Source organism: Aethina tumida, chromosome 1, assembly GCF_024364675.1.
Source record: "Aethina tumida isolate Nest 87 chromosome 1, icAetTumi1.1, whole genome shotgun sequence".
In the NCBI taxonomy this organism is placed as follows: domain Eukaryota; kingdom Metazoa; phylum Arthropoda; class Insecta; order Coleoptera; family Nitidulidae; genus Aethina; species Aethina tumida.
In genome coordinates, this window is record NC_065435.1 from 49,918,604 (window position 1) to 50,024,906 (window position 106,303).

General features: G+C 29.8%; 9 protein-coding genes and 1 long non-coding RNA gene across 10 annotated transcripts; 3 read left to right on the forward strand and 7 right to left on the reverse strand.

Moving 5' to 3' along the window:
- Positions 1–1,756: 1,756 nt before the first annotated feature.
- LOC126264278 (uncharacterized) lies at positions 1,757–2,332 on the reverse strand. The gene is made up of 2 exons (XR_007547034.1): positions 2,139–2,332; positions 1,757–2,085 (listed from the first exon to the last, which is right to left on the reverse strand). It is a non-coding gene; the product is annotated as an uncharacterized LOC126264278 (long non-coding RNA).
- Positions 2,333–2,780: 448 nt separating this feature from the next.
- On the reverse strand, positions 2,781–6,801 carry LOC109595147 (guanine nucleotide-binding protein G(s) subunit alpha-like). The gene is made up of 6 exons (XM_020010446.2): positions 6,306–6,801; positions 5,702–5,869; positions 5,468–5,646; positions 5,131–5,381; positions 4,857–4,981; positions 2,781–4,747 (listed from the first exon to the last, which is right to left on the reverse strand). Exons 1-6 carry the CDS (start codon positions 6,585–6,587, stop codon positions 4,562–4,564), a joined length of 1,191 nt encoding a protein of 396 aa, XP_019866005.1. The 5' UTR covers positions 6,588–6,801; the 3' UTR covers positions 2,781–4,561.
- An 8,943-nt stretch (positions 6,802–15,744) lies between these two features.
- On the reverse strand, positions 15,745–23,376 carry LOC109596040 (uncharacterized). The gene is made up of 5 exons (XM_020011497.2): positions 23,072–23,376; positions 21,772–23,008; positions 20,080–20,438; positions 19,808–20,019; positions 15,745–19,729 (listed from the first exon to the last, which is right to left on the reverse strand). The coding sequence occupies exons 2-5, from the start codon at positions 22,016–22,018 to the stop codon at positions 19,447–19,449; spliced, it is 1,101 nt and encodes a 366-aa protein (XP_019867056.1). The 5' UTR covers positions 22,019–23,008; positions 23,072–23,376; the 3' UTR covers positions 15,745–19,446.
- Positions 23,377–23,520: 144 nt separating this feature from the next.
- Positions 23,521–29,530, reverse strand: LOC109596032 (E3 ubiquitin-protein ligase synoviolin A). Its single transcript, XM_020011486.2, has 9 exons — positions 29,296–29,530; positions 29,147–29,239; positions 28,730–28,882; positions 27,806–28,096; positions 27,419–27,699; positions 26,154–26,415; positions 25,836–26,102; positions 25,504–25,769; positions 23,521–25,422 (listed from the first exon to the last, which is right to left on the reverse strand). Exons 1-9 carry the CDS (start codon positions 29,422–29,424, stop codon positions 25,308–25,310), a joined length of 1,857 nt encoding a protein of 618 aa, XP_019867045.2. The 5' UTR covers positions 29,425–29,530; the 3' UTR covers positions 23,521–25,307.
- A 550-nt stretch (positions 29,531–30,080) lies between these two features.
- On the reverse strand, positions 30,081–31,431 carry LOC109595729 (U6 snRNA-associated Sm-like protein LSm6). Its single transcript, XM_020011150.2, has 2 exons — positions 31,240–31,431; positions 30,081–30,315 (listed from the first exon to the last, which is right to left on the reverse strand). Exons 1-2 carry the CDS (start codon positions 31,328–31,330, stop codon positions 30,167–30,169), a joined length of 240 nt encoding a protein of 79 aa, XP_019866709.1. The 5' UTR covers positions 31,331–31,431; the 3' UTR covers positions 30,081–30,166.
- A 714-nt stretch (positions 31,432–32,145) lies between these two features.
- Positions 32,146–33,796, forward strand: LOC109595561 (RING finger and CHY zinc finger domain-containing protein 1). Its single transcript, XM_020010949.2, has 6 exons — positions 32,146–32,364; positions 32,419–32,580; positions 32,634–32,789; positions 32,846–33,124; positions 33,185–33,260; positions 33,431–33,796. Exons 1-6 carry the CDS (start codon positions 32,266–32,268, stop codon positions 33,520–33,522), a joined length of 864 nt encoding a protein of 287 aa, XP_019866508.1. The 5' UTR covers positions 32,146–32,265; the 3' UTR covers positions 33,523–33,796.
- Positions 33,797–33,885: 89 nt separating this feature from the next.
- Positions 33,886–35,467, reverse strand: LOC109595649 (protein phosphatase 1 regulatory subunit 21). The gene is made up of 4 exons (XM_020011064.2): positions 35,160–35,467; positions 34,790–35,101; positions 34,493–34,732; positions 33,886–34,402 (listed from the first exon to the last, which is right to left on the reverse strand). Exons 1-4 carry the CDS (start codon positions 35,217–35,219, stop codon positions 34,016–34,018), a joined length of 999 nt encoding a protein of 332 aa, XP_019866623.2. The 5' UTR covers positions 35,220–35,467; the 3' UTR covers positions 33,886–34,015.
- A 23,378-nt stretch (positions 35,468–58,845) lies between these two features.
- On the reverse strand, positions 58,846–61,368 carry LOC109595198 (RNA-binding protein squid). Its single transcript, XM_020010506.2, has 3 exons — positions 61,220–61,368; positions 60,371–61,155; positions 58,846–59,267 (listed from the first exon to the last, which is right to left on the reverse strand). The coding sequence occupies exons 2-3, from the start codon at positions 61,047–61,049 to the stop codon at positions 59,107–59,109; spliced, it is 840 nt and encodes a 279-aa protein (XP_019866065.1). The 5' UTR covers positions 61,050–61,155; positions 61,220–61,368; the 3' UTR covers positions 58,846–59,106.
- Positions 61,369–62,484: 1,116 nt separating this feature from the next.
- Positions 62,485–63,481, forward strand: LOC109595043 (RNA-binding protein squid-like). Its single transcript, XM_020010322.2, has 2 exons — positions 62,485–62,619; positions 62,675–63,481. Exon 2 carries the CDS (start codon positions 62,723–62,725, stop codon positions 63,386–63,388), a length of 666 nt encoding a protein of 221 aa, XP_019865881.2. The 5' UTR covers positions 62,485–62,619; positions 62,675–62,722; the 3' UTR covers positions 63,389–63,481.
- Positions 63,482–83,769: 20,288 nt separating this feature from the next.
- On the forward strand, positions 83,770–85,937 carry LOC126266485 (esterase 6-like). The gene is made up of 10 exons (XM_049970559.1): positions 83,770–83,895; positions 83,945–84,088; positions 84,139–84,292; positions 84,346–84,531; positions 84,587–84,789; positions 84,837–84,987; positions 85,044–85,216; positions 85,262–85,394; positions 85,457–85,601; positions 85,657–85,937. Exons 3-10 carry the CDS (start codon positions 84,280–84,282, stop codon positions 85,832–85,834), a joined length of 1,182 nt encoding a protein of 393 aa, XP_049826516.1. The 5' UTR covers positions 83,770–83,895; positions 83,945–84,088; positions 84,139–84,279; the 3' UTR covers positions 85,835–85,937.
- The last annotated feature ends 20,366 nt before the right edge of the window (positions 85,938–106,303 follow it).

Below are 106,303 nucleotides of genomic sequence, written 5' to 3' on the forward strand. Positions count from 1 at the left end.
TATGCTTAAATTTTTCTGGCGTACGTCCCCTATAGAAAGCATGATAGATCACGTTTTTAACTAAACTTGACATAAAAATTTTACAAATTCAAATGAACTCATCTCAGCAACTCGAGAAGCAAGAAGTATAGACTTATCGTTTATTTGGAAAATGGTCGAGTCTATGCCATGAAGATAGACCAAAATCATAAAACAAAAAGGATATGATACAAAGTGTTAATTATAAATTAATCGTTAAAATTCTTTTCAAAATTAAAATTACCACTACTGTATATAACTTAATATATTTTAATAACAAACGGCTTGTACGATTTTTGAACCAACATATCTGAAGCCAAATTTTGGGAGAAAAAAAATTACTGATTAATCCAACAAGGAATAAATATCACATTAATAAGCGACAAATGATCTTCCCTCCAAATATTTTGTATTTCAACTTAATTTTTACAAAAATTGCCATGAACAAGGTCATACAAAAATATATAGAAGGAGGTGTTTAGCTCTTTAAACGAGCCTTCTTCATTAAGTACGTGAAAATAATAACAGTTTTTATTCGCGCATGCCTTTAAAGGGCAAACAATCCGTCAATCGGTCCCTGTAAATTGCCCGGAATATACATACGTAACGACCCTGATCCTAATAAAAATAAAATACGCGAGGGTTACACAATTAAAGGAACCCTGAAATCCAATTAAAATGGGGGTTCTCTGAGTAATATGTTACTTATTAAATTAAAAGGTAATAAATTAATTAAATATTTTTATTTATAGTATTTTTTATTACAATGAGCCGTTGAATCCCTTGGAAATAATAAAAATTAACAAAACAGTTTCGTAGGTTTACAACAGCAGATTTTCGTGTGACTTTTGTAAAATTACTCTGTGACAACGCGTTTTGCCACAGTGTTTATTAATTCGTTATCATCCAATGTCTGGAGCTTGATGAACCGCCAATATTTAGTAATTACAGTAATTTTGAATCGATCGTTCTACATCATAACGAGCCTATTATTAATTATTATATATTAGGTACATTTGTCTTTTAATGTATATACCTAATTAAAGAACGTAAGTTAGTAAGTAGAATATTACTGCAATAAAATGTACAGGTTATTTGTATTTTAAATGATAAGTGTATGTTCCACATACATCTATAGTATATAAAACTACAAATTAAAGACGTGCTCTTTAATCAATTGGGCCTCGTTCAGTAGTAGCAAATTGTTAGTAATAATCATCGATTTAAAATACGATTCTAGTTATTTTCATATAATTTCTATAAAATCTAGTTAAAAATCGATTTTTAAGGGATTAAGAAATATATTTATTATAAATATATAGACATATGTAATTGTAAATGATTTCCGAAAGAGAATCCAACTTAATAGTAGTTTCCTCAAATGACTTCTAGGTGTTTTTAAAAGTATTATTACCGATTTCGAAATATTTTTCAACTTTATATTTAAATTTGGCCATTTTAATATTATAAAGAACAATGTGTCGATTATAATTCCTGGAATGTTGTCAAGTCATAAATGGCGCCGAGTCACATACATATACTTTATTTTCGTCTCATTCATGTGTTATTATATTCGTGAAATATATTAAATTATTATAGTAGGTGTATATTTTTGGCAAGCAAAACGTTTTTAATTAATTAATCATAACATCTTACAAAATCTTTATTTTAAATTTTCACTATAGGTATGTGTTGAGGTGTTTTCATTACTATTATTATTATTATTAAAAATAAACTATTTTATTAACCGTCGTTTATTCAGGTAAGAAAATCTTACAATTAGAAAAGCAGTAAAATATGGAAATATCTAAAAGTACAAATCTAAATAAATACATTGGTATATGAAAGTCTACAAATTCAAATTGTGTTTTTTAATATAACGATTTCTGGCATCTTGAATGAATTTTGCCTTTCTCTCCTGGAACGGGACCTTTGGCAAGGCAGACAATGAACTGCAAAATGAGATTATTTCTATTTGATCTTCCTTAGATAATGAAGGTGGCGAGTATGTACCAGTGCCTGTCTTTCCAATATCTATGAATGATGTATCCATATCTTCAATTGAATCTGAAAATCTCGACACGTCAAATGGCGAGCGAACAAAAGTAACTTACACTAACCATTAAATTGTGCACTATTGGGTTTGTACAGCATACCATTATTCATTAGCAAGGACGTATTCTTTTTAATAGCATCTGATGTTTGATTCTTTGACGAAAATAATCCCATTGCTATTCTGGACAATCAAGCTTCTTTATGAAATGATTATACAGTAAAAATGACAAACTGACAGCTTAACACCAAGGTGATTTAGTGCAATTGTTTTAATAAACGATATTGATAAGCCACCAGAAGTTTGTGATATTATGATGAAAGGGTGCCCCAGAATATTTAGGCAATTTTTCAAAAAACTGTTCATTTTAGCCAAACTGACCAAGAATAACTAATATTAAAAAAATATAATATAAATTAAGTATATAATAATATAAATTATACCAAGCGCTTTAAAAGTTACTTAAAAAAATCACACATTTAACAATGTGCCTTAAAATCTATATTTGCTTGGAAGACACAATAAATAATAGGAAATCATCAGTTTTTTGTCCACACATTCTGCGACAGTGTGTTTCATAATGATTGTATTAAATCGTAAATTTAGTTTTTTCTACTTACCTAAACAAGGTAAATGGTTTCAACCATTCTTTAGCTGTTTACATACATATTTTACCTCACGAAGGTTGTGTGAAAAAAAATAACAAAAATAAAAACAAAAATGTTTATTTCGCAGTTAAAATAACATATATGTGTTAAAAATATAAATTATCATAAACTTTGTTCGTGAAAACTTTATAAAATACTCGGCAGTACTCAAAACAAAATCGTATAAATATTTCAATAATCCAAAAACTTAAATTAGAATTGTATGTTCATTTTGTTAATACCGATTAATAATACTTTTTTAAATCTTACTTCAGTGTACTTATGTTTAAAGAATACTATAAATAATAAATAACGATGTGCAAATTTTGGAAAGAGGAAACAATAAGGCACAAATAATTTTAGATTCTAGTACATATTAAAGGCACGTATCTTAAAACGCAACTACAGCTACATTAAGGAAATTTAACACAAGTTTATCACAAGAGTTTACAAGTTCGAGAAATGCATTTTGAGATTCAGGTTAAACACACAATTATTATTGAGTGCTGTGTTATAAATTTACATTTATTAAATTGTGGAGCATAATGTATGTAATTCTTTATATAAATCTATGCTTTTAATATACTTCAACACGCCACAAATTTAACTTATGTAGATTTACACCATTTGATGTTGCAGGAAATAATTATTAATAAATTTCTATAGTTGTATGCAAATTAAAAATTTTAAGATAATTATTTCCCGTTGTCTTATAAAATATTAGATAAATAAGTAAATATATAAACATGGGAGAAAAGGGTTTCAGTTTCAATACAATTTCTATAAATTTTATTTACAAAGAATACACATATGCTCAATATACTATTCTATCAGTTAATTTGTTAATAGATATTATTGGAGTTTGGACCTTTTGGTAAGACATTTCAGTAGGTTCTGTTATTCTAGAATCTACACCTTTTAAGGGTTGTAAGATATATTTAGGGCTAGAGAGTATTTATTTATGCTATAATACAGCCATAACGACATTGCTACATATATAACATCAAATCATCAGTGAGCAGGTAAACAAAACTCTCATTAACAATATTTTATAGATTTAAAAAAGTAAAAAATTAAATGTTTACATGCAATATTCCACTTTTTGGTACAGTGGGTCTTCAGCACTATCCACTAGCTATACTACTTGAATAAACTAGTCTAGGTTGTTGTTTGTTATTTAAAATTAGTGAGAGACACGATATTGCTTTTTGGTCGTTGAAAATTATTTTCATCTGATGTTTAAAACTGATGGCACAATTTAAAATGGAAAATTTTCAAGGATTAAGTGAAGTTTAATAATCCACCCTGTAATTCAATTTCCTTATATGGCTATGTATATGGTTATCAGTAGGATATTGAGCATTATATTATACCTAAATTGATTTTTAATTCTAATTCATCTAATTCAAATTAAGTTAATATTTACTTTAGTAAATTGAAACCCGTTTACAGTTCGCAATTTTATATATACCAATTTAAACGAACTGTATTATTTTAAAAATACTACTTTCAAACAGCAATTATAACATTTCGATGTCATCGAAAATCAACATCAGCATTTTAATATTTTAGTATTAGAATATATTAGTTAATAAGATTTTAAATTTTAAAAATATTTTAAAATAATACGCTTTATTGCAGTAGGAGGTTGCTGATTTTAATCACTCTGTATGGAAGCTATTTATTAAATATATCATATATATTTTAATCTTTATAATACCAATGTCTTTATACAATAAACATTATAAGCAAAAATTGTTTGGCTACGTTCTATGGCCAACACTTTGTTACAGGTTTATAATGTAAATTAGTACTAATTAAATTGTTTGTAAAGAAATGGTTCTTAGAGTAAATCTGATTCTTTCAGGTACTTGCGTTGTATTGCGTCTCGGCAGTCCTCGAAAATGCGCAATACGCACTCAGTGTCGAATACTTCTTTAATGTTCTCAGTGTCTATTGCACAAGTAAAATGAGGATAACAGAAATCAGCTTTACTTCTTTCAGTTCTATCCGATCCTGTATAAATTTTCTGCAAGCGATAAAAATAATTGAATAAAAATTATGTAATTTCCAAAAGATGAGAAACCGAAAAAGATGATCTGAATTAATTTGCCAAGGAAAAATGTAATAATAATTACCTCAAACAAATGTTTTATAAAAGATTTGGCTCTTTCAACTTCCGGATTCTCATTAAAATATTCGTTTTTTTCTGACGACTTGTAATACCGATACTCAGGAAAGTAGTCCTCTATTTTACTCCTACCTTAAAAATTAAAACCCTTAAACTAGTAAACTAATAATAATAATAATAACAATAATATAAACTGACAAAATACACTTTACAAATCAAAAAATTATATTCCATTAAAAGTGTCAGTTTACATTCATAAAATCAAGTAAGTTATAAAATACCTAGTAAAACTTTCCTCTTGAGAATGTCTTGTTTATTTAAGAATAAAATTACGGGTATGTTTTTCAGAAATTTGTTGTTCCAAACGGTCTTAAATATCTCAAGGCTTTCGACTAGACGATTTTTTGTAGGGTCCTCTCTTAAAACTGAGTCGTACGAACTCATTGCAGTGACGAATATGATAGCAGTTACACCGTTAAAGCATAAAAACCACTTTCTTCTTTCTCCTCTTTGGCCACCCACATCAATCATTCTTAAAAACAAATAAGTAAATGGGAAGCGTTCGATTTAAAATCGAATTGGATCAAATTACTACAGTATTAGGCTACTCTTACTTACTTAAATTTAACGTTTTTAACTCTAAATACTAATTCATAGATGCCTCGCGTTAATACTCTACATCTTAAAATGTCTTGTTCACTAGGAAGATAATCTTCCTTTCTAATTTCATCAACCCTTTCTAAAAAATACTGAGCACTATCAATAAGTTGATATTCATTACTTCTTTGAAATATGGCCTAAAATGAGTTTTCCCTGTGTTATGATGTCACAATTTTCGCATGTAATTATCACCTGAATGCCCTTGTCTTTCCATAATTCCTCTACATGAGCATAAAACTCATCTGGGAAATCGAAATCCGGCTTTGTCGCATTGTGCAGTATCCAATTGACTCGTTTCATGTTTTCAGCATGTTCTAAAGGCACTGGAGGTGATAATATGGGAATTGCAGTAATAATACTCTAAAATAGGCAATACAAATATTCGTAGGAAAAGATTTCATAATTTCTACAGATCATATATACATTATTAAGCAATTAACTTAAATATTATACAACATTGTAATTAATATCTGTACTTATTAAATATAACACATTAAGGAAGGCTGCATGTGACATAACTTCATAAATATTTATATGGCTAATTGAATAATTAATTATACAATTCAAATTCAAATTCGTGGGCGGAATTTGACATTAATTGCATGCATTTAATTTAAAAGCACTACTAACTGCAACATATTTAAAAATGACATTGCATAACTTTGTGATTACAAGGAGTCTAAATAAATTGGACTTGATGATCTTAACAGTTGTGGATTATTTCTTTTTTACTTCAAATATAAATTAATAAGTTTACATTTGTAATCAACATTATTGTCATTAGTTACACACTTACCACAATAGCATCCAATAAATTGTTTCGAATGTCCACTCTCCTTTCTAATCTAATTTGATCACTGAACTTTTCAACATGAATTAGTTGCATTTGCTTAATAATGGTTGACTTGCCAGATTCCCCAGCACCCAGCAGAAGTAACCGATGTGTTTTTTGGAAGTCCCTCTTTTCACTAGCTATTCGTTTGTCAATTTCAGCACTGTGTTGTTGTTCTGGTGAGGGATTCCAAAAGCATGGTAATAATCCATCTATACATCCTAACTGTTCCATATTTTCAGTCATAATAATTCTTAGCACTCAAGACTGAAATTCATGTCTTATAAACATTTAAACTCATATTTAAATCTGAAAATACAGATAAATCCATATTGGATTGCATCTATGTGGGAATATTAATTTATACCACAAGTATTAAACTTAATATCGGCTGAAACTTAGACAATACACATAATATTTATTATCTGAGGTAATTCCGAATGAAAACAAATGTCACTCAGTAAACACATGATTCTGACAACAGGGTGGGTGGTCTGAATCTGACAGTTTATAGACAAAATAGTTTCCGGACTGCAACAGTGTTGTCACACTTCCGGAAAGTCTCCCAAACATTTATGGTTATTGACCGGAATTTCCAATTTAGATTTTTTATGAGACGGTGCGTTACCGATGCGTATTTTGAATTCTCAATATCTGAAGTCGTGTATTATGTATTGCTTTAATAATACAGTTTAAATGGATAAAAGAATCAATCTTGCGCATGCGCACGATTTAAAAATTATTTGATTTTTTAATATAATAATGTTTAAGTAATTATTTATTCCAAAGCGATAGGGAAGATTTGTTAATATAAAATCATAACGATGTTGACGTTTAGGATGATATGAGAATCACTTGTGCATATGTTATGTTCGTCATTCTCTGGAATTCAAATATGCTGATAGTCTATATGCAATGTTGACATTTTTATATTTTTAACTTTTAGTTTTTGGAGTACTGTATTAAATATAACATTTGATTTTTTTAGGTACATGCAAAACAAAATAGATTTCAATTAATTATGTTTATATTCAACAATATTCAGGAATAAAGTAAATCTAATATAAAAACAACAAATAATAAAGATAATAATCTGAGATTTCAGATTGGGAAAAAGACTTAAGAAAGAAAAAGAGCTTTTTTGTTTCTTAAATTTATTACTTTACCTCTTGTTTCTGCATTTCGTGCGTCATCAGATAGGACAAAATCCAAAATTGATTTTCCACAAAACATCAACTTTGAAAATCCTATGACAAGTTACAACTAAAATACAATTTCATTTAGTTACTATTAACTAAATAAAATTGTGCTTGCCGCCGCATTTACGACGAAAATTAGTGAAGATGTTTAACTGAATTTTATTCAAATATTACACTCGCTAATATTTTTAAATTTTTGTCCTCTATTTGGAAATATAAAAGTACTAATCTTCGTCGAGCAAATGCAGCCTTATACTAAGTTTCAATTTACTAAGATTAATATTAAAAACATAAAACATGTAATAGAGTTTCTACGAGAAATTAGCGCAGGGGTGGCCAAGCTACTTGATAGTCGGATCCATTTTTCAAAATTTGAAATGTTTCGCGAGCGGCAATTAAACAGGTATTTAAAAGGTATGCAAAAAAGTTATTAAATTTTTTTACAGAAGTTATATGTATTGAAAACATATAAATAAAAATTCAAAATATGTGTATTCAATTTAAATATTAAAAATTAAACATATTTATTGCACTTCTCTTGATAATTCTTGATTGAAAAGGGAACTCGAGTACATTTATCGAGAGCCACACATAATATATCGAAAAGCCGCAGGTTGCCCCCCCTTGTATTAGAGTATACAATTGATCGTCACAGTTTAGATATGTCACATTTTAATTACTATTTAATTCGAACTGAAAAAGATTTTCATTAAAATATAATCTAATAAAAACGCGTACAACTGTATACTAATACATTAAAAACAAAGAAACTATCTATCTATTAGAGCTATATTAAATTACAATTTACTAATGTTTAAATACATGTTGGGAAACTATACTAAATATTAGTTTACAAATATAAAGATCTATGAACAAATAAATATAATAATTTAATTGATTAATTTATTAAACTGTTTTCGTGACCATTATTTTTGGTCACTACTATCATGAAGGAAAAGGAAATTTGTTAGTCAATAATATGACGAACAAGAAGGGAATTCGTTGGTCAATAATATGACGAACAAAAAGGGTATTCGTTGGTCATTAATATGACGAACAAAGAAGGAGTTTGTTGGTCAATAATATGACGAACAAAGGAGTTTGTTGGTCAATAATATGACGAACAAAGAGGGAATTTGTTGGCCAATAATATGACGAACAAAGAAGGAGTTTGTTGGTCAATAATATGACGAACAAACAGGAAATTTATTGCTCAATAATATGACGAACCAACAGTGAATTTGTTAGCCAATAATAGAACAAACAAATTAGGAATTTGGAATGTTTATTTTAAGAAAGAGAAAATAATTATTATTTATTATAATACCTGTAAATTCTAAAAACATAGACAATATGTCATAAATTGAGCATTTTGAGATTAGTATTATCATGTATCACAGTGGAGAAGTAATAAATTGGTTGATTATAATTAATACGAACGAACGAAGTTCTCATTCAATCATTTAAGTTGAGAGAGAATGTCTTAAAAATATACGAAATAATAAACCATATTTACGTTGTTTAAGTATTAAAGATTTCAAGGCGCAAATGATCCGAGAAGCTTCCCGATATATTTCCATTTGGGATCATTCAATGATACCAAAATTTAAATTATTTGAAACGAACAATTTGTAGTACGTATATCAAAATACCTAAAATAATTAATTGGCGCAATCAAAAACCGATGGAGGTGTCAAATTATTCTTGCTATCAATGAAGAAAATCCGAAATAATAAATTGAAAAACTCACTTTGCGTTGCCAGTTGCCCAGTTAACTAGTCTCGTTCTGGACCTACCTGAAACCATTAAAATACATTCAATTAATATCACTTTAATTAAATAATATAATTATTATGTATTACCTTTAATGCCCTTTCCCTGTCGCCTTATCGTCTTTCCAATGGTTGGTCGTCATAATCTGGATGTGTCCACAAAAACTTTTTGATGATGGGCACAAGATATGTCTTTCACCACTTATCACACTATCGACGAGTAAATAAAAAATATTTTCTAAATGTATTAACTAAAGAAAGAACATTTTAAAGAACTATTAAAAATCAATCAATCAATTTATATTTAAACACTTGTTTATTTTTATTACTGTAAAAAAATTGTAACGGTTTTGTTTGTATTTAATAATGTTAAAAAATATCGCAATGTTACTTATCCAAGTAACATACTGAATTAGCATTTGTGAATTTACTTTGAAATAGTTTTTTGTATTTTATATTGTTAAAAAAATTACGCAACACTACTTATCCAAATGGATTGGATTAATACTTTCAAAAATTCATTTTGTAATGTTTTTATTTGTATTAGTTACTGTAAAAATTCCCCCGATTTTACTTATCCAAGTAAAATATCAAGAATTTCCAAAAAATTTGTAGTAACATATTGAATTCACACTTACTTATCCAAGTAATGTGTTCAATTAATAATACTTTCGAATATTTGCTTTGTAATATTTTTATTTGTATTAGTTACTGTAAAAATTCCCTCGACTTTACTTATCCAAGTAAAGTATTAAATGTTACTTATCCAAATAAAATATTGATTTCATACTTCATGAATTTACTTTCAAATAGTTTTATTTGTATTTTATATTGTTAAAAAATCATGCAACATTACTTATCCAAGTAATGTAGTGAATTAATACTTTCGAAAATTTACTTTGCAATGTTTTTATTTGTATTAGTTACTATAAAAATTCCTCCGACTTTACTTATCCAAGTAAAGAATTAAGTATTTCAAAAAATAATGTAATGGTTTTATTTGTATTTAATATTATTAAAAAATCACGCAACATTACTTATCCAAGTAATGTGTTAGAATTAATATTTTCCAAAATTTACATTGTGATGTTTTTATTTGTATTAGTTACTTCGGATTTTACTTATTCAAGTAAGGTATTAAATATTTCAAAAAAAAATGTAACAGTTTTGTTTATATTCAATATTGTTATAAAATTTCGCAACGTTACTTATCCAAGTAACATATTGAATTCACACTGAATTTATTTTGAAATAGTTTTTTGTATTTCATATAGTTAAAAAAATTACGCAACATTACTTGTCCGTATTCAATTAATACTTTCGAAAATTTACCTTGTAATGTTTTTATTTATATTAGTTACTGTAAAAATTCCCCGACTTACCCACGTAAAGTTATACATACTTCAAAAAATTTTCTTTGTAACTGTATTATTCGTACTTATTATTGTTAAAAAAAATTCGTGACGTTACTTATCCAAGTAACATGTTGAATTCACACATGAATTTATTTTAAAATACTTCGATTTATATTTGTTACTAATTCGCGTGATTACTTATCCAAGTAATGTAAAAAACTAAGTTAAAAGTTTTATTTGTATTTAATATTGTTAAAAAAGTTCTCACGATTTTATTTATCGAAGTAAAGTACTAAACATTTTAAATAATTTATATTGAAGTACTTTTATTTAATTAATGTAATGTAAAAAATGTTCTTTCACTAGTTAAAACATCAGAGTCAATTATTTATTTACAGAACTAATCACTCCGATAAGCCCTGTAATAATAAAAAATATCATAAATCAACTATCTAGTATTATGAATTTGTAATTTGTAAGGTAATTTAAAATATCGATATTAAAAAAATTATTTTATTATTAAATTATTTAATTTAATAATAAAATAATGAAACAAAACATTATTAAATATAATATATAAATATATATGCATTATTTAAATTATTCTTATAATTGTAAACTTTTAAAAATTTAAATGAAATTCAGAAAAGGAACAAACTGATGATACGCAATAAAGCGTTCGCTTTACCTGCGTTTTTTTGATAAAAAAAGAACACACGATAAAAAGTGTCGATCGGTACTCGGTGTTTTTATGGTGAATCACTACGCGGTCTTCAGTATTGGTTACACAATCAATATTCAATATTCTTAATTATTTTGCATTTATTTGTTAGTTATTTTATTTAAAATTAATATAGATTATTATTTATAACAACTTCGTTTTTATTAATTAAAAGAACTGGGAAATAATTATAATTAAGAAAATAATTCAATAAAGACTGTAGATTTAAATAAAAAAATCAACAATTTAAAATTAAATATATATAAAAATTTACAATAAAGATAATTCAGTTTACAAAAGTTTATAAACGACATTTGTTTCGTGTTACAAAGCCCTTTTCTATTTAATATTTAAATATTCAACAAAAATTTTAAACTCATTTGTACTATTTTTTGTAAAGTGTCATTATGTAACAGCTTTAAAATGTCGTTTTAATAAATAAAATCCAAAAAAATTGAAAAATAATATAATAAATATAATAAAATAAACCTACCGTCAAAATTCGCAGTAGATCAGTAAGGCACTAAACACACGACGTTAATTAATCATACGAACCGCACCACCGAATTAATTTAGGGGGGCAGGCGCGCACCACCGTCCAACCGATCGACACGCGGATCGATAACGAAATAATTGATTAGTTTTACGGCGCAACGCTTCGCGGGGTGTGTTCGGTCAATGTCGGGTTTAAAATAATTACGCATCGACTGAAACAATTTTTCCATTAAATTGTCCGAATATATTTACAAATCTTACCTTAATTAATAATAATCAATAATTATAATTAATTTTAGGTAGTATTGAACTGTAGTAAAAATCACACAGTCCTCAATTCTAAATTTTAAATAAATATAAATCCTATTTAAATTATTACAAAATATGAAAAAGCAATTTCAATGTAAAATAAAAACAGTTATGTTTAAAAGAACTTACATGATACAATTTTACAAATTTTCTTCGTTTTCATATTTTTTATTAAATATTTATTACAATAATTAAACAAATTTTCAACTGAAATGCTATTTTTCCATTAAAATATTTTTATTACCAAATACTTTATAATAAATAATTATTTCAACATTATTATAATAATTATTATTAAATAATTACAAAAAGTAAACAAATTTTCTTCATTTTCTTATTTTTATTACATATTTATTATAATAAATAAATTATTCAGTGCTATATTATATATTAACACACTATAGGCGGGTAGCAAAATAGTCCAAACTAAGTTGTTGAATAATAACAAAAAATAAGAGATAATTCTTTCAGTTCCGTATGTAAACCAATAAAGTAAAATTATCTCACATCGCTTTTAAAGTAAGTACATTCAAAAAGGTAAAAATTACCCGGCCCGCTAACAATCAACAATTCTCGAGACGGGTATTTTTACCCGACCCGCTTATAGTGTGTTAATATATTATGATATTAAAATATCATGTTTCTCTTTTATCTCTTTTAATAAATAATTATTTAAATATTATTATCACTATTAAACTATTATATAAAGTAAAAATTTTACAAATTTTCTGTTTTCCTATTTTTTATTACATATTTATTATAATTTAAATAACATTAATAATTTAAATAATTATTTAAACATTGACATATAAAATAAAATACTACAATGTTTAAAAATAAATGTATTAATTGTAATAATGCCTATGAGAATATTTAAATATTCATTGTTTTTTATTTATCCCGTCAAATTAAAGAAATATATAAATATTTATTAAATAATAAACTACGTAAAGGTAAAAAAAAGTATAAACATTATCAAAATAATTAATTTTACATATTGTTGAAGTATAAAAAATTAATGAGATTCTTCATTTCCAATATATATTTATCACAATAAATGAATTCAATGCATATTTTATTGACGTGCACGTTTAATTAATATTTAAATATTGATTTATTTATTCATAATAATAAATTATTAGGCGATACTATTAATAGAGATAATAATTATATTTTGCTAACTAGCTAGTTTTGCTACAAACTTTAACATTTTTTATCTCGTTTTCTGTTGGATTTTTATTAGAATTTTTTTAAGCAATTTTCTTATTATTTAGAAGTAATAATAATCATAATCTGGTTAAAAAATTTCCGATAAGTTATGAAACACTCTGTATGTGTGTGTATTTAGAGCAAATATTATTTGTGTGTTAATTAGAAGGTGGACATTATTAATAAGAGATTATAAATACAATATAATAGGTTGAAACACTTTATTATTTTTTTTTTAAATTATTATATTATTTTAAAAACTCATATGGTAATATTTATTTTTTAAAAAATAATTTAAATATAAAATTATTGAGTTAAATATGTATAATAAAATATAAATTTTAGTTTTTAATCGAATTATTTTATTAATAACGATATTTAAAATTATAAATTTCGCGTTTATTAGTTTGGACAGAATTATCTTTTTTAAATATTAAATATTGATATTGAAAGAAAAACAAATCAGAAATAAATGTGAAACTATTACGAATGTAACTGAAGATTTTTTATCGTGCACTCTCTTTTTTTCAAATACAACGGTAACGTGATCATTTGCTTCAATTATTACTTACATTAAAATTGTTACTTTTCAGAATATCATTAATTTTATAAAGGTATGCTAAAATTAAATATAAGTTTAAATGTAATTTGAAAAATCCATTTTTATCCAGTAGCAGGTTAAAAAGTTTATATTTGATAATATATGTATTAATTAGATCAAATCAATACAAAGTTTCTATCTCATATTTTAATAATTTATTATTAAATTGTTTATATTCAAGAAATTTTTTAAATCAGTTTTTACCATAACAAATTCATATTTTTCCTGAGTTACCTAGTTAAAGTAATATTTTTTTATTGTTACAGAACGTATCGAACTCGATTGAAATATAAATAAATAATTAGCTCCGTGTTTTAATTGTGGACACATCTGAAGTGTGATGAGCAACCATCGTAATAAATGGAAAGACGATACGGCAGCAGAGAAAGGGCATTAAAGGTAATAAATAATAATTTTATTTATTAATTAAAAAGTGATATTAACACACTATAAGCGGGTCGGGTAAAAATACCCGTCTCGAGAACTGTTGATTGTTAGCGGGCCGGATAATTTTTACCTTTTTGAATGTACTTACTTTAAAAGCGATGTGATATAATTTTACTCTATTGGTTTACATACGGAACTGAAAGAATTATCTCTTATTTTTTGTTATTATTCAACAACTTAGTTTGGACTATTTTGCTACCCGCCTATAGTGTGTTAATAAAATGTTTTTTAATGATTTCAAGTAGGTTCAGAACGAGACTAGTTAACTGGGCAACTGGCAACGCAAAGTAAGTCTTTCAACATATTATTTCAGATTTTCTTCAAGAATGATTCGACACTACCACCGGTTTTTGATCGCGTCAGTTATTATTATTTTAGGTATTTTGACATACGTACTACAAATTGTACGTTTCACTTAATTGAAATTTTGGTATCATAGAATTAAAGTTACTTCCCCAATGGTAATATATCGGGATGCTTCTCGGATCATTTGCGCCTTGAAATCTTTAATACTTAACCAACCTATTTATTACTTCTCCACTATGATACAGAATAATTATATATGATGTAAATTGAAGTAAATACTATTTGTTTAGCTTTCGGGACACTTCAAATTCCTAATTTGTTCGGTATATTATTGACTAACAAATTCCCTGTTTGTTCGTCATATTATTGACCAACAAATTCCTTTGTTCATTTTATTGACAAGCACAATTTTATTTAGTTAGTAGTAACTGAATTAAATTGTATTTTGATTGTAACTTGTCGTAGGATTTTCAAAATTGTTTTGCGGAGAAACAATTTTGGATTTTGTCCTGATGACGCACGAAATGAAGAAACAAGCGTAAATTTCAGAGATGAAGTTATTGTTTTTAATCATTTGTGGCTATTTAGTTTGTTTAATGTCTAAATAATATACTAGACTGTAAGAAATACCAAAGAATAAAGTGGTTCAGCCAGTTTTGTCCAAGGTAATGGATTATTTCTAAAAACATATTTTAATATTGTTTATAGCTCCAGCTAGGTACTAAGAATTCTAACGCATCTGGGAAATAGAGAATAAGTCAACAAATGGTCAATTTTAATTTTCATTTCCACATCCTGGTAAAAAGATGACTTGTGCAATATAATGTGCTTTTATACATTTGTTAAGAAAGTGAAAACTTTTAAAACAAATTATTTTTAAAAATAATAATAAAAAAGACTTGATTTCTCAAAAAATATTTGACTTATATTCTTTTTCCCAAGCTGGTTAAAATTAATGATATTGTGTAGGGTTTATTTAATAAAACATATTTGAATATAGAATAATGTATTATAATAATTAACCATAGCTATTTTCTATAGAAACAATGAGAATTTAAGTATAGACTAGATAAGTTGATGCTGAGCATCATGTTCTTTACCTTTAACTAACAGCAGTCCATTATATGGGATACTACAAGCTAGATAAATTATGTACAACATACAAAATGGCATACAAAAATTATAATAAATATATACGTTGAATGACTTTTGTAAAAGGAGTTTTGGTCAACATCTTTTACTGAAAACAGTTCTGTAGGTTCACAATATGTGTATGAAAAATTAAAATTGTCTCATTTTTCTGATTATCAAATTAATTTAATACTGATAAGAGTACCATATTTGTAAACCATTCTGCACTTGTCTTGTAATTTTCCGAAAGAAAGTTTTATACAATGTAGAAAATAAGTCTACAAATAAAATAAATAGTCTATAGATGGATTTAGTGTCATACATCTTACATACACATACTGTCATTATAATAATTATTGCATTTAATGTGTGCTAGTACAGACATAACGTAGAAAAAATGAATAAAGCCATAAAAATTAATCAAAGCCTTTAGATATGTTGGCTGAAGAGAGATCATATTAATTGCAATCGTTTTATTAATGGATATATTTTTTTTAAATAGTAGTTAGGATCCAATATAAAGTAAAATGTAATAAAAAGAAATAAACAAATGACAAAAATAAAATTTACAAAACAAATATAACCATCAAAAAGGATCCTAATGACATGTAACATCAATCTGCAAGATTATATGTTAAAGTTTAAAAACTGATTTAAATACATAAAATCATTTTCTAAAATATATTAGTAAGTCAATTCTGTGGCATTATTTTTTGTTTTGAAATAAAAGCAATAGCATTTCGTTTACTTTTCAATCAGTCCTACACACAAAATTGGCTCCACATTTTATTACGATATAAATGCTTTCCTGCAGACATGCTAAACTCTCAATTCACTTTTTTTGACAAACACAAAAAAATCTTAACGATAACAATTTAATTCATGTTATACAATGTTAAATACACAGGTACTTTTATTAATAACGATTACTCCATAACATATGCCGATAACACGTTTAACGATACATTATAATTTATTATCAAATCACAATATAATTATTATAATTTAGAATTAGCTATTACTTCACGTAGACATCAATTGTGTTACATATTCGTAAATTATTATTAAATGAATTTAGTAATATGCTTCCACTTTCAATCACAAATTTAAAAGAGTATTATATGGTTACAGGAAGATTTCATGCATATTTCTTGATGTTATTTACAAAGTTGTTCTTAACTATTGAATATCAAGATGATATTCTCATTCTATATTAAATAGTTCCGAATATAAAGTAGCCTAAGGAATAGCCAATTAATGATTTGAATGTTATGAAATATGCACAATATCCCAGCATTAAGTATTCTCATTCAGTACCTAGTATTTATACGTCGAGATTTGATTCACATTCACCTGTATATACCATTATAAAAATTCTCAAACATCATTTCTACAAACTTAACTAGTAAAAAACAAATAATTCACAGCGATAACGGAATATATTTTCTTGTACAACACGGCTATTATATTATAATATTTAGAACGATTTTTCTTGATTACAAATATCGCTTGGTTCCCTTGATTAAATCAATTAATATTTGTTTCTTATACAAATTTATTTCACACCTCATTTATAATTGAGTTTCATATATGCATAAGATATAATAGTCTAACAATAACTTTTTGAATAAGATCACTGACATCAACACTTCTATTCGCCTATATTGGCAAGATTTATACTCACGATAAGTTTAATAAATAAGTTCAATTTCAATAAGTTTCAATTAAAAAAACGTTTTGTAATGGAATATTTTTTATAGAAATTTTATGTTATAAAATTCCATAAAGTTGATCATGAAAGTATGACCACCTAGTGGTTGTATCAAGTCAGATCTAAATAACAATTTTTGTAAACGTGAAACTTGCATCATTAAATTTTAATAAAACATTTTGAGACTTGCATTCACATGTTAATTACATAATTTATAGTTCATGTTATGTTTACAGAAAAAGTTCAGTTGAAAAGAACTTAACTTAAAAATGTTAATCTGAACTAGTTATTGACGGTTATAAGTTGAATTCATAAAAACATGACATAATTTGTTTCACATGAAGATACTAATTATAATTGAAATTTAATGATATACATATTGTTTTTTTTTGACAAAAATTATTCGTTATATTATTTAACTGATGCCAAAATTTCATTGTCCTCATTTTAGAAAATAATTATGGCAAGAATTCGTACAAATGTTTTGGCAACAAGAATCATTCATTAAATTTTATATTTTAATAAGTAAAAAATAAGTAGGGACAAGTTATTGCCAATTATAAAAATTATTGCACAGTAAAAACATCTTGTTATATCTTGAAGAAATTGTATTTGTTGCATCACTTCTGTTCCCTTGAACAATATTTTAAACATGTCATAATTATGACATTTTGAATCAATTTACACACTAATTGCAAGTTTCATGACACGTTTACAAATATGTTCAATTGAACAGAACTGATGCAACAACTTCAATGTCCTCAATTTAAAATAACTGAAAAAACATATACTGTAGATGCCATGCACCAGAAATAATAAAAAAATATTGAAAACAATTCTAAAATGCACCACTGATGGATAAAAAAAAATAATCAATTTACAGCACTGTTGTTGCTTAAGAGGACATTTATTTTATGGTTTGCTGCATATGCAGCAGATGAGCTTGTCATTGAAATTTGGTCACTAATAGTTTGTCCCATAAAAATTAATAATACATAATATACTAATAACAATAATACATAATAAATAAATAAATGACTAGACCGGAATTTTTAAATTGCTGCAACTTGTTGCCTAGACATTTGTTGTACTATAATGTAGTTTTTGATTATGTTTTAAGATTATCAATAGACAACTTTGAAAAAGATTAGTTTACTGACGAGGATTGTGTGAAAGTATGTTTTTAATTTACTTGAATTAATTTTCAACATCCAAGTTGTTATATACTCTATTAGATAAATTAACAGACAGGATGCTTATCTGTAGAATTTATTTGCTTAAGATGTAAGTAAACCAATTTTTTTTACTTTTGTTTGTGTTGCCTGAACCTTGAGCGAAGTTGTAAAAACATTGAAACTTGTTGAAATAACAAGTGATAAGATTAATAATTATAAAAAGTTCAACAAAAAACTTCCCATTATAAATTTATGGCCATATAATATGAAGGTGTATAACAATATATTAAGTAAAATATTAAGTTAAGGCGTAATATATTACTACTTTTTTAAACATTAAGTACTTTAAATTAAATACTATTTGTTGATGTAAACGATCTTTTACAGTGGAGTGACCTATATTCATAATGAATTGGAGCTGGCATGGCCATTATCGTTTAGTAATAGTTGAGTTAGTGATTGTATTGCATTGGATTTAAAAATAACATTTTACCAACCAACTCCCTTTAACGAATATTAATTTCCTGTAATCTCAATATATCAGCCTTTTGGAAGAAATTGAATCCAAAGAAATTCGAGTAAACGTACGTCTAGTTCCACAATTACCCACCGTTGCTGTCCTACTCCGATCAGCTATCGGCGCACGGCAGCGCAACCAATTTCATTTCGTCAGCTCACGTTAGCTGCGACTTACGACAGTTGCAGAGCCATTTGATGATGCGCGCGTTCCTTTCAACGATGGAAGGCGGCTCGGTGGGCCTATACGTTTGAGCAGGACAGTGATCCACGTTGTCCACCGGTCGGCCACTGTCTACCGTAGACACGTCCGAGAAGAACACCGGACTGTCAGAGGAACGACTTCCGCTCAACATTTCCTCGTAGCTGTCGCTCGTTAGTCCCAGTTGTTCGAAGAATTGCTCGAGATGGCTTGTGGCTGGCTCTGACGGTCTCCAATACCTATAAGAATACAATATAATTGTCCAATAAGAATGTCAACTTGTCAATTATTACTGTAAAAGAGGATAGTTGTCTTACCTATCGCTGATGTCAGATTTTGATCTGAGAATGGGCCGATCGCGTTTATATCTCAGACATTTTTGTCGTTTGAAGGTAGATGGGGGCGGCGGATAGACGGGCTGACCTCCGCCACGGGTGCGGCATTCCGCCTCCTGGCAACAATAATACGAACTGCCGCCGCTGTGCTGAGTGCTCGATCCGCTGTCGCGTCTGCTCTCCTGTTGCGAAAACTGAAAAACCAATAATGTAATTGGCGTTGGGCAAAGAATGCATAATATTAGATGTCTAACCTGTCTGGGTGGTGGTGCCGGCTCGCTCCTTTGTGTGTAGTGACCGCTGGATCCGCCGCTGTCTCTATTCGACAAAGATTTGTTGCTGCTTTTGTTGGAGCTGGGCTCGGCACCGCGACAATGCAGGTCGGGCAGACTCTTGTGACAACGCTGTGCCGCATACTCCGCGGGAGGACTCAACGGTGCCATCTGCTCCACGCTTAGTTCTTCGGCGCTGTCGCAGACCAACAGCTGACGCAGGCGGTTCTGCAGCAGGTCGCCGCCTCCGGTTGCACAACCCACGGCACCCGGAGCGGTCGAATGTACGGAACGACGGTGGCTTAAGGGGGGAAGAGAGCGCGAGGGTGACACAGCCATATCTGAAATAAATTATGTAGTCATTAACCATAACTATTATCGAATTGCTTAATTTTTGTATGTTAGACTACTTGAAGGATTTTTGAGAACTAGAAATCATTCAACATAATGATTATCAGTCAATTATCAGGCACATTATTATTCATGGTTTCATTCTCAAATGGCTGTATATTTTATGACTCAATTTGTACTACAAACAATTCCTAGATATGATAATTTTGCAATGTACAAATAAAAAAATATAAGGAATTCCGTGACGCGGAATATTTCGCGGAAGTAAAAAATGAAAGTAATTAATTAAACATAAAAACCATTATAATCCATGTGAAGCAAGAAAGTTAAACAATTTGAATGGGAACTAGGAAACAATTTAGCCCAAATAGAATGCTAGTTAACTAATTAATTAGAAAGAATAGTAACAGTGGTCTACTAAAAATTGCTAGTTCAAGATTTTAATATGTAAGCTTTATTTTTTACAGCTACCATAAATTGTGTTGAATGCAATATTTAAAACTATTATAAATAATAAAGTGAAATAAGTCAATATTTAAGCAATTAAAAGGTGACCAAATATAGTTATGTGCGCTGTTGTAAATATGTGCAATTTTTAATTCTTTACATTGGTAGAGAGACATTCATACTCTTGATCATTTGGGAACAAAATTTGGTAATTTAGGAGCCACAAAAAATAATATTGAATCTGTATAAAGAAATTACTAGAACGTTATATAATTTTAAAGATTTCCAATAGGCATGAGAAATTTAAACTAAATAATAAAATCACATTTTGATTTAAAATTATAAATACTTAAGGAACAGACATGTTAGTAAATAATATATATATTATACATGATCAGTAGAATTTTTAATTAATAATTTGGGAACAATAATTGGCATTTTAAGACACACAAACAAGTAATATTGAATCTGTGTAAAGATATTACTAAAACGTTATATCATTTTAAGAACTTCCATGAAATCACATTTTGGTTTAAAATTATAAATACACAAAAAAGTGACATTGAAACTGTGTAAAGATATTACTAGAACGATATATCATTTTAAGGATTTCCAATAGGCATGCGACATTTAAACTAAATAATAAAATCACACTTGTAAATATTTAAGGGATAGATGTTTGATAGCAAATAACACGTATATAAAATTAAATATATGACACATTATTTACTATTCTACTCTGAAATTCATCAAATTTTATCTTTTTAGTATAAATTTACAAAAATATAGTATAGTCCGAAGAGTGATAAATTATACCAAGTAAATGTATGTCAGACAGTATATGAAATTTAAAATGACTTAAATAATAATTCTTACATTGTGGAAGAGTAGTGGGTCTGTAGTTAGTCCCATGTCCAGCTACGTTGACGGATTTGCTTCTGTTGTACGTGCCATAGCCTCCAAAGTTGGACAGGGGACGAGCAGGAAGCACTTGTGTTGAGTCCCTGACAACTTCCGACTTGACGTAAAACGGCTTGCTTTCAGCCAAAAGTTCGACAGCCGACTTGCGTTTGGAACGCATACTCTGCGACTTTGTCAACGTGGGGTACATCATTGTAGCCATCTCTTCAGGGGGGCAGTGTACAGGTTTGCGACGACGATATGAACGTTTACTACATACCCAGTGCGATCGCGGGCTAATATTTGAAGTTTGGCAGCACAAAATCTTTTTATCTTATCACATCACAACAAACAAACGCGGACTTCAAAACAAACCCGTTTTAAAAACAAATGAATACATTGACATCTCGCATGAGCTTTTAACGGGCCCCGCACGCGGATGGTTCACATTTTTCGCTGGCGATTTGTGCGACATTAATATTATCAGTTCATTATTGGTTTTATCACATTATGTGGAGTTAAAGTTTGTTACGAATTATTTGAAATTGCATTTGCAACCGATCGCCGTGAGCCATTACTACACAGCTGATTGCGTGTCACGCATGCGCATTTACCTGTGCTTTGCAGGGAGCTTTTCCGGAACGAACAATGCTGGAAATTGAATTTCTCTATGTCCAATCTAAATTCATGCTGCGAGAATCACGATTCTGCTAACGCGATAGACATAAATGCTTCTAGTTTTCATGGACAAATTATTATTAATTATTCGTTGGTTTTTAAAATATGAATGACGCTTTTAGATCTAATGGCCCAGTTTTTCTTATCCGAGCAATGAGAATTCAATACAATGAAATTTACCAGTAGATACAAATATGTAAAAAATAAACTTTATCTCTTTGATTTGAAACATTTAACAACGATCTTTCAAGCAAAATTATTTATTTCCCACCAGCAAAGATAACAGATGAAAATTAAAATTTCAGGGCGTAATATCGTCCAATATTTCTTAATTTTTATGTGCTCTAGACCAATTAGAGCGGAACAAGTCATTAAAATTAGTTCTCGATTATTTATCGTTAAACGAAAAGTATAGAGACTGACGACTCAGTGTGGACCTCTGAAGAACTACTGTTTTCACTCGTTTGCTTGCTATTGGTTAAATTTGTACTCTGTTAAGAAATATTGTTTCGAACTGTTGCTGATGATCCGTTAACTATAAAAAATAATAATAATAGTACATGACAATTATGACGTACAGACAAAGATAAATCCTTACATTTTGATGTGAGAAAGAAGAAAACTTCAACAGCAAGCCTCTGTCGTCAGTCCCACTATTACTATTGTTTCATCTTATTATTTCAAATTACTTAGTTTCTTGATACCTTCTAAATGGACACGATTCCCGTACCATTTGAGGAGACTGATGGCTAAGCTGACGGCAAGCCCATCATCGAAGTCCATCATTTCTGTTATCCCTTGATGTACCATAGCTGAAAATTTGTTAATTTCTTTTTGCCGAACATAAAAGTAAAATGTGGATTCGTGCTGACTGAAATTTGAATACTGATTTACAAAAATCAAAATTTGTTTGTGTGTTGTTAGGAATCTAGATTATGAAATAAAATTTTAAACGGGAGAAGGGATAAATAAAAATATCTCTCCACAATATATTAATATTTTTGAACACTATTACAATTCCAAGTTTCTTATAAATAATAACTCAAATATAATACAACATTCTTTATTTTATAGAATACTACCAATAACATAAAAATTACATATTTACGTGTCCATCGGTTGACAAGGGTCCTTGTCCAAATGTAACAATCCAGTCTTTTTATACTTTTTGACCAAATTGTCGTTATATACAAGTTCATCAATTAATACAAGTACACCCAAACAATAAAGATGTAACTGCATTGCATTGTTAATAAAACATTTAGAATGTGCATATGGCCAAAATGGCAATTCCTCATATCTCTTAATAAGATTAACAAGAATTAACAACCAAGATTTCATTTTTCAGTTCTGAATGATAATCACAAAGAGATAAAAGCAAATATTAGGCCATTCCAGGCATACTTTAATGTGAAAGAAATATTTTATGAAATTAAAAGAACTAATCATTCTATAGGTTGATACAAAAATAAATTTTGTGTTCAATAAAAATGGCCATTTCAGAATAATTGGTTCCAGGACTAGCAATATAATTACTATCTTTGAGAGGAATTACTAATTCCAGAAGATGGTCTTCATTGGCATGAATAATAAAAATCTGCAATCTAAATTATCGAAAATAATGTGAATTATGCAATTTTTGAAAACATTTAGTTGTCCATCTTCATTCATCTCAGAATAGCACCATTCTAGTGACATTCATGGACTTCTTAAGAGGTAGTTTTCAAGAAGTACTTAACTGATATTGCAGGCAGTTATGCATTAACAATTACTGTTATGAAAATATATAATCAACGTAGTTCTATATAAGTTATCTAAGAAATAATATAACAAAAGCATATTTAAAATGTGCACATTTAAATAAAAAAACCTATATATTTATACAATAAAATCACAATTTCATGACTATACTGAGCAGTCCAAAGTTTTCAGTATAATTTGTAAGTAATCCTCTCCAAACTTCAAACCACATTGAGTATATAATGTCAAATGCGACTCAGAATATGGTTAGTGTTAACCAAAGGAATCAGACTTTTCCAAATGATCGTCTTAGAAAAAGCTTAATTAATAAAAAATCTTAGGAGGTTTACGTGGAAACACCCTGTATTAAAATCAATCAAGAACATACGGAATTAATACGAATTAAATGAGACGTATCCAAAAAATAACTTACATTGATCAGTAACAGTACTTTGATGTGCATTTGGGTAATACAAAAGATGTACCAAGACAAAAGTTTTATTAAATAAACTTTAAAACGATTTTAAATATATAACTTCGAATTAACGAATCAGTTTAACAAGAATAGCTATATACTCAAAAAGCAAAATATATTAGTTAAAAAATACTAAAAATTTAAACATGTCTTAATAAACTACGTTATTGACAGAAAATTTTTAATGCAAGTATAATAATTGGAAGAGAGGTAATTGGACATAAATATTTTACACCATTTTATGCAGTTTTATCATTACACAGAAGCTAGTATACATCGATTGTTTATTATTTAGCTGCCAATAATTCTTGGGTATCTACAGGGGAACAATAATTAAAAAGTACACATAAGTTTTGTCTATTTAAAATCTGTTGACATATCCCTTATAATAAAACAATTACCTCTTTGCACACCTTTGGCAAATGGATTGGAATGTTTTATTTAACAGACACCATCAAAATGGGTCCGTTTCGTAAAAAACGTCTCGTGAAAACCTACCGCGCCACCGAATCACGAATAATTTTACACAAAAAAACAGTCACTGATCATAATTTTTAAACTGTATGTCCTTTTTTTTCATGAATATAAGCGGAAAAATACATATTCGTGTCAAACTCTCTTATTGTGGTTGAGCCTCCTGTTGTTCATGCAGCAAAAACTTCTGAAGTCTCCGTCTTCGTACTTCCTCTTCTGGAGTGGATGTTGTCTGCTCTCCCATGGTCGAGTTTGACAAGCTGCAATTAAGTACAAGCATTAGTTTAATTGTTCATGAGCGACGTATCAAAGTGAATAATAATAATTGTAAATTTGTGTACCTGGTACTCTCTCCATTAGCTTGCGGTATACTGTTTGTCCCGGCTGATTCCGTAGATGTTACGCCGTTACAGGCCGTCGAGGTTGATGAAGATGTTTGAACGCCGTCTCCGCATGAGTTGGATGATGTTGGTGCAGTGTCGTTAGTATTTGCTGGTTGGGGTGGTTGTTGTTGATTTGAAGATGACGTGCCTTGGGGCATTTGCGAGGATACCGAAGCCGCAACAGTATATTGTTGCATCATCACTATAGCGGCATCTAACATGATCTACAATATTTTAAAACAATGGTATTTAGAGTTTGATGACCCCACAATTAATAAAGACATTCTCACCTGAATATTTCTCAAGCATTGTATTCTCGCTTCGACGTTTTCCATTTCGTTTCCTTCCATACGACGCAGCTCCTCGGGACTAAGAGTTCTTAAATTAGCAGGTGGTACGGGAGGTGGTGCCATGAAAGGTAGGAACGGAAACGGTGGGAACGCAAAAGCTGGATACACGGGATTGGTAGGCGGACGCATATTCGACGAACCCGGTGCAGAGGCTCCTGGAGGAGCAGGACCGGCTTGTTCGTTGTTTGGCTGAGCAGGCGCAGCTTGCTGAAAATGACATTCGTTAACTGTTATGAAATCAATATATTTGTTATATACTTGTTGTTGTGGATGTTGGGGTGGTAGTCCACCGTTGGGTGCTCCCGGATTAAACATTTGGAATGGATTGGCGCCAGCTAAGAACGGATTGAAAAACGGATTCGGTTGATTGGGGCCGCCGGGAACTCCTGGAGCAGCTACTGGTCCGGCTGGCGGTGCGTTTCGGTGTCGTTGATTCTGTCTAGGGTCGTTATTGTTGGTCGGAGTGTGAAGAATGTTGAGGCGACAAGTGGGACACGTTTGTTGCCTTTGGAACCAGGATCTGCAACGGCAAATGTTGAATCAGTGTTATGTGTCGGATGTAAAATATCCTTATTTTTAAACTTACCACCAAGCGTAACGAAAAATACAATTTTATTATTTATGAATTTCAATATTATAACAACACAGGTTGTCGTGAAGTACAAAATTTGTTGACCCTAACAAGCACCCAAAAGCGGAAAGGATCAACCAAAAATGGGAGTACGTATGTCAAAAACTAATGTAAGAGTCTGTATATTTCTCGTAAACGTATTCGTAGTTTATTGAACATTTAAATAAAAAGTCTACTTGCTTTTATTGAAATTACGTAATTGAAAATTATGCTACATTCTATTTTCAACAATTATTATATATCATGTAACATTGAATATTAAAAAAAATGTGTGTAGTTTACGAATGTTAATAAAAACCTTCTCCCTAAATTCGTACCTTTATATGCCCTGCAGTAGAAATCAAAAACTCAAATATAACAGGTGAATGTCATGCACTGGCGTAAGTAGCACAATTAAACTTAATTATTCAACAGTTACGTGAATAAACAAACCATGTGCAAATGGGTCATTATTGTTTCACAACTACCAATTATTTCTCAGTTCAGTGGCATTTATTTTAATGTACTAAAAGTACATTAATAGTTTAATAATTAATAGATCATCAATGATATTAATGTAAAATTTTATAAAGTAATTTAACAAAGCAAATTGGCAGAAGTAAAATCACTGCATAGAAACAAACACTGGACAATAAGGAATTACCTCAGCAATACGAGCCACAATATTATGTTTTAAAAATACACTAGTAAAACAATAGTAAGTAGAACTTTGAATTAGATAAGATAAGGAAGTGAAGATATGTATATTACTTATAACGAAAATATCTACGATAATTTAAATATTTAAAATGTAATAGTTTGAAATTTTGAGAAACAAAATATTCTTTGAGATGTCATGAAAATCAAAATTTGTAAAGATATGCCAAAAGTAAAATGTCTTGTGTAGTCTTACCTGAGACATGAGGTGTGGAATATGTGGTTGCATGGTAATTTCTTAGAAGCTGTGGTCATCTCTTCTCTGCAAATAATACAAACGTTGTCGGCAGCCCTCAATTCCTCAGCTGTAGCGTCGGGATAAAGGGTATTCATGTTGTGGATTGCACGACGCGACAATATAACATCGCTAAACGCCTTCTTGAAATTTCGTATAGTGTAATACATGGGTCTGAACGCGAACAAGGGCAGAGTGTATATGCGAACCATAATCGCCACAAATGCAACATACAGGATTACCTGTAAAGTAAATTGAAACATGAATATAAAAGCCGTCAGTTACTTTTAATCACAAAACCCTTTAACTTTAGTTTGGCTTAGGGAATGTTCCCTGTTTCCTTCTTACCTTGATTAATCCCATAACTAGTTCTGTGTACAACAGGAACACAGCTTTGTTGTCCCATGGTGTATCACTGTTCAGATCAACACTGTGCAGACCGTATTTAATTGCAATATTCGCTACCACTGTGATAAGTATAGCGTATTCAAAGCCGAATACAAGCTGGACTGAAGCACCTTTAGTGACGGTCGATTGGTAAGCATGTTGAATGAAATACATATCCAAAGAGCCAAGTAGCAACAACAAGCTTAGTACTCGTATGTGAAAGAGCCAGCTAATTACTGGACTACGTTCCATCTGTAACATAAAGATCAATTTGTTTGAGCATCAAACATTTTGTAGTGATAATTTTTAGTTGCATAAGTTTCCCATGACAATTATACTTTAGATTTAATAACTTTAATTTAATAACTAATAATTTACAATGATATAAATACATTATACACTATGGTAATTACTTAAAAATATTATGAAACTTCATGAAATTTCTAACACCCTTGAAATTTTGAATAACCATTAAGGTAAGCTGTTATATACATTGTATGCAAATTTCAGTAGAATCATATTATTTCAATAATTGTGACAATTATTATATTCCAGATAAAATATTAAAGCTTCATAAGGAATAGAAAAATAACAATTAAACATGTATATTTATGAGAAAATAATTTTTTATACATGATGGGCAACACCCTATGGTCATCCTTTTATGATAGTATCCTAATTATTATAAAATACTTCTTAAACAATAATGAAAATACAGTATAATATACTAATAAAAAATGTATAATTTGAACCATAAAGAGTTATTTAATAACTAGATCATAAAATTCACAATAAATGCAATTTAATAAGAATTTGTTCGTTTTATAAAACAGTGTTCTCACATAAAATATAATAAAATAATTAAATAATCAAATGTGTACTCACATAATCAACTCTGTCCTCTGCCAGCCAATGAAAGGACTTGAGAAATAGTAACAGTGTAAATAATGCAACAAATTTTGGATTGAAATCATCCCGAAACACAGTAAATGCCAAACATGTTTCTGTTATGGCATACCATGAACGTTCCATTAGGTGCTGAAATCAACAGTTAATATTAAATAAAGAAAGAACAGAATAGTATGAAAAACTATGATATACTTTTAATAACAAAACTGAGTATCTCACTTATTGTAAAAATGACAGATCAAAAACATCAAAAAGTAATAGCCTTCTTGATTATGAAAGTTAAATTTTTCTAGAAAGATTGGCTTGAATTTCTAATAAATATCAACCTCACCAACCAATATGTGATCAAGAACTAGAGTTAATTTAAGTATTTAAAAATATTAATATGCATACCTCAAATTCAGTTGTTCGTAACTGACCAAAAAATATTTTCCTCATTATTTTACCAGTTATCCATACACATATAAAAGCTTGAATATAAATTACCTGAAAATAAATTTTGAAGGAACTCTTTTCTTTTTATCACCCAATCTAATACTTACAGCCATACTAGGATTAGATTTTGTTATATATACAACAGAAGGATAAAACTGTTTCTTTTGATAATATGCATTTGCTATCACAATTGTTGTTAACGTTAAACTAAGAACAGATATACCTAACGACCTCATTTTTCAATTTTTGGAGGTTCCTCAAGTGGCTACCGACAAAAATATTGAGGGTGGCATTAATTTCACCGTTTATTTATTTATTTCTGCTACGTGTTTTACGATGGTTGAATGTTGATTGTACGAAATGTCAAAATTTGACAGTGCGCTATAGCCAACATTCAACCGCTAATAAAGTGTAGGAACAGGTGAAATTATTTTGCAATAGTTATTGATATTCAAAATATATAAATAATATGTAATAGTAACGTTTATTGATTGTTTTAATTATTAAAACAATTAATTTATGTTTATGTTTAAATTTTTTTAAGCTCAGCACGGGTTATAAAGGAGATAAAATACAAGATGTTTTATATATTTCGAATAAACTGAACTAAACAATATTGATTTATGCTTTGTTTTTTATTTTATTTAGGGATTTGTAAAAGGAAAGTACCAATTCCAGTTCAAAATTGTCAATTTCACAACGCTGCAATTAACTAAACTCTAGTGGGTGTACTTCGAACTAATCTGCGTGGAAGCATTTAAGTGGCTAAAACAGCTGATTATAAATGTGCGCCCAATTTAAATCAATAAAGCACCGGTAAACACCGGCCTAAAATTTTAATTGCATGACTTTGTTTTTGAGCAATTTTTTTCTGAAATCTGAATATAACACATTTTGTTTTAAAAATATTTTATTTAGGAAATATGTGTGTGTTTAATTAAATTAATTTTACATAAAAAAGAAATGTTTGTGATACAACTAATATCTTCTTTTTTGTGTACTAATATATAGTACATTATTACCCCTGATAAACGCATCACCAAATTTATTTTTAAGTTGACCATTCACATATTCTTCAGTCTGTTCAAGTGCAATGTTCATATAACCATCTAGACAGGCTAAAACACCTGAAAATAAAAACATCAGTAAAATATAAAATATCATAAGTAATTAGCTCATAATCAATTGAAAATTATTAGTGTAATCTACATCGATATCTCATTTTTTTCGTTACTCAAAATAGACAAAAACAATACAACAAATAAAGTCACAATTATTTATACATAAAATTTAAAAATAGTAAAAAGGATTCCTTATAGGCTGGTTAACGTGAATGCGAAAAATGAACTTTTCCAGTATTAAAATTGTTGGTTTTACAGATATTTTAGTTACACTATTAATCTGTCTGTAATTTTTGGAAATAAATGAATGAAAATAATTTCCACTTATAGTAATAAAAAAGTAAAATAAACCATCAAACAATATAAATATTTAACATTTAAATTATCAATCACACTTGGTGAATTAATGTTGTAGTAATTGGCTGATATATTTAAGGGCAGTTTTTATTTCACTTGAAACAATATTATGTATGATAATATGTCAAGAATGAACATTTGTCTCTCTATAAACATTGATGATGTTGATGGACTGATCATTATTTCATTGTCTCTTGCAGACTTATGTTCATTAAAGCATTTCTACATATTTCAGACATCACTATATTGTCTTAATACATATTAAGACAGTATAGTTTCAGAGTTTTTTTCATAACATCATATGTACAAAGTTAAATATCACAATGTAATATGGGTCAGTAATACAATTTTTTTAAATTTTCATGATAAATATACAGTTGATTCATACAATCTAGATATGATTCAAATGATTTTGAATGATGAATTTCATCAAATAATCGATTACAGCCGTTTCAAACCGAATGATCTCGCGCAACATCTGACTGTTTGATGATTATTTCATTCAAATTTGGCCAATACTAAAGTTAATCGTTAGAATTTCTTAAAAAAAAGTATAGTTAATAAATTGCTTACCTCGATAATCGACGCCACTGTTCAACTTAACAACAACTGGTCTAGTGTGTATTTGTTGAATAAACGATGATAGGGCTTCCTTTCTGTTCATTTTAATGTTTTTATTGTACTTGAAAGTTTTTGTGTACTAGTTATTATGGCAGAAATTACCAAATGACAGATACAAACAAGTTAGCTCTGAAGTTAAAAATGTATAGGTTATTCTTCTTCTTACTTAATTATTCATCAATGTACTGTGTTGTTATATTTAGCATCTTTAACTTAAATTGGGATTAAATATATATTTTTATTTAAAACAATAAAAAAAATATTTTTTTCTGATGAATATGATTACAATTTTCATATTTAATAGATTTCAATTTAATATGTATAATATATACAAATTTTGACTGTCTACAAATTAACTGAAATATAAGTGATACTACTAGTGTTGATATTAAATATAACTGATATAGTATTAGATATATCTCAAGATCAAAATTTATCGGTTTTAAAAGAATGCTTCTTTCTCTGAAGAATTTCAAAATCAAATGAAACGTTCAATATGTTTGGATTAAAAAAGTTAGAATTTTAAAGGTGTAATAATAAATTTTAAAGAAACAAACGTTTTTTTTTAAATAAAAGATAAGATAAAGTTAAAGATTAAGTAAAATTAAAGAAATTACAGACTTTAAAAGGTATAATAATAAAGAAGCAAAGTTTTTTTTAAATAAAAGATAAGATAAAGTTGATAACTACGAGATGATATAATAAATAAATAATTATTTACAATTTTCATTAAATTAATTAAAATCCTTGTTGATTTACTAGATTCGAATAAAAATTTTCAATTGCAGTTTTATTTGCAACTTAGAAAATTGGCAATGTTGCTCTATGACGTGTGAATAAAATCACATTGTAATGTTGAAAACGTCATGCATGTCTATAAACATCTATAAATTTTAGCTCTCGCCAAAAACAATGAGTTTCTAAACTCATTCAGAACATTTGATCTTCGATTTCATCAAGGACAGAAAAATATTCGTAATGGGTGATTTTGCGTCAATCCCAAAAACTGACGGTCCACCAGATGAATCAATAAAAGAATTGGGATGTACACATTACAAAAGAAAATGCAAATTTGTCGTAAGTATTATTAAAATAAATTGGCTATTTAATTTGAGCGTTATTCTTTTGCAGTCGCCTTGTTGTGGCAAAATATATGTGTGTCGTTTCTGCCACGATGAAAATGAAAACCATGTGATAAATAGGAAAGAAATTAAGGAAGTTGTTTGTGCAGTTTGTGAACTGCAACAACCTATTCAAGCCAATTGTGAAAAATGCGGTGCTCTATTTGGAAATGTTGGCTTAAATGTCCAAAATTTGACTTCCTTACTAATTTCTCTTATTTCCAGTATACATGTTTGACATGTAATCTCTTCGATGATGAGGATAAAAAGCAATTTCATTGTGAAGGATGTGGAATATGCAGAATTGGAGGTGCTGATAGATTTTTCCACTGTGGAAAGTGCAATATGTGTCTGCCTGTGCAGTTGCAAGACAATCATAAAGTAATGACAAAGTACCTTTATTCATTTGAAAGCCTTATAAACTATTTTATTTTTAGTGTGTTGAAAATGTGTCAAGATCTAATTGTCCAGTGTGTTTGGAAGACATACATACTTCCAGAATACCTTGTCATATTCCCAATTGTGGCCACTTGTTGCACCGTACCTGTTTTGAGCAGCTTCTTCACTCTGGAATGTATGCCTGTCCTTTATGCCAAACATCTGTGATGGATATGACAGAATTATGGAAGTATCTAGATAATGAAATTGCCAATACCCCCATGCCTAGTGATTATTTTAATCTAATGGTTGAAATATTATGCAAAGATTGCCACCAGGTAATTTTTAAATGTTATTAGTTGTTTTTTAATTTTTAATCATTTGTTGTTTTTTTTTAGAAATGTGTGGTAAAATTTCATGTGCTTGGACATAAATGTGTTCACTGTGGATCCTACAATACATGCCGTATAAAAGGTAAATATTTATTACAAACATTTGCCAATAATATGGATAAATAGTAAAATGATAAAATAAAATAAGTCAGATCATGGAGAAATTTGGACACAATATCATTGTGCGAATGAATTTTATACTGCAAAATAGAACTTTTATTCAGAAATATAATTTTGGATTTTTTATTATAGCTGAGAGGGTGCCACTTGAAGATCCACCAACTAATAATGAAAATCCAGAAACGTCTGAAGATGATGAAGAGGTGCCTGCCAATGGTTGTTAAAATGCTCTTTTGTACCAATTTATAAAAAGATTTCTATGCTAGTCTTAGAAACTATAGGTAAATGCATAAAATTTGTATAATATATTATAAACACGGGTCATTTAGGTCTGATTTTACGAACATGTCAAGCAGCTTATAATAATTTACTCATGATTCAACAACTGTTGTAAAATTGGACTTTATAATTTGATGTTCACCTGACAATTTACTTTCTTGTATTGCTTAATACAGGTTGTTTATAGATTTTGAAAATTTAAATAAATAATGATAAGAATACATGTTTTTTATTCCTTGATATTTATTTATTCATTATTCCTGAATTGTTGAATTTAAAGTGGTTTGTAAGGACTTCAATAAAGATCATTTTAATCTTACAATATCTTTATTAAAACAGTCATATATATTATAGAAATAAAAAGTTATTTTGTATATAGAAAGAAAAGAATATAGTAATTCTTTAAATTTTTTATGTAGATTAGAAAACAATGGAATGTTACTTTTTCTGTGTTAATTTATGTTTTAATATTTCTATTTCATCACACTGTTTTGTAATCTTCTCATTTTGGGCAGCCAAGTGTTCTGTTAAAGCATCAAGTTGCGCCTTGTAATTATCATTTGATGTGGTCAGTTCTTCAATGGTTTTGTTTGTAACACTTTCTAAAGTGCTGAGGCTTAATATGTGAGATTCCAATCTTGCATTCAATGAATTATTTTCAGCTAAAAATGACTGAGTTTCTGACAAAGCTGCACTTTTTGCCTCTACTAATTCAGTTATTTGTTTTTCATAGTATTCTATTAATTGATCATTAGTATTAGGCCTAGACCTTAAAACTTCACATTCAGTTTTCCATCTGTCTATCTCTTCATTTAACACACGAATCTGAAAGCATTTTATTATTAAATATATATTTCTTAATAATGAAATGATTTTTTAATTATTATAAAAATATATTACAATCAAAGGACTTACATGTTCTTCATGAAGATTGGCTTTATCACAGTTACTAATTTCACCATTTGATATGGATTTTTCAGAGGACATTTCATTCATTTTTCTTTGCAAAAGAATTTTATCATTTTTTAGTTTGTCCACTTCCTCTCTATTCTTGGTCTCAGATTTTTCATAATTGGCTTGAAGTTCTTCCATTTTCTTCTCAAGCCATTCAATCTTCTCTTTACATTCTGACAATTCAAAGTTTTTATCATGCATCTATAAAAATTCAAAATTAATAATAAAATAGTGTGCAGGTAGCCAATAACTAGTTACAGTGCTGCATAGTTGTGCATTTTCAATTATTTTCTTTTGCAACTCCTCATTCAACAAACTAATATCTGTATTCAAAGGTATAGTATCAGCAGCTTTTGCCTTACTTTTCTTCCCATGACTGCTTTGTTGTAATTCTTGTTGTAACACAGAAATTCGTTTTGTTAACTGTTCATTACGAAAGGTAAGACTCTCCATTTCTTGATCATGTTTCCTGATCTTCTGTTCATGTTTCTTAATAGTTTCATTCAGTTGAATATTCTTAGCTTGCTCATCAAGAAGTGCCTTCTTGAGAACAGTTGCTTGAGATCTCACCTGAAATTAATACTTCATAAAAAACGCCCCTATGCACGAAGAATATTTGAAAGCTTACTTTCGAGTATTCTGTAGCTAGTTTTTGATATTTTATTTCAATATCTGTTTTCTCCATCATTCTATTGTTTGATTACTTTTTAATTATTGAAACATTTTAGGTTAGAAATAATATATACCCAGCAAATCGCAACAATGGAAACTTTAAATTCACATCTTTCTGTAAAACACCATTTTATATTATTATATCCGAACCAATTTGTAATTAACACCAGTTAAATGTATTGTTTGCAATATTTTTCGGTAATGACATTTCTGTCAAAAATTTAATCAGTCCAGGGAGGTGGTAATCGAAAAGTTCATTCAAACATTATGCGTATATAACATTCAAACTAAATTGTTTAATAAATCACTATAGTGTTGCCTCGGTTATATTAACTTAATAATAAATAATGAATCGAAAATTGGCCGTAGTTATAGATTTCTGTAAATTATGACGTGACCTCTATGATTCAGAATCTTAATGAAAAGAATATTTTGTGATGTAATAGGTAGATGTTGTAACATTCTCAATACGGAATAAAGAAAGTGTTCAAATCATTTTTGAACTGTTAGTATTGTGGAAAGTAATTTTAAAATAAATTGGCTCTTTAATTTAGTGCTATTTCCTTGCAATGTCGTTGAAACCATATTTTTAAATGAACAGTCTCAGTACTCAATTAACAAATGAAATATAACATTTATCAAATAATTATTAAAATAAATAAATTGATACTATGAAAATTATGAAATTGTAATATTTGATGTTAAACACATTATTTATTATATAGAATGTAAATAGTGGAAACCAAAAAGAAATTCCATTTAAATGCTGATACAAATCTCTAAGGTATCCCCCTTTCTTTTACTTATTTTTAAAATAAATTATTTTTTGTGTTTTAAATAATTTCTTGAGGTAAAAATTATTCTTGTTACCGTATTTTGTACAATATTTAATTCCACTGACTTTTTTTTATATTTTCGTGGATTTCATTGTATTTTCCTTGTATCTTCTTTTTACGTCTTTGTATATTTTCGTGTTGTTTCCTTTTACAAACTGATGTATTTTTTTACATAATTTGCAATTTAGGATATAATATATAAAACCATTTTTGTCGTATTCGATCTTGATTAAATATTTTGCTCAGTCAGGCTATCAAATATAATATACTGTAGTCTCGAATTTCGATAGTAAATTGTTTATCCATTAACAAAATTGCTTTATAAACTCTCTGTTTTAAATTTGTTAGATCTCTTATTATTATACAATTATATAACTCTGAAAGCAGTAATTTTAAATCGTCTTTTAATTTAATTTGTATGTCTATGTATGTAAATCTTGCATACAATAAATTGTAATAATTTAAATCTTTTCTTTCCCTATTCAACTAATTTTTATACTTACATATTCTTTCAAATATCATTTGAAGAACCAGTAATATATAACTACTATTTTCGTTCTGTAGCAAGCCTAAAAAATATTTTTGTATAACATTTTATTGCCATGTTATTTTATACTTACTCCATAATAGTTAATTTAATAATTTTTAGTTTATCTTTATCTCTCGATTAAAAAAAAAATAACTCTTGTTTTAAATTAAGTAATATATTAACATCTAAGATAAACATTTTTATGCTAATTTTCTTTAAATAATTGTTGTGGAGAAAATAGTATACAATAGTTCCAGGATTGCTGAGACACAGATCTAGTGCGTACTATATTAAGTCGATTGGACATACTTCTTTATCACAAGTTTAAATTTAAGGATGTTTGAGAAAACAAAAAATTTCCTTCGGAACAGTGTGAAATAAGACATTTTTTCATGGATAAAAAATCTTAAAACCATATCCGAAAGAAAATTTTAAAAAATTTACCGGATTACAATTTCTACAATTTCTTTTGAGATTTTTTCATTACTGAATATAGGATAATCCTCTAAAAGGCACTTTTGAAAAATTTCATTAAATTTATTTCCCACGTTTTTGAACACTGTATAAGATTGTAATTTTTTTATGTCAATTTTGAATTTTTCTCATCTCTACATTTTGGTATATGTATAAATTGGGTCCAATCCACTTTGACTCTACAAACGGCGGTACATATCTATGCGTCTCAGAAATTTTGGGGCTCTGTATATTTGCAATGTGACATATTACATTCATTTTCATATTCTTATTACAAGACTGACATGTTCTACATTTTACTTCAGTGGCAATATTTAATAATGTCTATGAATTAATTGCTGTTATTGTGGCCAGTTGATCAATTAAGCTGAATATAGTAGTGTTTTCTTCTGAATTAATTATGCTCAATAATTTTTTAATTAATAATTTTAAAAATTGCGTCTTAAAAGTGTTTTGGTTTCTAGAAATTTTGAAAATCATAAAAATAATAATTAACTTACCTTTGAATTTAGAAAAGATATTTTTATTTTTTATTCGAAACCTTGAATTAATTTGTACTATAATATATAATCAATAAAAATTTTAAATTAATTACTGCTCTTTTAAATATTTTTTCAAATAAGAGTAATTAAGTTATAAGAAAATCTTAAACAAAATTTCATAAAAAGGTGTTGAAAATATAACATTATTTTCCACTAAAAGATAGATTTAAAGTAATATGAGAATTATAGTTGGCATGAAGTCTATTTATGGTGCTTGGCTGTTGAACATAATAAAATATTTGAGCAAGTTCAATAAGAACGGCGCGTGCGACTGAAAAGGGCCAACGTCGGCAAATAGGGACCATAATGCAATCGTCGGAAAGATAATGAGTGCAACTCATCTCGACGGTGGTGGTGAGAGCATGAGAGTCAGCACACGCTCGACGGGACTCGATGGAATGACATGAACATGTCCGGGGTCGGGATCCCATTGGCAAACACCGCGTAGACTGCTAATTCCAGCCCGATAATCCTTTTAGGGCTAATGGACTACGACGTGGCGGTTGCTTACCGGATTATATGGAAATTTCGATCAGCGCTCCTGACAAACGGGATGTGTCAAGACCGAAGTGCGATACCACTTGATTTAATAAGGACAATTTGTCACACCCGCCCGCCTTTTTATTGGATTTATGTTCGGTTATAAATATTATTTTTGTGGGAATGAGATCCTGCAATGGAAACAGGATTAGCTGAACATGACACCTATGGGAAAATATACCGGGATGAATAATATACTTTCTTAATTATTGTTTGACTGTAACTGTATATACAGTACTGGCACTACTTGAATTGGATATCTATAATTATATGTTTTGTCCTGTTATGTAATTGGTTAGTCTTATTTTATTGTTTAAAAAATTGTTTACCTTTTCTTCTAAAGAAATTAAAGTCAACTTGGAGGAAATAATATTTATTGAAATTAGTTCAAGGACTGTGGGAGGATGATTAATGGATGGGGGTTCGTTCGACTCCAGATCTGCAAGAAAATTCCTGGTTTCTACTAAAAATGTTCAATTGTGACTTGCTTAGGATTACATTCACTAAACTGCAGAACAGTGGGTACGAGGAGCTTTATTGACGAGCCTAAATTTAATTTATAAGAAAAGAATTATTTTGTTTATGTCTTGCAGGGACAAAACTACACAAAAAGTGTGTTATATATGTTCAATTATGTTATGGAGATGCTTTAATTCTTCTGGCGTAGCTCTTCTTAGACTGATTTACGTATAAGGATATTTAAACAATAATTTGCTTCCGTAAGTTGACAGATTGGTTAAAAGACCAAAGCATCGATGTTTTACCTTGACCATCACAATCTCCCGACATTAGTCTTATAGAAGACTTGGAGTATCACCTTTTTAAGCAAATTCGACATAAAAATCTTACAAATTTAAGTAAACTCGTCACAGCAATACAGGAAGTTTGAAAGAATACAGTTTTGTCATATATTCGGAAATTGGTTTATATTACTGAGTTGGTCCAAAATTATAAAACAAAAAGTATATTATACAAAATGTTAATGTTAAATTAAGTAACATAGTATTAAACATAGTATTAATCATTAATTTTTCAGAAGTTGCTAAATTTATGTCCAACTCAATTCAGAAAAAAATATATATGTAACAACAAGAGTAAATTATTATTTTGATTTTAATAATAAAAGATTTGTGACTTCTATATTTATTCTAAAGTAAAACTAATTTAACTACTTTTTCACTCAAAATATAACATAAAAAATTAAAATATATTGTACATGAATTATTTGCTATTAAGTATTAGTTTAATTAATTTTTAATAATAATAAAATTACTAAGTAGTTTTGTCTAATAATGTTCATTAGAGCCACCTAATGCATTAAGTCACTATGTTATCATTTGGTATTCTCAAAAGAAACTAATTTACTAAAAGTGTGATATTATAGCACTCTTTGTTTAATGATAAAATACAATATCTCTCTATATTCAGTTTACCAATTTTAATGAAAAATGTTACAAAGTCTTTAAAAGTAGTTAAACACTATTGGTCTGAAATTAAATTGACATTCTTTCTTGATTTGAAAAATAAAGTATATATTTGGTTTAAATTAAACACTAAAAGATAATAGATGCGCATTCGTTAACAAATTTTAGTCACTGATTCATAATGATAGAGCGCACTCTGGGAATGTGACTCGTTATCCGTTCCCTAAATACCGTCATTTCGTAAATATTATGTTACAACGTCGAGTTTTGATTAAAAATAAACAAGCAGTGACCAGCGACGAAAAGACATTCTGGCCACTGGTTCGCCATGCATCACATTGATCAAACCAAAACCAATCATTATACATTGATTATTCGGAAGCTGGTTGTATCGAAAGGTAGTAATAATGTTGTAAGGAATTAAAATGTAAAATGATTCATATCCTACTTCTAGTAATTGCTAGACCATGTTATAAATGTTTGTTATCGGATTACATGTTGTGGCATATTCTTAATAATTCATTGATGATTGTTTCTATTACAGAGTGTTCTGTTTTGATCCAGACATAATAATCTTTTATGGAATTATCCGCAGACGAATTGTTGAATAGGCCCTCAGTGATGAATTAGAAGCGAGATACGTCAAGTATACTTCCATGACAATCAATCACCCAAACGTGCACCTATACCACGAAATGAAGGGGTTCAGAAAACCAAAGGGACGACGTTGTGCTTATTCCAATCATCAATACACAAATTAAATTTATTAGCTGCACGTCAGTTTCTGACTTTTTCCTCTTCGCTTACTGGATGTAAAACAATACAGTGATAAGAAAAGAAACGCTTTATGACAATGTATTAAAATAGGAACAAAAGCATTAAGGACATCGTGGCGTGTAAAAATGCATAGCCGGTGGAATTGCGGGCGTAGCTCCGGGCGCTAACCGGACCGAAGAAGAGCTATTGTGAAGATACGCGAGATGTGCGTGTGTCTCGTTGCCGTTGTGTGGGAGATGGTCACGCAATCCCAGCCAATGGTCCGATTTCTCACAAAAAATCATTTCTAGTGGGAGCAGCCAACAGGCATTCCCCCAAGGGGTTGGCGAAACCGAATGCCTCATTACAAAATAAGAGTCGTGCATTCCTGTGCCACTTATTGCTGGACTACGCATGTTTTACCCACTGTTCATGATGGAGAAATAATTGACGGACTGGCCGCTTCTTTATGAGAATCAAAAATAAAAGACTCACCACTCCCACAAAATTCCGAATTTGGACTCACGATAACCCATAGGGCAACTTTAAATGTTGAAATTGGCTTATGAATTTGTATTTTTTTAATGTGTACCTTCGTGCTAAACTACATGTTACCGTTTTGTATTTATACCACATGACATACACTTATGAGAAACGTACGAAGTGATCAATTTTCTTCGAAATACATTAGTAGCAACTGAAGCTCTTTAGTTAGCACCTCGAGGGTGTTTTGCATATCACGTTCTCGTTGTTTGCAGGGAAAATTAATGTTTTTTTTGCTTAAAAAATACATATCTATAAATCGTTTCCATAATGTTTGTTCAGTGTGCAATTTTGCTGGCTTATTAATGCTTATAATTAATTGTAAGTTATAATTATATTAAAATAACTAAGTGTATGCTATGGAGCGTTTCGTGTTGAAACGGTAAATTTTCATTCAATAGTTCCTTAAAGAAAAAATAATCGAGTACAAATCACCATGTGGTGTTCTAAATTATGTCTAGAATTAGTAAAATTAGTGGTCTTGTAATTTTATCTAATAACATAGTAGATGACATTCTTGATTACCTAACAACAATAATAATGGTGGATCACACGCAACAAATTCTAGAATAACACCTTTGTCTATATTAGATTATCTCTATATCCATCAAGTCTCTGAATTTGATATATGATTTTTTTATGGAGAGAACGTGCTAAAATCAGCTTCCCATTACAAATTAATTATTCATAGTTCAACATTTTGATATTTTTATATTCTTTAATGCAAATTAATTTTATTGGCACAATATTTTGGATATTATCGGACTGACTTTTGTTCTATTAAATAATAAAACATACATACATACATAAATTATGGTATTTATTGACGAAACGTTAAAAAATAAAGTCAGAAAATTAACAATTTTTATCTCGACAAAATTAGAGCGAGTTGTCATAAAAATTTTGAAACAAGAAGTAATTTCAATGTAAATGACCTTATATTTAATATTTCGTCCAGTATTATTGGCCATAACATTCTCACATCTTTTTGGCTTAGATTCCAAATATTTTTGATCTGCTTTATTTGTGATGTAATTTGCTCTAATCTTCTTATACACAATGTCCCACAAGTTTCCTATTAAATTAAGATCGGGAGATTGAGCTGGCCACTTTAAGAGACCGATTTTTTGTTGATTCGATTCATTTTGCTTTCTATTTTGTAAATAGGCCCCATAAAGTAAACGAAAAAACCACCCCAAATCATAACTCTGCCACCTCCATGTTTAATAATTGGATTTTGAATGAATTATACTGTTTTTTGGGGACGATGAACAAACTGTCCACCATAACATCCCAATAAATTAATCTTTGATTTGTCCGAAAATAGTACTTTTTTCCAATCCCTTTCTGTCCAGTTCCAATGCCTATGAGAGAGAAGAAGTTTTGCTTCTCGATTCCTTTTGTTTTTTTTTTTTTTTGCTGGACTTCTTCCTGACAGCCCTGCCTCCACCAACGGACGGTGAATTGTCCTTGAACTAATTGATTCATCTCATAAATCTCTTAAAATGTGAGTTGCGGACATCCTTGTATTATTTCTAATAACCATTTTTATGCGACGATCTAATGCTCTAAAGTTTTTTCTGTTTCACCCACCTCGTTTTCGATTCTCCACACTTCCATGAACTCGAAACCTTGTTTGTTTGAGTCATGTACATTTTTTTGGTTTTTAGAAATAATTGAATTAATACAGTTTATCTTCTACTGAACGTAAAAAATATATGAGACATATATAAACTAAGAGAAATAAAGTGGCGGGTATAAATAAATGTTTTATAATTACGTTTTAAACATTTTATTTAATATTTAATATAATGGCTTCAATTTTGTTCGATACTGAATACCTTGACAAATATCAAGATACTCCTCCAAAAGTTGGTAAATAACTGAACCCTGATTGAGACACAAATAAAAGAAATAATTCATGCGTTAACCGAGTAACAGAATAATAAAAACCTGATTACAATGACAAGAGTGGGTAACCATTATATTGTCAAACTGCGGTATAGGACCACCCATTGTTATTATACAAAATTTTAATTGGAATAACTAAAATTTTACCATTGTTCAGTCATGTGCCATTCTGTGCTGCCCCTGTTGTTTTGAACAAGTCCGCTTTTCAACCAAAGAGTGTGTAACTTTGCGCTTAATGAACCTCTTGGGTCCTAATGACTGCGTTAAACAAACGACCGGCTTTAAACGAGCCGATGTTATCTAGTTGGAATTGTTTGTTTCAAACTTTGAATCAAATAATTATTGCAAATTGTTATGTTACTCATTTATTACTAGGAATTTTTAATTAATTAATGTTTCTTAAGCTTAAAATTAGATTAATTAGGAAAAAACTACACAATGTTTAATAGACAGACGCATTCTAAACGGGCGATAATTGATGGATCCCCGTTAAGCCAAAGAAGGATGCATTTACTGTTCAAGTAACGCCCCTTAAAATCCGTCAATGTTGATGAATAGTACAAACAGTGTCAAGATGGAAATTGCTTCATTGTAAAAAAAAAAATAAATTTGTTAAAAGGTTAACGATGATTGCCTGTCACAGGACGACCAAACGCATGAATGAATGTTGCTTGCATTTTAAAATGGTGTAATTTGTAAAGGTCCATCCATAAATGAATAACGTAATACCATAATTAGTTTTTTGTGTCCCGTGCGATTGTAACGATTCGGTTGTGGCACGCCACTGGGTGACCAAAAGGTTGTGAATTTTACGATGCAATGGTCAGCCATATTGCCCATGTTGAGACTGGTAAGCAAAAAATTTGATGGTACCCCTCTTGGGTCCGTTTCATCTGCAACATTACAATCGCCTTAGGCGACAAGTGCTCTTGTTTACTTTATTTCTTATCCCCGTCCCTTCGCCGATTCCATTTATAACTCAACTATCCCCCTTCGGAGGTCTAGGTAGCCCCCATTCATTACGATACGATAAATGCGTGTTTTGCCCGAGTTTGTAAGTTTAAGTTTAATTTAATAAAACACCGATCTGTGATTGGAAAATCCTTAAATTATGTGCATCATTCGGTATTCGAATGCCATTAAAAATGCACACCGCAAGTGTGAATCAGCCCCAATGTGGTCCTGATCCTTTGAATTGTAAATTGCGACCAGATTCGATCTCGAGTTGGTGGTATTTTAAAGCACAGACGAGTTTATATCGTTACAGTGCGTCTTTTCGGTCTAAAGGACCGTGAAAAGTGCCGAAGAAGCGTGTGCTATGCACAAGCACGCCGAGATTCGATCCCCATGATAACGACTGAACACGTCGGCCTTTTAATTTTTAAATTACAGGTTGTTTACGATATTTATGGGCTGTGTGTGCCTGTATTATTAGAAAATTATTGATATTTCTGAACGATTGTCCAGCTATAGGAATTTAAAGGGATCGACGATTCGTGCGATTAGAATATCGGGGTTAAAATCTGTCGAAAATTTAATATTTATGTATGGTAATTATAATTATGTAGTTGGCGGTTTAGACGTCCATAAAGAATTTCTTTTGTTCTTCTTATAAATACGCTTCATTTTGTTTTCCATCCGAATTATGCAAATTTATATCATTTTATTTATTAGTACATTACCAAAAAAAAAAAAAAATGTAAGAAAAAACGTTGGTAATAACACTCGGGTCTTAAGCTTGAAACAACATTAAAATTCGTTTCGTTCCAGAACATATGAGCACTCGGAGGATATGAATAAGTGTTTAGCACCAGCCGCAGAATGGGGATTTGGTTGGCTCCAGGTATCGATCTGGTGGTTGCCACATCGAAGAATACGGAACAAGAGGATTGCCCCAGGACATTTCAATTAGTCCTGGCAGTCACACGCGTTCGTTCTGCACTCACTTCCTTATACCATGCACATACGAGGGATCTTCCGAACCTCTTTATTACATTTGTCTCTGTCTTGGATTTATTTCTGGTAGGCATGTATGCCGCGGCGGTTAGAACAGTGGGTTTATTCATTTTGTTTTTTTCTGGCGTTCAGAATTCTAAATTTGTAACAATTCCACGATGCATTCCTTGAAGTTACAGAAAATCACAGGCTATTGGTATTTCGAAAACCGATTTGTCCTTGCGTGCGAAGGTGGAGGCAGGACAAAAATGAGACGGTTATTATGACGACCCTAATTATGAAACAGTCTGAAAAATAACATTCGGTTCCCTTAGTTTAAACATAATAAAGGAAAGCGGGCATCGTTTAAATCTAGCTATTTTTTATGAGACAGATGGTTCACGCCCCCAATGAATATTGATAAGGAATCGACCACGGCAGTAATTTACAACCCAAAAAACAGATCATGCATTATTTATATATTTTCATCTGCATATTGTACCGTGTTGTCGGTCATTCTGCATATTTATAGATTATGACATTATTGGATATATAATATGTATGAACAGGGAAATTATTTTTATTGTGATGAAGTAGTTCTATTTTATGCAGTGTAACCAATTTGAGATGTAAACATTTCCGCAACTTTTTTATTCGTAACTTGACTTTAATGAACCAAATAGTTCTTAAGTGAGATAATAAAAAACTATTCCATACAAATTCTATCATTATTCAAACAACAAATTTTTATTGTTCAAGAATAACGAAAATTAGAACATTTGAAATGAAGAGATAAATTCTCCATTAAATTGAGCATCTTTCAAAATGGATACATATTAAATTTAATAAAACTGGTAAAAGTTAATATTTATGTGAGTCACATTCTACTGACCAATTTGTTTTTTCTGATTGACTAATTGTCCGATTCTTAGTATCAACAAGACTACAAGTTTAATTTTTACTCAATTATACATTTTTAGATGTTTTTAACATGCATTTAATGATAAATTAAATCCCTAATTAATAGATTCAAAGTTTGTTGACACTTTATGGTTTGTCTGATGATAAGAAAAAATGTTAAGAATATTTTTTAACTCTGGGAAAGACTGTCAAACAATATTTTATACGATTTCTTGTACTTACAGTACTGGACAAAATTAAACGACTATCTTAAATATTAAATAAAATGTTTAAAAACTAAATTATAAAACATTTATTGATGTCCGCTACTTTATTTTTCTTGGAGAAATTGTTTTTATTCAAATATTTCTAAAAATCAAATCAATGTACAAAATTACAATAATTAAGAACAATGCCAACATAAATTTATTGTGGTCTATAATTCACGAAGATCGCAAAAAGTTATAAGCAAACAGTTTCTTGGTATCAAAAATAATTAAGTTTTCGAGTTCATGGAAGTGTGGAGAATCAAAAACGATGTGGATGAAACAGAAAAACATCCAGTGCATTATATCGTTGCATAAAACTGGTTATTAGAAATAATCCAATGATGTTACCAAATCAAATTTTAAGATATTTATGGGGTAAATCAATTAATCCGAAGACAATCCAGCCTCGGTTAGTGGAGACAGGGTTGCCAGGAAGACGTCCAGCAAAAAAATCAAGAAGAATGTCGCTCTAATTTTGTACGATACTATATTTTGAAAAACTTATTTTTTCATAAAAAATGCTTTGTTCAATTTTTTTTATTTTTGATTAGAAAAATAATATATACTGTGAATTGTTTGTATTAATTAAAAGATCACACAACGGTATTATATATTAACAAAATGAATTAAAATGAAGAAAAAAACTGAATATTAACTATTACATTTTTCTAATTAATGGTCTGTCTCCTCTTGTTCTACGAAGAGCTTTCATCCTCCTCAAAGTTGACCACAACCATGTTGTATATTAACATTACCAGTTTGCCGATAACAGTTTGCGATACATTATACATTTAATTCTTATGATATAAACTAAACTAAACTGAATGATAAATATCGCAATTAAAACTTAATTTAGTAAAAAACGGTGATCAAACTCCAAGAATAATTTTGTATTCACCCCTTCGAAAAATGATACAGAATTCCTGCACAATTTTAATTTTTTTTAAGTTGATGAGCCTCAGGCGTCCCACTAAATATTCACATCCCCGTTTCCAATCAAAAACTAGTAAATTGAATGTCCCCTTTATCCCGTTTTCGGTTTGTTATCGCAATATTTGCATTTGTTTTCGATACCGTGACAAGTTCGAAAAGTTATTTGCCAAATGTTTTAACGCAAGAAGTGTCGGTGACATGTGTCGATCAGGGCACACAAAAAAATACGGTGCCATATGTCGGTGAATGCGGTTTCCCGTGTCCCTGGTGCGGTGTCACTGCATCGGTATATATAACAATAATTACCGTATGAATTCATTCGTGAAAACGAGTTCATCAGGGACCGCATCGGGCGTGGGAGGGTGCGAGTGACATTGTGCCTCTTTTTGGGACGTGCCACGGACAATAGGTTCGAATGCACTTGGGGTGGCTTGTTCCAACGCTAATCACACCAATATAGCTCTTTTATGGGGTGTTTAACGGGAACGTCGAGGCCGAATAATGAGACCACACACTGATTAAGTCGTGGCGTTCATATGGTCGCCGCAAATATACAAACCGGTGTATCAACAACCGGATTAATTGTATTCTTGTAAATTTAGTTGTTTATTACTTAATTTTATCATGGTGTGATAATAATAATAATAAATTTTATTTATGTCCAACAGAACTAACTTTATATAAACACACACATTTTTCTTATTTATATCGATAATCTTGTTGGAAATGGTAAAAAAAAAATACTGTGAAAGTTACAGCTCTTAATATTAATTTAAATTTTAATTTCCTGTTTAAATAACACGGGAACGGTGTTCTCCTGGATTTTGAAATTTTTTAACTCCCGTTAGAGATAATATTTCAAAATGGTCAAAACAGATTTTTATAGAAAATTTAACGCTCTACAAAAAATGTCTCTTACAGTTTTTTGATATATTCATTTTTTCAAAAGTTATTTAACATTGGATTGATTTAAAATATTGACATTTTTCTCATTTTCTGACGCAATCATCAACTTTATGGGAAAATTTTATATGACATTTTTTGTAGAGAAATCAATTTCCTATAATTTACCTCCTAAAATGTTTTTGATATTTTTTACAGTTTTACAGATCATAAGTTATCTGCAGAAAACTAAAAAATTTATTAAATAAATGTTATTTTACTGCTTAAAATTAAGCATTTTATTTAAATAAATAGATTTTTACTAAAAAAATTGATTGTTTATTATAATCAAAGTATAATATCGTTACACTAACAGATTTTTACTACAATTTGGCAATTTTTTTTCTGTATTCACTTATAACTAGCAATAAGTGTTTTACGAAAAATGAAGAGCAATTACAATACTTATAAAATAATACATCTTAATTAAAAATATTATTGCAATATTTGTCAGCATTCCTGTACATTTGGCACGTCCAATGTTGGCTAGTAACAATCAATTCTTCCATGTAATATATTGACAAGAAACTTTGCTGACGTTTTTTCTCTTATTACTAGCAGTGAGTCCATAGAATGTTCTTGCAGCAATAGATTGTGATTGATGTTACGAGCAGGATATACATTGTTTTTACGAAAGCTTAAGTACTTAAGATGTTGTCGTTGTATAGATTTCAGGCTAATTTGATGACAAGTGCAAATATGATTCCAGACAATACTGTAATACTCCAATTTGCTTGGTACTAAAAAATAAATTGAAAAATTGATAAGGTAAATCCAATCAATTCCAAGAAAATCATTATATAGGGATAAATAGTTGGCCTTTCTAAAATTATAGTCTTCCCCTAATAATGGCAATTCGTCACGTTAAATCTTCACATTAGACAATATATTTGTGTAAGCTAAATCAAGTTCATCAATCTACATTAAAATTATTTAAATTGTTACTTTTTGTATCAGACAATCCTCTGTTAAAATTTCTTGTACCAAAGTCGGCCATCAAAAATACACAACAGTCCAACAAGGAAGTCGATAACGGGTCAAGGAGTGCCTCAAGATATTCATTGCTACAGTGCACCAAACTCTCTGTCACTTAGGTAAACCACATAATCAGATGAAAACAATTCACCATTCGAAATTGATGAATTAACACTCGTTCAGTTCTTCGTAGTTACAGCCTTCGTCATTAATCAGTTCTTGCCGTATTCGAATTAAGTTTTTTTTTAACTATAATATCTTATTTCGACAGAGAAATCGGACCACAAAAATTAATTAAAATTATTGTTATTTTTAGGATTTTAATTACAACCATAAATAATAATTAAACCATTAACATTCGTTTATGTTTTACATTGTAATTTAACAAAAACAAATGCTTTTTTAATTCAAGCGGTAAATTATTCCCGATCAAAAAACATTGAAGTTAATTTATTCACAAAATCGGTTTCCATAGTCGACTGAAGTTGGCCGTAGATAATTAAAAAAACAAGTGCTCATTATAAAAGTTTGTCCGGGAAACATTATCGTTGATGGGCGCTTCTTAATTACATGATTTATGCTATGACCAAACCGCAATGGCCATTATAACAAACTGTATCGTATTTTACCTGTCCGCTGAGCACTTAAAGCAAAACAAAAGGAATTTATTGCTCGCCCATAAATCTCCCGACACACTTCGACTTTTAGATATTTTCCTGCAACTAATCTATGCACGTAAACGCCGCTAAATGGGAAGACTCGTCGGGATGAATTACACAAGGAAAAATTCGGAAGTTCGTGTAAACGTTTACGTGCACATTTTTCCGTGTTGTTAGTAAAATGTAACAATCGTGATGCTTATTGCATAATAAACCGTCTTTCTTCGGAACGTCACCCCGGGGGGGGCAAATAATTTAATCTCGAGCCGTAATGAAAACAATTTGCATAATAATTATAACGAGAAAATAATCTGCGGATTGAACATAAAAATTATTTACAGATTAACTCGAATAAAATAATTAGGATCGGCGGTTTCTTAAGGAAAGTAATCCGGATGAGCCGTCGAAAAGTGCTTCTAACACTCACGATCCCCGAACGTTCTCCTCGATCCGTCTACTTGAGTTAGCGCCGCGCACACGAAGGTAATTAAATTGAAATTTGATAAAATTCATGTCTTCCTGCGCTGCAGAATGGACGAATAAAATAAAATTTCCGCAATAACAAACACATTAAATATAATTAACATAAATGACCATAATTAAAAATGCATAGCCGTAACTGGCAATTAAAAAGAATTCGAATTTAATCATAAATATTTATTTAGGGTATATATATATATATATATATATATATATATATATATATATATATATATATATATATATATATATATATATATATATATATATTAGACTATTTCAAAAAAATCGACAAATTTTTTTGTTTTTATTTATATCGAAAATCTTGTTGGAAATAGTAAAAAAAATATATTTCATTGATAAAGATGTAAATTCTTTGGCTATTGATGAAAGTTTTGAAGAATGAGTGCAATTTTTTACGAAATTAACAGTCGTAAATGATGTGGCGGAGCGTGGTGTTGCATTGATTGGACAATACAATAAGTGTTTTACGAAAAATGAAGAGCAATTACAATACTTATTGCTAGTTATAAGTGAATACAGAAAAAAATTGCCAAATTATAGTAAAAGTCTGTTAGTGTAACGATCTATACTACTTTGATTATAATAAACAATAAATTTTTTTAGTAAAAATCTATTTATTTAAATAAAATGTTTAATTTTAAGCAGTAAAATAACATTTATTTAATAAAATTTTTAATTTGCTGCAGATAACTTCTAATCTGTAAAAAATATCAAAAACTTTTTCGGAGATAAATTATTGAATTGAATATCATATAAAATTTTCCCATAAAGTTGATGATTGCGTCAGAAAATGAGAAAAATGTCAATATTTTAAATCAATCCAACTTTAATGCTAAATAACTTTTGAAAAAATGAATATATCAAAAAACTGTAAGAGACATTTTTTGTAGAGCGTTAAATTTTCTATAAAAATCTGTTTTGATCATTTTGAAATATTGTCTCTAACGAGAGGAATTTCAAAATCCAAGAGAACACCGTTCCAGTGTTATTTAAACGGAAATTAAAATTTACGATGCGGCACCTCTTAATATTAATATTAAGAGCTGTAACTTTCACAGTATTTTTTTTACCATCTACCCTATATATAATATATAGGGTAGATCAAAAACACTTCCAACACTGGAAGATTGGTTTCTAGACACCTTTAAAAAATGTTCTCTAAGATGAGCTCTTAATTTTCCATTTTTTTAGAAGATATCTAAGCTCAAAATTTGAAGAACAAAAATTTTATACTTCGTAGATAAGTAAATATTATAAACTGCCCAACATAAAAAAGATCTTCTGTGATTAATCAATTACTCCAACCATTTACTCTTAGGCCATGATCTTCGGATCGGTGCCCGGAGAGGGGTTTTTAGTCGGTTAGTCCGTCAATAGAAAAGAAATAAAGTATATATATTGGGAATTTTATATTTACTTTATAAAATTTAGAAGTAAAAAAGAAATTTTAGTAAATTCTTTATACTTTGACCTCCTAAACGGTTGTGAAAACATACATTTTTAGAGAAAAAAAATTTTTGTACGACCAAGTAATGGCGAGCTATGAATTTTACCATAAAGGACTGAAGAACGCATTTTTAAAGGTGTCTAGGAACCAATTTTTCAGGGTCGTCAGTTGATTTTTTGGTCCACCCTAAAATATATATACATATATATATATTTATATATATATATATATATATATATATATATATAAACATACATAAATAAACTTTTAAAAAATGGTAAATCAAAGCAAAGTATCCCAAATTTTATTCGATTATCAGTGTTTTACAATTCAAATAATTGGAATAGTAACATATCATGTTAAACAAATTTTGGAATAGTTTTATTTTAAATTGCCACTGTTAAATCACTTTTACCAGCAAATGTGTATTATTAAATATGTAGAGTTTGGTCCATTTAAGGTAGAAACAACGTTTTATGGCAACCGGTTTGTTATATCATCATCAGATAAACGGAGATATTTTGAATATTTTATTACATATTCAGAAGAAATTCATTACAAGATTATTTAAAAAATACCCTAAGTTTTTTCGAATTTTGGATTTGATATTTAAAAATAGTTGGGGGTTAATGAATATTCAAAACATTTAGTAAAGTCTGATGAGCTTGTTATTGGTCTGTAGTTAATTAGGAAGGGTTACCTTCGATTAATACTACTATGGGGCGTGCCGGATTCCATATTTCAGGAAAGCAACTAGTTTTGACTGATAAGTTAAGAATAATATGTTTTAGTTTAAATAGAATAAAGGATAAGTAACTGACAATAAAACCAGAAATTAAATCATAATAGTATATACAGTATCGGACAAAATTAGTTCTTTTAGTTAAATACTAAACAATATAGAGAGGGACTGATTTTTGTTGAATTAAATAATAGAACACACATATATAAATTATATTATCTATTGACCACATTAATGATGACAAAAAAAAATAAAACCAGGAAATTAACAAGTTTTATCTCGACAAAATAAGAGCGACTCTTAAAAATTAAAAAAAAAGTAAATCCAACGTAAATTACCTAATATTTAATATTTTGTCCAGTATCCTTTATTGGCTATAACATCCTCGCATCTTTTTTGACACAGGCGAGATTAGATAGGAAATTACTTCCTCGTTTATATTATTCCAAACATTTTTGATTTGTTGAAACAAATTTGCTTTATTTGTGATGCAATTTGCTCTAATCTTCTTATCCACAATCTCCGACAAGTTTTCTATTGGATTAAGATCGGGAGATTGAGCTGGCCACTTTAAGACATTCATTTTTTGTTGAACAAATCAGTCCTTAACAAAGTTGGCAGTGTGTTTGTGGTCATTGTCATGCTGAAATATAAATTTTAATGGTATTTTGCATTCACAATAGGGTAGCATGACGTCTTCTAATATGTTACGATACACAAAACGATACATTTAGCCTTCTATTTTGTGAATCGGGCCCATACTGTAAGCGGAAAAACAACCTCATGCCGTGCCACCCCCATGTTTAATAGTTATAGTAACATATTATGGATGAAGTCTACTGTTTTATTACGATGAACAAACTGTCAACCATCACTTTCGAAAATATTAAACTTTAAGTTGTCCGGAAATAAGATATAAAAACGACTGAAAAATATTCAAGTCGCTTTAATTTTGTCTCGTACAATTTTTTTTTTGATTTATAGAAATAATTTAATAAAAACATTTTCTCTCCTAAGGAACGTGAAAAATATTTGGAATATAAATGAATTAAGAGAAATAAGATACTCGGTCTAATTTTGTCTGGTAATGTATGTTTAATTAACCATAGGAAACGTTTCTATAAACATTTTATTGTTGATAATATTTACTGAATAAAAAAGTTTATGGACAATATAAAGTAAAATTCTTTATATTATTATTATTCCATTACCTCTATCTATATATAAATTAAATGTTACATTATTTACTGAAATTAAATAGCATATACAGAGTTAATTGCATTAATAGAACCAGTCTAGTTGTAATGTTTTCCATTTGATTTTGATTCGTTTTGGGCACCGCAATGCGTGAGTGCAGTGAGCCGTATAACAGAACTTCACGGCCGCACGTTGGAATAAACTAATGCGGATCTTGATCTTTATAACTAAACTAATTAAAATTTTATTAAACTTGGTGTAATTACAGAAGTAAGGCAACCAATAAATTATTCCAAATCAATTTTACAAAAAATATTTGTTGTTTTTCGCAATGTTATTATAATATGAATGTTTTTGTTTTAGTTTTTAATTATCCACGGTGCTCCAGATAAAAGTTGTTGTCTTTTCATTCAAGTTGGTTATTATGCTTACTTAGATATAAATTACTTTTGGCTAACGTAACGTAAAAACTTTTGTTTAGATTGCATTTTGTGTTGTTTTATATTATTTTAAAAGCTACAGTTTTTCATTCTAAACAAAGTAATTAAGAAAATGTATGATAAATAATGTCACAATTTACGTCATACTTCAAGAATTTCATCGACCTTTCCGCCACCAATTTGCAACGACTACATCACCGTATCTCCAGCTTTGCACCTGTTTATTCGAATTTTATAGTAGTATATTTAGACATTACGTTTTTTATCTATTTTAACCCGGAGCCTCCCACCGTGCGGCGGCGGGTAAAAAGCGCGCTCCGCCGTTTCCAATGTTCGGAGAGCGGCTGCAACAGACGTAAGTTGGTCGTGTGTAGCGATGGCCGGGGGCGGAGGGCCGCCGATGCCTGTCCGTGGGGGGAGTTGGCAGGGCGACGCCGACGCCTCGGGGGGCAGAGCGCTCGATACGCCGCGAGTCTGCGCCCTCGGTTATTGTTCGCTTCGATTCCAGCCAACCGACTGCTGCCCCCGGGCCACGCACTTCCCTCCGCCACGGAGACGTATGTGAGAAGGACCCTGTATCGCCCCGTCTCCTACCCGCCGCCCCGGGTATCGCCACAACCATCACGCACGCTGATCCGCACCCGCAACTGAAAAACGAAATTACATTTTTATTAATTGATCCATGAATAAATTCGCCAGTGTTTCTTGTCGATCCGGAAAGAAATGGGATTTTTTTCCACCTCTAAATATGCCTAAATCAAAATAATTTCTGCTTCAATGAAGTTTTAAACAAAATAAATGCCAAATGTGGCTGGTCACAGAAATAACACACATTTGAAAAATATATACTTGTTTGTTTAAACAAAATTGTTAATATTTTGTTGGGTACCCTTTGTTTGTTGTAACCACCTGTAAACAGTGAGGTAAAGATTCAATGGAATATCGGTAATGGTTGTTTGAAATTAAATTTCACGACTCTTCAATTAATAACCACTATGCATCTAAATTTAATGCTTTTTGGTGTTTTAATCGACACTACATGTCGTTCTAAAAGTTTTCGATTGTATTCAGATGGCCAGTCGAGAATCTCAACATTTTTATCTTTTAACCAATTTTGAACAACTTTGAACGCATAAAAATCTATGTAACTGGTAAATTATCGTTGACAAATGGTTCATTTTTCTAATAATTTTTTGTAATGGTCCTATACTATGACAAGGAAAGAAACCCCAAACCAAAATTTTCCTCCACCGTGTTTCAAAGTTGTTTCTTTTACCACTTGATCTTGGTCGATTGATAATCATCACGCTAAAGTACCTTTTCTAGAGGATAATTAATATTTTTTTGTGACTTTTAGTCTTGTTTGAACATTTTTTTTTTATACCAATGGTGCTTTTCATGAAATACATCCTTGAAAAGTTTTGTTCATTTAGACGACGTCTGATTGTTCTACTAGGCACACACCAATTAATTAATTTTATAATTACTTAGAGGATGTCGTTTACTGATTTTTCCAATTTGTCAATAAAAGGAGTTGTTCTTTTGTTAGAATACTTTCTTATTGTATTTTAAATTGGGAGTGCTTTTTCATATTTGTTAATAATCATTGTAAAGCATCATTTGGAAGCATTAGTGAGATCAGCAATATTTAGACCTTGATGTTTCTTGTCATCACCACTATATATTCGAATACTTTTTTGGTGCTTGCCTTAATTTGATTAATATACTAATTACCAAAGAATCAATTAATATAAAATTAAGAATGTGGCAAAGTTAAACACAGATTAGTATGAGTCAGAAGAAAATTCCAGGAAAAACGCATGAAATTTTGTGGTATTTGCCTATTTTTGGGTGTAAAAGACGTTTGAATAAATACAGGTTTCATACCAATTTTATCTACCTACCCAACAGGTGATTAACTCACTGTTGAGACTGTAAATCTAAATATAAACAATTACAAACTTTAAAATCGATTTTTTAAACGTCGTTATACAAATGTAATAATAATAAACTTAAAATAGTTAAATTGATTTGATAATGACAAATTTTTATTGTTTTTCGAACACAACAAAAAATAAATAATTTTCAGTTTAGACAACTGTGCATCATCCCCATTTCGTTTCACCTCCACTGCTCCCGATTCAGCTGCTAACACGTTGAATTTGCAATATGTGGCGCTGTATGTTTACAAAGTACCATGTCGATTGCTGTGCGAAAAGATTTATACCTTTCCTAACTGATAAACCCACTCAAAGTGTTCAGTACATTTAAATCTTTATTATATCTTGTAGTTTTATACGACACAATTTGGAAAAAAATGAAATATGAGAATTGTGATGAAATATAATAATTGATCTCAACAATAAATTGTTAAGCTAAAGAATAAAACCAAATAATAATTAAATAATAATTTAAATGTACATGAGAAATATATTTATTGCTGATGGTTAAGTTATATTTATTACAATCTACTAAATATATATGAAAAAATCATGTCATAATAATTAAATGTTAACAAAAGAAAATTAACAACAGTATCGGAATATAAATACGGGCTTTAAAACAACAATTACCACGCAAAATATGGTTATTAAAGCGCATTCAAAATCCCAACGATGAATTATTCATACCACAGCGGTGCGTTTTAAACCAATATTCGCCGGTGCAGTGAATGAACGAACGGATCTGGTGTTTTCCGTTCGGTACCTCTTATAAACACAAAAGGGGAGCATTTCCACGCCGAAATCACAGACGCAGATGAAAGGGAGATTGGGCATGGAAGTAGAAAAAAAACAAGGGAAAAGTTCACTGGAAGGCGAGGGCGAGAACTGATACCCCGCGCACTTATTGATTTATGTTATCCGCTTTTTTCCACCTGAAACTTTTTAAATCGGATGTCTCCGGTCTTAATTTAATTTTGTTTTCAACAAAACGCTATCTTGTTTGGTAATTTAATGGGATTTTATTTTGTATTATGAAGATGTTTTCTAATTTTCGTTTGTGTACATTCAATTAACGTTAAATTATAATTGGTGGTTTAATTTTATGAAAGCTCTGCACAAATATAATTCTGAAAGAACTTTGTGGAACGTAAAAGACAACTTACAGTAATAGCCATATTATATAAACATTTCTCTCTGTGACTTTCGATTATTTGCTAGTAGTCCTTTGCTTATTATAATTATTTAATTATTGGTCGAAGTGAAATTATAAGAAAAATTATAATTATCATAATTGAAAGAAGTAGGAAGAGATGGCTAAGGTTAAATAAGTCAATCGTTTCCTGTATTATTAAAAAATTTAAATAAACTGGTCAAGTGGTAGCCACGAAAATATTTGTTTCATAATTCGAATGTCAAGACACATTCCAGTGTTATCGTAATTTGAAATTAAAGCCAACCTGGAGGAAATGGGACTTGCTGAAATTAGTTCAAGTTCGGTGAGAACATTGTTAGTGGATGGGGGTTTGTTTGACCTTAGACCTAGAAGAAAAACACTGGTTTCTACAAAAAGTCCAATTTTGTCTTGATTCTGATAACATTCACTAGACCACAGTGAACACACAAGTTGATTTTAGTGACGAGTCTAAATTTAATTTATAAAAAAATGATGTCTTAGCTTATGTTAAACATCATCCAGGGACAAAACTACACAAAAAGTTTGTTATACCTATAATATAACATGGTAGTGGTTAAATTATGCTATTGGGATGCTTCAATTCTTCTGACGTGGGCTCTCTTCGACTTCATTTATGTACAGGGATATATTAAACCACAACTTGCTTCCATATATTGAAGAAATGATGCTTTTAATAAGTGTGTTAACATGAAAATGATCCCAAACACAAATTTAAGATTGGTTAAAAGTCCAAAGCATTGATGTTTTGTCTTGTCTGTCCCAATTTCTAGACATACCATAGACCCTAGAAAACATGAACATGAACACATGAATTTTACAAATTTAAATGAACTCACCACAGCAATTCAAGAAGCTTGAAGGATTATAAATTTGTATATAAAATGGTTCACACTGAGGTGGACCAAAATTACAAACCAAAAAATATATTGTACAAATGTTAATGTTAAATTAAATAACACAGATTTAATCTCTTAAAATCAAAATTGAAGTTGTTATATTTATGTTCAGCTCAATTCCGAAAAATATATGTAATATTTTAGAGAATAATATATATAGTAATATAGTAGTTTTTATAATAGTGTATAAAACAATAATAGAATTAAATTATTTTGATAGTTTACATTAAATAGAAGGTATGACTAAAATATTTAAATATTTAAAATAACATTTTAAAAAGTTGCTATAATAATGACCACTACTGTATATCCAGTTTAATTTAATATACTTTAAATATATGTTATTAATAAGAAAATATTTGTTAGAATATTGTATAAAACAGCATTAGCAAATTAATATTATTTTAACAGTAGACGTTAAATAAAATACTTATGGCTGCAATATTTGATATTTTAAAAAGTTGATAATGATAATGACCACTACTATACTTCCAAGTTAAGTTTCTTTTCAATAAAATTATTTTGATAGGTAATTTATAGTCACCTCATTTAATATTGTGAGATGCATTCGAAAGAAATTTTTATTTATAGACATCATTGAAGTTCATAAAACATTTTTATTAGGGCACAATATTTATTGAAAACAATAATAAAAACGTTTGTTGACATTGAATTTGATTATGTAGTTTTTTTGTTTGGACTTTGAATTCCTAAGACAAATTTATAAATAGAATCGTTTAATTTTATAAAAATTATTTGGCATATTTATACAAAATATTCATTATTCTACGGGACATTGCCTAAACAGAACGTCGTAAGCCGTCCGTAATTATGTACATAAACATATAGAGATAAAATCAAATCACTAGAAACTTGTTCTACATGTTTTCAAATATTGACCTAAATATACATCTTATAAAATCTGTTGAAATTGTAAATATTTGGCACATATCGAGATATTTATCTGTAACATCACCGTATTAAATAAAAATAACGTAAGTGAGGTAATCACACAAAAATTGTTGATTTCAAAAGGGACTACAGTTTTATTTTTATAAAACCACTTACTTACCCAACTGATACATGGATGTGTTAAATAAAACAATGAAAAATAATTCATGTAAGTACATTTATTTCAGTGTAGAAAATGTTACTTTGTTGATTGTACAATTGAACTATTGTTATATAATAAAATTATAACTATTCAATATAATTAAGCAGTCTTCTATGGAAATGATTCAATCATCCTACTAGTGATTAAAATAAACATATAAATACATGAGTAATCCATTCTGTGAAAATAGATTTTTGAGATTTACAAATTAAATACGAAATTATAAGATACAAAAAATACATTTAAGTTAATTTAATTTAATAGGGAGCTAGTCTTTTGTTGCGGCCTCTACCACGGCCTCGTTGGTTGCCACCACCCTGTTGGTATCCACCTCCGTAATTATCATAGCCGGCACCATAGCCGCCTCCGTAACCATACGCATCATAGCCACCCCAGGCTTGATCATAGCCACCATAGCCTGGAAACAAATTAACTATTATTATTTTATCTGCCATGGAAACCAACGTTTTTCAAGTTTACATGATATCTAGATTATGCACACACACACGGAAAGAGAAAGAGAATAGTGGTGGCCAAATCGTATATTTTTATCAGTTTACTTTTAGTACGAAAAGTTGTTGTTGTGCCAAACTTGTACTGAGTTTTAATCAAGGACATATTATTAATATTCAAAGGTCAACGAACCCATTTCACACTTAAATTCGCCTAATGTTATATGTAAATTATTTTTATATAAATACTGATCTAGGTTTTACATATTTGCTCAAAAATTCGAATTATTTAGAAGTTTTTTACATAATTAAATTAAATGTGCGTTATTCAAATTTGATAAAAAACATATTGAATATTTTATTGGTGTTATTCAACTTGTGTAATTTGATTATATATGATGACTGACCAGTAAAAGAATATTTTTAAATTGTTTGTTGTACAATTGCCTTATAAAATCATAGTAATTCGAAAGTGGGGATACAAATTTTAAATGTAACACGCTCGAAATGTACTGAAATACTATTTTAAAATCTTAAATCATTTCTTCACACACAATAATTTTATACTTCTGCCAATTTTACCATTTAGGTATATTTTGTAAACAAACTAAATATGACAATATAAGTTAAAGAAAGTTACTTACAATTGTTTTTATTCAGTTATTGAAATGAAATGTTTTGAAAGGTCAAGTAGACTTTTGATTACTTTATTTTAGGTGCCAGTTATCAAAAACAATATAGTAATAAAAAGTTAATGTACTTTTAATGGTTTTAGTCAATTGTATTGTGTAAATTCCATAATATTTATACTTAACACAACACAAACGTATCATAAATTTATGTTGTCATAATAAAAGTTACAAACTGAAACGTAATTAGTGAGTAATGAAATAAACTCATTGGGGCAGTAAATACGGTTTGTTTTGAACAGACGCGAGATCCTGGAAGTCGGTATTACAGGTCTCGCCGTGTACACAAGCGTCCACCATAAACAATGGCGGGAAAGCGTCAGTTTTAGGAAAACTCCAATTTCTTGATTTTAGTAAAACAAAGGGAAATTTCTACTGACCTCCATTGTTGTATCCCTGATTCCAGTTTTGGTTGTAGCCACCGCGGCCGCCGCCTCGGCCTCCGCGACCACCGTAACTACCGCCAAAGCCGCCTCCTCTTCCTTGATCTGGCTTGGGCGTAGCTTTTTTAACGTCGACCTGCTTGTCCTTAATGGTCTGGGTTTGAGAATTCTTCAGAATACTGTTGACTATGCTCTCACTCTCGTACGTGATGAAACAGAAGGCTTTCCTCTGGTTCTTCACTTTGTCGAAGGGCAATTCGACTTGCACAATCGTGCCGAATTGTGCAAAGTGGTTTTTGATATCGTCGTCGGTCAGGTCTGCGGTCAGACCGCCGACGAACAATTTACCTTGTTTTGCCTTCGCTTTTTTGGTGTCGATCTTTCTGTTGTTCAGATTGTGCTCGCCGGCGGCCAGCACGGCGTCCACACCTTCGGTGCTCTTGAATAATATGAAGGCGAAGCCGCGCGATTTGCCGGTGTTTGGGTCGGTTTTGAGGTTAACACTTTCAATTTCGCCATACTTGCCGAAATATTCCTTCAACTGTTCGGCATTCGTTTCCCAGCTCAAGCCACCGGCGAAGAGCTTCCTGTGGTCGTCACTAACACTGGGTCCGTTGGTTTCCGACCCATTTTCTACGCTGCCACCGTTTTGTTGTTCGACATCTGCGGAAGCCATTTTCGAATTGTTACAGGAAACTACCGGCACGTCTACACTCCTCTGAGTACACAAACCGAATGGCAGAATTAACGGTCGCAATTAAATTTGACAAATTGTGTTTTACCTGCGATCAAATGTGGTTTGATTACCTCGAATATTACAATATTAGTTATTTAATGCATGCTTACCATTCGGATTTTGACAAAACAATACATAAACGTTTGAATTTAAGTTGTGGTTAAGCGTCTGAGGCGGAAGAGGGTATCCGCGCCAAATTCAAACTGTGTTTACAAGTTACGAGGCCGCCTATAAGGTCTGTGTATACGTTGAATGCGGCTCAGCAAAATAAATATGCATATAAGTATTGATTTTCGTGTTGATGATAAGGTGAATGAACTTATTTAGTTTAGATTAGATAACCATTACCTTTTATTTACTATTTATATAATAATTATTAAAAATAGCAATTTAGGACAGGGCCGGTCTAATATTTTTTGGAACTCTGGCAAAATAACGCAACCGTATTTATTCACTGTTATTTTGTTTTTTATAATATAAGCGTAGCAGCAAAAAATTAGTTGTTTTTGTTTATGTTGAGTTTTTCCAGATAAATAAAAAGAGAACTTTTTTGAAGTTATTTTAGTAATAGGTCGATAAAGTGAAACACATTAATTTTCAAATTAATGTAAACAAATGATTTCAAATAACTTTTTATTTGACTTTTTACGTTAATTATGTTATTAAAATCAATTTGTCCTTAATTTTTTGAAGAAATAATGCTCTTTGTATATATATACAGAATGAATATGAAGAAAGATCGTAATTTTAAGACATTAATTATTTGAAATAACTTCTCTAACTTTTTTTCTAAATACTCTAAAATTCTATCAAAATATTATTAACACGAGAGTATACTGCAATTAGGCAACACAGCATGATAAAATGTATGAGGTGGCGTTGTGACAAAGTGGGGGGTTATACTAATCTAAACATGCTATATGCCTGATCCTAGAAACTATAAAATATTTTTCATAACACTTTGTACTATATTAAAATATAGTTTTTTTCACTTTTTGATAATTTAAATGACCCATTTTCAAACAGATGGACAGCAAGGTTTCCAAGATCACCTGATTCAAACACGTTGTATTTAAAAACATTGGTCTGCGGTACTCCTGTAAATAATCTTGAGAAGCTGTATGTACGAATTAATAAAAAATGTCAAGAAATTCGAGCAAATATGGGAGTTTTAGATAGAATCCAAAAATCGGAATGTCGGATCTGTTTAAAATAGAAGAATGTAATATTTTGCTTTTGTTTGTTTGTACATAATAAATAAATAATTTTAAATAAATTATTCAGAAAAGAATAATCATCTATATTAATTTCTTTATTTATCACCCCTTTCTCAAATTATAGGAAATTAAACCATTTATTTTTTGTGATTTCAATTTTTTGTTTTTCACCAAATTTTGGGTTGTCCCCACTGTATTTTATGAGTACTACTACTGTTTTCATTAAAATCAACCAAGTAACTATAACAACTAATAAAACAATTTACAATCACTTTACATCGTCAATCAACTCGGTAAGTCAATCAAATCGTATTTCATAATTTTAAGTTTTAAGCAACCACTTTGCAGAAATAATTGGCCTATTGTTCCTGCGAAGAAGTAAATTGTAACATTGACATGACAGACAAGATGCATCCCGGAAAGAAGCACGAATTTCGACAGATCCTAGATGACAAAAAGATTTTCGTCGGCGGACTACATTTGAAAACCGCAGAGAACGATTTGAGGAATTATTTTGAAAGATTTGGCGAGGTGAGACAGATAAAACTAAAAACTGATTTAAATACAGGAAGATCAAGGGGATTCGCATTCGTATTGTTCAAACAGTCAGAATCTGTCAAGCATATCATGCAAATTGTCAACCACGTAATCAATGGCAAGAGAGTGGAAGTAAAAATTGCTAATGTTAGACCAGGCAAAGTTTTTATCGGTGGCATACATATTGGTTTGAGCGATGAGGACATTAAAAAATATTTCGAAAGATACGGCGAAATTCAGCAGATCGAATTTCCATTCGACAAACAGAAGAACCAAAGGAAGGCCTTCTGTTTTATAACATACGCAAATGAACGCAGTGTGCTTGATGTTTTAAAATTGCCGAGACACAGCATCAAAGACAAGCATGTGATCGCCAAGAGAGTTATTAACAAGACGCATTCAAGATTCCGTCCGATTCCCCCGATTTATCCGATAGGTTTCAATCCGTTTAAACCTCATGGATATTTTTCTTCTTTTAGGAAGTTTGACGGAGGATATTACAACGGTTACCGTCCATTTATGTAAACCTGAAAGATCGATTATTGCCCTATTTTTATTCATTTATAATTAACTGTTCACCAATTATTAGACTTATTGTAATCAATAAATTTCTACACTTGAAAATACTGGTTTCATTTCGATTATCAACCCTTTTTTAACAATAAATTATGTTCAACATTTACTTTAGAGAATCAGAGTGTTGAAAAAAAAATTATTATTACTATACTCACATTTACCTTTATGTATTTGGTTGCTTACTAAATGATGTTTTGTAGGTGGAAGGTAGTCTAAAAAAAATAAAAACATTTGACATAGACCTTTATATTTGCATAGCTACTATTAAAGTTCTTTTATAAAATGGTTGTACATCCCCATTATTTTAATACAATATACGTACACCAGTGTCATTCAGAAATAGTAAACATATCAACAAAAGGACAAATATCAGTATAACATTGAGTACTTGGTTCATCATCAGCAAGAGAGCAAACCTAGTTCTTGTTTTGGCTGTGTATTGTAACACACAGCAGCGTGTAGTCGATTTGTTTGGTTAGGCTGATCCTCGCCTTAGGCCTTTTCGCTATTATGGGTCAGATGTAAGCGCGCATTATTCATAAAAGTGCAGATGAGGCTTTTGCAAGCGGAGATGGTTCAGTTCGAACAATGGCAGATTCTGTTCTTTCAAGGGGAAAGGAAACAACCCTTTGCTGCGTTTCATATGCTGACAGTAAGATTAGAGTAAACGCAGTGACGATTTGTCTATGGTAAACGGCAAATTGATGTTTTCAGGTCCTGTCTGCTTGAATGACGATTTGTTTTAGGGAAGTAGTTAGTCAGGGTTTCTTAATTAAGAACAGAGAAATGTTTATGCATATGTTTAGTAAAATGGAGAACCTACAAAAATTAATTTAAATATGTGTAAGAAACTTAAGTTTCCCATTAAGAGCTTCAGTATAAATATAATTAATAAATTAAACAGTGCCCAAATTATCATTAAGCTTAACGCCATGCACCTGTTTTTGTTAACAGGCTTCAATACCATCAATGTTACAAATAAAAAATAAAATTTATTTAAAGTAAATGATCTACTTTGTTAGATAAATTGATTCGGTCGGCTCCTGGTTCAAAAGTCAATCATATCATAAACATACATACAATTGTGGATGTCGATGATTCCTTTGTGGCATTGTTTAGCGTATATCAAATTATGTGTACTCTTTTATATCGGTAATTACTGCAAACTGGCACTCGAGGGTATCTGCGTATAAAATTATTAATACCATTGTCCCAGTTGGTAGTTACCATGTATCTAAACAATTTTTATTTAACTCTTTGTAATTCATAAATGTGTCACTTCGTAAAATTGCAGGCAGAAACGTGCAGTGTGTCTGATAGACCGATGATTATGTATAGAGCAGAGTCACCTTTGATCAACCACTACCTTTAATCATCTGAGTGTTCTTAGCATTCAATTAATGTAATGCATCTGTTTAATTTCCAACGAGCTTTGAGAGCATTTTTATATTATCAATTGTGTGTCAATTTCTTGTACCTGTTCAAGTTTCGTCCACATCTGAAGTTTTTAATTGTAAATTAGCACTGGTCTTTAAAAGGTTGTTTGAGCTATCGACGACTTGTAGATACATTTAACAACAAAAGGCTAAACGATCTAATAGAGACAAATATTTAGGTACCTAAATTACTTTCACAACATTATAAATATAAAACTTGTTGAAATAATTCAAAATATATCTAAAATATTTTCATTAATTTTAAAATTTTGTTCTAAAACATGGGCTTCTTCATGTTTTATTTTTCCTTATTTTCTATTGAACATAAAAAGTTTATTTTAAAATTTCAAATAATTTCGACGTTTTTCAATTGTTCGAGAACTTCCTTTTCAATTTGTTGTTATTTCCAATGTTGCCACAGGTATTCATATAATTATAAATAACCCTATTATTGACGTTAGTGACAGGTACACAGATTATCAAGACAAAGTCATCCAATTGTAAGATATAAGATGTTCAGAGATCTCAATGTTACAAAACGTTTGGTACAGAAGAAGAAGTTCAAAAAGAACAAACTTTTCAAGAGATGCCGATGGACGCCGCCAGACTTCCCAGGTAAATGGGTCGCATTATTGAGAAAGAATCTTCTCTTCGAAAAATTAAGATTGCTGAAGGAGAGACACATTAAAGTACGGCGTGGAAGTAAGAAAGTAAATCCCACTTCACTCTTACGTGGTGTGAAATCACGAGGCGGATTTAGAAAAATGTTAAGAATGTTTTGGCCAAACTACATCCCCAGAACTTGTATCTTCATGATAAGATCTTTCAAGACATTGTTTGCTTATCGTAAAACAAAAAGTTACTTGGAATATTTATGTAACAACCACTAGTGGAGGTGGTGGAACAATTTAATATTTATTAATTATATGTCTAAATACATTATGTTGGAAGTTGGATAATTAAATTGGATGTAAATTCGAATTAGTTTAATATATTTCTTGTTATCTTTCTTTATGTCATTTCAAGAAATGTAAATAAATAAATTAAATGTAAGTAAAATTTTTTGCTTTTTATTAGTATTTTGTTAAAAATTTTTAAGGTTGTTTTAGATTACATGGATTACACATTATCCAAAATTGTAATATATGCTTTTATTCTGAAAAAGTGTCGATATACACATTTATAAAATATAATAACCTAAACTATGTATAATTTTAACAATTCACTAATTGTCGTAAATAATAGTATACCCAATGACAGAAAATACACATGAATCCAGTGATCAGATTTTTGGCGACTTTGAGGTTATATTGTTCAGTATTATCTTTTTTTAAACTAAGAAATAACTGGATCACTACGGTGCTTTAGGTACTCATTGATTCGCCTTCGTATAGATCTAATGGTACACCTGTGGTACTTCATTCCGTACCACATGTACTTGACGCTGGAGGTGGAGGGTCTTCCGTATATGATGTCCTACACGGGTTCAATTGGTGATAAGTCTGGGAAACATTCCAATATGAGATGGGGAATTTTGAAGGGTTTTGTGCCTTTCTACACATACCCGACTATCATGGTAAAGCAAAGAGTTACCACTGTAGATGATTTTCATTCACATTCTATTACACATTCCAAATTTGGTCATTCTTTACACCAATATTTGACGTCGATGTCGGTGAGAGGAAGAACAAACTGGAGACGGTAAGAAAAAATCTAAAAGATTCTAAACACATTGTATGGTAAGTCTTCTTCTTAAACTACTGATTAGCAATTACATGATTGATTACTAAACTATTTTGTAGAGCTAAGGGGATGTCATCCTGACCATTTTGCATCTTGCTCACTATATTCTTCAGACCAGGGTCTTCAACAATTCTAGTGCTTCGACTAAGGTTAATCTGATTGGCAATTTATCCAAAAACAAGAACTCAACCTCTATCAGACTAAAATTTGTTTTCCTACTGCCTACGACATTTGAAATGAATGAAAAAAATCTTTAAATACAACAAAAGTGAAATAAATATTGAACTAGCCTTGTTAAATTTTGGGTAAAATTGAATCTATTTTCTGTGTCACTGAGTATATCTAATGAAAAATATAATATTCTTTGAATAAAAATATTGTTAATCATCGTCATAATTGTTTTAACTCAAGCATTATTAATAACCATAGGAAGATTTGTAACATTATCACTTTCTAATAAATGAAAAAAGCATGAATTCTACTCCATTATTAGTACCGTACAACCACTGACCTTTAAAATCAATAAAATTCGAACCATCACCACCAGCACAGTGTACCAAGCAACCGCAGCAACACATTGCGACGGCCGCGGCCGATTGCAGTACTCGCAGTCCGGCACTGAGCGGCGGGCACCGAGTACCGGGTACTGGACGCCCCCGCGGCTCACAGTCGCGTGTAGAGCGCCGATCTCGGGAGAGTCACGATCGCCCGCGGTACTCATGGCCCGCACGGACCGCGCTACAGCACAAACCCTCCCCCCGCGTCGTCCCGCACCACCCCACAATTGTCCCCCGGAGCCCCTACAGTCTGCCGCGTGGAAAAATCGTCCGGCGGTAAGTGCACGGTACGGTTACGGAATCGTCGTTTCTGCGGTCTTGATTAAATGGAAACGGAGCGGGGCGGTGTGCCCGATCGGAAAATGGGAACGAATTTTAATTAATTTTATCAATTGTGTTTGCGGCGGAACGTTTCGTCTTTCTTGGTGTTTTTAACGGTGCCGCGGCGGAAAGGAATTATAAAATTTAATTTCACAATTTTTCCCGTTTCGTTTTTAATTGTTAATTAATGCCGGAATTGATTGGTATCGAAAACCTTATTTAATAAACATATAATATGTACGGGAATATTTGAAATTGGTATGATCATTTTAAAAAAACTTATATCAAATATAGAAATCGGGCCACTTTTTTCATATATAAAAAAGAAGTTTAATAAGTATACTTCGTTAGTAAGTATAAGAAGAAATAAGTAAATTAAATTAGGTTAAAGGTAAATTAAAAATTTCAGAAGAAAATAACACATAAATATAATATTCTTTTCTAATCTTTAACAATTAATAAGGAAGAAATGATAATAATGAAAAATTATAAATTTAAAATAAGTTTTCTAATGTTTTTTACACAATTTTAAATGCACTCTTTAAATCTGATTCCCTGGAAATTATACTAATTAATTACTAGGTTTTTAATCTATTGAATGAACTAAGAGAATAAGCTGATCATACAGTGACACTATACTTGGAATCAGTGGAATTCCAAAGTTTCTCAGTTTTGACACAGTAATCGGTGAATATTTATTGAAAATCAATAGATTTATATTTAGACATAGACAGTAGTGTGGCTGATAAGTCTGAGTCGAATATTTAAAATCAATATAATCTCTATACAAAGTTGTAGTGTTTAATTTAAAGTATACAAAATTTCATTTTTGAAAGTAGGATACCCCCATAAAATTTGTATTTTTTATCTCATTTTAAAACATTGTGAAGCCTGAAAATATCTATTTACGGACAAAATATTACCTAAAATCAAAATCTACTAAGTAATTTTTTGGGAAAAATGAAAGAATCACTCAAATAAAAAGTTGCTTAATTTTCAACAATATTCAGATATTAAACTAATATTCGAATTACTCAAGTTTTATTTGCTTCACCAATCCATCGTTCAATTCAATGCATTTATTATATATATTTTTTTTAATTCATGAATTGAAAATTGAAAAAATCAAAAAATGGGATGAAATATTCTAATTTTATGGGGATGTACCACTTCAAATGGGCCACAGTCTATATAATATACTACTCTATCCAACACCATATTTTTAAAATATTGAGGAACAAAGTGAATTATCAAAACTTAAATTCCAGTTAAAATAAGTTTAGGCTTGGTATAATACTACCAAATTAAACCAAAATTCTAACATTAATTTTATAATAATTAATCGTCAGTAATTAACATAACGTGACAAAATTTTACTAAAATTAATTTATTTATTCTTAAAAATACTTTTTATTTGTGGTAAACTATTTAATAAACTGGTATATCTAAAAACATCGTTTCTTCATTTTTAATTGCTAGAATTCTTCCACGCCTTCGTTTATCGTTTTTGTTTTCTAAAATTTATATTTTCATACCTTTGGTTTTATTAATTTTGAATTTAAATATATGATATTTTCTTTAATAAACTTTTTAAATAGTTTTTTGTTTATACATAAGATTATATATTTTATATTCATATTTACTTTGAAATTTATATTACTAAAGGTAATAAAACAATTGAGTTTCACAGATTTTCAATCACAAAATTTATACTGAAGAAATCGATTAATATTTATTAAAAATCAGCAGTTAGTCGAATAATTAAAAAGCCTCTGAATCTTGTAATAAAATATTAAGTTGTTTTGGAGATAATTTTTTTGTTAAAGAAATAAAATAACAGAGATAATTTGTCATTTAGAAAATGTTTGATCAAATTTAAATAAATAGTGAAAGCAATTAAATACCAGTATAACAAATAATAATAATAAAAATCTTATGGTTTATTACACTTTTAAAGAAGAAGCAAATATCTTTGTATTAAAGATAATGTAATTGTAAAAATATGGGATTATAGATTTACTTGAATTTTCATATTATCAAATGTAGTAAAAGTGTTGTATAAATAAAACAGTTGAGTTTTACAGATTCTTAACGACAGATTTTTGCCTGAAGAAATCGATGAATATTTATTAAGCAGTCAAATAAAAGCCTCTGTATCTCTGTGTAAAAAAAAAATTGTTTTAGAGATAATTTTTTTGTCAAAGAGACAAAATAACAGAGATAATTTAACAATTAAATACCAGTATTGTTTAGAGGAATATGTATTAAAAAATATTAATTAAAAATCTAATGGTTTATTACACTTTAAATTAAACAGTTAAGTTTCACAGATTCTCAATCACAGAGTTTTAACTGAAGAAATCGATGAATATTTATTAAAATTCATCAGTTGGTCGAATAATTTTGAAAACCACTGTATCGTGTAATAATATATTAAATTTGTTTTAGATATAATTTTTTTTTCAAGGAAACAAAATAACAGAGTTAATTTGTCATTTAGTCACAGACAATTTTGATCAAATTTAAATAAATAATGAAAACAATTAAATCCAAGTATTGTTTAGGGGGGTTTGTATTAAAAAAAAATAGTAAATAAAAATCTGATGGTTTATTACATTTTTATTAAAGAAGATGAAAATATTTTTGTATTAAAGATTATGTGATTGTAACAATATGAGATTATATATTTTATATTGACATTCACTTTGAGTTTTATATTATCAAAGTTAAGTTTCACAGATTCTCAGTGATAGAATTTTGAGTGAAAAAATCAAAGAATATTTATTAAAAATCAGCAGTTGGTCGAATACTTTAAAAGCTTCTAATAAAATAAAAATAATCTTTTTACAAAACTTAAATGATTTAATATAAACTACGTAAGAAGTGGAAGTAGAACTACGAAAAAAGTAGAACTAGTCGATAATTAAATTAAATTTATTCTTAAACATTTTAATTTTTGATAAACGAATGATATTAATATGATACTGATTCCAACTATGCTCAAAAATCCATAATCTAATATTAATTTTGTAGCAATTAATTGTCAGTACTTAGCATAAGATTTACAATTTGACAAAAATGAATTTATTAATTGTTAAAAATCCTTTTCTTTGTAGTAAAGTATTTAATAAATAAAAATATGTTTTCATAGTTTGGAATTCCATCCACTGTTTTCTAAAATCTCCACAGTGTTTTTATGATTGTGGGTTTACAAACTGAGTTTTTATTAGTGACAGGGCTCTATTTTGATATATTTATATTGTTCTTTAAGCAGTTTCATGTTCATATTTATTTTTGAAACAAGAAATATTCATTTAAACATATTATAATATGTACTATATAAAGTTCACCGTTTTTTTTGTTTAAAAAACAGTACTTGAAATAAAATAAAAATGGACTAAATTTTTTATTAAATTGTAGTAATATATAAAAATTATTTTAATTCAACTATTTTACACAGAGAATTGTCAAGAAAAAAAATATATCAGGGAAAATTTGTCATTAGCCATAAAACATTTTTGTCTAAAATTTAATAAAAAGTGAGAATTTAATACAAAAATTGTTTAGCAGAGATGAGTTTTGTATATAAAAAAATAATGATGAGAGAAAAAGAAAATATTTTTTTGTTAAAGATTATGGGAAGCGATATTTTTAGAAATGTTTATTGATATTTACTTTGTTTTGATATAATGCCAAAGGTAGGCCTAATACAAAGGTAGCCCAAACCAAATAATATTTTCTTAACGTTAACGTTAACAAGGCAGTTTAAATAAAACGTGGGGCCGTCAAAGCGAGCTGATTTCAGTTAGCTGGATATAAATATTGGCAGAAATCGTGGATCCCCGAACACAGAACGGGCTCGTGCATACGGTCGGCGGCCGGCGATCGTTCTCTCCCTACGGCCTAGCCGCCGAGGGGTGGCACAGAGCGACTCACCCCACGGTTTTGCGCCCGGAGCGGGGAGTTCCTTCAGCGGCAAGTTGCATCGCCCCGGGCGGGGCGTGTCGCTAACCGGGTCCCGCAGCGATTGGCTGCCGGTACGGGGCCGGGGGCGTGGACTGCGGGCGGGTTACCGGGGGCTAGGGGGCGCCCCTCTCGCCGCCCAGATTCCGGCTCCCTCGGGGGGTTCCTACGGTGCCGGGTGGGTTTCGATGCGCCGCACGGCTACGTGCCCTCACAATAATAATAAGTTTTAATTTGTCCGGATCGGGGATTCGTTCGCCAGGAAAATTGTGTTTCTTTACAACCTGATACGTATTCGGGTTTATTAAAATGCGGTTTGGCATCTGATGCCGGGTAAACATCGTATTTACAAGCTTTTCCCTTGTAGAGATCATTAAATATACGTATTTTGGTAATGTTCACATTAATTAAATAATTTCCGAATAATTCATAACCTAACATTCAAACTTCAAATAGGTCTGGTAAATAAATAAATATGTAACATGTGTTAAGGTATTTATTTATTAACTTTTAAATTTCTGTTTGGAAATGTTTTAATCTAATTATCACTTGATTTAAACTATTTAATTTAAAAAAAATAATAAAAAATAATATTCATTTTGATTATAATTTGATAGATAAAATAAATAACATTGTTTTAAATGGTTTATTTAGAATTTGTAATTTGATAAGCTATAATGAATGATAAAATCTAAAACTAATATAAAAATACCAGTTCTAAAATTTTAAAATATACTTTTTTGTGGAAAGTTTATCATATTTATCAAACAACAAAAAGGTATATTTTCAAATTTTAGAATTAATATTTAATAATTTTATTTTTCAGCTTTAGGACCAAATTTTATGAGAATATTCCTTATACATATTTATTTAAATTAAGAATAATGTAGAATATAGCCAATTTAATTTTTAAGCAGTATAATTTTAGACTTTAGTAGAAAAGGAACAATATTTTTTATCAAAAAATTTGAGCAGTTAAAGAACAAAATTGTTCGAAAACTATGTACAGTAGCGGTCATAATAAAGCAACTTATTAAAATATATTAAAATCATTAGTAGTACTGCATAATGTTTATTATTTTGTGAATTATAATTCAGTTTTATCAAGACTGACAGAAACAAGAAGAGATAACTAAGAGTTTATGGTTAAATAAGCTAATCGTATTACTAAAACAAACACAGAGTTATAGCTTCAAAAAAGTTTGTCTGACTTCGAAAAATTAGAAAGAAAATCGTTAACTAGATAATTCGAATGTCAAAAAAACAATCCAATCTTATTGTCAACTAAAATTAAAGCCAACCTGGACAAAATAGGATTTGTTGAAATTAGTTCAAGGGCTGTGACAGGAAGGTTAGTGGATGGAGTCTCGTTTGACTCTAGATCTATAAGGAAAACTTTTCTGGTTTCTACTAAAAATGTGAAAATCCAATTTAGGATTACATTCAATAAACCATAGAACAGTGGGAATGAGTAGTTTCTAGTGACGAGTCTAAATTTATTAAAAAAATTATGGTTCTGCTTATGTTAAATATTTTATAGGGACAAAACAACACAAAAAGTTTGTTACATATTCAGTACCAGTTAAAAGTAAAGTAACATATTTTTCATAAAAACATACAAACAGGATGTTATCAAGGAACCATATTTTTGTCAGATAGTTTACCTTATGACTTGACTGATATCATACTTGAATTTAAATATAATCCATTTATAAAATTTTTATGATTTTTTTCATTTATTGAAGAGTAAAGTCTTTAATAGTTTATGCTTACAGTGGTTAGTTAACAATAAGTTAGATAAAAATACCTGCAGGGTGAGCTTAGTCAAAAAAACTTATTATTTCTAAGTACAGATCAGGACAAACAAATTTTAATTCCGTCGCAATTAAATTTAAATCGAAAATCGCCAAGATAAATTTGAGCCTCTAACACCAGAGGAATTAACTGAACCAGTACTTTCCAAACCTGAACAATCGAGAAAAACCAACAATATTGACGACCGGAGGATTGCAAGAGCACCCAAAAGTGTCCCGAATAAAACTGCCGAAGATAAAATATTCACATTTGGGGATGTCTGCCAGTACCATAAGTCATAGGCTAAGACAAAATAACCGCCAATAATTTCAAGGAAAAAAAATAGAGCTCCCAAACTCCCGTTTGTACAAGAGCTCTTAGGTTGATCTGAAAAAAAGTGGAAAACCGTATGGTTTTCTAATGTCATCAGATGGAATTCGATGGATTAGACGTCCAGTCAATAAAATGTTTGACCTTAAGTACTCCAAGGAAACAATTAAGCATGAGGGTAGAGGAATAGGTTTCAATATTTACACATCCTTACCAATTTTATGCTGCCATAAGCTGAGGAAAATATGCCTTTGTCGTGGTTTTTCCAGGACCGAAACATACAGCCAAAGTTATAAAAGACTCTTTTGCTTCCAATAATGTAAATTTTATGAAATGGCCAGCCCAAAGTCCCGATCTAAACCCCATAAAAAATTGATGGGACATGATATTAAAATGAGAAAAGCTCACTCAGGCAAATTTCAAAACTTAGATGAATTATTTGAAGCTTATTATATTATATATATTATTTGGAATTCTGTTTTTAAGTAAGAGATTTATAATCTTGTGTCTTCTATGAAAAGAAGATATCAAGAGATAATAAAAAATAATGGGCATGCTACTAAATTAATTAATAAATAATATTAAAAAACTAGGTATTTTATTTTATTGCTTTACTCTTGACTCCTTGTTTTATTTTATAATACTACAGTTTTTATCCTTTTTATTTTAAATCAATTATATATAGCTGACATAAGGTAAGTATAAATACTGTTTTTAATCTCATGTACTAATTTACAAATATATCTTATATTTAGAATTTTTTTCTAAAAAATAAATTTGTGACTTGTACTGTATGTAGTGAAACATGGTGTAAGTTTAAATATGCTATGGGGATGCTCTCATTCTTTTGGTGCAGACCCCCTTACATTGATTTATGTACAGGGGTATATAAAACAATAGTTTATTTTCAAATATTGAGGACGCGATGCTCTCAATAAATATATTTCAACATGAAAACGATCAACAACAAGCAACATGGGGTATTACGTTTATAACCGAATTCGACATAAACATTTTACAGTAATTTATGAAGCTTGAGGGATATAAATTTGTCGTATATTCGGAAAATGTGCCAAAATTATAAAACCAAAAGGGTATTGTACAAAGTACAATATTAAATCAAATATTGCCGATTTAATAATTAAAAATACTTGTTAAAATTGTTACATTTATGTCCATCTCAGTTCAGAAAAATATATGTGACATTTTATAGTTTTTATAGTACCATACAAACTACAATAGTATGTTAATATTATTTTAACAGTTCACATCAATTGAACTAAAATAATAAACATTCTAAAAAGTTCTATAATAATGATCATTACTGTATATATTCAATATAAAAATTCAACATAGTTTAAGAGAAAACAAAATATCAAATATCTTCATATTTCTCACTGTTTTTCATTTGAGCATTTTTATTCATGTTATGGAATAATTATATTCAATTAAATTATCATACACTAGGATTAGTAATTAATTAATCTGAGACAAACACGATTAGTAATTACCACAGAAACAATTTTTATCGTAGACGTGGTAGCATTTGAGGTTCTTAAACGCGCGTCTATTGATATGCGAGAAGATTAAGGTTCGCCTGGCGTGATTTGTTTATTCAATAATATATCAAGAGGAGTGGTTAATTGGCAATCGACGGTTCGGAGTACCTACTCCACACTTTAATTAAGATTTCACAGGTAATTGTTAATTACTCCCAACACATGTTTAATTGACGTAATGCTCATGTTACACTCAATATCCGACCACTTGAATTATTAACAATGTGCTATTCATCCAATGTTTGGCGTTATTGTTATTGTCGAACTGAATTTATGCAATGTTTGTTTTGTTTCCTGTCACGTTCTTGTGAATTTATCCGGCGGAATGTTCGATATATATGGCTCTTAATACGGATTCATCTACGTAGCCTAATTAAAATCGAAATAAGCCGATAAATTAATGGTTTTTGCCATGACAGTCGAGGCGTCGACAAGAAATAATACAAAAACCGTTGAGGAGAATAAGTGTCAACATAAAACATCATAACTAACATGGTCATCATAATAAATCACTACAAACGTTAGTGCGGAAACAGTAAAAACTCAACGAGGTGTCAGCTGATGATTGAAGGGCAGGTTTAAATAAGTTCTGCTGATAAGTATTGAAAGAAATATCTTAAGGGCCTCTATTATTATTAATGAGCATCATTAATGGTCAGTTACAAGTCAATTACGACCAATTTAAGTAACATTAATCTTTGTTTGCAATAAATTAACATTAATAACGATTGCGATTTGTGTGTATATTTATTTATTTATTCCTGAGCTTAAATTTTATTGTAATAAGTAAATTAGTTGTATTGTGTTATAACATAATTTATGTGTTTAACCTTGGGGCATTACATGAAATTTCATTTAGGTTTTACGCAGCTATTAAAATTAATTTGAAATTTAATACGCATTTTAAACGTTAATTGATTCTATAAAATTAATGTTTTTATTTATATAAATTTCACGTAAATGGTGTTAGACTCTGAAAAATGTAATTTATTGTACGTTCTTATCCTTTATCTTATACACCATTTTTAAGCAAAAAATGTTTTAAATATAAGGTATGAAGGAAATTATTAGCTTAGAAAGAAAATAGAAAAGTTTTCAAATAATGTACATTATTACCATACAATGGTGGTCAAAAGTTTGAAGTAATTTTAAGAAATTGTTTTTTTTTGTAATTTCTGTTGATTGAAAATTTGTTATGCCGCTTTAAGATATTGTAATAGAAAGATAGTTAATATTAGATAGTGTATTTTCATATTATTTACTCTACTTTTGATGCTGGACAAAAAAATGGAATACTTTTTATAAAATTAATTAGGTTTTTGTTAAACAAAGAAGCCTCCAGCGTATAAAGATGGGTAAGGAAAAATATTTAGTAGAGAGAATTAAATATATTTTAAGGGAAAATAATTTTTTTGATATCATTCACATAGATATAGTACTAATCAAAAGTAAAACAACAAAAATATTTTTAATAAAAACATTTGCAAATAGGATGTTATCATATTTATGTCAGATAGTGTACCTTATAAATTGATTGACTTGATCACACTTGAATTCAAATATAATCCGTTTTTATAAACAATATTGACGATCGAAGGATTATAAGAACACCTAAAAGTGATTCGAAAAAAACTGCCGAAGATGCCAAAGAACTTAAGATAAAATATTCACATTTGGGAGTGTATGTCAGTACCATAAGTTGGAGACTAAGGAAAAATAATTTACATGGAAGAAGACCCGCCAAAAAGCCTTCATTTCTAGAAAAAATAGAACTGCCAAACACCAGTTTACACAGGAGCACTTAGACTGGCCTGAAAACAATGAAAAGAAAAAAAAAAAAGAAAAACCATATTGTTTTCTGATGAAAATAAATTTAATTTATTTTCTTCTGATGGAATTTGATGAATTAGAAGTCCAGTGTGCTTCTAAGAAGAGGTAATACAAAATAATGGACTAATTTAAATATACAAATGTAATCAAAATTTTGTTCTCAAAAATAAATTTGTTGCTTTTCCTGGTTAGTAATGTATATATAGCTTTTTTATATAAAAAGAAAAATATAAAAATAAATCTGATGAAATTAAAAATATATTAAATTTATTCTCTCTTCATTAGCAATTTAATATCTATATAAAATTTGTTTTCAGATTAACTGACACATTGAAAATGCCATTATTCAACTAATGGTTCAAGTTCCTATTCCTACAGGATGTATATTATTAGATTTACCGTTCGTAATAGTCACAAGATAAGCTGTTCACAAAGGGATAATATTTAGGGGAAACCAGCCAAACTAGCCGGAAAATAAACCAGAATAGTGTCCACTGATTCAATAATTCCCAGACGACCGCTCCTCAACTTAGCATAATAAATCCACTTTACTCAGGAATTGCCAAGTTGAATTCCTAGCATAGGAAATACTGCGGTGTCAAGGAAATCCGGAACATTTAGAAAACTCGGCGCATCCACCCAAATTTTAACTAAACTACACTAATATATTCTAGAGCTGTTCTATTATAAAAGATTCCCTTCTTTATTGTTTATTTACACCAATAATTATTAATTATAATTTGCTGAATTTCTTTTAACAATCCGTTCGCCAATTATAAATTTGCAGTTCATTAAATATAAATAAGAATAAAGGGGCAAACGGAACGAACAATTCAAAAATTCTTTCATGTAACTTTTCAAAAGCCGCTCTCCGATTGTTTTCGTCATGTTTTTTGTTCGCAATAAACCTTCCATCAATTATGAATTCGACTTCCATCGGGAGTAAATCAAGTAAGAAAAAAAGCAAATGGAACGGGTCCCTCCCCCGCTTAAAGACGCGCGATCGGTGCGGGAGAGTTTTTCTGGGCGCCCCGGGGCGATGAAGATTTCAATCTAAATCAGTGATAATAGCGTGTGTCAGAGGACCACGAACTTTGCCAGCAGGATACCCTCACTTGGTGGGGGCCCGTTCCTCCTGTCAAAGTAGCAATGACACGCTCGGCGTAGCACGTCACCGCCGCAGAAGTGTGGGCCCGTCGCGCATTACATGCTCCTTAACCTCGGAAGTGGTCGGCGAAACACCCGCAAAATACTTTTATAAACATAGTGTTGTGACAAAATCGTCCGGATTACACCTCAATTTTATCAGTCAAATTCAATTTATTAATATCATAAAAGTCTTTGTAGTTTCTCTATTTCACACTACAATTTAAAGAATTATTAGACTGTATAGTGTTGTACATTTAAAAGGAAAATATTTCTGTATAGTGTGGTACATTTAAAAGGAAAATATTTCGGTCACTTATTTATTTATGACTTATTTCAATGAATGATAGCTCAGAAAAGAGACTAAAAATTCTATACACGTCATATTTTTTTGTAATACAATGCCACAATGATCTAATTTTTGAGGATGGGAAGTGAGGAAAAATAATAGGGTATTATAAATAAATATAAAGAAAAAAACTCTCCTCCAAAGAGTATATTTTAAACTAAATATTGTAGAATTGGTATATATTATATTTTTTTTCAGTATTATTTCAGTAAAAATTTGGAATTAATTATTCAATTTACAAATAAATATTTAAATTAGAAAACAGAATAGAAAAAAATATATCTATTCATATTTTTACAAATTTTGAAAATTACAATCAAATCTGAGATATATTAATATTAACAATCAAATTGTAAAATATTTATTTTTCATATTTGATATTATTTTACTTTATTATTTATATTTAATTATTCAAGCTATTACTAAATATTTAAAATTATAAAAAATGGAAAATCTCAGATATAATTATATTCAATATATCAATTCTTAAATTTTAAGTGGAAAGTATATTATAATAAATTTGATAAATAAAAGCTCTTAAGAAAAGAATATATTTTTAACTAAATATTATAGAATTGGTATATAAAATTCACAAAAAAGTATATTTTAAAATTTAAGAAATGACAATAGTTAATACAATTATATCTCAGATTTGTATATTGTATAATATTTTAAAAATACACCCAAACTGAATATTTAAAATATTTTAAAATATACAAATCTGAGATATAATTGTATTAACTATTATTCCTTAAATTTTAAAATATACTTTTTTGTGAAAAGTATATTAAAATAAATTTAAAAAAAAAAACAAGCTCTTAATAGAAGAATATACTTAATAGAAGAATATACTTTTTTGTAAAAAGTATATTATAATAAATTTGAAAAATAAAAGTTCTTAGTAAAAGAATATATTTTTAACTAAATATTATAGAATTGGTATATGATATATATTTTTTTTTCAATTTGGGTGTATTTTTAAAAATTTGATATTAATTATTTAACTTTTTATTAGAAACATTGTTATTATATTATTTTTTAAAATGTTGAATTAATTATTAAACCATCTACTGAATATTTAAAATTAGAAAAAATTGAAACAGAAATAGGCAAAATTCTGAAACTTTAGAATATTTTTTTTTTCTGGAAAGTATGTTATAATAAATTAATGAATATTTAAAATTAGAAAAAATTGAAATAGAAAAAAAAAATAAATATACATTGTTCTGTAAATTTTGAAAAATTAAAATCTGAGATATTATTTATTAATATTAACTGAAATTTTGAAATAATAAATTTAAAAAATTTAAAATTTTATAGTTGTTTAATATATTTAATTTTAATAATAATTTTTAATAATTGTAATTTTTAAAAATTTGACTTCCTCTTTGATATTATCATATATTTTCAATAGTTTAGTACTTGATCAGAAGAAATAAATTCAGTATGTAATTTTTAAAACTAATACAGACAATCATACTTTTTTAATTAAATTTGATTCATATTAATTTGAAGGGTATTTAGTTTAATGGAAATTGATTTTTTTGTTCTAAAAATATAATGATAGACCGCGGTCGGATGGAATAGGAAATAATTTTTATGACATGTATAGAGTCCAATCTTGTTAATCTTTTGAGCTAGGTTTTCCATCCTTAAATTATATATAAAAATAAAATTAAAATATAAAAAAATATTCTCTTTAAGACTAAATTAAAATTTCAATATTTTTAATAAAATTTTATTTATTTATATTTTTCAGTTTGCAGTTACAGCCAAAGCCAAACATAATAATCTGTATCAATCAACATCTTGCCATTACCGTTACAAACAACAATTCCTATAGTCATAACGCAAAACAATAGAGCGCGTGACGGATCTAATAAAACTTGAAAATATTTTTGTTTGGTCTTAGTTAGCAGGGGAGACAGAAGGAAACACTGTTATGTAAATAAGCGACATAAAGAAGCCGCCTCAATATTATACGGCGGCCTCAAAGCGACTTTCCCAAGTAAATATAAAAATATTTAATATTGTCTTTGAGTGGAATAACTGCGGCTTCGTTAGCGGATAACTTAATTCCTCTGCTAACTGGCTTTCCTTTCTCGGCCGTTCATTCCTTCTCGGAGCTTGCTCCTGGGAAAAGTTATTTACATTCGGCTTAGATGCCTCCCCAACTCCACTGGAATATCGCATAATTACATTTATTACTTTTCTTATTGTTTTTTTCAGTGGAAATTACTTGTTAGAATTATTCCGCATAAATTAAGGCAGGTTTTCCACCAGTAAAAATGCAAATGAGAATTTTTATTTAATACATTTATTAATAAATACTCAACTTTACGGCGAAAAAATTAAATGCCTTTTAATTATTATAATGAACGTGGATTGGAGAAAGTTCACTTACATTAGATCATAATATTGAAAATAATACAGTAATTATATCGCATCGCTTTTAATAGTACACAAATAATTTTAACACGCAAATACTATTAAATTCAATTTATTCCGCAAACCGCAATTATAACGAGTAATTAATTTATTCGTTTCTAATTATTTTTTTTTATGAAATCAATAAACGTGAACTCATTAGTTAGTCATGTAGGTGGGATGTAACATAGAATTATCATTAGCATATGTGAAAATGAAAATGCTTTCAATATATTGTGTTTGTTGGCACAAAGATTGTATTGGTAACTTGCAAATGGTTTACATGAAATGACAATTTAATTATAGAATTATAATACATTGAGCAGTAAATTGCTATGGAACGTATGGAAATTTCGAATTTAATTAATGAATTTAAACATTCAGGTATAATCAACACAGATAGTTACAAATAATTTAATTCCTTTATAGTTATTTTATTATTAGTTTCAGTATTAAACAGTTTTGTTTGTGCTTAAGTATTTTAATAAAAATCCTAATTAAATAATTGTTTTCTGTTACATACATTTTCCATTATTGATTGAATGTTTGTAAAGAAACCTTTATCCTTTAAAAGGATCCTTTATTTAGTCCTTTAAATGATGAAATTTAAGATCAGACTCCACATAACGGTATAAGAAGTCACCGTCATCAAGTTTCTTTGAACTATTAGTGCTTGTGCACCATTGTCTCTTGTTACGTTTTAAAAGTAAAATAATTTTTCCTTGTTCCTGTAGAAACCTGACGTTTTGTAAATGTACAAAGATAAAGTTCTAACAGCGCCCAATTAAAAAACCTCTCAAACGCATTACGGCAACAATACAGTCTCATGGAATATATGTAACATCCGTTTAAGTAGTGTACGCGTACACGTTACAAAGTGAAACAAACAAAAGAGGAATGAATCTCAGCGCTCCCTTTGATTCCGGCTGGTTGGAACAAAGGCGATGGAGATCGAGGGGACGGGAGCAGCTAGATAAGAGGTTCATCTAAAGTTTATAATGAGTATGGAAGCACGAGGTCGACCGGAACGTAGCCGGGGGCGGCGTATGCATCTCTGCCGTGTGCATGTGTGTATATGGCATAGTACATCATCCAGCAGGACCTGGGGGCAGGTTGGCCGGCCGATACGCCTACGCTACGTGTATCCCTGCACCTGCCCTCACTTCCATGGCCGAAGATGCACCACGGAGACCGGCTCGTATCTTACTGCAACGTACGACTTACACAGATACAATTTATAACGATTATGTAGGTTGATTGTGGAAAAATATGGTAATTGGGCACTTGATTTTAAGTACCTATACTTCTCTAGGCCGGTCTACATTGTGCTTAATATGTATCCTTTTATGTTACCGCTATTAAATTCGAAACAACTTTCCAATGTCAACTTTAAATTGACCTGTAGGTGGAAACGAAATATGAGTTATTCGTTGTTTGACTTTTATAGTGAAAAGACGATCCTTGATCTTGTTTTAGTTTTTCTAGTAATTAAACATGACCATCTTAGACTATGTTATTATGCTTCCGTCACATCCTGTGGTGTATTGTATCCGAAACTTTCAAAAAAATTGTACAACAAAACCGTGTACAGTTTCCTGTCTTAAAAACGATTAAAATCCAAACAAAGATATTAATCCCTCGGGGGTCTGCGTGTTGAAACGAATGTAAGTGCGGCCAACACCTGTTTGAATATGTTGAATTGTTCGTGAGACAACATATTGTATAAATTATTTGGCTGATACTTCTCTCATTGTGCCAGATATAATATGCTGCGCAACCCCAGGCCATCGTCTTTTAAATTGCCCGCTTGCCTGCGAACTTAACTCGCGAAAGGTTTATTTATTTTGTTGAAAGTCCATCTGCGCCGGTTGTAAAACGATCAACATATTTTAATTGTTCATTAAGGCCAGTCACTTTGTTGCTAACATCGAGTTTTCCGGCAAAGATTATTCAACGACGAAAGCTTTCGACATCTGTTCAAACGCATCACGCCACGCCGTACCGAAATATCACCGTTATTACCAAAGAAATGGTGCAAACATCGAATAAATTATGGTGGAAAGTGATCCGTAAACACATGCAAATCACAATACCAATAACTTTGTTCGAAATTAACTCCGGGGATCGTTTGAAGATCATTAAAGGAAACCCGAAAGAGAGCAACACGAAAATGATTGGTGTCGGAGGAAAGTAATAGTGCCATTAAACTGGCCAGTATATTTTCGTGGCCTGAGTGATTTATGGACCGATCTCAGAAAGTATCTACGAGAGATCGTCGACGGGATTTATGTGCCCACCACGTAATCAAACTATTATGGAACTAGTCGTTAAACAAAAATTAAATGAGCTGTAGAAGGCGGTACAGGTGCACAAAGAATCTATCACCAGCGAGCCAGCGGAATGTTTCTTCGATTTATACCGATATGAAATTTTATTGCGGGACCGTTTATATCGCCACTTTGATATTTTTAATTAGCATCAATTAATTTACCACTAAAATACGCCCTCGCCAAGCTATGAGGTAATTTTAAGACAGAGTTTATATAAAATCTCACAGACATAAATATCTTATTATATAAATAAATATTATAACTGTATTTTAAACATACAAAATAATACTTTGTAAACACCCATGTACACTTAAGATAACGTTAATGGTATCTATGTATTTGTTATGATTTATCTATAAGTTTAAGTACATATAAATAAGTATTGATACCTACTGATAAGTTCACTAATTTTTAAAAGGTAGCAACATCATGTCGTTTACATTTTATATATCGTTAATTTTGATTCTCACACCAGTAGTAAGTAGAAAAATTAACGTCCCAATCTAATTACTTTAAGACTTCTTTTATAGTTTAGTGAGAAAACAGAAATAGTTACCACCAAAAACGGTCAGATCGAAGGCAGAATACTAAAAACATACTTAAATAAAACATTTTATGCCTTTCAAGAAATTCCTTATGCTGAAAAACCCATCGGAGAATTGAGGTTTGAGGTAGGTGTAATCTGTCTTAAGTACCTCATATAAAGTCACGTATTTACAGTTTCCTGTGCCTGTAAAAAACTGGACTGGCGTCTTGAATTGCACAAAGAACACAAAAATTTGTTATCAACTAAACGAAGGAAACGATGAAGTCAACGAAGAGGAATCGGAAGATTGTTTATACTTAAATGTTTACACCCCTGTGGTAAGTTCATTAAATTTTGTATATTTATCATAATCCGGCGAATTTTGAAGAATCCTGGAAGTGCGGATAGGCTGGCCGTTCTATTTTACATACACGGGGGAGGATTTTTGTATGGCAACGCAAAATTTAGCACGGCCGGTCCACATTATTTTATTAACAATGATGTAGTTGTTGTGACTGTGCAATACAGGATGGGAGCTTTCGGTAAACATTAATGGTATTACAAGTTTTCAATAATGTGTAGGATTTTTTCACAGGGTTTCTGTCTACCTCAGACACTGTCATACCAGGTAATAATGGCTTAAGAGACCAGCAATTAGCCTTGAAGTGGGTCCAAGACAATATTGAATTGTTCGGAGGAAATCCTCAAAAGGTTACAATCATGGGACAAAGTGCCGGTGCTGCTGCAGTCACATATCAAATGCTGAACCAAAACTCCGATGGTACCTATGCAATTATTAAGCAGCAACAGTATGAACGTTATTGACTTTATTTTAGGTCTGTACCGGGCAGCTATTGGACAAAGTGGCTCATTTCTAAATACTTGGGCATACACTAGTTCAACTAAAGACACTGCCTTTGAGTTAGGGAGGGAACTTAATTTTACCGGAAATACAAGTGAAGATCTTAAGAAGTTTTTGAAGATTCAGTCGGCTGTTGACATAAAGATAGCAGCCACTCATGTCTATTCAAATAACGCTGTAAGGTTAAATACAACAAATTTGCTTAATAATAATTTAAAATTCAGGTTAAAGGGTTTTTGCCTTCTATTGAAATTGATCACGTTGACGCATTCGTAACACAGCCTATGTATGAACAATTAGTCGAAGGTCGTATCAATAAAAATATACCAGTTATTATGGGGACGACATCTGAAGAAATGATTGCAAAGCTAATTGGTATATAGAACAGTTTTTTAAAGGCGTGTCCTCTGATCTTATTTATAATCTTTAAGGTGGGATTGATGTTTTCAAAACAACTCTCAAGGACTATGATGATGATTTGTCAGGGCTTGTTTATAGAAATATGCATTTAAATGATTCTAAAGTCAAAACAATTGTTGGAAGGGAAATTAGAAGCATTTATACCAATGGAACTTTTGAAAATCATATACAAGAAGGCGTTAAAGTGGGCTTTAAAGTGTCAAAAATATTTTATTATTTTAATTCTTAGTATTTTACAGATTCTTACTTTAGTAAAGCAGTTATGAGATTTGCTGAGTTATATTCTAAATATTCAGATGTCTATTTTTATAAATTTTCCTATTCTGGGCCATTGGGACACAATCCTAGTCCAAAACTTCCTGGTATGTATTATTAAAATTGTGTATTTTAAATGAAGTTAATACATAACTGTTTCATGCTGAAGGAATAGGAAAAGTGATGCACAGTGAAGACAATTATTACTTATGGGTGACAAACGGTGATGATGCTGACATTTTTAATTACTCCGAAAGAGATATTGCAACATCAAATAAATATGTTGATATGTTTACTTATTTCACAAAAAATTTGTAAAATTGTTAACACATACATGCATAGCTTTAAATAATTTAGATTTACTTTTAGGATACCTTGGGAGGCTGGAAATAAAAATTTGTCTTGGCCAAAATTAAGTTGTGAATCGTTCACTTTTTTGGATATTGATGAAATATTGACAGTTAAGGAAAATCCTCGAGGTCCTGCTTATAAGAAATGGGTAGAATTATATGAAAAATGGGCTGTAAAGCCTTTGGATTCTTTTTGAACTTTTTTATAATCAATATAATAATAATAATGCTTTAAAATAAGATTACTAATTGTAAAATAACGTGACAAAATAATGTAAATTTAAAAAATATACTTGGGTGTAGTTGACTTTAAGCAACAAATCCCTATAAACCTTTCTAAACCATTTTGCATACACTCTTAGGATATTACCATTATCGACGAGTGGTCTTTGAACGTCCGATGTTATTTTATAATTGCAAACCGCAGTCACCCCTACAAAGTTCCATTGAAATTAAAATGGGGTTCTCAGGGTGTCAATGTTTGTCTTGCTAACGAGCCACTCGAATACATTTACGATACGAGATCTCGAACATTTAACAATAAATTTTGCTTTAAGACCATTAACTCAAAAATATTTGTCCAAGCCTGTAGGTAGAGTCTAGATGAACACGCCAATCGAATTTAATACCGACGTGGTTTGACATTGATGATTCAATATTGGCGATTAGAATGGTATTGGCGGTGATTAATAGGCAAAGCTTAGTATAATCGGGCCACTAATTGCAAAACAGGACGGGTGGAATAACACGAATCCGGACCTAATTACGGCCATTACCTGATGTTCAGTGCAGTGCTGTGCGGCGGCCAACGGTACGTGGGACCGCGCGATATTCGGCCGCACGAAATTACCGCAACCGGTTAATTGTTTTAAATTGGACCTACACACGTATCCGCTTTATTAATCGAATCAGCGCCCGTCTTACACTACGCCCCGTCCGTCCTCTAATTAAGGGAACACGCTGATCTCCAGGAGCTTTCCGGCTAAGTGGCCCCCTGTCAAGACCGAATTACTGTGCTGTGATGCTTCATATCGAAACTATTTATTAGTATCTTGATAAACTAGTCAACGTTCATGGAATCGATGGCTTCTCGCATAGACATAAATAAAATGAAATCACATGGTACAGAGAGTTTTCCTTTATTTCGATACATGAATTTTAACGAAATTTTGAATTCAAGTTACACGGAAATTTGGCTTTTCTGTGACGTTGTTGACGTGAGACATTCAGACACGTTCTTCATTGGTATTCGTCTTCCGTTTCCAGAATCCGTTCCAGCTGGGGGTGATGCTGATTTGTTCGGTGGCGTCTCCTGTGCTCTCTATTGATTTGATGAAATAAATGTAAAAGACGTTCCTCGCTGACATCGTATTGTACCCATTGGTTGCAATATTTGGTGAGCATAAAGGTGGCCATAAATAAACAGAATAGATTCGTTATGCATTTCCAGAAACATGGCATATACAGAAAATTTAGTAACATTTTAAAAATTTTGAAGTTGTTACTTTAATGAATTTATATTTGACATGGTTGACAGTATGGTTTTGTTAGTTACCTACTGAAGTTGTTTTCTAAAATAATTTGTTTTTGATATTTTTTTTTTCCTTTTTTCTCTTCTTTCTTAGTAGATACTGAAAAAAATTATTTACGTTTTCGGTGCATAATTTACCTGAACAATTTTTTTTATATCATATATTAAGAGTTTTATATTAAACTGTGTATCATTTGTATCAGCACAGTTAGAGTATTTTTATGCACTAACTGTGCTATTTATTTTTTTCCATTTTTTTCCATATTTGATTAGGTTAAAGTTGCTATAATTCATGTAAATTTTCTTTAAAAGGTCAGCTGCGTTTAAAGAAGAGGCTGTAAATAATGAATATTTGATTCGAATAGTTTAAAAGTGGTAGTGAATACAATGAAGAAGAAGAACCCCAAGGTGATTTTGAAACCTGTATCAATGAAGAAATTAAGCAAAACTCTTGCAAATTTCTTGTGCATCACGTATGGTAATAGGCTAGTTATTAAAGTGCAATGAATCAATCATTAGAAAGAGGCTTCATTTCATCGAAATGTTCTTTTCTTGCATGCAACACAAATGAGCCTTTTATTAATCGTCTTCTTACAGGTCTTGACAATGTGTTGAAGCTGGTAAACCTGGCGGAACAGTACATAATCCATCAAAGATTTATATTTTTGTATGGTGAAACTTATTGACTACCTAACAACTATTGCTTCCAAATTGATCAAGTTCATGAAAAACTTACTCAAAGACGACCTTTAGGTGTTCAGTTTCTTCATGGCAACCTAAATCAATACGTACGATTGAAAGAAAAGTTTAGAATATTAAATGGGAAGTTCTACCTCATCCATCACATAGTCTAGATTCCTCCATGTAGCTTTTATGTATTTTTTGTCTTTGTCAAATTTTTTACGTAATAAATGATGAAAAGTTATAAAAACCCAGAATTTTTTATATGTCATGACATTGGTGAAAATTTGTCTTTTATAATGGTAATTATTTCGTTAAACAAAAATTACTTTAAGGAAAGGTTTAATTTATAATTTAACTTTAGAAACGTAAATCACTTTATTCAGTACCTATTATAATAATAATTAATAAAAAAATAATAAGAATAATTTAGTTATCTGATACGAAATAAAAGGTAATTTTAGAGGGAAGGAAAAAGAATTTTGAACTTTTAACATCATTTTATTGGAAAAGTAATGAGTAAATCTCTTGTTTCATTTTTATAATTTACTACGTGTAATGCACTACTTGTACCGTTAATGTCCCTGCAACAGATCAAAACCAGTCGTTTGTTGCAATCAGCGATTGGGTTTGATTTCCCTACATCGAAAAAACCCAATATCGGGTCCCGATTTAATAATCTGCCTCCCCTAGTAATTTCATGGATATCGTTTTGGCGTGATAAAGGGCCCCGGCATTCGGAATACGAAATAATATGTTCGTGGCCGGATGTTGGAAGGAAGGCCTTTGAAGTGTTCAAAGTGGGCGACGGCCCATGTTGACCGAAGTCGCGTGTCGTCCAAGTCAAAAACCACAAGGACTTGACGAGACTGTCACAAACACCGATAATGAATTTTTTCGTCGGCGGTTTCGGCACTTCATCTCGTCTGATTTAATTAAGTTTGTCGATGCCGTAGCCAATATTCGCTGCAGCATTATTATTCCAAAAAACGAAAATTGTTTGTTCGATAAAATGGAGAGATAAATGTAACTTCCTCTATTGTTTCTCGAGCTATTAATTATGGGCGATTTATTACAGTTACTCGGTACACTCATATATTAGTTTATGTGTCAATACACACACCTTTGAATTATTGCTTCATAATCCCGAAGCCACAACTGTATGCATCAGTTTTTAGCTATAATTTTTAATGGAAATTAACAGTTGCATATATAAAGTTTTGTAGAAAATTTAATGATTCTGTATTTCCCACTTATAATTTACATAAATGAAATAATTAATGTGCATAATTTAGGTTTAATTAACATATGTTCTAGTTGTTTGTTTATTTCATTTGCTGCACTTCAAAATAATAATAATAAATAATCTTAAAAATATTTTGTATTGTTTTATTTATTTGTATTATTTTATATTTTATTAAAATTATGTGCGCCGTTTAAAATAAGTCAATTTTGCATATCGATTAAAAGTCAACAAGATCTTATCTAAAATTATATACTTTATGTTTTCATGAACATGATATAAATCGATAAAAATTGTGATATATTTAGTACATGACGTACAAATCAAATAATAACTTCATTCATACGTATCATGGATATTTATAATTAAAAATGATATTTATTAGTTTCCATTTTAGATATTTTCTTTTCACTTTCTCCTACACATTCAAAGATGTTTTGTATATTAGAATGTTTATAAAGTCATTCATATTTAATTTAAATTTTTAAATAAATTATTCTAAAATTATATGATTCATTTTAGCAGTGGATATTATCTAAAATTATATACTTTATGTTTTCATGAACATGAGATAAATCGATAAAAAATGTGATATACTTAAAAAGATTAATACATGACGTACAAATCAAATAATACTTTATTCCTACGTATCATTGATATTTTTAATAAAATTTATATTTATTAGTTTCCTCCAATTTAGATATTTTCTAAAATGTTATGCATATTAGAATGTTTATAAAGTCATTCATATTTAATTTAAATTTTTAGATAAATTGTCCTAAACTTATATGATTTATTTTAGCACTTTTAGGGTTAAAAACGTACTTCCCTGCTATTGTTTTATTTTATCTTAATGGTTAATGGTGACCTGCGATCGAAACACGTAGAATTTTAAAATAAAGTAATTCAATAACAAGGAAGCTTTTTAATCTATAAATGTTTAAAAATACTTTATGCATAAGATTTTAAAGGGGGGCCAAATTGGCTGATTTTGGATAAATCCAAATAGAGATTGAAAGAAACGTTTATTATTGTAAATTTTAATATCTCTTATCATTTTTGAAATATCTACGAAATGAAGTAGATTTTAACAATTATTTTATACGACTTTTTTGCGCTGGCCAATTGTTCACCTCACCTGATTATCTTTTAACTAATTTTGAACAACACTGGATGCATTTTTCCATGTAACTGGTAAATTATCGTTGGCAAATAATTCTGATACATCTCTCACGATATCTTCATATATAATACGATCCATTTTGCCATTTCTGTAATGGTTCTGTATCATGCCAAGAAGAAGTTTTTATAGTCTATTTAGAGTCTTTTATTTGGTGGACGACGAACTGTTGTTTCTGATCCTATTCCATTGAACTTGAATTTATTATTCTAAAGTATTCCTGGCACGAATGGAGGATAATTTTTATATTTAGTTCATGTTAATTATTATTTTCCTTCTCTCTTGAGTGTAATATTTTTTTCTTTCCACTGAAAGTAAATTATTCAATAAAATAATATAAATCTTACTAACAATAAGCTCTTATTATTGGGAGTATTGTTAAATAATGCTATAAAAATTTGAATATATTTGAATATGTTATTTCTTTGTCCATCAAAATAAGACTAATTAAAATAATAATAATAAACTCTTTTGTTTTTAAGATGTGTGATATAAAGATAATTTAATATATAACGAATTACTTATTTCTGGAGAACTTGACATTTTTTCAACATTATAATGGCAAACTCAATTTTAGATTGGATATTTGAAACGCCTTGTACAACGTAATGTAAACTAATTAAAATTAAATAATATTTAAACAAATTCATGTGTTAAATAAATCTTTCAGTATTAACATACATACATGTAGGTATTTAACAGCGTGAAAATAATGTGTAACATTAATTGTTGACAAGTTATCAAGCAGACAATCACCTATGTATGTATTCAGAGTGTCAATGTGCACATGGTTAAATTATGACTTCACAGTCCCAAAGCCATAACTGTACAGTGCCAGATGATTTTTCAGACAATAAAATTTACAAACGTTTGCTGTAATAATTTATAGCGCAAACATGGGCGGACGAAACAAGGCAGTAATTTGAAATAGCGCAAATGCGAGGTGCGGAGTAATTGCGGCCGGGGAAGGCAGCGGACAAGAAAGAAGCATGGAAGAAAGGAAGAAATGCCAGCGCGCTGCGCGCACATGTTCTGCACGCGAACAAGGCATTCCGTTGCTCCGATCATCACGCGATTCCACACAATTACACGGCTTTCGTTCGACTCTATTGTATCGCACTCGACTACAATGCAATGCCATGCAATACCTCTACGATTGAAGTCTTCTTGTTGGTTTATGCTTACTTTGTTAAATTGTTTTTGTTGTTCTTCGCAAATTATCGCGTCTCACTCGCTCATGTTCAGCTGTTGGAGGGTAAATATCACTGAAAAATGGTGATCGTCTTTGTTTTCGTTTTGCTTTTTTTTGTGTTCAACCAACAAAGATTGTATGAATATATACCATAAGAAACTCTTGCATTAACGTCATTATTGCGAAATATTAGTTTAGATTTGACTTCTGGTCAATAAGCTGGCTTTGGAAAGTAGACCACCCATTTAAAAAACAACATTTACTTTATCAAATTATTTCTGTATTTGTTCAAGTATTATATTAGTGTATACTCATATATTCCAATTTGATCGAAAATATTATTTAAAAAATTGTGTTCAATAAATGGGGTTTCATAAGTAAACACATAATAAAAACATTTAAAATCTCCTAGAGGGAAATTTGTTAATATTCAAGTTTTGGAAGTTTTAAGTCCATTTCATAAAAAACAACAAATATTTGAATTGTCATGTTTATTTTGCGAAACTGTTTTTGTTATTCTTCAGGTATTACTACACCTTCCTTACTCATATTTTCTGATTGGAAAAATATATATTTCTTATAAAATTGCATTCATCTTTCATTTCCTTCCTTTTTTCTCTACATTAATTTAACAAGATATGTAAGAAAAATATCAACCTATACTTGCAGTATCTTAAATTTTGTTACATTTAATAATATGAGTTAAACTCAATTTCATAAGCAAACAAAAAATAGAACATATTATTTCCATAATATATAACGTGTAAAGTCTTCTAATAATATATTTATCGATATACAAGCTTTGGAAGTTCTGAAATCCTAAGATTATTTGAAAAATAACATTAAATTTTTGTACTTCATTCTTAAGGTGTTACGACACCTCCCTCAGTCATATATTCCGATTGAGTCAAAAATACTTTTGATATAATTGTGACCACCTTCTTTTTTCTTTTGTTTGTTTCTCTACATTAAATCAACAAGATAAGTAAGAAAAATAACATAACATAAAGTCTTATAAGGATAATTTTCTCGATATACAAGTTTTGAATCTTCTAAATCTTTAAGATTATTTGAAAAATAACATTTTGCAATTTCATGATTTCTTTGTTAAATTATTTTTATCATTCTTGAGGGGTTCCTTTTGCTTTTCTCTACATTAAGTCATCGAGATATGCAAGAAAAATAACATAACCAACTTTTGAAGTATCTAAAATATTGTTACATTTAATAATAGAAGGTACACTCAATTTCATGAGCAAACGAAAACTTGAACATATTATGTCCATGATCAGAGACGTGTAAAGTCTTCTGAAGATAAATTTGTCAATATGCAACTTTTGATGTTTTGTGATTATTTGAAAAATAACATAAAATTTTTGTACTTTCATGATTTTTTTGTGAAATTATTTTTGGAATTCTTCAGGTGTCACTACATCTCCCTCACTCATACTTTCGAAATATTCCTTATAAAATTGTTTTAATCTTTCGTATCCTTTTATTTTTCTCTACATTAAGACAAGTAGAGGTGCAAGAAAAATAACATAACAAACTCTTGCAGTATCTAAAATATTGTAATGTTAAATAACATGAGTTAAATTAAATTTCATAAGCAAAAATGTAACATATTACATCCATAATGAAAAACGTTTAAACTATTTTAAAGATATATTTGTTAATAATTATAATTATTTATCTATTATTATCTTTTTGTTTTCCTCTACATTAAGCCAACGAATGTTGCAAGAAAAAATAAGAAATTCATTTAATAAGAACAATTATTGCAACATCAAATTTTTGCACTTTCATGATTTCTTTGTGAAACTATTTTTGGCATTCTTCAGATGTTACTACATCTCCCTCACTCATACTTTCAAAATATTCCTTATAAAATTGTTTTAATCTTTCGTATCCTTTTATTTTTCTCTGCATTAAGACAAGTAGAGGTGCAAGAAAAATAACATAACAAACTCTTGCAGTATCTAAAATATTGTAATGTTTAATAACATGAGCTAAATTAAATTTCATAAGCAAACAAAAAATGTAACATATTACATCCATAATGAAAAACTTTTAAACTATTTTAAAGATATATTTGTTAATATACAACTTTTAGGAGTTCCAGAATTTAAAGATTATTTATCCGTTATTATCTTTTTGTTTTCCTCTACATTAAGCCAACGAATGTTGCAAGAAAAAATAAGAAATTCATTTAATAAGAACAATTATTGCAACATCAAATTTTTGCACTTTCATGATATCTTTGTGAAACTATTTTTGGCATTCCTCAGGTGTTACTACATCTCCCTCATTCATACTTTCAAAATACTCCTTATAAAATTGTTTTAATCTTCCGTATCCTTTTATTTTTTTCTACATTAAGACAAGTAGAGGTGCAAGAAAAATAACATAACAAACTCTTGCAGTATCTAAAATATTGTAATGTTTAATAACATGAGTTAAATTCAATTTCATAAGCAAACAAAAAATATAACATATTACATCCAAAATAAAAAGCGTTTAAACTATTTTAAAGATAAATTAGTTTTAGAAATTCCAGATTTAAAGATTATTGGAAAAATAACATCAAAATTTTGCATTTTATATTTTTTCTAAATTAAGAAATTTATTTAATAAGAACAACTATTGCAGTGTTTAATAAAGTCAGTTAAGATCAATTTCATGAATAAACATGAATGCAACATATAATGTCTACAGTAAGAAATATTTAAGGACCACCAGAGGGTAATTAGTCCATGTACAGGTTTTTAAAATTACAACATTTCAACTTCATTTAAAAAATAACATCAAATTTTTGCGTTCAACATTCATAAGTGTAACCGAGTGCATTTCTCATGTGCAAAACACATTCGGCACGAATACTTAGTGGAGTAATTAAATTTTTTTACTGGTATGTCTTCTCCTGAAAGTTATAATTTAGCATTTCCTTTTCAATTATTATAATTACAGCAAAATTTCGTGGTGCGAACATGATTCTGTGGCAAGTCCAGCAACTGGCCCACAAATTTACATAATTACAGAGGAATCGAATTAATGAGAATTTTAAGAACCAGAAATATGTAATTATTTAAAATAAAAAATCAACCTCAACATTGACACTACCGCTTTGTTAAACGATTGTTTTATGGTAATGAGAAATCATAACACGGCGCATTTGTCAGATGTAGCAATATTCCACACACAACCATAATTGGCAATTATCCCGTGTGGCTGGTCTATCTCTTTCTATGGCACTGGCCGTCGCATTAATTGCCTTGATGCCGCGCACTGCTTTAATTGTGCTCCCATCAAAAATAACATGCGGCCCGTCGCATTTTTCCCGTCAAATAGACAGCTTAACAGTATCGTATCATGTCCGCGCGGCACAAAAGAAACGGCTCTACGTTCTTGATGTCCACTCGGGCGCGTGTTCTTAATTATACGGCCCACAGTCATGCAAACGCGCTTCTCTATTTGACTATCTTCGGTGCACACCATACACCAACATGATACACGGCTCGTGTAAAAAAAATAACGAAGCGAAAACTTAAAACCAAACGGAGGACTTCTGAGCGTTTCGTCCACGTTTTGAACGATGAAATTATTTAATAACGTGAACAAGACATTGGAAAAAGTTCCTGCCATCGCAACAATGAGAAAAGTAAATGAGCTGAAAACGAACAATAGTATCGACGAAGGAAGTTTGAAAGCGGACCACCGCACTGTTGATGGGTGCTCAGGCGCGTGCATCTAATTATATGCCCCACAGTTACTAATTCTATGGTTCGTATGATTTCACCGACCAGTCGTTTTGCATGCCCATCTCGGAATTAGAGTGCCTTATGTGTACAAAACACTATTTGGTTGAGCACCCTTCCACCTTTTTGTGAAAGTGATTATCCCATATTAAATTACATACATTGCCGTGCGTATTTGTGAAGGTTTTTTATTCGTGGTTTTTTTACTGGGAATAAATAAACTTCGATAGGATAACACAGGACATTTTTAACATCCTTTAAATAGACAGAGTGTCGGACAAAATTAGAGCGATTATCTTAAATATTAAATTTAAAGGTTTGTTACAAAATATTTTTTATCTCGCTTTCTGTTGGATTTTTTTTTTAAATGGACTTATTTAGAAATGCATATCTGGTTAAAAAATTTCGGATAATTTATGAAACACCTTATATATTGTTTAGTATAGTATAGTATAGTAATAAACAGAAAGAATGTATAATTTTATCCGGTACTTATATCTGTTACTAAACACTATTCTATATAGTACAGTTGTGACCACAGAATTAGGACAAAATTGAATCATGTAGTATTTAATTCAGAATTTGTCCAGTAAGTATATAAATAAATCATTTTTTGATATTCAATTCTTTTTTGCATTTTTGTCACACATATTAAAAACAATGGTCATTATTATAGCAATTTTTGAAATGTTAAAAGTCATAGCCAAAGTTCTTTTATATAAAGTGAAGTGTTAAAATAATATTTGTTAATATATTCCTATTCTATAAAATATTACATATATTTTTCTGAATTGAGCTGGACATAAATAAAGCAACTTCAATTTTTAAAGAGTTTTTACTGATTATATTTGTGTTATTTAATTTATCATTGATACATTATATAATTTCCTTTTTGTTTTATAATTTTAGTCCATATCCGCAGCATTTTCTTGCCTATTTTCCGAATATACCACAAATCTATATTTCTTCAAGCTTCTTAAATGGTTGTGATGAATTCATTTAAAATTATAAAATTTTTATGACGAATTTACTTCTAAAACGTGATCACCCATGTTTTCTGTAGGACTGATGTCTGGAGAAAGACAAATTATCGATACTTTGGTCTTTTAACCAATTTTGGATTTGTGTTTGGATCGTCTTCATTTTGAAATACATTTATTAAGTATCATTTCTTCAATATGTGGAAGGAAATTGTTGTTTAATATATCCCTGTACATAAATCAGTCTCGTGCGTCTACGCCAGAAGAATTGAGGATAATAAATAAACTCTTTGTATAATTTTGTGCCTGTAAGATGTTTAAGATAAGGAGAATCATATATTTTTATAAATTAAATTTAGACTCATTACTAAAAATTACTCGTCTCGATTTATCTGTGATCCAGTGAATGTGATTATCACCCTGTCAAAATTGGACTTTCACATTCACAGTAGAAACCAGGATTTTTTTTTGTTAATCACAGTCCATGAATTAATTTCAGCAAGTCCCATTTCCTCCAGGTTGGCTTTAATTTTAGTTGACGATAATATTGGATTGTTTTTTGAGAATCGAATTATCCAGTTATCGATTTTCTTTCAAGTTTTTCACACTCAGACAATTTTTTTGTAACCACCATTTAGCCTTTTCTTTTTTTTAATAATACGGAAAAGGAATGATTTTTTTAACCATAAACTCCTAGCCATCTCTTCATAACACTGAATTACAATTACACTTTCATTTCGACCAATAATTAAAGTAAAAGACTGCTAGTAAATAAAGTAAAAAAGTAAAATACTATAAGCTAAAAAGTTGTTATAATTTTGTCCATTATAACACTGTTTGCGTCAAAACAAAACAAAATTTTATTGTACAAAATAATTAAATTAAATAAAAAATAAAAATAAAACAAAACTGGTGCAAACATTTAAATTAAAAATTACACAACAATCATTTTTTATAATGAAAAGAAAAAACCATAAGCTGTTCGACTTTTTATCTAAGTTTGAAAGCACCCCCATTTAATTGAAATGTAGTATAAAGTTCTTTTGGGGATCCGCCACTGGCGTTAAAAAAGTAACTGCACCTCAAAAGTGGCATTTTCCATTAGGGCCTTGTAAAAAATACCTTGTCGATCACGTGTCGTTGAAAAATATTTCAGTTGACACGTGCCCTTAATTAAAAGCGTTGAGAATGATATGTCAAGTACTCTCCTCCCTTCGGCCCAGTCCCCATGCCTGGGATTGTTTGTGTTTGATTTCAGGTTATCCTAAATATGTAATACGATATATTTTCGTTTGAAACCGATACCGAATTATGTTTTTTAAGTTGCATGATTTTTTTTTTTTTTGAAATCCATCAATTATGGTGTTAGATAAAAGACCAAAAATTGTTGTGTGTTGCATTTATATTTTACCAATTTACCAAATTGGCCATGGGTACGTTATTTAAACAACATTATTGAATAAACTTTCCCTACGTTATAATTATTGTTTAGAAACGAGGCAAGATTCAAGATTGCTAATCTCATCGAAAGAGTAAGCGTATAAACAATCTTAAAATATTATATTCGTAATATATTATTATTTTTGACTTTTTAAATAATTATAAAATAATTATTTCATAAGACGCCTTTAGTTATCATTTAAATTGAAAGTAATAAATCACAGCTATTACATGATAATAACAGGTGTAATAACCAAAACTAAAAAAACCGTTGTTTTACTGACAGCCAACAAATTTAATAGATGTTAAGCTGTCTCACTCTTCAACATACAAATTACTTAAAATAATTAAATGTTAAGTACTCTTGCCTAATTTTTTTATGAGTCTAAAAAATATGAACGTTAATGATGGTCAAGATCAAGATCAAGAAAATGAAACATATAAATAATATTTAAATTATTATTAAGATCGATCGAATTCTTTAATTTTATAGATGGTTTAGTGAATAATTGGCGGTTGGGAGCGGCATTTTTGTATCCTTATTGTAATATTTCTGCTGTCGAACAAATTAGATCTGATATACAATGTGTTCAAGAGGGCATGAAATGAAGCAGTTTTATCTGCATTGTTCATGTGCGACAGGTTAATGTTTGTAAAACGTTCGATGGAGACACATCTGTTGTTCCGAACTATCTAAACATAGTGATCGGATGAAAGGGGAAGGATTTTAAACCTTTAAATCCTAATGCATATGTAAATTATCAAATGTCATAGTATCGATGCGGCCAATTTATAGTGAGGAGTTGATATGCTCGTTAAGAATGGGGATACGTAATTGAACAAGGGTTGATCCAAAGATCTGGATAATCTTTAATCAAAATATATATCAAAGTTATTAATGAAAAATTTATAGTTAGTCCAGCAAATAGAGGTTCAATACTAGAAAATGTCACTTCGTCCGAGTTTGACATTATCCAAATGGAAAAGAAAATAATCAAACAAGTGTGGTTTAAGTTTTAAAATAATATTTAAAACCTGAAGCTGAGTTTGTAGCTATCAAATAGTATTTTTTTATTTTTCGTACAAAATTTGAACTTTGTTCTGTCATTTTTTTATAAATGTTTGTCCTTACAATGAGCAAAATTATTATAAAAATGTTGCAATTTCATATTTAATTGTCAAATTTTTAAATTTCGTTACATTCGGATAATTATACTGTAACAAAATTTCACAAATGTTAAATTTTTTACGTACTTCTCCAACTGTAGTATCTACACAATTATAATTAATAATGTTAAATAATGAAAAGGGTGGATCACGCGGGATTGTCGCAGGATGTAGGTGACAGCCAACATCATATATACCTAGTTAATATGGTCATTTGTAATTGAAACAGGCCTTTGTGGGGTCCATTATTTTAGGCAGTTGTGTGTTTAAAAAACAACCCCTGCACACAGCGATAATCACCGAGCCTGTAACCCCCAAAAACCCCTTGCCGTAGCGCTAATCGCACATTCAATTGTCATTCATCAAAGGAACGGGCTCGACGTTATGGCAGAGGGAGAGGCCCAAACCAAATACAAATTTTAAACTCTCTTTTCATACATCAAATAACTGTAATTTTGGTTTTCAATTCGAAAGGGGTCCCGGTTAAGTTATTTATTATCGATACATTATGGGGACACCAAATTGGCCAATTTGACCGCAACATGTACATTTTATAGTGTGCTCGTTGAAGGTTATTAATTAATTGTTGTGATTATCAATTATTTGTATGACTACATTATTAGATGCATATAAAATTATGAGAATATGAATGACTGACTAATGTTTATTATTTTGTTAATCTTTACTTTCAATTGTGGCCTTAGTTACAGTAATTTATTAAAATATATTAAAAATATGAGCTTTAAAAAGTTGCTTCTCTTTTTTATTTTTTAATGGTCAAAATTATAGCAACTTTTTGCTTTATGGTCTCTTTGTGAATTTATATTCATTATTTACTAAGGGTCTTTTACTTAATATAATTATTTAATCAATGTCTAAGTGAAACTGTAAAAAACATTATACTTCAGCGTTACCAAGACCGAGAGAAACAAGAAGATATGACTAAGATTTTACGACTAAATAAGTTAATTGTTTTAATTGTTAATTTTTAAAAAAATTAGAGAAACTGTCCAAGTGGTACCTAGCAAAAAAAATTACCCAAATCCAATCTTATCGTCAACTGAAATTGAAGCCAACCTAATATCTAATTTTAAGGAATTTAGAGGAGAATGGTCGACTCAATGCCACGAAGATGGATCAAAAATATGGGACAAAAATTATATTATTCAAAACGTTAATGTTAAATTAAATAACAGAGATTTAATCATTAAAAATCTCTTTCAAAATTATATTTGTTATATTTACAGTATCCCTTATTACCATAATTAGACTGGAAATTATTCTTCGTCTATATTGTTCCAAATATTTTTGATTTGTTCAAACAAATTGCTTTATTTGTGATACAATTTGCCCTTATCATCTTGTCCACAATCTCTCACGAGTTTTCTATTGGATTAAGATCCGGAGATTGAGTTGGACACTTTAAGACACTGATTTTTTGTTGAACAAACCATTCTTTAACAAGCTTGGCAGTGTGTTGTGAATCGGGCCCATACCGTAAACGGAAAAACAACCCCAAACCATAACACTACCACTACCATGTTTAATAGTTGTAACATATTTTGGATGAACTCTACTGTTTTTAGGGCAATAAACAAACTATCCACCATCACATCCGGGTCCAGGATCCATGCCTATAAATAAAAAGAAGTCTTACTTCTTGATTCTTTTTTGAAAGACAGGAATTTTTTGATGAAAGTCTTCTTCGCAGTCCTGCCTCCACTAACGGACGCTGAATTGTCCTGGAACTAATTGATTTATGTCCTAAATCTCTTAAAAAAATCACTGAATGTGAAAAATGGATGGGAGTTAAATGAACTAAGATAGTCGCTCTAATTGTGTCCCATACTGTATGTCCAATTCAATTTCGAAAAATATATGTAACATTTTATAGAATAAGAATATAGTAGTTTTTATAATACGGTATAAAACAATAGTAAATTATTTTAAGAGTTCACATTAAATAAAAATATTATGGCTAAACTAAACACTTTAAAGAGTTACTATAATAATGACCACTATTGTATGTTCATTTGTTTCTTTCTCCAATTAAACAGTTACTTTTGAAATACTCTTCTGAAAATTGATAGATGAATGGTAAAACCCTATTAGACACAAATAAAAGCCAAAACATCCAAAAAATATTAGGGAACAATAAAACATTTCAAAATTTATACTAGTAATGTCGAATCTTTTCAAACTTATAATAAAGTAGAAACTTAACTAACTAATTTTGAAACGGTATTATATGAGTTAAATGATTATTTAGTAATGCAAATATAACGTAAACATAATTTAAAAGAACTTTTCTAACCGCAGTCAGTGTACCATATTTATTACCAAATCAGCTGGTTTAAATGAGGTCCGTGGTCTAGGAGCGCCGAGAGATATTTTAATGAGATTCTATATGTTTTTAATTTGGCCTGCCTCGGCCGTCACCGGGACCCAACAAAAACAATGGAACAGACGTTTGATGATGAATTCCATTTCGAAAAATTAATGAATTACCATACTGGATGGGCATGAATGAAAAAAGAGATATATCGGTCTCGGGAGATGTATTGTGATTTCATGCGAGCCTCATTAAAAAACGGAAACATGCTCTTAATAGTTCTCTACCGATCCCTCGGATCAACGTAACGTTTTTCTAATTATAAAATGGTAAACATTTAATAACAATCCCCGATACCAGCTTATAATTAAAAATATCAACGCCGAAGCACATTTTTGTCGCGCTGTCATGGGTTTTTTATGAAATATATCCGCTCCGAAAATATTTTTTAATTAACTGCGTTAGAAACTGATATTATATAATGTTAATGTTCGTTTTAATTGCTCTTGTCACGTGCCGCTAATTAAGTCAAATAATTGTTTCATGTATTTTTTATAGAAGAAGAAAATTAAACATATCTTAAATTGTTTGGGAACAAAGTTCATTTTTTTTGCTGCAGTTGTACCTAAGGTTTACTATTTAGTTTAGTAAATGTAATTAAATTTAAAATATTTTCGTAAACATTAAAACTCTCTAGTTACTCTTCGCAAATTAAATCAAAATGTTATTTTGCTTATACTGTACGTATAAATTGAAACTAATTTACTGGAAGTTTATTAGAAATAGTAATCATCACCGGTACACGTGGACTAAGGAATTTGAAAAGTTTAAATAACCATTTATATTAGAATTCTGAAAATTTCCACAAACGCAACACAAATATTTGGAAAAAAACCTATTATTCGTTTAAAACATGTCCAAAAATGAAATTGCATCTTCCACTGTATAATTTGGCCCTTGGTTAAAAATTAAGATATCGTGCGTGCACCGAAAGTATCGTTAGAGGGTCCGTTTTTTATGCGCCATATGCATAAGCCAATCTGCATATGGCAATAATCCCCGACCATGTCTAATATGGCCTCCCACGAGTATTATAATTATGCATAAAGCGATATCGCGGCTATTAAGCGATAAGAACTGACATAACTATCTAATGCGTAGGTCAATTTGCAAAGCCAATTAGACATACCAAAATCCTGTTATACACGGAAGGATTGTACTGGTCTAGGTGTTCATTTTCTCTCTTTGAATTCTATGAGAAAGAAACCGTAACTATTAAGTTGACAATTATAATATTATTAGATTATATAAAAAACATATAATTAACTAAAAATGTATATCTTGAGATTAATGTACAAATTTGGCTAGCTTTTAGTCTAACTGGCTAATTTATAACCTAATCAAATGATTAGCTACTTTAATAGAAATTGCAAGTTTATTTAAATTGGCAGTTAGGTTATAACTGGTCAAGTATCTCGGCTAATGTAAATAAGTAAAGAATCTAAAATAACTAGGTAGTTTAGATACTATCCAAAATACTCTGCATAATATGAGAAGCATAAATCTGGTATTCTAGTCTCATAAAATATAACTTTTGTTTATAAAGAAACCATCTACAATTTCTAGCTGATTTAATAATGTTGTGGTAAGTTATGACATTCTATTTATTTTTGTAGTGCTGATCGAATTTGTTAGAAATTAATCATAAATAAAAGTTTAATGCATATTTATTGAATTTCCATAGAAAAAAAAAATAATCATGCTGCAGTACGTTATTTATTAATTTGTACTCTTTGAAATTGTCAATAGTAATGTGTAAATTAATAACTTTTTAATGTTTTGCATCGGTTAATGAAAGTTAAAAATACATTCACATTTTAATAATACCCAACTTAAGATAAAATTAGCCAAATAATTATTGTACAGTAGTTTGTATACTTGCATACTGGTTATTTTATGGTGCCAAATATTATGCTTTTTATTTTAGCCAAACTTTACCTAATAATTTCCACGTTATTAGCCGACACTTTGGCTAGTTTCTTAACTAAGGTCTAATTTAGACTAAATTGTGTAAGTAAAGCACAGGAACAATATAATTCTTATTTTTGTTATATTTAAAAATTGCCAAAAGCAATTTATTACTTAACCACATTATTTTTGAGAGAATCTAAACTATTTAGCTCTTAGATTTGTTAATCATTTCACCTACATTAGCTGAGATCCATTAGCTAATTTAAAACTATAATAAACTACAATTTAGATGAAATTACGTGTACTATCTAAATAACTAAGACATTAAAAATTATACATTAAGTTTATGAGCTAGTAAAGTTTCTGTAACATGTACAAATTTCTTCAAATACTCACTGGTCAAATATAAGACTCTAGCAAACTATAGGAACATCTATAATTTTTTTGCTAATTTAAAAGTAGATAAAGCGATTTATATTAAACCACACTATTTTGGATAATATATAAACCATCTCTCTATATTAGATTTCTTAAATATGTTAACAAAATTATTTGAGATATTTAGCTAGTTCATAAACTTACGATCAGATTACGCTTTCTATCTAAATAGATACTTAATAGTTAATTAAAAAAATATCTAGCTATTTTATGGACTAATCAAATTTGCACATTAGCTATAACATATACAAATTTATTTAAATATTCACACACTGAATATAACCAGTTCACAAACCACAGGAACATCTTTAATTTGTATTTCTTTAGTCGAGATTCTTAGCTAATTGATAAACTAACAGTCAACTTAGACCAAATTACGTTTTCTGTCTAAATAGCGAATGGTTTAGTTAATTAAAAAAATATCCATCTTTTTTTATGAACTAACCAAATTTGAACATTAACTGTAATATATACAAATTTCTTTAAATGCTCACGGGCTAAATATAACCATTTCACAAACCACAGAAACTTCTAAACTTTGTATTTCTTTAGGAGAGATCCTTAGCTAGTTGATAAACTAACACTCAATTAACACCAAATTATGTTTTCTATCTAAATAGCTAATGGTTTAGTTAATTAAAAAATTGTCCAGCTATTTTATGAACTAATAAAATTTGCACATTAGCATATTTGTTTAAATACTCACAGGTTATAAGTACTTCACAAACCACAGGAACTTCTGTAATTTGTATTTAATTAGCCCAGATCCTTAGCTAGTACATAAACTAACAGTTAATTTGGACCAGATAACGTTTTCTATCTAAATAGCTAATGGGTGAGTTAATTAAAAAAATATCCTTACCTAATTTTTAACTAACAACCCATTTAGATGAATTTGTGTTTTGGGTCTAAACAGTAGTTACTTTAAAGGTTAGCCAACTAGCTAGTTTGCATATTAGCTATTACATACAAATTTCTTAAAATACTCACTAGCCAAATATAGGTATCCCACAAGAAGAAACATCCATAATTTTTATTTTTCGTTGATTTAAAAATGGACAAAAGATAAAGCAATTTATAATTTTACGGTGAATTAATGTCGGCACAAACAAAAAACAAAATAATATGATATATATATATACATTGTAAAAACCATAATATAAGATTCTCCCACGACCTGAGGGTGGCAGGTACAAACCCCTTTTGCCTCACACCCCCCATATTAATTAACACGTGCCCGGTTCGATAGATTTATTGGCAATTTGTTAAGAACATAATTAAATGTTTTGATTTTCGGACAATGGAGCAATCAAAGTGAATTTTGAGGGATTGTTCTTGAAAATTTCTAATTTTATGGTTGTTTGAATTAACGGATTAATTTAATATCGAAAATCTTTCCGGATGGCGTGATCACCAACTAATTAATGTACTAAATCATTTTTGCCGTAAAATTCGACGAAAAGCATTTAAATTTTTATATGTGTGTGTGTGTGTGCAGGCCGTGATAAGTTTGGCAACGCGGATCATTTTCATGCGGCTAAAATATAAATTATTCAAATCGAGTTGCTGATGAGAAACAAATGAAATGTTCCATAGCCCGTCATTATCCAAGAATTCTCAATTGTTAGCAGCATTCCATTTTTTAAAATTCTTCCCGTTCGTACTCCGTGTTATTTTTTATTTTTTTTTTTTTTTTCGTTTCTTTGTACGCCCGGTTTTAATTGGATCATGTGGATTTGAAATATTTTCGGTTGCGTGCCGCCACGCGAAGGGACAACTTCGAATTTATTCAAGTAATTTTTTTAATATTTCGGTCGTTTTTGAATAAATTATTCCGGATGCTTGGGAAATTAGTTCCCACGAGTTGCCCGCAAAATGTTCGCGAGAAAAAATACGGCGTTCGTCGTATTTAAGGCAGCGGCATTTAAAAAAAAAACGAATTATTTTATTTTTTAAATTGGACACAATTAAATTTTTTAAAACTTGATTTGAGTCGAAGCTATTCGAAAGGACCACCGCAATTGATTTTTTGTGAATTAAATGTTTGGGCAACGTTGACGCCAACTGAAGTACCGAGGAGTTCCGGCTTTTGATCCGCTTCCCGGTAACCCTTGCGAAGTGCGTCGCCCCCTTCGATCTGATATACATCTAAATTGTGGAGTAATTGTCGTTGGGTGGTGGTTAAAAGAGCTTGAAATTGTCCTCCACGGACGGTATTTGCATAGAGCCGTCACGTCGCCCCCCACTGTCACCGTTCATTGCTTAATTAACCATGATATCGTTTCGCTACGCCGCGATATATTAACCGTCCCATGAGGATTTCCGTCAATGAGACTTGCTAAACGTTAAGGATTTTGGCTGGGGTGTACCATTCATATGTAACTTAATATGAATTACTATATGCAAATAGCTAACTTGATGGATTTGGTGGAGGATCTTATTGTGACGAAACTTTGCTGTTTATCAGGTTTCCAATATTATACCAACTAATTATATTACCATTCGGAGCAATGGGATACGAATTATGCAACTAACCGAATCACACAAAATGAGCAAATATTCTCTCTCAATAGACTAGAATATTAAACAATACTGAAAAAGTTAATTTCCTGTAGTAGTAACATATTAAAACATGTTAGTTAATTAACCGTTGTTCTAGAACTTCGTTTAATTAAGTTGAAGGATAGTTTTAATCTAAATTAAACATGCATGATCTATTTCACAAATTTTTGAACAAAATTAAATTGTGCAATAAG

Coding starts and splice junctions, on each gene's coding strand:
- LOC109595147 (XM_020010446.2), bottom strand. CDS start 6,587: ATGACTGAAAATATGGAACAGTTAGGATGTATAGATGGATTATTACCA. Junction 5,647..5,701: donor GGAAAGACAAGGGCATTCAG/GTGATAATTACA, acceptor AACTCATTTTAG/GCCATATTTCAAAGAAGTAA. Junction 5,382..5,467: donor GTTAAAAACGTTAAATTTAA/GTAAGTAAGAGT, acceptor TTTGTTTTTAAG/AATGATTGATGTGGGTGGCC.
- LOC109596040 (XM_020011497.2), bottom strand. CDS start 22,018: ATGGCTACAATGATGTACCCCACGTTGACAAAGTCGCAGAGTATGCGT. Junction 20,020..20,079: donor CGGCACCACCACCCAGACAG/GTTAGACATCTA, acceptor TTGGTTTTTCAG/TTTTCGCAACAGGAGAGCAG. Junction 19,730..19,807: donor AAATCTGACATCAGCGATAG/GTAAGACAACTA, acceptor GTATTCTTATAG/GTATTGGAGACCGTCAGAGC.
- LOC109596032 (XM_020011486.2), bottom strand. CDS start 29,424: ATGAGGTCGTTAGGTATATCTGTTCTTAGTTTAACGTTAACAACAATT. Junction 27,700..27,805: donor TAGTTATGGGATTAATCAAG/GTAAGAAGGAAA, acceptor TTTACTTTACAG/GTAATCCTGTATGTTGCATT. Junction 26,103..26,153: donor CCCAACATCCACAACAACAA/GTATATAACAAA, acceptor TGTCATTTTCAG/CAAGCTGCGCCTGCTCAGCC.
- LOC109595729 (XM_020011150.2), bottom strand. CDS start 31,330: ATGAACAGAAAGGAAGCCCTATCATCGTTTATTCAACAAATACACACT. Junction 30,316..31,239: donor CAGTGGCGTCGATTATCGAG/GTAAGCAATTTA, acceptor TTTTATTTTCAG/GTGTTTTAGCCTGTCTAGAT.
- LOC109595561 (XM_020010949.2), top strand. CDS start 32,266: ATGGGTGATTTTGCGTCAATCCCAAAAACTGACGGTCCACCAGATGAA. Junction 32,365..32,418: donor AAAGAAAATGCAAATTTGTC/GTAAGTATTATT, acceptor ATTCTTTTGCAG/TCGCCTTGTTGTGGCAAAAT. Junction 33,125..33,184: donor TATGCAAAGATTGCCACCAG/GTAATTTTTAAA, acceptor GTTTTTTTTTAG/AAATGTGTGGTAAAATTTCA.
- LOC109595649 (XM_020011064.2), bottom strand. CDS start 35,219: ATGATGGAGAAAACAGATATTGAAATAAAATATCAAAAACTAGCTACA. Junction 35,102..35,159: donor TAGCTACAGAATACTCGAAA/GTAAGCTTTCAA, acceptor TATTAATTTCAG/GTGAGATCTCAAGCAACTGT. Junction 34,733..34,789: donor ATGCACAACTATGCAGCACT/GTAACTAGTTAT, acceptor GAATTTTTATAG/ATGCATGATAAAAACTTTGA.
- LOC109595198 (XM_020010506.2), bottom strand. CDS start 61,049: ATGGCTTCCGCAGATGTCGAACAACAAAACGGTGGCAGCGTAGAAAAT. Junction 59,268..60,370: donor TCAGGGATACAACAATGGAG/GTCAGTAGAAAT, acceptor ATTTGTTTCCAG/GCTATGGTGGCTATGATCAA.
- LOC109595043 (XM_020010322.2), top strand. CDS start 62,723: ATGACAGACAAGATGCATCCCGGAAAGAAGCACGAATTTCGACAGATC.
- LOC126266485 (XM_049970559.1), top strand. Junction 85,217..85,261: donor ATATACAAGAAGGCGTTAAA/GTGGGCTTTAAA, acceptor TTTAATTCTTAG/TATTTTACAGATTCTTACTT. Junction 85,395..85,456: donor TCCTAGTCCAAAACTTCCTG/GTATGTATTATT, acceptor TTCATGCTGAAG/GAATAGGAAAAGTGATGCAC.